At 57.5% G+C, this 135,014-nt stretch overlaps 10 protein-coding genes across 23 annotated transcripts; 5 read left to right on the top strand and 5 right to left on the bottom strand.

The window, feature by feature from the left end:
* The first annotated feature begins 19,861 nt into the window (after positions 1-19,861).
* SULT2B1 (sulfotransferase family 2B member 1) lies at positions 19,862-51,027 on the top strand. Of its 3 annotated transcripts, none has more exons than XM_042969420.1 (7): positions 19,862-20,115; positions 39,317-39,456; positions 43,499-43,707; positions 45,355-45,481; positions 45,983-46,077; positions 48,874-49,054; positions 50,814-51,027. In XM_042969420.1, the coding sequence occupies exons 1-7, from the start codon at positions 20,048-20,050 to the stop codon at positions 50,993-50,995; spliced, it is 1,002 nt and encodes a 333-aa protein (XP_042825354.1). In that variant the 5' UTR covers positions 19,862-20,047; the 3' UTR covers positions 50,996-51,027. The 3 variants fall into 3 exon arrangements, with proteins under 3 accessions (XP_042825354.1, XP_042825356.1, XP_042825355.1); XM_042969422.1 differs by lacking the exon at positions 19,862-20,115 and adding an exon at positions 37,540-37,756; XM_042969421.1 differs by lacking the exon at positions 19,862-20,115 and adding an exon at positions 37,540-37,881.
* Positions 51,028-51,207: 180 nt separating this feature from the next.
* FAM83E (family with sequence similarity 83 member E) lies at positions 51,208-59,024 on the bottom strand. The gene is made up of 5 exons (XM_042969419.1): positions 58,551-59,024; positions 57,201-57,368; positions 56,741-56,865; positions 53,457-53,901; positions 51,208-52,054 (listed from the first exon to the last, which is right to left on the bottom strand). Exons 1-5 carry the CDS (start codon positions 59,022-59,024, stop codon positions 51,779-51,781), a joined length of 1,488 nt encoding a protein of 495 aa, XP_042825353.1. The 3' UTR covers positions 51,208-51,778.
* SPACA4 (sperm acrosome associated 4) lies at positions 54,839-55,615 on the top strand. The gene has a single exon (XM_007074121.3). The coding sequence runs from the start codon at positions 55,128-55,130 to the stop codon at positions 55,506-55,508; it is 381 nt and encodes a 126-aa protein (XP_007074183.1). The 5' UTR covers positions 54,839-55,127; the 3' UTR covers positions 55,509-55,615.
* A 1,837-nt stretch (positions 59,025-60,861) lies between the features above and the next one.
* On the bottom strand, positions 60,862-65,082 carry RPL18 (ribosomal protein L18). The gene is made up of 7 exons (XM_007074122.2): positions 64,989-65,082; positions 63,702-63,788; positions 63,256-63,363; positions 62,698-62,796; positions 61,836-61,959; positions 61,683-61,752; positions 60,862-60,979 (listed from the first exon to the last, which is right to left on the bottom strand). The coding sequence occupies exons 1-7, from the start codon at positions 64,989-64,991 to the stop codon at positions 60,904-60,906; spliced, it is 567 nt and encodes a 188-aa protein (XP_007074184.2). The 5' UTR covers positions 64,992-65,082; the 3' UTR covers positions 60,862-60,903.
* Positions 65,083-65,101: 19 nt separating this feature from the next.
* Positions 65,102-73,817, top strand: SPHK2 (sphingosine kinase 2). 8 transcript variants are annotated; one of them, XM_042968497.1, is made up of 7 exons: positions 65,102-65,403; positions 66,313-66,559; positions 69,686-70,163; positions 71,057-71,206; positions 71,338-71,432; positions 71,518-71,633; positions 72,094-73,817. In XM_042968497.1, exons 2-7 carry the CDS (start codon positions 66,521-66,523, stop codon positions 73,196-73,198), a joined length of 1,983 nt encoding a protein of 660 aa, XP_042824431.1. In that variant the 5' UTR covers positions 65,102-65,403; positions 66,313-66,520; the 3' UTR covers positions 73,199-73,817. The 8 variants fall into 8 exon arrangements, with proteins under 8 accessions (XP_042824431.1, XP_042824432.1, XP_042824430.1 ...); XM_042968498.1 differs by lacking the exon at positions 65,102-65,403 and adding an exon at positions 65,412-65,696; XM_042968496.1 differs by lacking the exon at positions 65,102-65,403 and adding an exon at positions 65,412-65,731.
* Positions 73,818-73,849: 32 nt separating this feature from the next.
* On the bottom strand, positions 73,850-79,957 carry LOC102961718 (D-box binding PAR bZIP transcription factor). Its single transcript, XM_042968504.1, has 4 exons — positions 79,181-79,957; positions 77,841-78,251; positions 76,010-76,221; positions 73,850-74,492 (listed from the first exon to the last, which is right to left on the bottom strand). The coding sequence occupies exons 1-4, from the start codon at positions 79,317-79,319 to the stop codon at positions 74,277-74,279; spliced, it is 978 nt and encodes a 325-aa protein (XP_042824438.1). The 5' UTR covers positions 79,320-79,957; the 3' UTR covers positions 73,850-74,276.
* Positions 79,958-80,338: 381 nt separating this feature from the next.
* Positions 80,339-85,170, bottom strand: CA11 (carbonic anhydrase 11). The gene is made up of 9 exons (XM_042968503.1): positions 85,065-85,170; positions 84,897-84,971; positions 84,026-84,168; positions 82,499-82,684; positions 82,185-82,280; positions 81,968-82,040; positions 81,710-81,864; positions 81,294-81,459; positions 80,339-80,467 (listed from the first exon to the last, which is right to left on the bottom strand). Exons 1-9 carry the CDS (start codon positions 85,129-85,131, stop codon positions 80,442-80,444), a joined length of 987 nt encoding a protein of 328 aa, XP_042824437.1. The 5' UTR covers positions 85,132-85,170; the 3' UTR covers positions 80,339-80,441.
* Positions 85,171-93,614: 8,444 nt separating this feature from the next.
* On the top strand, positions 93,615-107,217 carry LOC102962287 (galactoside alpha-(1,2)-fucosyltransferase 2). 4 transcript variants are annotated; one of them, XM_042969337.1, is made up of 3 exons: positions 93,615-93,750; positions 102,095-102,193; positions 106,182-107,217. In XM_042969337.1, exons 2-3 carry the CDS (start codon positions 102,124-102,126, stop codon positions 107,204-107,206), a joined length of 1,095 nt encoding a protein of 364 aa, XP_042825271.1. In that variant the 5' UTR covers positions 93,615-93,750; positions 102,095-102,123; the 3' UTR covers positions 107,207-107,217. The 4 variants fall into 4 exon arrangements, 3 of the variants coding, with proteins under 3 accessions (XP_042825271.1, XP_042825272.1, XP_042825273.1); XR_006211870.1 differs by lacking the exons at positions 93,615-93,750; positions 106,182-107,217 and adding an exon at positions 102,967-103,265 and having other exon boundaries at positions 102,103-102,193; XM_042969338.1 differs by lacking the exons at positions 93,615-93,750; positions 102,095-102,193 and adding an exon at positions 103,208-103,271.
* On the bottom strand, positions 93,759-101,875 carry NTN5 (netrin 5). The gene is made up of 7 exons (XM_042969336.1): positions 101,843-101,875; positions 99,163-99,813; positions 96,361-96,549; positions 96,069-96,218; positions 95,675-95,728; positions 95,374-95,454; positions 93,759-94,123 (listed from the first exon to the last, which is right to left on the bottom strand). The coding sequence occupies exons 2-7, from the start codon at positions 99,791-99,793 to the stop codon at positions 93,759-93,761; spliced, it is 1,470 nt and encodes a 489-aa protein (XP_042825270.1). The 5' UTR covers positions 99,794-99,813; positions 101,843-101,875.
* Positions 107,218-118,262: 11,045 nt separating the features above from the next.
* FUT2 (fucosyltransferase 2) lies at positions 118,263-127,329 on the top strand. 2 transcript variants are annotated; one of them, XM_042969341.1, is made up of 3 exons: positions 118,263-118,345; positions 118,647-118,713; positions 125,714-127,329. In XM_042969341.1, the coding sequence occupies exon 3, from the start codon at positions 125,716-125,718 to the stop codon at positions 126,739-126,741; it is 1,026 nt and encodes a 341-aa protein (XP_042825275.1). In that variant the 5' UTR covers positions 118,263-118,345; positions 118,647-118,713; positions 125,714-125,715; the 3' UTR covers positions 126,742-127,329. The 2 variants fall into 2 exon arrangements, with proteins under 2 accessions (XP_042825275.1, XP_042825274.1); XM_042969340.1 differs by lacking the exon at positions 118,263-118,345 and having other exon boundaries at positions 118,636-118,713.
* Positions 127,330-135,014: the final 7,685 nt, after the last annotated feature.

The following is a 135,014-nucleotide window of genomic DNA, read 5'->3' as shown; positions in this document are numbered from 1 at the left end:
TTTGATAACCGTCTTATTGGTTGGTTTCTTTTACAATCCTGCGCATTTAGGGGCGCCTGGGTGGCTTAGTCGGTTGACTGTCCGACTTCGGCTCCGGTCACGATCTCCCGGCTTGTGCGCTCGAGCCCCACGTCGGGCTCTGTGCTGACGGCTCAGAGACTAGAGCCTGCTTCTGGGTCTCCCTCTTTCTCTGCTCCTCCCCCACTCTCTCTCTCTCAAAAATAAAAACTAAAATAATAATAATAAATAGTTGAGTGGGGGCTGATGACGCTTAGGTGGGCTTGCTAGTGCCCTAGACCTGACACCCAGTCACTTACTTATCATTGGGGGCGTCCTTGGAGGTTGTCTGTTGCAATCTGGGACTCCTATCACAAGGGTTTCAAATAGCTGAATGTTGGGGCGCCGGAGAGGGGCGGGGGGCTCAGTCGGTCGAGTGTCCGACTTTGGCTCAGGTCATGATCTCGCGGTTCGTGAGTTCGAGCCCCGTGTGGGGCTCTGTGCCGACGGTGCGGGGCCTGCTTGGGATTCTCTCTCTCCCTCCCTCCCTCCCAGCCCCTCCCTGACTTGCGCTTTCTCTCTCTCAAAATAAATAAATCAAACTAAACTAAACTAAAGTAACTAAATGTCAGGGGGCACCTGGCTGGCTCAGCCGGCGATCTTGGGGCCGTGAGTTCAAGCCCCACGCTGAGTGTGGAACCGGCTTGAAAACAATTAAAATGACTGAGTAACTGTTTGTCTGTGACACTCGACCTAGCTTTCAAAGCTGCGGCTGAAATGTTCCCCGCTGGCTGATGGCACATCTCTGACAGCCTCTGGAGGACCACAGTGTTCTGTTCCCGGGGATCTTGGTGCCATTTATACATCCATCCAGGCGTCCCCAGGTCACCTTCTGGCTCTGTGCTCGTGCGTGCGCATCCGCTGAAGACAGAGCCTACAGTCTGAATGCAGGACTCGGAAGGTGAGGGTTTATCGTACATTCAGCATAAAGGAAGAAAGAAGTGTGAGTGTCGATGATGTTTCACTGGTCTGATGAAGCATCTGACTTCGGCTCAGGTCACGATCTCGCGGTCCGTGAGTTCGAGCCCCGCGTTGGGCTCTGTGCTGACAGCTCAGAGCCTGGAGCCTGTTTCAGATTCTGTGTCTCCCTCTCTCTGACTCTCCCCTGCTCATGCTCTGTCTCTCTCTCTCTCTCTCTCAAAAATAAATAAACATTCAAAAAATTTAAAAAAAATTTTTTTTAAATATATGGTTCTGTAGAGTGTTTTCACCTAAGCGTTGCACACGGCGCTGTATGAGTTGTTCCCTAACGTCTCGTCCCATTGTCAGTTTACACGCCTCCAAGGGCTGAGTCTGTCGCTGGAACTGGTTTGCAACTTGAGCCACAGGCAGGGCCCCATTCTTGCAACTTGAGCCCCAGGCAGGGCCCCCATTCGTTCGCAAAGTCCGGGCTCATTTAATTCTTTTCTTCCCGGCGGCCCCGCCCCCAGGTGGTGGCCAATTCCCTTGCCACGATAACAACACGGCGATGGGCGTCCTTGCCCGTCCTGCCTTGGGTTCATGTTCATGGGCTTCTCTAGGGAGATCCGGAGAGGCAGAAATTCCGAAGGAAGAGGGCTGGTGTCCACCTGTCCTCCGTAGACCCCGCCACGTGGGTCCTCCATGAGGAGGGCGCTGTCTTCCTCCTTCGTCACTGACAGGTGTTCCGTTTTGAGCCCGTGTTTTCACGAAAAACGAAAAAATGCAGCTTGTACCCCGTTTTCCGGAAACCCGGTCGAGACACCTCTGGTCCGATGGGGGTAAAAAAAAAATGCCTGTATCCCCCTCTGGTGAGTCCCCAGTGTGTTAAGGGTGACCTGGCCTGGTTGTCCAGATTCTCACCTCCCCCCCCACCCCGGCCCCTGCTCCAGTCTGAGGAAGGGGATACAGGTCACAGATGCCCTGTTCCCCCCATCCTGCCAGTGACTTTACACAGGAAGAGGCTGTGAGCCCCTTGACCCCAGTGCAGATGACAGGGCCCCTGATGCCAGAGGCTGGGAGCATCACAATTAACCTTGCTCTGCCCCATCCCAAACACACTCCCTGGCCGGTTCCCCATTTCTCTTTCAACCCTGAAATAGACCGTGTTAGTTTCCTACAGCTGCTACAGCAAAGCACCACAGACCCCCGTGCCTGAAAACGCACACTTATCCCAGGCACCTGGGTGGCCGAGCATCTGACTCTTGGTTTGGGCTCAGGGCACCATCTCTCAGTCCTTCAGTTCGCGCCCCGAGCGGGGCTCTGCGCTGAAAGCGCGGAGCCCGCCTGGGAATCTCAACCTCGCTCTCGCTCTCGCTCAAAATAAATAACTGAACACGAAACACGCACAAGCGCTGTTTTCTGGAGGCCGGAAGTCAGAAACGAGTGTTACGGGGTTAAATCAAGGCAGGCCGGTTCCTCCTGGAGACCCCAGGGAAGGGTCTACGTCTTTGTCCGTCCACGTCACTCCAGTCTCTGCCTCCCTCTTCACTACGCCACGTCCTCCTCTGTGTGTGTCAGATCGCCCTGTGCCTCCCTCTCACAGGGACCCTTGTGATCGTGTTGGGCCCACCCCTCTGGAGAATCCAGGATAATCGCCCCATCTCAAGATCCTTAATTCAATGACACCCGCGAAGTCCCTTTGGCAACGCGAGCCACCACACGTACAGGCGTATTAATCGTCGAAACGTTTTCCTGCGTCTCGTGACTGGTTGACATTTTGGGGTGCCTTACAGACCAGGGGAGACCGTCCCCCGTCCGAGCTAGCTGATCCTTAAAGACGACAATGTGCCTACTAGCTCGCCTTTGGGATGCGAACCAACCAATCCCGAGCCTGTAGCCCCCCAGATACCCCTATTTATCCACCCCTCATACCGAACCACTGTTGCCCATGCCCCAAATCACCCAGGACCGTACCAGGGGGCTAGAGACCACCCCTGGACCCCAAAGCCCACCAGAGTGATAGGAACCAGCCAATCCTAGACGGGCCTGCCTGCAAAAACCCCCAGTAGAGACTGTGGTTCAGGCTTCCTGCTGCACCTGCTTCCGTCCCTTGACCAAACCTGGTGCCTCTCCACGGGCTTGCCTGGAATCCCCGTCCCTGGGCACTGCCACCTCCCCCCAATTATATGTGTGTATGTGTGTGTGTGTGTGTGTTTGAGAGAAAGAGAGCACAAGCAGGGGAAGGGCAGAGAGAGTCGGGGGGAAGAAGGATCCGAAGCAGCCTCTGTGCTGACAGAGAGCCCGATTCGGGGCTTGAACTCACGAACCACAGGATCGTGACCTGAGCCGAAGCCAGACGCTCAACTGACTGAGCCACCCAGACGCCCCACTCCTTCTAGAACTTTCTATAAATGGAATCACACAGTGTATGCTCTTTGGCACCTGGCTTCTCCCAGTCAACGTGACTTATGAAATCCTGCATTATTGTAGCCTGAGTGCTGAGGTGTCTTAAAGCAAACCCCAGACGATGACGTCTCACCCCCTCAATACTTCCATGTGTGACCCTAAAACACAAAGACAGCCCCACCCCCACCCCCGGGGTACCCACAAAGCAGCATAGTAGTTCCTTAACATTGAGTTCCTGCTTCATATTCAAGTGTCCCAGTGTTTGAACCAGGACCCCAGGGGTGCCTGGCTTTCTTCATTTCGGTATCGTGAGTTCCAGCCCCATGTCGGGAGTAGAGATTTTTTTTTTTAATGCTTACTTATTTATCTTTGGGGAGGGGAAGGGGCAGACAGAGAGAAAGACACAGAATCCAAAGCAGGCTCTGAGCTGTCAGCACAGAGTCCAATGCGGGGTTCAAAGCCACAAAACTGTGATGTCATGTCCTGAGCAGAAATCAAGAGTCAACCCTTAACTGACTGAGCCACCCAGGCGCCTAGAGGTTTCTCTAAAAAAAGAGAGAGAGAGAGAGAGAGAGAGAGAGAGAGGTGCGCCTGGGTGGCTCAGTTGGTTAAGCGTCATACTTTGGCTCAGGTCATGAGTTCACGGTTCATGGGTTCCAGCCCCACGTCGGGTTCTGTGCTGACAGCTCAGAGCCTGGAGCCTGCTTTGGATTCTGTGTCTCCCTCGCTCTCTGTCCCCCACCCCCCCCCCCACCACTTGAGCTCTGTCTGTGTCTTTCTCTCTCAAAAATAAATAAACATTAAAAGGAAGAAAGAAAGAAAGAAAGAGAAGAAAGAGGAAAGAAAATAAATAAATGAACCAGGCGCTTAGCAAAGGTCACGTGTTATGTCTGGTTGCTTGATCTTTTTAGATTCTTCTCCCTTGGGAAGTCCCGCTGTGAGACTGAGCTGTAAGAAATATGTATTTGCTCTTTGGCCCGTTTCCTGACATAAGAGCTTCTAAAGCCCATGGGATTTCCCGAGTGATGGAGGCCAGAGGAGACAACCCTGGGATCAGAAGACTGGAACTTTCAATCTCCGGGAAGACAAACTACCTTAATTACCAGTGGCCAATGCTTTAACCAATCATGCCTCTGTAGCAGAACCTCCACAGAACCCTGAGCGCAGCTGGTGGAGAAGCTTCTGTGTTGATGCATGCATCCACACCCCAGGAGAGCACGGCACATCCCAACCTCACAGCCCAGAAGCTCCCACACTCCGGACCCTCTGGACATTGCCCTGTGTTCCTCTTCGTCTGTATCCTTTATAAAATCCTTTACAATAAACTGATAAACCTAAGAAAAATGTTTCCCTGAGTTCTGCGAGCTGCCATAGCAAATTGCCCAACCTGAGGAGGAGGTCGAGGGAACCCGCTCTTAATTTTTTTTTTTTAACGTTTATTTTTGAGACAGAGAGAGACAGAGCATGAATGGGGGAGGGTCAGAGAGAGGGAGACACAGAATCTGAAACAGGCTCGGGGCTCTGAGCTGTCAGCACAGGGGCCCGATGCGGGGCTCGAACTCACGGACCTCAAGATCGTGACCTGAGCCGAAGTCAGCGCTTAACCGACTGAGCCACCCAGGAGCCCCAAGGGAACCCGCTCTATATACCTGGTGGGGCAGAAGTGCGGGCGACAGCCTGGGACCTGGGACTGGCATCTGAAGTGGGGGCCAGTCTTGTGGGACTGAGCCCTTAACCCGTGGGGTCCGCGGTGACTCTGGGTAGTTAGTGTCAGAATCGAATCGGAGGGTTGGACACCCAGCTGGTGTCCAGAGAGATGGAGAATTGGTTGGTGCAGGGGGTGGGGGAGGGGGGACGCCCAACACCTTTGGTGTCAGAGTGTTATGGGTGGAGAAACAGCTTTCCCTTCCTCCCATTTCTTACATGTTTATTTATATATTTTGAGAGAGAGCACGGGAGAGCACGCCCGAGCGAGTGGGGGAGCGGCAGAGAGAGAGGGAGAGAGAGAATCCCGAGGTGTCAGCGCGGAGCCCGATGTAGGGGTCGATCCCGCAGACCGTGAGATCATGACCTGAGCAGAAATCAAGGGTCGGATATTTTAACCTACTGAGCCAGCCAGGCGTCCTCACCCCCATTTTAATATAAAGTATTTCAAACATGCGGAAAAAATCAAAGGGGTACTCACCCCACACCCCCCCCTTCGATTCAGTATAGAATGTTTCACTCTGTTTGCTTTATGACCTATCTATCCGTCCAGTTTTTAAGCCGAGATGCAATTGACATGTAATTTACATTACATTGTGTAAGTTTAAGGCGGACCCACGTGTTGATTTGCTACATTTTTATGTTGCAACGTGATTTCCACCATTGCGTTAGCTAATAGCTTTATCGCGTCACATTATTATCATTTCTTTTGCGCGCGCGCGCGCGCGCGCGCGTGTGTGTGTGTGTGTGTGTGTGTGTGTGATGGGAACAGTAAAGATCTAGTCTCTTAGCAACTTTGAAGTTGGTAAGACAGTAGAGTCGTCTTTCATCACTGTGCCGGGCGCACTCGATTTCCAGGACTTTTCTGTTGGCTGCAAGTTTGTGTGTTGGTCTTTTTTGTGCAAGTCAGGTTGATTCAGGCACCGGGTACCTACAACCACACAATCCCGGACGATAAAAAAGTACATGGCTCAGCTTCTAAAGTACACAGTTCTAAACCTGTCATTTGAAACAACTCAATGAGTTGGTTTTCATTTATTGATTTACAGCTTTACTGAGGTATAATTAGCGTGCAATAAACTGTGCACACTGGAAAGCGTGCAACTTGGTCAGTTTTTTTTTTTTTTTCTAAAGAGGCAGAGCCTCTTCTTCTTTTTTTTTTAAAATTTTTTTTTTTAACGTTTATTTATTTTTGAGACAGAGAGAGACAGAGCATGAATGCGGGGAGGGGCAGAGAGAGAGGGAGACACAGAATCAGAAGCAGGCTCCAGGCTCTGAGCTGTCAGCACAGAGCCCGACGTGGGGCTCGAACTCACAAACCGCGAGATCATGACCTGAGCCTAAGTCGGTCGCTTAACTAGGCCACCCAGGCGCCCTGACAATCTGTTTTTCGATGTTGCTGGACCACTTGGTACCCCCTCGGGGGTACAAGAGAGCTCTGATCGCCTCAGATCCTTGCCAGCACTTGGTGTTTTAAATTGTAGCTATTCTAGTGGGTATGCGACCTTCTGACACAATTCCAATTTCAATTCGGACACCATCTACCTGGACAGTCAGAACCCGCGGGTTAAGGGCTCAGTCCTGCAAGGCCGACTGCCCCTCCCCCAACTTCAGACACTAACGGTCCAGGTCAATGTCACCTACGTGTCTGACTCGCTGATCGGAGGTTCCAATGACTCCTCCTTGCGCTGGATTATTTTCGTAGGGCAGCTCACGGAACCCAGAGAAGCATTTTACTTACTAGGTCGCCGGTTTTTTATAAAAGGGTATAACTCAGTAACCACAGATGGAAAAGACGCGTAGGGCCGGGCTTGGGGAAAGGGTGCGGGCCTTTCCATGAGGCCAGATTCTCTCCCCAATCTCCATGTGTTCACCAACTTTGGGGGTTTTACGGAGGCTTCATTACGTACGAATGATTGATGAACTCCTTGGTGACCATTGGCCACTGATTCCACCTCCAGCCCCTCTCTCTTCCCCAGAGGTGAGGGGGTGGGACGAAAGTTCCTCCCCTCCATCTCCCCGGCAACCATGCCCCATCCTTAGGCCCTTTCCGGAAGCCACTTCATTAGCATCTGTTCAAGTGTGGTCGAAAGCCGCTTATGATGAGTATTGAAACACCTTCATTTCGGTATTGCTTAGGGAATCCCAAGGCTTTTGGGAGCTGTGCCAGGAACAGGGACCAAATACAAATGCCTTTTTTTTTTTTTAAGTTTTTAATTTTTTTTTTAGGACACCCAACGTGGGGCTCGGACTCACAACTCTGAGATCAAGAGTCGCACGCCCCACCGACTGAGCCAGCGAGGCGCCCCGTGAATATCTCTTATTATAAATCCCACGCTAGAGGATGGCTGGCTCAGTCAGGGGAGCGTGTGACTCTTGATTTCAGTTCAGGTCATGATCCCAGGGTTGTGGGATCGAGCCCCAAGTCAGGGAGCGTGGAGCCTGCTGAAAATTCTCTCTCTCTCTCTCTCTCTCTCTCTCTGTCTGCCCCCCTCCTTAAATGAATGAATCAATAGATCACAATATCACAGCATGCATCTAATCTTTTGATTCATTTAAAAGTGAGTTGCAGGGGCGCCTGGGTGGCTCAGTCGGTTAAGCGGCCGACTTCGGCTCAGGTCACGATCTCGCGGTCCGTGAGTTCGAGCCCTGCATCGGGCTCTGTGCTGACAGCTCAGAGCCTGGAGCCTGTTTCAGATTCTGTGTCTCCCTCTCTCTGACCCTCCCCTGTTCATGCTCTGTCTCTCCCTGTCTCAAAAATAAATAAAACGTTAAAAAATTTTTTTAAAGTGAGTTGCAGAAATCAGTACATTTCACCCCAACCCTTCAACAAGCATAGGCTTCCCTAGAGTTCGGGGTTGGTCCACAGTCGCATCTTTTTTTCAAATGGGGTGAAGTTTACATAGTGTGAAATGCAAAAACCTTAATTTAGAGAGTTTTGTGAAATGCATAAGCTACGTGGCCCTTCTCTTTTGCTGTTCCCCGAGCTGAAGAGCCCGAGAGCCTGGGGTATTGTCCCAAATGGGACGGACCACCTTCTGGATCCATTTCTTTCTTTCTTTCTTTCTTTCTTTTCTAATTTTTTTTTTTATGTTTATCTTTATTTTTGAGAGACAGAGAGAGACAGAGCGTGAGCGGGGGAGAGGCAGAGAGAGAGGGAGACGCAGAATCCGAAGCAGGTTCCAGGCTCGGAGCTGTCGGCACGGAGCCCGACGCGGGGCTCAAACCCACGAACCGGGAGATCATGACCTGAGCGGAAGTCAGATGCTTAACCGACGGAGCCCCCCAAGGCGCCCCCTGGATCCGCCTCCTTCTCTGAAGATTCCCGTAGCTTGAACTACCCTCCCGCCTCCGTGTCTCCCTTAAACTGGAAGGGGTGTCTCTAGTAGGGCTTCTCGCCCGGGCCCTGCCGACACCTGGGATCACACGACGGTCGTGGGGCCATCTTGTGCACTGTGGGACGTTGAGGCACATCTCAACCTCCACCCACTGTTCCCAGTAGCATCTCCCGCAGCTTCTGACCCCCTTGATCTAGGGACTGGATTTTCTTTTTTTTTTTTTTTTTTTTAGGAGAGAGAGAGAGAGAGAGAGAGAGAGAGAGAGAGAGACTCCCAAGCAGGCTCCTTGCTCAACATCGAGCCCAACGCAGGGCTCGATCCCGCAACCCTGGTATCGTGACCTGAGCCAAAATCAAGAGTCGGACGCTCAATTGACCGAGCCACCCAGGTGCCCTGGGACTGGCTTTTAAAAGCCTTCCAGGGGATTCTGATGGGCAGCTGGGGTGACAACTTGTGACCCCAAGGTACTGTTGATTCAGCTCTTATTGTGGGCCAGGAAACGTGCAAAACTTTTTTCCTTGAGGGGCACCTGCCAGCATAGTGGGTAGAGCCCGCAACTCTTGATCTCGGGGTCGTGAGTTCGAGCCCCACACTGGGGACAGAGATTACTTTAAAAAAAAATGGTAATTTTTAAAAAATTAGAAAACAGGGGCACCCGGGTGGCTCAGTCAGTTAAACAGCATCTGACTTCGGCTCAGGTCGTGATCTCAAGGTTCCTGGGTTCGAGCCCCGCGTCGGGCTCTGGGCTGACCGCTCGGAGCCTGGAGCCCGCTTCGGATTCTGTGTCTCCCTCTCTCTCTGCCCCTCCCCCGCTTGCACTCTCTCTCGCTCTCTCTCTCTCTCTCTCAAAAATATAAATAAACATTAAAAAATTTTTAATAAAAAAATAAAATAAGATAAACAAAAATTAAAAAACAACTTTTTTTCCTCAAGCCAAGCTGATGCCAAGTTCAGATCCATGCTGGACAAGCACCATTAGCTCTCTGTGCCCCAGTTGCCTTATCTGTAAAATGGGGATAATGGGAATGCAGGCCTTATAAGGTCATCATGAGGATAGATCTCCCGGCAGCGAACTGGGCATTGAGTAAGGGCCACGTCAGTCTTTGACAAATACAACAAAACTATGAGTGTGTTTCTTGGTATGACTAACAGTGTCCCTGGTTGTGTCTTTGCATTGTGCAAGGCATGTCCCTGAGCCACGAGAGAGCCGGCCACGTCAGGGGAGGCAGCGTGCGGGATCAGTGCCAGGTCACAGAGGAAAGCCGGGATGGCACCCAGCTCCCACCGCCCTGCCATCCTGCCTGTCCACCGGCCTGCTCCTGCCTCTGAGCTTCCGTTCTTGCTGAGCCTTCTGCCTTTCCTTCCTTCAGCCCCTTCAAGGGCTCGTTCAGATGCCACCGCCTAGGTTTAAAATTGCAATTCCAAAAAAAAAAAAAAAAAATTGCAATTCAAGGGGTGCCTGGGTGGCTCTGTCGGTTGAGCGTCCGACCCTTGGTTTCCGCTCGGGTCGTGATCTCCCAGGTTCGTGAGTTCGAGCCCCGCATCAGGCTCTGTGCTGGCAGCCTAGAGCCTGCTTGGGATTCTCTCTCTCTCCCTCTCTCTCTGCCCCTCCCCGACTTGCGCTGTGTCTGTCCCTCTCAAAAGAAATAAACTTGAAAAAAAAAAAAAAGAAGAGGGGTGCCCGAGTGGCTCAGTCGGTTAAGCGTCCGACTTCGGCTCAGGTCATGATCTTGCGGTTCCTGAGTTCCAGTCCCGTGTTTGCAGTTCAACTCAAGGCCCAGTCCCGATCTCCCAGTGCTTCACCCTGCCCGTTTTCCTCCGAGGCACTGTCTTCACATGTTTATCTGGAAAGCTCCCTGCAGGGCAACCACATACCATGATGAAGGCAAGTTGACGATATACACATACTTAAAAAAAATTCATTTGAGAAAGGGGTGTTGTCTTTTTGCAATTGCCAACGAAGGCACAGTGTAGATCACCAGCTCCCTCCCTCAAACCCTCTGCTCCAACCACACTGGCTTCCCCATGTTCCTTCCTCGCCCGCCCCAGGCACGCTCCTACCACAGGGCCTTTGCACTGCCTGTTCTCTCTGCGGTGCTCTCCCTGAGCTATCCACCCAGCTCCCTCCGTCACCTCCTTCAGGCTTCTGCAAAATATCACCTCCTCTGAGAGGCTGGTCCGGACCACCCACCTACAACAGTCCCTAGTTCATGTTCTAGCCTCTTCGCCTGCCTTGTTTTTTTCCTAGTACTTGTCCCTCCTTTCCATTTATGTAAGGTTGAGCTGTTTGCTATCCTCTTTGCCTACTTCTATAGTTTCCTATTTTTAAGGTTTTTTATTTCTTTTTGAGAGAGAGAAAGAGAGAGAGAGCAGGGGAGGGGCAGAGAGAGAGGGGGACACAGAATCTGAAACAGGCTCCAGGCTCTGAGCTGTCGGCACAGAGCCCGACGTGGGGCTTGAACTCACGAACTGTGAGATCATGACCTGAGCCGAAGTCGGACGCTTAACCGACTGAGCCACCCAGGCACCCCTCCCCCTTTCACTTTAAAACACCCAGGATCATCTCCCCATCTCAAGAGCCTTCGCTCGATCGGGTCTGCACAGCCCCTTTGGCCGCGTGAGGTCACACGTCTGTCTGTGCCGGGACCGGGGTGCAGGGTCATTATTGGGCGGGCCCACGGCCGCGGCCTCCCCAGCGCCTGGAACGGCGCTTGGCACTGAACAGGTTCTCCGTAGGAGCTGCCGAAGGAATGAATGGAACACAGGAGCGGGAGGGGCAGGAGAGGTGTTTGGTGGGGCAGGTTTGGGGGGACAGGGCCAAAGAGGAAGTGTCATCCACAGAAGGAAGTGGGGGCGCCTCCCCTTGCCCCAGGCGGGCGGGTGATGGTAGGAAGAACAGGACGAGTCTGGCAGGCTGGATGATGCAGCAGTGGGGGCATCCTGTTCTCCTCCTGGAGCCCTGCCTCCCATCCACCTACTCACTGCCCTCACCCTCGGGCTGGGCTCAGGTCTTCCTGAGCCACTGCAGGGAAAGGAGGGGGGGGGCACAGGGATGCCCGACTGGCACAGCTGGTTTGGCTGGTCCTGGCATCTTGGCAGGGCAGAGCCCTGGGGACAGGTGAGGATGTGGCTGGGAGCACCTGGGAGGACGGGAAGACGCGGGTCCCTGGGGACCCCACACTCCCATATCCACCCAGAAGGCTCGCGGGACCCTGTGTGTCCCAGCCCCAGGGCCCAGGCACCTAACCTCCCCATGCCAACCTCCTCCCAGACCCAGAGGCGGGGGACCTTAGAGCCTCCTCCCTCGGTCCAGGCTCCCAAGCGCCTCCTCCCTCAGACCCAGGAGTCCAGGCCCCAGTCCCCTCCTCCCTCAGACCCAGGAGTCCAGGCTCCCAAGCCGTGATCTGTCACCATTGCCACCACCGGACTTGACCTCTCGGGATCCCTCCTCTCTCTACACCTGTGCCCCTTCCCACCTCCCCCCCCCCACCCCCCTTCTTTTGTGATGGGGCCGCTGGTAAGGACCCAGCTTCTCAGGGCCCCCACGCCCCAGCTCCTGGGTCTCTGGCCCGCTCCAGGACGCCGAGTTAGGGTCCCCAGCCGTGCCCTCCCCCCGGGGGAGATGACGTGTGGCCGCCCCCACCCCGCCCGGCACAGCCCCAGGAGCAGGTGGGCGGGGCGCCCGGGTGGCCGTGCGGGGTGGGGGCGGGGCCTGCAGTATCGGCCCCGGGGCGGGCTCCTCCATGGGGCAATCGGGGTGGGGAGCACCCAGGGAGGTTTCTGCAACGCCGCACACCCCGAGATGGACCCACTGATTAGAGGGGAAAGCTTGGGGGCGGGGCACGGGCTGCCTTGGAGATGTCAGCTGCCCTCCTACCGCACCCCGTGTGATGTCTTGTTTCCTTCCCAAAGGGGCCCTCCGTAGCCTTGGGGACCAGGGCATCCCTCGCCCATGGCCCATCCCTTCCCCAGGTCCAGCTGTCCTAGTTTCCTCTGTCTAGGTCACAGGAGTCCCGGCCGCCCCCCCCCCACCTCCTCCCTCAGTAGGAAGAATCGGGGCCCCCAGCCCCTCATCCCTCAGACCCAAGAGTGTGGGCCCCCAGCCCCTTGCACTGTCCCCCTCCCCACCTCATTCCGATTCTTTATTCGTGACTCCCCAGATTTGGGAGCCCTGCCCCCAGCCTCCACCTTCTCTGGGGAACCCAGCCTCTGAGCAGCCTGGTCTCCAGCTCTCCCAGAATTCCTGGCAATTACTGGCTTTTAATGGAAAGGTCAGGCTCTGGAGGTGACAATGGCCCCGATTCTGTGGCAACCTGACCTCGTGACCCAGTGACCTCCCTTTGCCCAGGTCTGAGCTCCAAGACCAAAATGGCACAGCCTGGGGCTTCCTGGGGCCCTGGTGGGGGCCTGGGGAAGCCCCAAGGAATCGATATGGGGGGCCCAGAACAGGGGGGCACCTTTGAGACCTTCCCTGATGCCTGAAGCTGGAGCCCCCCCCTACCCCCCCCCCCCCCGATGATCAGTGGCACACACAGATGACCTGTTCATCTCCCTGGGGGCTTGTCGGGGCAGAGGGCACGTCCTGACCGACCTGCCTGGCCCACCCTCCCTGCTATCCTTTTTTTTTTTTTTTTAAGTTTATTTTTCTTTATTTTGAGAGAGATAGAGAGCAAGCGGGGGAGGGGCAGAGAGCGAGGGAGAGAGAGAATCCCAATCAGGCTCTGCCCTGTCAGCGCAGATCCCGATCCCCACTGGGGCTCGAACTCCTGAATCCCTGAGATCAGTGACCTGAGCCGAAATCAAGAGTGGGATGCTTAACCGACTGAGCCGCCCAGGCACCCCCTCCCTGCCACCCTTGAGCCCCGGGGACAAGTATCAGCTCCCACTCCAGGGCCCAGACACGCCCCCCTTATCCTCAGATGCTCCCTCTTTGGATGAAGAACATAGTTTCCCCGTTGTCGTCTCTCCAGCATCTAAGCCTTTGCCCCACCAGGCCCTCCACCCGGTAGTTCACGGGGAGCCGCTCCCCTGCAGTGACATTCTCGTCCCTGGGGAGCCATCCCTGACCTCCCAAAGGGGCCCACGTCTGCGAGCAGCATACCCACCAGGCTGAATTTGCCCCAGGCCAGCCGGACTCCGTATGCTAGCCACACCCGTCATTTTAAACCTTCCCGTGGCCACCTTCTTCTAAAAAGTGAAGAGAGGGGCACCTGGTGGCTCTGTCTGTTAAGCAGCCGACTCTTGGACTTCAGCTCCGGTCATGATCTCACCATCGGTGAGTTCGAGCTCTGTGCTGACAGCGCGGAACCTGCTTAGGATTTTCTCTCTCTCTCTCTCTTTCTCTGCCCTTCCCCTGCTCGTTCTCTCTAGCTCTCTCTCCAAATAAATAAAATTTATTTTACAAAAGAACAGAACAATAAAAAGCGAAGAGAAATCAATGAGATTCATTTTAGGGATAAATGTTATTGAATCCAACGTATCTAAAATACCATCACTTCAACGTGTAATCAATATAAAAATTACTTATGAGATCTTTTACATATTTTGTCTCAATTCCGATGCTCCGTGCCCAAGGCTGAAATTGAAATGTCATCTTACTAAAGCATGAATGTTGCATTTAAGAGGAAAGTATTGTACGTTGTTTCTGTTTTTCAGGTTGATTAAAATTAAATACAACTGGAAAGGTTCACTTCCTCAGTCACACAAGCCACTCTTCTAGGGCTCAATAGCCACGTGTGGACGGTGGTTCTCGTGTTGGATGGTGCAGCTCTAAGCCGTGTGTATTTACCTTTCTTGTTTGTGGATGCAAGGCCAAGTCCTGCAGAGGAGGACCCCCCAGATATTAGTTGGAAGGATGGATGGTTGGATGGTTTGGGGATGATAGATGAACGGATGGAGGGATGATGGATGGATGAATGGATGGAGGGATGATGGATGGATGAATGGATGGAGGGATGATGGATGGATGGCTGGGGGGTGGAGAGATGAATGGATGGAGGGATGATGGATAGATGAATGGATGGAGGGATGATGGATGGATGGCTGGGGGGTGGATAGATGAATGGATGGAGGGATGATGGATGAATGGATGGAGGGATGATGGATGGATGGCTGGGGGGTGGATAGATGAATGGATGGAGGGATGATGGATAGATGAATGGACGGAGGGATGATGGATGGATGGCTGGGGGGTGGATAGATGAATGGATGGAGGGATGATGGATAGATGAATGGATGGAGGGATGATGGATGGATGGCTGGGGGGTGGATAGATGAATGGATGGAGGGATGATGGATGGATGAATGGACGGAGGGATGATGGATGGATGGCTGGGGGGTGGATAGATGAATGGATGGAGGGATGATGGATAGATGAATGGACGGAGGGATGATGGATGGATGGCTGGGGGTGGATAGATGAATGGATGGAGGGATGATGGATGGATGAATGGATGGAGGGATGATGGATGGATGGCTGGGGGGTGGATAGATGAATGTATGGAGGGATGATGGATGGATGAATGGATGGAGGGATGATGGATGGATGGCTGGGGGGTGGATAGATGAATGTATGGAGGGATGATGGATAGATGAATGGATGGAGGGATGATGGATGGATGAATGGACGGAGGGATGATGGATAGATGAATGGACGGAGGGATGATGGATGGATGGCTGGGGGTGGATAGATGAATGGATGGAGGGATGATGGATGGATGAATGGATGGAGGGATGATGGATGGATGGCTGGGGGGTGGATAGATGAATGGATGGAGGGATGATGGATGGGTGGCTGGGGGGTGGATAGATGAATGGATGGAGGGATGATGGATGGATGAATGGACAGAGGGATGATGGATGGATGGCTGGGGGGTGGATAGATGAATGTATGGAGGGATGATGGATAGATGAATGGATGGAGGGATGATGGATGGATGAATGGACGGAGGGATGATGGATAGATGAACGGATGGAGGGATGATGGATGGATGAATGGATGGAGGGATGATGGATGGATGGCTGGGGGGTGGATAGATGAACGGATGGAGGGAGATGGATGGATGAACGGATGGAGGGATGATGGATGGATGAATGGATGGAGGGATGATGGATGGATGGAGGGATGATGGATAGATGAATGGATGGAGGGATGATGGATGGATGAATGGATGGAGGGATGATGGATGGATGGTTGGGGGTAGATAGATGAATGGATGGAGGGATGATGGATGGATGAATGGATGGAGGGATGATGGATGGATGAATGGATGGAGGGATGATGGATGGATGGCTGGGGGGTGGATAGATGAATGGATGGAGGGATGATGGATGGATGGCTGGGGGGTGGATAGATGAACGGATGGAGGGATGATGGATAGATGAACAGATGGAGGGATGATGGATGGATGAATGGATGGAGGGATGATGGATGGATGAATGGATGGAGGGATGATGGATGGATGGCTGGGGGGTGGATAGATGAATGGATGGAGGGATGATGGATGGATGAATGGACGGAGGGATGATGGATGGATGGCTGGGGGGTGGATAGATGAATGGATGGAGGGATGATGGATAGATGAATGGACGGAGGGATGATGGATGGATGGATGGGGGGTGGATAGATGAATGGATGGAGGGATGATGGATGGATGAATGGATGGAGGGATGATGGATGGATGGCTGGGGGGTGGATAGATGAATGGATGGAGGGATGATGGATGGATGAATGGATGGAGGGATGATGGATGGATGGCTGGGGGGTGGATAGATGAATGGATGGAGGGATGATGGATGGATGAATGGATGGAGGGATGATGGATGGATGAATGGATGGAGGGATGATGGATGGATGGCTGGGGGGTGGATAGATGAATGGATGGAGGGATGATGGATAGATGAATGGATGGAGGGATGATGGATAGATGAATGGATGGAGGGATGATGGATGGATGGCTGGGGGGTGGATAGATGAATGGATGGAGGGATGATGGATGGATGAATGGATGGAGGGATGATGGATAGATGAATGGATGGAGGGATGATGGATGGATGGATGGGGGGTGGATAGATGAATGGATGGAGGGATGATGGATGGATGGTTGGGGGATGATAGATGAATGGATGGAAGGATGACAGACGGATGGTTGGGGATGGGATAGATGAATGAATCAAAGGATAGACGGATAATCCTTGCTTCTCCTAGGAAGACCAGCTGACACTGGATTTTCCACTTTTTTCTTCGCACCCTGACCTCCAAGACTCTTTCCTGTCGCTCACATCTCTAGGCCCCCAGATCCATGCTGATGGGGTCAGAGATTCCGATTACTGTCCCTCCCCTCCTGTCACTGGGGAAATGTTATTCTGGCTTCTGGTTCCCCTTGCTCCCTCCTCAGGAGTCTGGGCCCCTCGCCCTCTACAACCAGGCCTTGCATTTCCCACCCCCCTGTTCTGAAGAGATTCAGCCAACTTTTCCAGGCACCTCCCCTGGGATACAAGAGGGGACAAACATAGAAACTTCATGGGGTTGACAGTCTGATGAGGAGACAGACAGTAAGACCAAGAAGTAAAACATTTAGACATCAGAAGATTACAAGGACTGTAGGAAAAAGCAACACGGGGGGTGCCTGGGTGGCTCAGTCGGTTAAGCGTCCCACTTCGGCTCAGGTCATGATCTCGTGGTCCATGAGTTCGAGCCCCGGGTCGGGCTCTGTGCTGACTGCTCAGAGCCTGGAGCCTGCTTCCGATTCTGTGTCTCCCTCTCTTTCTGCCCCTCCCCCGTTCATGCTCTGTCTCTCTCTGTCTCAAAAATAAATAAACGTTAAAAAATAATTAAAAAAAAAAAAAAGAAAAAAGCAACACGGGAAAGGGGTGAAGACCTTGGCGGGGAGAGCTCAGGGAGGGGAGGCAGGACCAACTGCGGTGAATGGGGTGGGGGGGGAGCCCAAAGCATCCGGCTGTCTGGGGAAGAGCACACCAGACAGGGGAATGGCGAGTGCAAAGGCCCTGAGGTGCAAGCACTCCTATGTCACAGCGCCATCTTGTTTGGCCGGTCTCTTGCCCACTCAGGCACAGCCTCCAGGCCCACCTTCTCCCTTCAGCATTCTCCTGTAAACTCTCCCCGGGTCTTCCCAGATGTCCTTGTCTCCCAGGGTGCCCCCGCCCCCCCCCCCCCCCCCCCCCGCCAGCTTCCTTCCCAGCCTCCTCAAGGATCTGAGTGTTCCGGTCCTCCTAGACTCTCCCTCTCCTCTTGACCTTGAGGCCGGCCCAGGCGGGCTTCTCCCGTGGTTCTGACTGTGCTGGGGTGGGGCTGGGGGAGGCTCCCCACACCCCAGCACTTTAGCGCTGGGCTTTTGGGCAGATGAACCGAGGGCGCGCAACGCCCCAGGTCCTTTGCCTTCTGCCCACAGTCAGAGCGAGAGCAGGCAATGCTGTGTGGCCACGGGCAGCTCACCCCACCTCTCTGAGCTGCCTTTCTCCATCTGTTTCCTGAGTCTGACCTGCCCCACCCCTCCCACTGTGCAACGTAGAAGACCGTGACTGTGGGGCGCCTGGGGGGCTCAGTCGGTTAGGCGTCTGACTTCGGCTCAGGTCCTGATCTCGCGGTCCATGAGTTCGAGCCCCGGGTCGGGCTCTGTGCCGACAGCTCGGAGCCTGGAGCCTGTTTCGGATTCTGTGTCTCCCTCTCTCTGACCCTCCCCCGTTCATGCTCTGTCTCTCTCTGTCTCAAAAATCAATAAACATTTAAAAAGATATAAAAACAAAAGCAAAAATAAGTCAGCGACAGGACAGTGGGGCTGGACGCTGACACGCTTGCGGGAGGGAACAGCAAAGCCTGGGGTGACCGGGACGCACGTGGATATCCCCCAGATGGAAACCCAGGAGGAGGCATGATTCCGGGGAGCCCCTGAGCCCCCACCCCACGCTGCGGATGGTGTGTGTCTTAGCAGCCCGGGAGGGGCCCAGAGGGGATGGTAGGGGCCCCTGGGAGACACAGCCCTCTGGGCCCAGGGCTTCCAGAAGCTCAGAGAAGAAAGTCCGAGGGGTTAAAGGCACTCACTCGGGCTTACACATGGCTCACGGGCGACGGTTCGTGACCCCCACTTTTCAGACGGGGACCCTGAGGCTCACGAGGGCACGTGACTGGATCAAGGTCACGCACTGAGCGAGGGCTGGCCATCTGCCGGCCCTCTGGCTGTGGGGGAGCACAGAGGAGGGAGGCTCCCAGTTGGAGGGAAGCCTGGGGCTCTCCGGGGGGAGACAGGGCAGAAAGCCAGAGGGCCAGGAGAAAGGGACAGGAGAATGCGCAGCAGAAAATGCCAGGCCTTCCCGGAGCAGGGCGGGGACAGCCCGGAGCACCTCAGCCCCGGAGACACACAGCCCAGAGCCCCTGGGAGCCTTGTCTACATCACACAGCTCTCAGAGTTCAAGTGCTGGGACCCCTGGAGCCCGGGGAAGCTCCTGGCTGAGGGCAGGGAGGGCAGGGGAGGGGAGGGCAGGGGAGGGGCCCAACACTGCAGCCTGGGGTGGCTGGAGGGGCCCAGAAGGCCAGCGGACAGACTCACTCGCCTGGCCCGCCCGCCTGGCCTGCCGGAGAGTAAGATATCAGGGGTTGGAGATCATGTAGGCAGAGCACCTTGTGATCTCGGGCTGGCTGCCTGCCCTCTCTGAGCCTCCACTCGCTCATCTGCAGACGGGCCACGGGCAGGGGCCGCGGGGGTGGGGGGGCGGGTGTCGCCAAGGCTGTGGAGGACGGGAGGAACCGCAGACTCCGGGGGCAGACCGATGGGGTTCGGGTTTGCTTCCGGCCGCCCCATCACGGCCGTGGCACTTTCCCTCTCGGCCTCAGTTTCCCCATCCGGAAAGCGGGTACCGGACGAGTGTCCGACTCACCCCCGGGAACAGAGGAGTCATGCTCCGGAGGTGGGGAGGGCTGTGCCCTGACCTCTGCCTCGAGGGCCGGGCCGAGGAGCCCAGGGCCCATCCTCCCGCCCTCCAAGCTCCCCGCCTGGGGACCCGGGGACCCGGGGACAAGGGCTCTGGCTCTGGGACCCAGCTGCATCCCGGACCCCGCCCACCCCTGCCGTCTCCCATCTCCCCCAAACAGAGCAGGTGGTTCCTCCCGGCGTCCCAGCCCTTAGAACAGCGCCTGCCTTGCCCCCTGGGCGCTCAGTAAAGATTTCTTGAATGAATGCAAGTGTGGATGAATGAATGAACTCTCTGCGATAGGACTGGCCTTTTTGTCACGGTAGCCAACCGAGGCTCCAGAGGGGTATGCCCAGAACCACCAGCCGGGGAGGTTCCCTTGTGGCGCTAGACTTAGGCCTTGGACTCTGCCCCCCCCGCCCCTTCCCCCCCCCCCAGCCCCGCCACGCCACGGTCGACATTCCTCAGATGTGCCCATCACCCTCCTCCCCTCCCCACCCTCGGAGAAGGGCGGCTCTCTCCCAGCCTCTCCCTGCTGTCGGAGGCGTGGGTAGCAGCTTGGAGAACCGGCTGGGTGCTGCCCCTCCCCTTGGGCGCGGAGGTAGGCACCTGGCGGACGCCCCGGGTGGCAGGCGTCACCGCTGCACATACCCGGTCCCCGCGCGCCGCCGGCTCCCTGCGCGTCCTCCCCTCCCCGCCCTCACCCGCCGCCTGCCATGGACGGGCCCGCGGAGCCCCGGATCCCGGCCCTGTGGGACGGCCCTGAGGACATCTCGGACATCAGGTGAGGCCCAGAGCCGGGCGCGAGCCAGGAGATCCCCCCTCCACCCCGCCGCCTGGAGGAGGTGGCCTGGGGGGAGAGCCACAGGTCCGTTTCGCCCCGGTGGCTGCCAGGCTCCTGCTGCCTCCGGCCTGGCCTGGCGGGACCCAGCTGGCCCTTCCACCCTGGGATGCAGGTCCCTCCTGGAAGGGAGTGGGGCACGGGCTGTGCCGAGTTAGCAGCTGGGACCTGTGAGGTGGCCCTGACCGCTGCGGGGCCTCAGTTTGTCTCTCTTTCGAAGGTGTCTTCCTGATGCGGGGCTGGGCGAGGGCAGGGATTTGGCTCAGAGCAAACGGTCAGGACACAGGAGGGTCTGTTGTCGCCTTTTCCTCCCGGACACCCCGAGGGACCCTCAGATGGGGGTGTTGCCCCTCACAGGGGCTCAGGATGTGGTCCCTGCTCTGTTTGGGGGAGGTGGGAGACGGCAGGGGTGGGCGGGGTCCGGGATGCAGCTGGGTCCCAGAGCCAGAACCCTTGTCCCTGGGTCCCGGGTCCCCAGGCGGGGAGCTTGGAGGGCGGGAGGATGGGCCCTGGGCTCCTCGGCCCGGCCCTCGAGGCAGAGGTCAGGGCACAGCCCTCCCCACCTCCGGAGCATGACTCCTCTGTTCCCGGGGGTGAGTCGGACACTCGTCCGGTACCCGCTTTCCGGATGGGGAAACTGAGGCCGAGAGGGAAAGTGCCACGGCCGTGATGGGGCGGCCGGAAGCAAACCCGAACCCCATCGGTCTGCCCCCGGAGTCTGCGGTTCCTCCCGTCCTCCACAGCCTTGGCGACACCCGCCCCCCCACCCCCGCAGCCCCTGCCCGTGGCCCGTCTGCAGATGAGCGAGTGGAGGCTCAGAGAGGGCAGGCAGCTAGCCCGAGATCACAAGGTGCTCTGCCTACATGATCTCCAACCCCTGATATCTTACTCTCCGGCAGGCCAGGCGGGCGGGCCAGGCGAGTGAGTCTGTCCGCTGGCCTTCTGGGCCCCTCCAGCCACCCCAGGCTGCAGTGTTGGGCCCCTCCCCTGCCCTCCCCTCCCCTGCCCTCCCTGCCCTCAGCCAGGAGCTTCCCCGGGCTCCAGGGGTCCCAGCACTTGAACTCTGAGAGCTGTGTGATGTAGACAAGGCTCCCAGGGGCTCTGGGCTGTGTGTCTCCGGGGCTGAGGTGCTCCGGGCTGTCCCCGCCTTGCTCCGGGAAGGCCTGGCATTTTCTGCTCCGCATTCTCCTGTCCCTTTCTCCTGGCCCTCTGGCTTTCTGCCCTGTCTCCCCCCGGAGAGCCCCAGGCTTCCCTCCAACTGGGAGCCTCCCTCCTCTGTGCTCCCCCACAGCCAGAGGGCCGGCAGATGGCCAGCCCTCGCTCAGTGCGTGACCTTGATCCAGTCACGTGCCCTCGTGAGCCTCAGGGTCCCCGTCTGAAAAGTGGGGGTCACGAACCGTCGCCCGTGAGCCATGTGTAGGCCCGAGTGAGTGCCTTTAGCCCCTCGGACTTTCTTCTCTGAGCTTCTAGAAGCCCTGGGCCCAGAGGGCTGTGTCTCCCAGGGGCCCCTACCATCCCCTCTGGGCCCCTCCCGGGCTGCTAAGACACACACCATCCGCAGCGTGGGGCGGGGGCTCAGGGGCTCCCCGGAATCGTGCCTCCTCCTGGGTTTCCATCTGGGGGATATCCACGTGGGTCCCGGTCACCCCAGGCTTTGCTGTTCCCTCCCGCAGGCGTGTCAGCGTCCAGCCCCACCGTCCTGTCGCTGGACCCTCCACCCACACCCTCCTTCTGCCTGTCCCCCCCACGCCTCCTCTCCCACCACCCCCAGCCTCACCCCAGCCTCCCTGTCTCCGGTCCTTCCCAGAGCTGCCCCTCCTCTCCCCCCAGTCCCAAGGTTTTCTGGGCCCTGGTGGTCAGGCCTCCTTCCTGTACCCCAGGACTTCACATTCCCTGGCCACATGCCTCGCCTTCTCTGCCCCAGTGCCTTTGCATGTTCGTTTCCTCTGAGGATTCCCGGAGAAGTCTTTTCTCATCTCCAAATCCACCCGTAGCCATCCCCAGCTCAAGTTCCCTCTGTAGCTCCCTAGCGCCCATCCTGATGGTTTCTAAAACGTTTAAGACACAGATTGCTCTGTCCCAGAGAAATCCTACTCCGGAGCAGAAATACTAGAGATCAAGACGGAGCTGGCTGTAAAATGGGGGAGTAGGGCTGGGGTCTCGCCGCTCGCCCTGCTTCTTCCGTGGGAGCTCCTCTCCGCACAGTCCCCACCTTCCTCAGTGCCTGAGCCCCACCTGGTTGCCACCACACCCGCTCTCGGGGCCTGGACCTCCCACCTTCAGGCCTTTGCATGTATCCAAACATTCCTTTGCCCGGGGACGACCTCTCTCCCGCAAAGTCTTTCTCACCCAATTTCGGATCCTTGGTCCCTGACCACACTTCCAGCTTCAAAGGCATCCCACGCATCAAACCGTGGACAGTTCGCGGGTAGGGACAGAGTTGGGCCACCCCGGGGCCCCAGCAGGTCTCTGAGAAGGATGTCAAGGAATGAATGGAGGAAAGATGAGGCAAGCCCCGAGCAAGGATGAGGCAGGACCAGAAGGCGGGTGAGCAGGGGAGAGGAGGGGCAGACAGCAGGCAAGTCTGGATCACAGGGGAGCAAAGGGCAGTGGGGACATTCCCATGGGGACCCTTGTTACGCAGCCGCCCCATGAGTGGCTCTTCATGTCCAGCGAAAGGAATGAATCACAGGTCGCCAGCTGCAGCGTGATTCCATTTTTTTTACCAACCCCCCCAAGCCCAAAAAGCCGATATCTCGCCGTCGGAGTACAGGCTCTCAGGACAAAAGTCTCTTTAAAAAAGCGAGCCACGGGGGACGGCGGGGGCGGGGCTCAGTCCGTTGAGCAGCCGCATCCGACCTCAGCTCAGGTCATGATCTCGCGGGTTCGTGGGTTCGAGCCCCGCGTTGGGCTCTGGGTTGAGGGTTGGGAGCCTGGCCGGCTTCGGATTCCGTGTCTCTCTCTCTCTCTCTCTCTCTGCGCCCCTCCCCCCACCCCCAAATAAAATAAACATTTAAAAGAACTAAAACCAAAAAACCAAAAGCAATGGACAAGGATTTCATCGGGATAGCGGTTGAGGAGCCCAGAGACACCCGCAAGGCAACGCTGCTCAGAATGTTCTCGTTCACGGGGTTTGTTAGAAATCAAGCCTTATAAATTGTGTGGGCGTCCCGTGTACCAAAAGGGGGTCCCGAGGGCAAAATAAGAATTTGCCAAGGGAAATGTTAAAAGCGGGAGGCAGGCAGGACGCGTGGGCAGTTTATGTTCAGCTTACGGTCCGTGGCGCCCAAGGCGACACAGGCCCAGGGGACGTTCGTCCCTTTTCGCCCTTGCTTATGCGCTCACCGCACCGGGTGCCTGCCACACATTCAGCCGCTTCGCCTTCACAACAAGTGAGATTAACCCGCGCAGATGACTAGCTCTTATCATCCCGTTTATGGTTGAGACACCGGAGGCCCAGAGAGGTTGAGCAAGCTGCCCGAGGTCACACAGCTGTCAGGTAGGGTGTAGCCAGGATTTGAACCGAGCCTGCCCGACTCGCAGGCCCTGGCTGGGATGAGCAAGACGAGGAAGGGGAAGCGGGCCCCAGCCCAGACCGGAGGCTTAGTAGGCCGCCTCCTGTGCTCCGCCACATTTCCGGGCCAGCCCCTCCTGGAGGGAGTCAAGGCCAGGGGAAGCCAAGCAGGCATTTGGACCTGTGGTTACCACCCCTCCCTCCCTCTGATCTTGGAGAGCCTCGTGCAAGGCCCTTTCTGATCTCTGTCTCTTTATGGCTGAGGTCCCCAGGCCAGGTTTTACAATCCCGCCCTCTCCTTCCCTGGGGAGGGCTGAGCCACCCCAAAGCTTTTATGGCTAGAGCCCTGCCGGTCCCCAGAGCTGCTTGGCCCAAGGAGAAGGGGCCCGCTAATAAAAAGGTCCCGAGCAATAAACAATAAGACATTGGGCCTTGTCGCCTGGGTGGAATCTGGGCCTCAGATTTGGGCAGAGAGGGGAGGGGTCTCCGGGCCACCGCGAATAAAGAAGGTGCCTTGGGAGATGCTCACAGCCACCCCCCTCCCCAGACTCCCACGTGCTCTTTAGGGGCCGGAAAATGGGAGCATCCGAGGACCCACTTGGAAAGAACTGAGCAGCCCAGTTTGCGGAAGGTGGGGGGGAGAGCGGTGCCCGGCGGGCCCTTGGTAGCATTGAATGCCGAGGCAAGGAGGGAGATGCTGGTGTTGCCGGTGAGGCCTGAACCAGACGACTTGGCTACAGCGGACAAGGAGGTGCCACATGGCTCGCTGGCTGGGACCCGCGGGGCAGACGGGGGCGCTTGGAGCTGTGCGTCTGCGAAATGGGTGCAGAGGGGGTGATGCCTGGGGACGGGTCAGACCCGGGCGCTCTCTGCTGAGTCAGGGTTTCTGCGGTTTTCTCTCCTCCTTCTCCAAATCCCGTGACCCCTCCTGAGCCAGGAACTCAGGTGCCAGGAAGGGTGGGGTCTGGGTGAAGAACGGTAATAATTACAGCCTTCCAGAGCATTCCCCGTGCGCCAGGCCGGTTGAGGGCTTTGTGTGGGTCACCTCCCTCCAACCTCACAACAGCCCTGTGAGGCGGCCGATGTGAGGATTCCCATTTTACAGGTGGGCAAACTGAGGCCCAGAGAGGACTCGCACATCTGAGCTTTGCTCCCAGGGCCTCCCCTGCAAGCCCCCCAGAGGGGACCTCAGAGGGAAAGAACAGGCTGTCACCCACACGGGACCAATGAGTCTGTGGTCTGTCCACCCTCCAGAACAACGCTGTCCCACAGATGCACAGTGTGAACCCCCAGGCAAACATTTTCTAGTAGCCACGTTAAAAAAAAAAAAAGTGGCAAAAGACACCGGCGAAACTAATTTCAATTTTGTATTTTATTTAGCCCGCTTAATTTCAGTTTTGTATTTTATTTAACCCGCTATATCTGAGATGTTACCATTTCAACATGTAACCGATAGAACAAACTATGGATGAAATATTTTCCATTCTTCTTTTCATACTAAGTCTCTGAGGCTGAGCGGGTTTTTTTCTCCAAGGAGATGCCAAACTCCCATCAGAAAGACTTGATGGGCATGTAGCTCTCGCCCCGTGGGGCCCCCCCGGGTGGCTCAGTCGGTTAAGCTGCCGGACTTCAGCTCAGGTCATGATCTCGCGCTCTGTGAGTTCGAGCCCCGCGTCGGGCTCTGTGCCGACGGCTCAGAGCCTGGAGCCTGCTTCATATTCTGTGTCTCTCTCTCTCTCTGCCCCTCTCTTACTCACGCTCTGCCTCTCTCTGTCTCTCAAAGAAATAAATAAATATTTAAAAAAATTAAATAAACAATTGAATAAAAAATAAACACATTTAATAAACATTAAAAACAAAAATAGACCTCACCCCGTTACAGCTACGAAAAGTCAATTCCCAGGCCCGAGTTGTTCCAAACCTGCCTAAAAAGTTTTCTCACAACCGAGTAAAGTGTCAGGGTTGCGGTTGAAATTAATACTAATTAAATAGAACTAAAAGGGCCCCTGTTATCACGGCCGCATTTCAAGGGCTCAGGAGCCACACGCAGACAAGCGGAGGTCATACTGGCCGGCGCGGAGCGAGCTGTTTCCATCATCACAGAAAGTTCCGTTGGATGCATGTTGCAAGGGAGAGAGACAAAGGAGAGCGAGAGAAGTCAAAAGGAGCCCCTGGCTAAAGGCGCAGCACACACAGACATCCGAGGTGTGCTGGAGCGTAGAGTATATAGGGAACAATCAGAACTCGATGGTGGGTACAGAACAACACCGGTCGTGCTGGTGTGGGGACCTAGGAGAGGTGGGGGCCGGTGGGGGCGCCATGAGTCTGCTGGCCCTTGAGGGACGAAGCCGGGGATACAGTACGAAGAGCTCTGAGAATTTGAAGGGAGTGATTCATTTCTTTAGCTAGATTTTTCTTTACAATTATTATAAAAGTAATATATCAAAGTGATGTATCTCACGTGTTTTTAAAAAACTATTTAAAAGTTGATATAAAAGTTTTTAAGTTTACTTCTTTTGAGAGAGAGAGAAAATACCTGGTTGTTTGCCCCAAGAAATGCGAACGTAGGCAAGGACATTGCAACAGCTTTAGGCAGGACAGCCTGATCTAGAAACAGCCGTGAACAGGGGGATGGATGGATAATCACGCGGTGATTGATTCATGCAGTAGAATTCTACTCAGCTGCAAAAAAGGAAAAAATTCGAATATACACGCAGACACCAGGGAATGTCGAGGACGTTATGCTCAGCAAAGAAGGCAGGTGCCAGAATGCATTCCATAAGATGAATGTTCTAGAACAGCCAAGACCAGACAGCTCAATTTCTGAGGTAAATGCAGGACAGAGGTCACCACTCGGGCAAGGGCGGGGCCAGATTAGGAAGAGACAGGAGGAAACTTTCTGGGGCCGTGGACCCTTGCATATCTTGATGGGAGTTCGGACTGCGTGAGGATGTGCGCTTGTCAAAATTCCCTTAAGATTAAGACATTTCTGGGGTGCCTGGGGGCGGGGCTCAGTCGGTTGAGAGACTTCGGGTCAGGCCATGGTCTCGCAGTTCGCGAGTTCCAGCCCTGCGTCGGGCTCTGTGCTGATGGCTCGGAGCCTGGAGCCTGCTCGGATTGAGTGTCTCCCTCTTCTGCCCCTTCCCCGCTCAGGTTCTGTCTCTCTCTGTCTCTCAAAAATGAATGAACGTTAAAAAAAAAAAAAAAAAAAAAAAAGAGGGGCGCCTGGGTGGCTCCGTCGGTTGAGCATCCGACTTCGGCTCAGGTCACGGTGTCACCGTTCGTGAGTTCGAGCCCCCCGTCGGGCTCTGTGCTGAGGGCTCAGAGCCTGCAGCTATAAACGGAACGACATGGCTGCAGATTAACCTGAAAGAATGATCGAGGTGCAGGGCACCGTGTAAGACAGGAAATCAGTATTTTTTGGAAGGAGAGGAGAGGGGGAGGGGGAGGGGGGAGGAGGAGGGGAAAGAGAAAAGAAATCTGACGAGCTCTGAGCGCTCACCCTGTGCCTATGGTTTGCCTGTGCTTCTAAAAAAAATTTTTTTTTAACGTTTTATTTATTTTTGAGACAGGGAGAGATAGAGCATGAACAGGGGAGGGTCAGAGAGAGGGAGACACAGAATCTGAAACAGGCTCCAGGCTCTGAGCTGTCAGCACAGAGCCTGACGCGGGGCTCGAACACACGAAGCCGTGAGAGAGTGACCTGAGCTGAAACCAAGAGACTGAGCCACCCACGTGGCCCCTCCCCACCTCCTCCACTTAGATTTTCTAAAGAGAAAGACAAATACGCATGTGCCTCATTAAGCAAGTCTGGCGGACTTAAATGCCCCCCCCCCAAGCCCCACCCACGTGAGGTGCTTAACACAGTAGAACTTCAAGGAGGGGTCATCATCCAGCCCCAAGGGCTTCGGGCCATGTGGTCACATGTTTGGGGTCAGGTGCTTCCACCGGTGGTTTCCAAGTCCCCTGAGATGTCTCTGGTCCCACGAGCCAAGGGCAGGGGTGGGGGGGTGGCAAGCACACAGCAGTCACTGCCACTATGATTTAATTCAGAATTCAAGATGTACGGAAGCCAGGACGTGGAAAATTCTAGTCTCACAACTACCCCAGACCCAAACCACTATCCGTCCTTATTTGTGATGCGTTTTGAAGGAAGAGGCACACATGAGAACGTTTCATTGGAACCGGTCCCATATGTGCTTGCAGGATTCTTTTATTTTTTTTTTTTTATTGGGAGGGGGAGGGGCAGAGAAAGAGAGAGAGAATCTTCTCAGCCTAAAGCCCCGTCACAGGGCTGGATCCCATGACCCCAGGGATCCTGACCTGAGCCGAAATCAAGAGTCCCAGATGCTTAACCAGCTGAGCCACCCAGCCGCCCTAATGGGATTTTCTTTTCTTTTTTAACTTTTTTTTTTTTTAATGTTTATGTACTTATTTATTTTAAATCCTTTTTAAAATTTTTTAATGTTCATTTATTTTTTTTTATTTTTATTTTTTTTTAAACGTTTATTTATTTTTGAGACAGAGAGAGACAGAGCATGAATGGGGGAGGGGCAGAGAGAGAGGGAGACACAGAGTCTGAAACAGGCTCCAGGCTCTGAGCCATCAGCCCAGAGCCTGATGCGGGGCTCGAACTCACGGACCGCGAGATCGTGACCTGGCTGAAGTCGGACGCTTAACCGACTGCGCCACCCAGGCGCCCCAATGTTCATTTATTTTTGAGAGAGGAGAGACAGAGCATGAGCGGGGGACGGGTGGAAGGAGGGGGAGACACAGAATCGGAAGCGGGCTCCAGGCTCCGAGCTGTCAGCACAGAGCCCGATGCGGGACCCGAACCCATGTACCTGGAGATCATGACCTGAGTCGAAGTCGGATGTTTAACTGACTGAGCCACCCAGGCGCCCCAATGTTTATTTCTGAGAGACAGAGACAGAGTGCAAGCAGGGGAGGGGCAGGGAGAGGGGGAGACACAGAATCGGAAGCAGGCTCCGGGCTCCGAGCTGTCCGCACAGAGCCAGACAGGGACGCGGCGCTCGAACTCATGAACCACGAGATCATGACCTGAGCCAAAGTCGGACGCTTAACCCACTGAGCCACCCAGGCGCCCCGGTGGGATTTTCTTTTCATACACGATGTTTTACATCACTGATTCTTGGAGGTGGGACACGGGAGAAGGAGAATTTCCGCTCCCTCTTCCTTCCCCTACTAGTGGGGCCTGACTGGTTTTAAGAAGTCCATAGCCAAAGAAATTAGTTACTAAGTATGAAAAGGGCTGTGAAAGAAGCAAACAGCATGCTGAGCCAATAACAATATAACAATGCGCCTGGGGGGGGGGGGGTTGTCTCCTGCTTTAGAGGGGGTGGTCTGCATAATTAAAATGTTGCCAAGTGATCTCCCAAAGAGGTGACTCTATAATCCCCCCCCCCCGCCCCCCAACCCCAAGAGCGGGCAAGTGAAAAGCGCCTCGTTTCTCTCTGGACTGCGGCCAAGGCGTGAGTCATGGCACCGAGAAGGAGGTGCCCAGAGGAGATGGGGAGGCTTGCCCAGATGGGCTCCAAGCTTCTGGAATTTCGGGAGGTGAGGAAAGGCGCTCCCGCCACAGAGAAGGGCCCAGGCCAAGGCATGGGGCTGGGCTGGAGACCGCACGGTGTGCCCTGGGAATGAGGCACGGTGAACCCCAGCTCGGGCTCGGGGAGTCTGGCAGGGCTCCCCCAGAGAAAGGCAGGTTGGTCACAGGCCCCCGCCATGAGTCAGCAGGCTGGCAGGCTGGCTGTTAAAAGCATCCTGCGGCCCGATTGCATTCCTCAAGGGTGGGGCCGCTCGCAGGAAGGGGGCGGTGCCCCTGCAGCCCCCCAAATCCCAGCAGCCCCCTCTCTCTCCTCCGCTTTGCACACACCGTTCCCCGCCCTCCTGCTCCCCCCCCCCCATCCTGCTTCCCAGGCCTCTCAAATAAATACACTTAAAATATATCTATATATAATCGCAGCCTGTCCCGCACACTCCCCAACCCCCCGCCTACCCCACCTGCCCCCATCACCGTCCGATACACCACGTTTAAAACGTTTGGGGTTCATTTTTGTCCACTCAAACACACGCCACAATAGGGCTTTTTGTTTGTTTGTTTGTTTGTTTTGTCCGCCTACTCTGTGCCCCAGCCTCTGGCATACCGTAGGTGCTCAATAAATCCTCGCGGGCTGAATGGAGCAATTTGACCCCGTCTCGGGCAAGAAGGCCTAACGCTTCCGGGGATGTGGAGAGCTGTCTTGAAAAACGTACAGGGGCACCTGGATGACTCAGTCACTGGAGCGTGGGGCTCCTGATCTCGGGGTTGGGAGTTCAAGCCCCACATCCGGCGTAGAGAGCACTAAAAAAAAGAAAAGAGGGGGTGCCTGCGTGGTTCCATCAGTTAAGCCTCCACCTTCGGCTCAGGTCACGATCTCACGGTCCGTGAGTTCGAGCCCCACGTCGGGCTCTGTGCTGATGGCTCAGACCCTGGAGCCTGCTTCGGATTCTGCGTCTCCCTCTCTCTGCCCCTGCTCCTCTCTCGCTCTGTCTCTGTCTCTCTCTCAAAAAATAAGTAAACATTAAGGAAAGAAAAGAAAAGAAGATCATACAGTAAAGTCGATGGGGGGGGGGAGGGGCGTGTTTAGGTTTACGAATTTTAGCGCCTGTATAGATTTGTGTAACCGTCACCAGCCTCAGGGTACAGAACGGGTCCCATCCCCCCTTGGCGGTCGCGCCCTCCGCATCCCTGAATGCCCTCACCGCCCCCCCGCCCCATCCCCACCTCGACTCCTACCCCCTCGCCCACATCTCGTCTCTGTACAGCTTTGCCTTCTGGAAAACGTCCTGTCGGGTTCCCGTTGTTGGTTGCGACGATTAACCACACGCCCCTGTGGCTGCGAGCGGGTCAGAAGCCTGGCTTCGGTGCCACTGCGCGGAGATCCCCGGGTCGGCAGGAGCGCGTCCCTCCTGGAGGCTCTTGGGAGAGAATTCTCCTTCTGTGCCAGCCCTGACAGGCTTCCTGTGGTCTTTGGCTCTGGAGTCCTTTTTCTGCCTCCAAATGCAGCCACTCGCCTCTTGCAAGCTCTCTCCTCGTTCCCTTCGGCTTCCGTGATCCTGGCTTCTCTCTTAGCCCCCCCACTGCCTCCCTTTTAGAAGGACCCTTGTGATCACATTTAGGGTCCCCTCCCCGGCCCCCAATAATCTCCCCATCTCGAAACCCTTCCCGTAACCACAGCTGTAAGATCCCACTTTCCCTGCAAACGTAACACACTCACATAGGCTCTGGGGACTGGGATGCAGACGTCTTCGGGGGCCACGGTCACATAGGTGGAATTCTACCTTCGAGACGCATCCACGGGTGGTCGTTCTCAGTGGCTGCTTCTCGTCTTTGCCAAGTAGTGCCGCGTAGTGTGGACGTCCCCGTTTGCCTGCGCACCTGCTGAAGGACGTCTGGGGTGTTCCCACTTTGGGGCGATTGCGAACAGTGTTGCTATAAACGTGTGAGTGCGGATGTTGGTGTGACCATACGACTTCGTTGCTCTTGGGTGAACACGCAGGAGAGGGAGAGAAGCCGTTTTAAAATGGGGGGGGGTTATTTATTTATTTAAAAAAAATTTTTTTTTTACGTTTATTTATTTTTGAGGCAGAGAGAGAGCATGAACAGGGGAGGGTCAGAGAGAGAGGGAGACACAGAATCCGAAGCAGGCTCCAGGCTCCGAGCTGTCAGCACAGAGCCCGCCGCGGGGCTCGAACTCACAGACCATGAGATCGTGACCAGAGGCGAAGTCAGAAGCTCAACCGACTGAGCCACCCAGGCGCCCCTATTTATTTATTTTTGAGAGAGACAGACAGTGGGAGCAGGGAAGGGCCAGAGACAGAAGGAGAGAGAGAGAGAGAGAGAGAGAGAGAGAGAGAGAATCCCAAGCAGGCTCCACACTGTCAGCACAGAGCCTGAACTGGGGGTCGAACTCGCAAAACCTCAAGCTCATGACCTGAGCTGAAACTTGAGAATCGGACACTTAACCAACAGAGCAACCCCCCACCCCAGGCTCCCCGAGAGAGAATCTGCTTTAAAATCTGCTTACATTGGGGCGCCTGGGTGGCTCAGTCGGTTAAGCGTCCGACTTCGGCTCAGGTCATTATCTCGAGGTTCGTGGGTTCGAGCCCTGTGTCAGGCTCTGTGCAGACAGCAAAGAGCCTGCCTGGGATTCTCTCTCTCTGCCCCTCCCCTGTTCGTGCTTTCTCTCTCTCTCTCAAAATAAATAATTAAACTAAAAAAGATGTATAGTTCAGTGAGATATTTTAACATACAGTATATAATGCAATACAATATGATAATAATATTCCCCAAGGAGTTAAATACTCCCGTGACCAAGGGGAGGCAGGTGAAGACATACTCAGAGAGGTTATGTGAGGTCAAACCCATGTCTCCTTGACCACCCCCCCCCCCATCCCGAACCCCCCACAGCCCCTGCCCAGAAAGAGCACACCTGGAAAGAATCGAATTCGGGGGCTACCTCATGGCCCTTGGTGGTTAGGGGCCACACCCGCTTGGGTACAAATCCTGGCTCTGCCCTCCATAGCTGTGTGACATCAGCCCAGTGACTTTGCCTCTCTGTGCCTCCATTCCACATCTGTAACACGGGGATAGAAATACCACCCACCTCCTAGCTTTGTGAAGGGAATAAATGAATTCAGGCGCATCACGTCGTGGGGATCGCTGTGCCAAGGGGGCGCTCTCAGCATTATTTAAAAAAACATTTTTTTTTAAGGTTTATTCATTTTTCAGAGACAGAGCGTGAGCAGGGGAGGGCTAGAGAGAGAGGGAGACACAGAATCCGAAACAGGCTCCAGGCTCCGAGCTGTCAGCACAGAGCCCGTCGCGGGGCCCGAACTCACGGACTGCGAGATCATGACCCGGGCCGAAGTCCTACGCCCAACCCACTGAGCCTCCCCGGGGCGCCCAGCCTTATGTTTATTTCTTCAACGAATGTTGACTGAAGGGCTTCCCTGGGTATTCGGGTGCTTGGGATACACTGGGAATGGAGACAGGGAAACAAAAGAAAACAAATACCTAAAATCCCTAGTCTCACGGGAGCTTTCTCGCCAGAAGGAAGGCGTAAACCCTCGAGGGAGGGAGGGAGGGAGCCTCTCAAGGGCTCCAGAAAACAACGCAGGGGGAGGCTCAGCTGTAAACAGGGCAGGTGGCCGAGGCCTCAGGGACAAAGTGCAGGGGTGATCTTGGAGCACAGGCAGGAGGTGAGCGTGCGAGTCACGGGAATGGGAGACAGATCAGTCAGTGCAAGGGCTGTGGGGCAGGCCTGGGCCTGAAGGGCTGGGAGGGTTTCTGACAAAGGAGAGCCAACAGCCTAGTTAGTTTCTTTTTTTCTTTTTTTTTATTAAAAAAAAAAATTTTTTTTAACGTTTATTTATTTTTGAGACAGAGAGAGACAGAGCATGAACAGGGGAGGGGCAGAGAGAGAGGGAGACACAGAATCGGAAACAGGCTGCAGGCTCCGAGCTGTCAGCACAGAGCCTGACGTGGGGCTCGAACCCACGGACCGTGAGATCATGACCTGAGCCGAAGTCGGACGCCCAACCGACCGAGCCACCCAGGCGCCCCCAGCCTAGTTAGTTTCTAACCAATTCTGAGAACCGACCACGGTGGGGGTGGGGGGGGCGGGGTGGTGCGCTGGAAGCAGCGAGATCAGCAAGGAGGTGACCCTGGGACCCTGGCTTTTAATCCTTCCTCCTGGTCCAGAAGCCCAGAGAGGTTATTCAAGGTCACAGAGCTAGCTGGTAGCGGAGCCTGAGTTCAAATCCAAGGTTACCCAACCTCAGCCTGTCTGCCTTCCCCACCGTCGCTGCCCCTGGAGATGGTGACGAAGCACCCCGCCCCCCGGGGGATCTGAGCTGGGGACCCCGATGTGCTCATGGCACGGGTGTGCCAGGCACCGGGAATAAAATACTGAATGTGACGGACGCACTGTGGCCTCGTGGCAGAGGGAAGGGGTGAAGGTGCCTTGACAGGTACCTACCGAGACCACCTAGGAAGGTGGCTGTGTGGCCTTAGGGAAACGCGTTAACCTTTCTGGGCCTCCGTTCCTTCTGGCACGAGGTGATGTTCTCAATACCCGCTTCATGGGATTCTAGAAGTCTGATAGTCTGTGTGTCCTCGGCTGAGAGTTTCTTCATGAGAGGGGCCCCCCAGGTGGCTCAGTCGGTTGAGCCTCCGACTTCGGCTCAGGTCAGGATCTCACGGTGTGTGGGTTCGAGCCCCACGTCGGGCTCTGTGCTGACCGCTCGGGAGCCTGGAGCCCGCTTCGGATTCTGTGTCTCCCTCTCTCTCTCTCTGCCCCTCCCCTGCTCACGCTCTGTCTCTCAATAATAAATAAATAAATAAATGTTAAAAAAAATTAAAAAATTAAAGAATTTCTTTATGAATGCCCCCCACCCCCCACCCCCCGCCTCCTCCCCTGCTGGAGGCAGAGGGAAGTCAGAGGTCTGAGGAGGGCAGAGAAATGGGCAGACCCAGGCTATGCAGGGCGTTGAGTTCCGGGCTGAGGGGCTGCGGCCAGGTGCGGGATGGGCAGGCGGGAGGGACTGGAGGCCACGAGACTGAGGAGGCTGGGTTGAGGGCCCGGGGGGCGAGGAGGAGACCAGAGCTGGATGGGGGCAGTGGGGACAGAGAAGGAGGGCCAGCGCCTGGCACACGGTGGGGTAGAAGGCCTCAGGGCTGATGCCTTGGGCCATTAGACTCTCGTGTCTGGGAGTGGGGGGGGGGGGGGTCTCCGGAGCAGGGCAGGACAGGCATCTTCTGGGAGGCTCAGTGGGTCCTTGGCCAGCTGCCCGTCGTGTTGGCCGTGGACCCCACTGTCTGTTTCTCCTGCAGGCCTCTGACCCAGCTCGATAGTTACCCCCATGCCTCTGCTCCCATCGAGCCACTGCTGTGTGCCTGGTGTGGGACACATGGTGTGGGGACACGGCGGGCTCGTCACCCAGCGAGTGGAAAGGTCACACCGGGGCCAGGTTTGATTTACAAGGTTGGGAGAGAAGGCACACGGCACCTGTTCTAGGACACCCAGTGAGGTCCGGCCACGCGGGAATCGGGTGGGGGCTCCGTGGCCTCTGCACTCTAGCGCAGACGAGGACAGGGGACCAAAGTCTTGATTGGAGGACTGGCAGATCCAAAGGACCGGAAGGGGGAATGATGCTCAGCGCGCTGGGGAGATTCGGCTGGAGGGTGGGGTGCGTGGGGAAGGGGGGACTGGAACAGAAAACCGTCTGCAGGGCTGAGGTTCAAATCCCAGCCCTGCCTGGAACTTGCTTTATGGTCTCGGCCAAACCACTTCCCCTTCCTAATCTTCCTTTTCTTATCTGTAGCCGTGGTAACACGGAGGGACATCCCAACCCTACCGCGTTCATGCCTCAGTTATTTATCGGATACCGATTGATTCATTTATTGAGCGGTCGCTTGTTCTGGGCTCAGAGGGCACGGTCGTGAGGTTTGGAAAGAGGCCTGCAAAGAGAGCAGACTTTGGGCATCTCTAAAGGCCCGACAGGGGATTTTTGAAGGGCTGGGTACCGAGAACCACTGAGGCGGGGGGGGGGGGGGGGGGGGGGGGGAAAGGTCATAACAAAAGCTCTTTGACTTGACTTCGTTTTTTTCTAGGGAAATCCCTTCCTTCATTCACATGAATGAAGGAACCCCACATTCATTCAGTTAGTCAAATACTGGCTGAGCACCAACCATGTTCCCCCAGGGCCTCCTGGGGTGGGGCGACGACCCTCGATTTGCAGGTTGTAAACGCTGGGAGAGGGGGGAGGTCTGGGGGAGGGGGACACCCTCATATTTATTCATGTATGCAGTCACAGACTGTTTCAGGGACTTCTGACAGGCACAGGATCCTTTCAGGGACTCCTGACAGGCACAGGATCCGTTTTCCTGTCGCATAAACTGGGGAGGAAATTTCTCCAAGTTGCTGTCAGACCAAAGACTGAAATAGCACTGCCCACTAAAGGGAGCTCGTTTCCGGAGTGGTTATCAGAAGCCAAGCGCTTAACCTAGATTATCCCTTTGAATCCTCAGGTGCGATTAAAACCATGGGGTAGAGATTACCATTATCCTCATTTGACAGATGAGGCCACTGAGGCTCAGAAGGTGAGATCCGCCGCCCAAGGCACGGAGAGAGCCAAGGCCCAGGCACTTGGCCCCCAGTCGGCCTGATGGTAACTGACCACCTCTGAGCGCCCACTCATTGGGCTCATCTGCCTAGCAACCAGTGACATCACCAAGCCCACACCCACACTCAACCTTTGGGGGGGAAATGACGTCATCACTGAGCAGTAAAGTGACTAAAAGGTGCTGAGGGCTTACTGTGTGTCTGGCCACGATAATTGTAGGAGGGCCCGGCTGACTCTGGCTGATGGAGGACTCCGGATCTCAGGGTTGTGAGTTTGAGCCCCGTGTTGGGTGTAGAGATTACTACTTAAAAAATAAAATCTCGGGGCGCCTGGGTGGCTCAGTCAGTTGAGCGTCCGACTTCGGCTCAGGTCACGATCTCGCGGTCCGCGAGTTCGAGCCCCGTGTCGGGCTCTGGGCTGACGGCTCAGAGCCTGGAAGCCTGCTTCGGATTCTGTGCCTCCCTCTCTCTCTGCCCCTCCCCCGTTCACGCTCTGTCTCTCTTTGTCTCAAAAATAAATAAAAAAACGTTAAAAAAATTAATAAAAAAATAAATAAAATCTCTTTTTTAAAATTTTTTAAAAATCTGTATTTATTTTTGAGAGAGAGGGACAGAGCATGAGTGGGGAGGAGCAGAGAGAGAGGGAGACACAGAATCCGAAGCAGGCTCCAGGCTCCGAGCTGTCAGCACAGAGCCCGACGCGGGGCTTGAACCCATGAACTGTGAGATCATGACCTGAGCCGAAGTCGGACGCTCAAGCGACCGAGCCACCCAGGCGCCCCGAAAATCTTAAGAAAGCCCCCAAACAGTAATTCTCGCCCAGATTTATTGCATGCAGGGCTCCATTTTAATTATTTTTGTGTCTATTGACGCATTATATTTTCCCACTGTCCTTATTTTTTAACAAAATTAGCAGGGGTTCTCTCTCTCTCTGACGCTCCCCTGCTTGCTCCCCCCCCCCAGGCAAAATAAACAAACATTTGAAAAGAAACAACCGTGGTTTAAAGGTAAATAGATAAATAAATAGTTACAAAATAAAATTAAAACAGGTGTTTTCATGGGAAGGTTTCCCCCCACCCCCACCCCGTCCCCTTTACTGTTTTGTTTATTCGTTCACTGAATACTTTGTTAAAGTAAAACACCGATCTTTGGTCAACAACTCAAGGAATTTTGCAAGGTAGGCATACCGTCACCAGACCCCCATCTGCCCCCACCCTGTCAGCCCCTCCTCCCAAGGATAACTGCCGCCTGCCTTCTAGCACCTTCTACCTTACTTTCTGTGCTTGAACTTCCCATAATTGAAATCATGGGGTCTGGACGCTCGTGGCTCATCGTTGGCTCAGCCCCTTGTGTTTCCGAGTTTTCATCTGTGTGGACCCCAACCCTCTTTATATAACAAGAGTATCCATAGCAGACAGGGTAACCTACTTACACACGTACTTCCCCCCCGCCCCCCCCCCCCCCCCCGCGCCGTTTCAATGTATTGTCCTCCGTGTACTTTAGCGGGACACCAACGCAAAGTAGCACAGTGTCCTGGCTCAGTGGCTCAGAACTCAGATCGAGTTCTGCAGGGGGCCCGGAAGCTTGCAGGCCCCTCCCCCCCCCCCCCCCCCCCCCCCCCGGAAGCTTACACTGCTCGGAACTCGGAAGGGCGTCCTCCTTAAGGCAGAGGAACCAATGTGTGCGACTCCAAGCCTAGGTGGGGGGGAGGGATGTTGATTTAGGGGGAGGGAGCAAGTGACAGCCACTTGTCTCATTTTGAAAGCGGACAGACCCTCCTAACGTTCCAGAAAAATGACACAGAGTAGCCTCTGGCTTCATCCCCTTTGAACCTGTGTCTCCTCCTCCCGCACATACTTTTACGCCAGATGCCCTAGGACAGGTGAGGCGGCGATGCGACTTCTGGGAATTCTTCTGGGAATTCCTGCAGCCAGCCGGCCTGCACGAATGCGACCACGCTCCCTGACTGCGGACCTCATAAATACCCCCAGGGAAACTCAGTAAAAGGTATCCCCACCTCTGCGTCACCTTGCTGGGTTTTTTTAATGGTTATTGATTTTTGAGAGAGAGAGCCCGTGGGCACCCAAGTGGGGCAGGGGCAGAGTCAGAGGGAGACAGAGGGTCCGAAGTAGGGGAGGGGCAGGGGAGGGGGCGGACAGAGGATCCAAAGCTGGCTCTGTGCCGGGTCCCCCAAATGCCCACCCCCTCTCCCATGCCAGGGGCAGGAGACCCCCCAGGGGAAAGCTCCGGGTGGAAAGACACAGTGGGGTACGTGGATTGCTTTTAAAACAGCTCACCCGGGGGGCGCCTGGGTGGCGCAGTCGGTTAAGCGTCCGACTTCAGCCAGGTCACGATCTCGCGGTCCGTGAGTTCGAGCCCCGCGTCAGGCTCTGGGCTGATGGCTCGGAGCCTGGAGCCTGTTTCCGATTCTGTGTCTCCCTCTCTCTCTGCCCCTCCCCCGTTCATGCTCTGTCTCGCTCTGTCCCAAAAATAAATAAAAAACGTTGAAAAAAAAAATTTTTAAAACAGCTCACCCGGGAAAATGTTACTTCCGGGTATGGCCCTGTGGTCCCTTGGTGGGGCTTTTTCGGGAAAGGCAGGTCAAGCGAGGGGCTGAAGCGTAACACTGTTTCAGTTGCAGGGGTGAGGGGGGGGGGGTGCCTGGGTGGCCCAGGCTGTTCCGCACCGGACTCTTGATTTCGGCTCAGGTGGCGATGTCCCGTTTCATGAGTTCAAGCTGCGCGTTGAGCTCTGGGCTGGCAGTGGGGATCCTGCTTGGGACTCTCTCTCTCTCTCTCTCTCTCTCTCTCTCTCTCTCTGTCCCTCCCCCACTTGGCCCGCTCTTTCTCTCTCTCAAAATGAGTAAATAAACCTAAAAAAAATGAAAAGGGCATCTCAGCCTCATGGTGACCCCTGGATGGGGTTTCATAAGTGGGCTTTGCCAGCCCTGTGGCCTTGCACAAAAGAGTGGGCACAACACATAATTTCTGTGGCTTCGATTTCCTCGTTGGTAACATGGCGGGGGGGGGGGGGGGTGACTTCGCCTCTCCCTCGAGGGTTGGGCCAAAGAATCGATATAAGGAAAGCACTTAACCCCACTTTGCAGATGTGGAGTGTTCCATGTTCGACCGGCTGTGTGGCTTTGGGAAAGTCACCCAACCTCTCTGTGCCTCGCTCTCTTCATTCCTAAAAGGGGGATGCTCATCACTGTCACCGCACAGGATTGTTGTGGGGTTCTGGTAAACCATTCCCAGCTGGCAGATGAAGAAATGAGGTTCAGGGAAAGTTTGTCGCCAGGGTTCTCTAGCTAGCGGGGTACCCCTCCCCGGTCTCCCTGCTCACCATCCCTCCTGCCCTGAGATTTCTCTGCCGCGCCTCCGGGGGTGACCTCAGTCCTCGTCTCCTCCCCGGTCCTCACGGTGTCTCCCCCATATTCCTGCAGCCAGAAGTTGTCAGGCGAATACTTCAGGTACAAGGGGATCCCCTTCCCCGTGGGCATCTACTCCCCCGAGAGCATCCGCATGGTCGAGAACGCTGATGTGCAGGACGACGACATCTTCATCATCACCTACCCCAAGTCAGGTACCTGCTGGGAGGGGTTGCTGGGGGTGGGGTGGGGAGGAGGTGGCCACAGAGGCGGAGACGGGTGCACCCAGGGGAAGGAGGCAGAGGAAACAGTGGGGGGCAGGCCTGAATCTGCTCAGAACCTGGAGCTTGGGCGTTTGCACTGGCGGACCCCTCCGCTAGGTGTCGCTCTTGCGCCCCCACAACCAAGTGGGCTCCTCGTCCTCGGGGAAGCCTTCCCGGGGCCTCCTGGGCTGCAGCACCTGTCCCCACCCTGTCGCGCTCTATCCCCTTGAACTCGCCTCTACTCTTCTTCTCAGCCCTTGTCTCCACCGGCCACTTGGCTGTGTTTTTGGTTGTTGATTTAGCCTCCGGTCTCCCCCCCCCCACCCCCTCCCCCACTAGAACATGAGCTCTTGGAGGACAGACAGCTTAGTGTGCCTGGATCGCGGCTGTATTCTCGGAGCCTAAGTCGGTGCCTGCCACCCATTCAGTAAATATTTGCGGAAGGAAGTGGGGGCGGAGGGAGGGACGATCTTCATTTTCTCCCTCCCTCCCCGAAACGCTGCTTATTCTCTGCCATGGGTGCAGACGCGACTGTGACCTGGGGAGACATTTGTCAGTTTCTCGGGCGAGACAGGCTTTATGTAAACCCGCGCTCACTCCTTTGACTACATAATTAGGGTTGGGGGGGGGGGTTGGCAACCTCGAGGAAAGGTGCAGAGAGCGTTGAATGTAGGTAACAAGAGAACGTCTGGGGGATGAGCGCAGGCTTTGAGGGGGAAAAGATGTTCGTGCGGAGATCTGGAAGCCGCAGAGGCGTTTGAGTGGGAAAGGGTGTCCTAGACGAGGGAGGAATGGCACACGCCAAGGCCCGGGGGTCGGGGGAGGCTTGAGGGAATCCAAGGAACAAGAGGAGATCAATGAGGCTGTGGAAGAGGCTGGGAATGGGGGGGTGGGGGTGGGGTGGCGCACGGCGGATGAAACATCCCTTTGGAGCCAAGGCAAGGCTCCGTGGTGACTTTCCTCAATGTCCCCCCCCCCCCCCGGGGCAGCTTTTAGGGAGAGCAGGGACAGACTTCGGCTTTCCCTTCTCTAGCATGACTACTTCATGTCTTTGTCAAAATATATTTGAAAATTTTCAAAATATGGCTCTCCGATAGAGTTCTGTGAGGGGTCCTTTTTGAGATGTTCACATACCATGCGGTTTATCCATTTTAAAGTGTACGGTTCAGGGCACGTCGTGGGTGACTCAGTCAGTTAAGCGTCTGATTTCGGCTCAGGTTATGATCTCACGGGTCACGAGTTCGAGCCCCGCGCCGGGCTCTCTGCTGTCAGCCCAGAGCCCGCTTCAGATCCTCTCCCCTCTCCTTCTTCCCCTCCCCACTTGTGTCCCCTCTCTCTCTCTCTCAAATAAATAAACATTAGGGGGCACCTGGGTGGCTCAGTCGGTTAAGCGGCCGACTTCGACTCAGGTCATGATCTCTCGGTCCGTGAGTTCGCGCCCCGCATCGGGCTCTGTGCTGACGGCTCAGAGCCTGGAGCCTGTTTCAGAGTCTGTGTCTCCCTCTCTCTGACCCTCCCCTGTTCATGCTCTGTCTCTCCCCGTCTCAAAAAGAAATAAAACTTAAAAAAATTAAAAAAATTTTTATTAATAAAATAAACAGATAAAGTAAACATTAAAAAATCTTTACAAAATAAAGTGTACAATTCTATGGCAGTAATGTATTCACGGATTTGTGCAACACGTCACCACGATCCATTTTAGAACGTTTAGAACAAGATACCCATCAGCCATCACTCCCCAAACCCCACCTCCCCGGCCCCAAACCTTAGGCAACCATTAACCTGCTCTCTGCTCTCTGGGCCTACCGCTTTTTTGTGTATTCATTGGTCAGTTGATCAACACTTGGGTTGTCTGCGCTCTTTGACGGTCAGGAGTAATGCTTCTAGGAACATGGCCATTCCTTTCCATTTCCCTCAGAGGTCTGAGTTTTGAGAGACACATACGGTCATACAACCCCCATCGCAGCCAAGATACAGAACAGCTCCCTCACCCCCCAAATCCCTTCACACCCGTTCGTGGTCTGCTCCTCCCTCACCGCCAGCCCCCGGCAACCATGGCGGCTTACCCCCCCCCCCCGCCCCCCAGAGTTTTGCCTTTTCCAGAGTGTCACACAGATGGGCTCACAGTGTGTGCATCTTTGGAGACCGATTTCTTTCACTCAGCATATTCTACTTTCGATTCATCCAAACTCTTGGATTTTTTTTTCTTTTTTTTTTTACTGCCGAGAAGTATTCCATCCTATGGATGGACTGTGGTATATCCATTCATCTCTTGAAGGGCATTGGGGTTGTTCCCAGATTGGGGTGGGTAGGAATGAATACACCTGCTATGAAGCTTTGTGTGCAATTCCACGCATGCAGATGTGTTTTCATTTATGTCGGGTAAATCCTTAGAAATGAGATTGTTGAGGGGCACCTGGGTGGCTCAGTTCGTTAAGTGACCGACTGCACTCAGGTCACCATCTCTTGGTTCAGGAGTGAGCCCCGCGTGGGGCTCTGGGCTGACCGCTCGGAGCCTGGAGCCCGCTTCGGATTCTGTGTCTCCCTCTCTCTCTCTCTGACCCTCCCCCGTTCATGCTCTGTCTGTCTCTGTCTCAAAAACAAATAAACATTAAAAAAAATTTTTTTTTTTAAACAAGTGAGGGAGGATTAAACTACCAAGAGGTGAAGAGAGCCCCAGTGGACACAGGAAGAGGCCATACAGGGATCAGCCAGTCCCCTTGGGCTGAAGCAGAAACCCTAAGGAAATCTGCCGGGGGTGGGGGCGGGGGGCGGTGGCGGAGGGAGAAAGGGTCACTGAGGGTCCGCTGTCCGGTCACGAGAGCAGCAGGGAAGGGCCCGGGAGAGCCTGGCAGGAAACCCCGGCCTCCTGCGGGGTTCCTCCAGCGCCCTCTACTGGCCGCCGCCGGAGAACCGTTCACAGGGTCCGGCCCCAATATCCCCAAACAGGGCGACCAAGAATGAATCTGGAGGCGAGAGGCAACCCATTAAGAACCCCGGGCGGGGTTATTGTTAGAATCCAGGGAACTAGAGGGGCGCCTGGCTGGCTCAGTCGGCGGAGCGTGTGATTCTTTGACCTGGGGTTCGTGGGTTCGAGCCCCACGTTGGTCACGGAGATTACTTAAAAAAAAAAAAAAAAAAAAACCCACAGAGAATCCAGGGCAATATGATACTAATGACAGGTGATTGTCAATATTATTATTTTTTTTTTCTATTTCTCATCTGACTTGCCTATATCCTCGTGGAATCCGGACGTGTGAACTGGGTCATTTGATGAGATCCCTTCCTGCTATGTGACACACGGGTGTCCCCACAGAGATCAAGGGGCTCCTCCCAAGAAGGGGCAGTGAAGAGAGCTGAGATTTTAAGTCCAGATGCCTGGATTTAATTCCAGCTCCCTCTGTGTTTGAACACGATGCTTCTGCCCTCATCCACGAGCCGCGGAATCTCAGACACCAAGGCCTGCTAGAAGCTTCTGTGTCATTTCCTCAAACTCCAGTTGGTGGAGGGATGGAGGGAAGTTGGGGGAAATCCAGGCTGCCCCAGGCATTCTGGCTCCTTCCATCTCATGGCTTGCCATCCCCGGGAGCCCCAGTTTCCACTGGGTCCCCGCATCCAGCCAGCAGAGAGGGAAGAAGAGAGAGTGGCGGGGGGAGGGTGGGGGGACACGTAGGAGGTGTTTATGGGCCAGCCCTGGAAATGGCTGCCACCTGCACTTCCTTGGCCAGAACTCGGTCACACGGCCCCACATGTAGCTGCCGGAGAGGCTGGAGAAGTGGGGTCCCCTCATCTCCCTGGTGGGGAAAGGAAATGGGGTTGGGTGGACAGCCAGCCAGTCTCTGTCACTTCCTCGCCTCGCCGCCAGCTCTGAGGCTCTGGGCCATCATCCTCCGCAGCGCATCGCGCTGTAAAGCCCAACCCGACTCTGTTTCTCGCTCCTCTCCCCTGCACCTGTCCCCGCCCTTTGATTGACTGGCCCAATTTCTCCTGACAGGGACCAACTGGATGATTGAGATCCTCAGCTTAATCCTAAAGGACGGGGACCCATCCTGGATCCGCTCGGTGCCCATCTGGAAGCGGGCGCCCTGGTGTGAGGCCATCCTGGGTGCCTTCAGCCTCTCGGACCCACCCAGACCCCGCCTCATGAGTTCTCACCTCCCCATCCAGCTCTTTGCCAAAGCCTTCTTCACCTCCAAGGCCAAGGTGCAGGAGGAGGGAGGCGTGTGGGGGCGGGGGAGCGCATAACCAAGGGATGAATTCGGCACGGTATTTACGGAGCACCTACTATGTGCCTGATCTAGAACGGCAGTAAATAAACGCGCAGCAATGCCTGCCTCGCAAGCCCACGTTCTAAAGGGTGACAGGCCGAGAGACTAGAGAAGAAAAATCTCTTCGTGGGCAAAGGTGATGACTTCACGAACAGCCCGCAGGGGTGGGCGAGGAGGGCAGAGCGCGCCGGCGGGAGGCAACGGTGGACCCCACGGAGGCTGGGTGGGGGGGTGGATGGCCCGCGCGGAGGTGAAGAGAAGAGGCTGAGCTGGGGTTGTATGTTGAAGGTGGAACCAGCAGTGGGATTTGCTGGCAGATGGGGCGTGGGTGTGAACCAGATGAGTCAAGGGTGACTCCAGGGCGTTTGGTTTAAGCAATTGGGAAGATGATGCTGATGTCAACTGACTTGGGGAGACCGGGAGAGAGGCTCGGGGGAAGGCGGGAGCTCTGTTGGGGCCCGTGGACGTCCAGGTGGAGGGTTGCCAGTGGGCAGCGAGGCAACCGAATCAGGATTCGATAGGACACGCATCTCTGGAATTGGCTGGTCGACACAGAGGTGGACGGGGCCATTAAAGGCAGGAGACTGGTCGCATCACCAAGGAAGCGAGTGTAGACAGAGGAGGCCCCCCGGGACCCCCCCCCCCGCCCGGTCAGGCTCACGGCTTTGCTGCGAGGAGGCCCAGATCTCGGCCAAGCTGCTGCACCCACGGCCGCAGAGAATCCCAGCAAAAGGACCGAGGCTAAAGTCAGTGGCGGAAGGAGGCGTGTGGGTCAGCGTCCAGGTGTCTGTCCCAGAGCAGAGCTGCCTGACCCTCCCGGCAGCGACATGGGATGACACGCGAGCCTTGGCATCCGGGGTGTTTGTCGGGGCGGACCGCCCGGGTGGCTGACCGTGGTCGTGGGGAAGGAGACGGTGGCCAGGAAAGGAGCCATCTGGTGGGGCTGACGCGGGCTTGGTTGTGGAGTACGAAGCTGGTAATCAGCTAGGAGCCAGGGAGTCGGAGCCTTGAACACCAGGCCCAGAGGCGAAGAGGGTCAGTCAGTGCCTCTCACCTTGATCAACCCCATCCTGAGCCCCCCATGCCTTCCTCCTCCTGTTTTATGTATTTAGAGAGGGGTAGGGAGGGGCAGAAAGAGAGGGACAGAGAGAGTCCCAAGCAGGCTCCATGCTGAGACCACAGAGACCAATGTGGGGTTCCATCTTGCCAACCGTGAGATCATGACCTGAGCCGCCGAAATCAAGAGCCGGACGCCCAACCGACTGAGCCACCTGGCCCCTCCCCCCCCCCCGCGCCCCGTCCTCCGGTCTTAATTCCCTTGAAGCCAACCTGTCAACCCGCCTGGTCCGGGAACAGTCCCCGTGTCCTGCTGGAATGTGGCTGCAGGGAGGTCTCCCCATCCTCTGGGATGAGATGAACTTGATCTAAGCCACTGTTGGCGGGAAAGTCCCCTGAGAAGTCTACCCTGAGGCCTTCCTGCTGCAGGCCCAGAAACAGAGAAGGCTTGGGGGCATGCAGTCTTTGGGGTGGGGTCCTGCCTGTGTGCGACACCTTCTCCCCTCTCCCCAACACCCATACGCAGGCGATCTACATGGGCCGGAACCCCCGGGACGTGGTGGTCTCGCTGTATCATTACTCCAAGATCGCCAGGCAGTTGAAGGACCCCGGCACACCTGACCAGTTCCTGCAGAACTTTCTCAAAGGCGAAGGTGAGGACTGGGGCAGAGTGGGGGTCCGGAAGGGGTGCCCCTCTTGGGCCCAGACAGGAAGGGGGCAGGGGAGGGGGTAAGAAGGAGAGAGAGAGGCAGCGATACAGGGCGTGATTAACAGTGAAGGCGACAGGTGTGTAAGAGACCGAGCGACGATGACAGACACAGCAATGGGAAGAAGCAGAGAGAGACTGAGAGACACAGAGTAAGCAGGAGACAGAAGGAAACGGAGACAGACGGACAGACACACAGATACAGAGAAGGGAAGAAACAAACAGAGACAGAAATGCAGAAAAGGGGCAGAAACAGAGAGAGATGGGGAGACAAAGGTTCTCTCTCCGGGGGCCAGATGTGGGGGGGGGGGAGCTTGGGGGAGGCATCCAGCCCTGAGTCACCACGCCCGGGGCCACTTTGGGGGCTAGTCAGGCCCCCCTGGTCCCCCAGCGGGGGCGGCCCAGCTGCCCGGCCCTCATCCGCCTGCCCCTCCGCCCCGCCCCGCAGTGCAGTTTGGCTCCTGGTTCGACCACATTAAGGGCTGGATTCGGATGAAGGGCAAAGAGAACTTCCTGTTCATCACCTACGAGGAACTGCAGCAGGTGATCCCGCGCCCCCACCCCCACCCGGCGCCTCCCTCCCCCTCCCCTCCTCCTCACGCCCCCTTCCCCTCCCCCCAACACACCAGGTACTGGGGGCACCGCGGTGAACAGAGCAGAGTCCTGAGCCGGGGAGCAGGAGAGGGGCCATGGGCAAACAAAGAAAACAGATGGCAGCTAGAGAGCAGAGAGAAAAGGCAAGGCGGAAAGGAAGATAAGGAATGTGTGGGGGCACGATTTTAAATAGGGTGGTTGGGGAGGCCTCCGGGAGAAGATAACACTTAAGCAAAGATCTGAAGGTCAAGGACGACCCAGGGGGATAGCTGGTTGGGGGGGGGGGGAGGTCTCAGGCAGAGGGAACCCGCCAGTGCAAAGGCCCTGAGGTGACAGCACACGCTTGATGTGTTTCCAAGGGGAGCAAAGAAGGATGTGGCCAGAGCCGCCTGAGTGGGGGTAGGGGTGGGGGTGGGAGACACAGCAAGGACCTTGGCTTTTCTCTGAGGAGGTGGGAGCCAGGGGTGGGCCGTGAGCAGGCGAGGCGGTAGGAAAAGCACGGAACCATGGCGCGTGGGGAGTGAGCTCCATTTCCTTCTTGTATGTACACATCATGGATTTTATTTTATTTGGCGGGGGGTGGGTGGAGAGAGGGGGAGACGCAGAATGGGAAGCAGGCTCCAGGCTCCGAGCTGTCAACACAGAGCCCGATGCGGGGCTCGAACTCCCGAACCGTCAGACGGGAGTCGGACGCTTAACCGACTGAGCCACCCAGGCGCTCCTCATGTATTTTTTTTGGGGGGGGGGTGCTTTCTGTCGGTACTTTTTGGAGGGGGAAGCACCTGAGTGTTTGTGTCCGACAAAGCAGATAACGTCCCCCCAAATCTCTCAGAGCCTCAGACGTCCCATCCTTAAAATGGGTGGGAAAATGCCAGCTCGTGAGGTTGCGTGAGCCGCCGTAGGGAGCCCCCGGCATAGCACGACCATCCGACAAGGTACACCAAAGTGTTAATATAGTGCGCAAAGTAAAAGCGACTAGGTCCCGAGGCAGGACCCGTGGGATCGGCAAGAACGAGAATACCACGCACCAAACACCTCAATCCTCAGCGTGTGGACAGGCGAGTCACAGATTAGCTGGAACCACCTACAGCTGCCCATATCGGACCCGTTTGGATCTGCGAAAAATATAATTGTGTAGGGTGCACCCCGATATTGTTAGTACCCCCGTTTTATGGAGGAGGAAGCTGGGGGACACTTGACAACCTGCCTGAGTCTTTTGCCCACCCCGGTAAACGTCTTTTGGTGGAAAGGTCCAGACAAGATGTCCGGCGTTAACCGCCACACCCCATCCCCTCCCCCACCCCCCACCCCCGCTTTGTTTTGTTTTGTTTTGTTTCATCGAGCGTTTTCCTCCAAAGCCAAAAACTGGGCCATGCAGCCTGGCAGAGCTTCTGGGCTGCCCCTGGCGTGTTAGAATTTCTGGGACACGCCGGTGGTTCAAGAAGATAAAGGGATGTAGGGTTGCGAAACCAGGAATGGCCTGGAAAACCGGAGCCGTGGGGCTGGCGGCGCTGACGAGAAGGCTAACTGTCCTGGGCACTAAGTATCAGGGAAGGCGGCGAGACAGAGGAGGGAAGCGTGGGCTTCGGGCACGGAAATCTGAGTTCCTCCCTAGCTGTGTGACCCTGGACGAGTGTCTTCCCCTCTCTGGGCCTCCATTTACTGACCGGGGTAATGACACCTGTCTGCAAGGCTATTGGCGGGCTTGGCACAGATATACGAGAGAGAGAGAGAGAGAGAGAGAGGGTGAGGGGCAGAGAGAGAGAGAGGGAGACAGAAGTTGCAAACTGCGCTCTGTGCTGACAGCACAGATGTGGGGCTCAAACCCGTGGACGGTGAGATCGTGACCTGAGCCGAAGTCGGACGCTCAACGGACTGAGCCCCCCAGGCGCCCCTCAATCCACGTGGCCTGAACGATCGATTGTTGCCAGGAGGAGGGTGATGTTTGAGCTGTATCTGGGTGGGGAAGTTTGCCTGGTGGAGGAGGGTGCCAGGGGGCATTCTCGGCCACCCCCCCGCCAAGGCTGCAGGGAGGAAAATGCAGGGAATGGTTAAGTTCTGGAATTAGAGGCCAGGCCAGGCCAGGCCAGACCACTTCTGTCCTTGAAAGCCAGGCCTGGGGGCCGGGACTCCTGTCCCAGGGCACTGGGGAGCCACAGGGGGGCCGGGAGCAGCTTTGGGTGTGGGCGCCTGGAGGCAGGGAGGCCAGGGAGGAGGCCGAGTCACGAGTCCATGGGGAGAGGACAAGGCAGGCCCAGTGCAAGGGCGCCGAGAACAGAGGAGGGGATGAGCAGAGGGAGACTGACAGGGGTGTGGGGGGAGGGGGAGTAAGAGAGGGGAGGCCGGGCTGGGAATCTGGTCCTGTGACCCAGTGAGTGAGGCTGCTCTTCCTGGATGGGCACCCGGGGGGAGGTGCAGATCTGGGGCACAGACAGGCTGACCCCCACTTCTAGCCTGAGTGAGGGGTGATTGTGCACCAGCTGCCCAACTGACCTCTGCCCCGGCTCTGCCCCTTCCCTCCCACCCACGGAACCCTCCGAAACCCCCAGCCTGCGAAAACTCTCGGAAGCCATCGCCCCATCCCTCGGCTTGGTGGTGGGGAAACTGAGGCAAAGCAGCAGAGCCACCCAGACGGCTCTGGGTCGGGGACTCAGACATCCAGATTCTGGGTCTGGTGCTCCTTCCTTGCCTGGGGTCCCCTCCCTCCGCCCGGCCTCCCTGACCCCCCCTCCCCGGCCCCCGCAGGACCTCCGCAGCTCCCTGCAGGACATATGCCAGTTTTTGGGCCGGCCGCTGGGCAAGGAGGCGCTGGACTCCGTCGTGGCACACTCGGCTTTCGGCGCCATGAAGGCCAACGCCATGTCCAACTTCACTCTGCTGCCCCCCAGCCTGCTGGACCAACGCCACGGCGCCTTCCTCCGGAAAGGTGCGGGGGGCTCTGGGGTTCCAAGGCTCACCCAGCCACCGCCTGGCTGTGCACCTTGGGGCGGTCAGGTCACCTCTCTGGGCCTCGGTTTTCCGAGCTGAAACGTGGGGTCACTCTGAGCAGCACCGCCTTCACAAGGTCACGAGGGACCCCCCCCGCCCCCCCCAGGGCTTAGCACAGGGCCCGGCATCCAGAGAGCTCCAAACGGTGACAAAACGGCCCTGTCCAAGGCCACAGCCGGGACTGAACCGTCCTGAGGCTATATAGAGTCTTAGCGAATCGAATTGTTCTTAGTGTTAAGGTTCAGCCCAGAAACCTTCAAGCGCTCGGATTACGGGAAGGGGGGGAGGGAGTGTCCTCGTTCCTATTCCTGCTACAAGACCACAAACTTAGCGGCTTAACACAACCCACGTTTATGGGGTTGGGTCAGAAGTCCCAAGTCAGTGTCCCTGGGTTAAAATCAAAAGCGTCAGAGGGACGGGTCCTTCTGGAGGCTCCAGGGGGGAGAATCTGTTCCCTGCCTTTTCCGTTTCCAGCCCCACACGGACTGCTGGGCTCCTCGCCCCTCACCGGTCTTCCGATCAGAAGGGTGGCGGTCTTCCGATCCCAGACTCTAAGCCTCCCGCCTCTTTTTCTTTTGCTTTTTCTCCCTATGTTTGTTTGTTTTGAGAGAGACCAAGAGGGAGCAAGCGGGGGAGGGGCAGAGAGAGACCGAGAGAGAGAGAGAGAGAGAGAGAGAGAGAGAGAGAGAGAGAGAATCCGAAGCAGGCTCCGCGCCGTCCATGGCGCGGGGGGGGGGGGGGGGGGGGGGCTCGAAGGCTCGAACTCACAAACCATGAGATCGTGTCCTGAGCCCAGATCAAGAGTCTGGACACTCAACCTGCCGGAGCCACCCTCCCCCTCCCCCCGGGGGCCCCTCCCCCTCTTCTTATAGGGACCCTTGTGGGTCTGCCTGGATAAACCTCCATCCTTAACCAACGACGCTTGCAAAGTCCCTCTTGTAAGGTCACATATTCATAGGTTCCAAAGACCAGGACGTGGACATCTTGGGGGGGGGGGGTGATTACTCAGCCTATCACAGGGAGCCCCACCCCTACCCTTCACTAGGGGGCGTCATGTAATTCAAAATACTGCCATCCAAATGACATTGGCCCCAGGTGAGAAGCTCGAGGCCGCCCCCGGGGGGGGGGGGGGCCTGCGCCCGCCTGGGCCCCTGGAAGGGGCAGAGGTCACGCCCCTCGCCTGCTGGGTCGCCACGAGGGTTAAGGAGGGAAACCGAGGAAGCCAGGGCCACCCTTCCGCGCGTTCCCTGGCACGGGCTTGTGGGTACATTCCCAATGGCAGAGCCATCACGGAGGTAGCCTGGGTGTTGCAGGAGCCCCGGAGTGAGGATGCCCTTTTCCAGCCAGGGAGGTTAGGGACAGGGAGCCAGGAATGCTGGAGCGGGAGGGGGAGGTTCTGGGCAGAGCGATTTAAGGGGTCAGGGGGTAAAGCTGGAGGAGGAAGGCGACAGGTCTACTGAAAGGAGAGGCAGGGTAGGGGGGGAGCCAGGGGGAAGGAGGGGGCAAAACGGGCGCCCAGGGGTCTGGCCAGGTGACTGGAGGCCAGCGTGCGAGGCAGCCATCAGTAGGAGGTGAAAGGGCAAGAGCGGGGAGGTGCTCCTGGCCAAGGCCCGGAGGTGGGCAAGAGGGTGCTGGGATGTGGGGCGCGGGGGATGTCCCCGCCGGGCCTCACCTCGCCGCCCCTCCCTCCCCTCCAGGGGTGTGCGGCGACTGGAAGAACCACTTCACGGTGGCACAGAGCGAAGCCTTCGACCGCGTCTACCGGGAGCAGATGCGGGGGCTGCCCACCTTCCCCTGGGACGACCCCGAGGACGCCAGCCCGGATCCCGATCCCAGCCCCACCCCAGCCCAGGCCTCCGAGCACCCCCCGGACCTGTGACCTTGAGAATAAACGCATCGCTCCTGCCCCGACTCTCGATGCGCTCCGGAGGCGGCGCGCCGGGGGACGGCCGGCAGGGGGCGCGCGAGGGGAGGAGGCCGCCGCGGTGGGGGGACCCCCACGCTGGGCGCCTGGCTCCCCCAGGGAGTCTGAGGGAGGAGGGGCCCAGGACTGGACTCCTGGGTCTGCGGCTAGGCTGTGAAAATGCAGGATTCTGGCATAAAGCAGCTTTATTTTGAGCAGAGGTAAAGGGAGCCCCAACAACTCGCCCCTTGGCACCCAGAAAACAGTCCCAGGGCCCTGACCGGTCCCCCAGCAGGGGTCCCCACCAATTTCCTGTCCCTCATTATTAAGCCCCACTCCCTGGACTGGATTCTCTCCTCTCCTCCTCTAAGCTCAGTTTACCCACAGCTCCGGAGCCTGATAGATCCAGGAGGCTCCCCACCCTGTCCCAGGGACGCCCCACCTTCGCCCCCACGCGATGCCGGCTCGGGGGCCACTCGGCCAGGCCCGTCCTCAGACGAGTTCCTGCCTGGCCTCAATTGGATATGCCCTGTCCCGGGATGCCAGCGGGTCGAGACTTTCTGCCCATTTTCTGAACTGCGACACTGGCATCTAGACTGGGCACTGGGCTTGCCCGAGTTCTAGAACAAAGGGGGAAACATCCCTGCCGCTTCCCGGACACCGAGGCCAGAAGCCTTGTCCAAGGCACAACACGGACGGGGGCCGGGGGGGCTGGGAGGTGACCGTCGACAGGCCCGTCCAGGGTGGCTTTGGCTCCCGTCAGGGTCGCCCCCCGAGTCCCGCCTGGGCAGCCCAGTCTGGCTGCTGGGTGCCTCGGGGCTCCCGCGGCTTGGAGGTTGCATCCTCAGCAAACCTCCTTCTGGTCGGGGACAGATGGCGGAGGCGGCGGGCAGGGAGGACGGGGAGGGGGCCGCCTGGGGGCTGGGACCGGCCCGGAGGACGGGGTTCTGTCTCACCCCAGGGGGCCCCTCCCATGCCCCGCTGCCTCATCAGGGCCTTCGCGGGGGTGTCCTTGGAACCCCAGGATTTCTTGAGCTGTGGAGGGAAAGACAGGGAGGTGAGAGAAGGTGCTGGGGGCCGAGTCCAGGCAAGGGGAGGCGTGTGTGTGCAGGGAGGCCTCGGGGTGGGGGGCCCCCCCGGGAGCCGTGATCCCCCCCTGCAAGTCTGCACTTGAGGAGAATCAGGAAGCTGCCAGCAGCTGCCTGGGGGGAGTAAATATTTGCCGAGGGAGGTGATGCTGGGTGAGGGTGGCTCAGGACCGGGTGGAGGCGAGGACCTTGCCCCTGCTGTGCCCATCCCCACCTCTCCCCTGGACCGGAAACGGGGGAGGGAGGGGATTCCTGGGACATTTCTCCCTCCCCCTCCGAAAAGGTCCCCACTAGCTCCCACTTGGCGGATGGGAAAACTGAGCCTGACGGGGGCGCACAGCTCGCGGAGAAACTGCGCCCCAGTTCTGCCTGTTTGTCCCCCCCTCCCCATCCCGGCTCCGCTCTTACCCTCTCGACAGCCCACTTTACAGCTGGGGGCACTGAGGCTCCCCACCCAGGATCCCAGAGAGTTAGTGTAGGCTGTGTTGGGACCCCGGTGTCTAAGCAGCTGGGGGGGGGGGCGCCAAGACCCCCTCAGAGCTCCCCAAATCCCCTCCCCAGCACCCCCACGACACTCGAATCTGGGAAGCCAGGGGCAGAGCATTTAAAAGCTTCACCCGGGAGGCAACCAGGGCCGAGTTCCAATCTCTCCCTGGTGCCTCGGTTTCCTCATCTGCGAAATGGGCGGGTGCAGAGTTGTAATAACATTCCCCCCTCCCCCCGTCAGAGGGTTGTGGCAAAGGACCCATCTAGCCACCCCTGGGAAAGCGCCCGGCGTGTGGCAAGGTGCCCCCAAAAGATGGTTGCTTGGAACTCTGGGCAAGTTACTTGACCTCTCTGGGCCTCAGCTTACCCCTCTGTAACAATGAACGTGAGAAGACTAGTAGCTCACTGACCTGGGGTGAGGTGAGGCCACGAACTCAATAAAAATAAATTCCACTTCGCGGATTTACCGGAATGATGATTGTTCTAGTTCATCCGCCCCTCACTGACTCCCTCCCGCCGAACTGAGCGTGGGGACCACTGCTGGGCCCATTTGCTAGACGAGAACATGGAGGTTCAGGCAAATTTCTGCCTCCGCCCCCGGCTCTCACAATTGGCATGTCGTGCCCGGATTTGCACCCAGGGTGGCTCCCGGAATCTCTGCCCCAGGCCGCCCAGTGCTCACCCCTGCCTGGCACGCAGTAGGTCCACACCCCTCTGAGGTGGGTGTTACTACAGCTCTGGACCCACCCATTTCACAGATGAGGGAAACTGAGGCACCAGGGAGAGTTTGGAACTCGGCCCTGGTTGCCTCCATCCTTTTCCAGCTATTCCTGTTCTCTCTCAGGCCACCCGCCAGGTCTCACCTCGTTGTCACCGTCGCTGGAGCCGGACAGCTGCGACAGGCGGCTCAGGTCCCACAGGGAGTGGCTGGGCCGGGCCGGGGGGCCGCTGGGGGTCCGGGCGCGCCGGACGCTCCTCAGGATGTCGCTCAGCGCCGGCCCTGGGGCGGCCGGGGTCTCCTGCCTGTCCCCGTCAAAGACTCGGCAGGCGGCCAAGCGTTGGGCCAGCGGGCCATCTGGTGGTGGCGGTGACACGGGGGCCACAGAGCGGCGGCGGGCCACACGGTGGGGGTTGTGGGCCAGCTGCAGCCCCCCCACAATGCTGACGAAGGGGCCCGAGGTGGGCGCGGACGGGAGTGGCCAGGAGGCCGCATACAGTGTCCGGAACTCTCGGCTGAAGGCGGCAGCAATCTCGCCGGTCAACAGGGTCACCAGGCCTCGGTGCAGGCGGGAGTCGCTCCACGTGAAGCTGGGGGGCATGCAGGGAGGGGTCAGGCTCTCCGTGCAGCCCCACGGGCCCCGCCCGGACTCCATTACCAGCCCCCACCTGGTCCCAGGGCAGGCTGTGTGACCTCAAGCAAATCCTGCAACCTCTCTGGCCCCGACATCCCCCTCCGTAGAATGGGAACGACTCACGTACCTACCCAGAGGGTTGACGTGACCGCTACGTGAGTTAAGACACTTAAATTATCTTAAGGGACTCTGCCCCCTCCCCAACCAAGGCTGCATCAGTGCCTCGGTTTCCCCATCCGGAAAGAGATGGGATGTGTTTTCGGACTCCACAAGTCCTGTTGTCGGGCTCGGCTGCTTCCCATATAACGACCGCCATTTGTCAAGCACTTGCTGTGTGGCTGCTCCGTGCCCGTCTGCTCGTCTGTCATACGGAGCTCGAATGTAGGGAGACTGGAACGAGGGAACAGGGGGTTGAGCCCCGGGCACGGTGGCCAGCACTAAAAGCCTGCTGGCTGTGGTCAGCGGTGTCCCCATCGCCCCTGTTGTCACGATGGTGGCGTTCAAAGCATCTGGCTCAGGCCTTGGCGCATAGCAGGTGCTCAGTAAATGCCCTCTTTGGAATCACACGAACCTAGGCTGCAATCCTGGCCCAGGGGACCTTGGACACGTCGCTTTCCCTTCCTGAGCCTTGGTTTGCCCATCTGGAAAATGGGCTCACTGGGGGCTGTGTCTCGTGCGCCTCAGCGGGCACAGCACCCAGCGCCCAGAGAGCGACGACTCAGCCCCCAGGATGGCGAGCGTGGGTCCGATCGTCCTTACCTTGGCAGGGTGGCAGTGTCCTCCCTCGCTCCCTGGCAGGTCAGGGGGCCGTCCTGCCCTCAGATTGTGACACCCCTCCCCCCATCTGTGACCTCACCCCTGGAGCGGCCAGTGGGAACCCTGAGGGGTCTGTGAGGTCACCCCATTCCGCTGCACAGAGACGCCCGTCGGATCGCGCCCGCTGGCTTGTCTCCGTCCCGGGGATCTTCTGAGACCCAAGCGCTCGAGAGCCGCGGTCACGACGGAGCTCCTGAGACTGACACGGAGCGTTGGGAACCGAGGACACTCCAAGTGCTGACCCCGGGAGGCCAGCCCAGGGGCGAAAGTCGCGGGTGGGGGGACTCGGGATCCTCATTCAGCGCTTCCGGGAGGCCCAGGAAGCCCACGGCCTGGCTTGGGCACCGTCACCGCCGCCAGGCCACCATGGTCCCCGGCTGGCTGCTGCTTCTGGCGATGGCTCTGCCCCCGGGTGCCACGGGCGCCAAGGACTGTGTGTTCTGTGAGCTGACCGACTCCACGCAGTGCCCCGGGACCCACATGCGCTGTGGCGAAGACGAGGACTGTTTCACGGGCCATGGGGTGGCCCCGGGGCTCGGCCTCATCATCAACAAAGGCTGCGTGCAGTCCACTTCCTGCGGCCACGAGGAGCCCGTCACCTACATGGGCGTCACCTACACCCTCACCACCACCTGCTGCTCCGGCCACATGTGTAACAGGGCCCCCGGTCCCGAAAGCGGCCAGCTGGAAGGGGTCACCGCCGCCGGCCTGGCCCTGGGCCTGCTGCTGTTCCCACATTTGCTGTGACCGACCTGAAGGGCAGGGCCTGGGACTGGTCTCCCGGCCTCGCTGCTCCCCGAGCCTCCTGCCTCCACCCCTCCCCCTCATTAAATGGCCAGAGGCCCTGGACAACCTCTCGTGGCCCTGGCCTCATCCGTTCTAGGGCCGTCCACCCGGACCCGGGGGCTCGGCGAAGCGTCCTCAGACCTGATTTGGTGGCGGGGAGCCACGCTCGGTGGGTTTGACTGTCCCCCTACTGCATTTCATTGGTTCTAAGACGCATCTCTTTTCGCGTTTTGATCAGGATGCTGCTTTTCATCGGTGGCACCTTAGAGTCGATGAAATAGGGTTCAAAACAAAACAAAACGAAACCAAAAAACCCCGAATAATGACAATAATAAATGACAGCTGATGTTTACGGAAGGCGGCTGATGTGACGTGCCAAGGCACTGTGATCTCGTTGAATCCCCCCAGGCCAAGCCGGGAAGGTGGATTCTTTCCGAAAGGTCCCAGTCTCCACAGTGGCGGGTCCCAGAATGGGTTCCTCGGACGGGCAGCATGGGTAATCAGCGGGAGGAGCTTGCCAGGAATGCTGCTTCTCAGGTCCCATCCCAGGCCGGCTGAATGGGGGCGGGGCCCCGAGATCCGCGTTTTGATTCCGACGCAGGCAGATTATTGTGTGCTGTGATTATTCACACCTTCCCGATGGGGAAACTGAGGTTCAGAGCAGGGGAGGCACAGAGCTCAGTGTCACCGAGCTAAGAGGTCGAGGAGCCAGGATCCAGGGTCGGGTCAGATCCCAAAGACAGGAGAGAGGAGGGTCACGGACCAGCCCGAGGGCCAGGCCCTTTGCACACCGGCTGTTTTCTTTTCTTTTTTTTTTTTTTTTAAATAGATGCTTAGAGGGGCGGAGTCAACTCACTCAGGGCGGAGCTAGGACCCCAAGCCAGGTCCTCCTGGTTTGGAAACCCACACACAAACTGCCAGGCCCCGCTTTCCAGATGAGGAGACCCAGGATTAAAGAGAGGACCCTCCCCCACTAAGCCGGCCCCCTGGGCAGGCCTGGCTCCACCCCCAGCTGGTTGTACCCCCCCCCACCCCCCCCCCCCGCCGTACCTCCTCTACCAGCAAGGGTGTTTCGACCCATTTCACAGACCAGGAAAGCGAGGCTAGGCTGGTCAAAGGGACGCCAGCTGCTCTCTGAGCACACTGGGAGATGGGGACAGGACACCGAGTGGCATCACGAGGGGCAGCCGTACCTGTAGGATCCGGAGATGACCCTCTCGCCGTCCAGCAGCACAAATTTCTCACGCACGTTGCCACTCACCTGCCGTCGCCAGCGGCTCTGGAAACTGCAGCCTCGCACGACCCGGATATCCAGGTTCTGGGACGGAGGGGGCACGCCCCTGCTCAGGCCCACCTCGCACGCCTCTGCTCACCGCGCAGGGCCTGGGAGTCCCCTGCTTAGGACTCTGTCCCAGCTTCCCCAGAGTTACCAATATCCGGCCTTGGGGGGGTCTCTTGGAGGTACCCCTAACTCAGGGGGACCGTGTGGGAAAGCCCGCCCCTGATTCCCCCAATGCCTCGGGCATCAGGTCTCAGCAGACCCTCTCAGCTGGCATCTGCCTCGATGAGCTAGGACCCTGTGGAAGGATCTGCCCCCGCTGCCTCTGCGCCAGGAGGATGGCGACTTGGTCCCCCCCCCCGCCGGGCTCCTACCTCAGTGGCCCAGGGGTTCACCCCCAGCTGCTGGGCCAGCGTCAGGAAGGCAGGCAGCTGCTGGCGGTCCAGGAGGAGGTAGACAGGCACCCAGCGGCGTGTGGCGGCGTCTAACAGGTCCGAGAGCAGGTCTGGGTCGGTGAAGATGTCCATGACCACGGCCACTAGCTGGGGGGAGGGGTGGGGAAAAGGGCTGTGGATGGAGCCTGGAGCTCCGGGGACATTTGGGAGTGGGGGGCGGGGCCCTGGGGCGTGAGGTGCTCTGGGGGTGGGAGTTGAAGGGCCTGGCTTCCGCGGGATGTTCAGGGGACTGCGGGAGAGACCACCCCCTCCCCCCAGACCCACACTCCTGCTCATACAGCGCCTACACGTGGATGAGGAAAAGCCTGGCTTCCCTGGAGGCCGAGTGGAAATGACTGGAAAACTGTCATCCTAATCACAGCTGCAGTGGTGAATGATGTCCCCTGAGCTGTGACACACTGCATGGTGCCTCCCCCCCCCACTCCAGGGCTCAGTGGGCTGGATGCCCGGGCAGGGCACCTGTGGCCGACTGCACAGCTGGGTCCTTGGGGGTGCCCTGGATACCCAGAGATCCCCTGGGGACTGGGGTGCTGAGCACCTGGAAATACGTAGCAGTGATGACTCCTGATCACTGGCCAGGACTCCTTGGTTCAAATCCCCGCTCGGCCACTTACCGGTGAAGACACTTAACCTCCCGTGCCTCAGTTTCCCCATCTCCTCACTTGGTTAAAATGCGTCCCAACCTCACAGGACCCTCCTGAGGGTCATTAAATGTTAACCCGTGCAAAGCACTTAAATGTGGGAGCCGGCAGGCACAAAGACCAGGCTAGGGGCGCCTGGGTGGTTGAGCCTGTGACTTGGGCTCAGGTCATGACGTCACGGCTCGTGAGTTCGGGCCCCGAATCGGGCTCACTGCTGTCTGCACAGAGCCTGCTTTGGGTCCTCTGTCTCTCTCTCTTTCTCTCTCTCTGCCCCTCCCCTGCTCACTCTCTCTCTTAAAAATAAAATATATATTAAAAAAAAAGAGTAGGCTACCTAGGGGGGGCTGCAGGGGGGAATCTGGGGTGGAGTAGGTGACTGAGCCAGGGGGTTATAGTTAAGTCCCAAGGATCGTGGATGCCTAGGGGTACCCAGGAGAGAGGGTGAGGAGGAGGTCTGAGGGATACGGACACCTGAGTCATCGGGGCGGAGCCATGTGGACCCACAAGTCCCAGGAGGGCATGGCCAAGATGCCATGGGCCCTAGGGGACGTGCACTCCCAGGAGCGGGAGCTGGCGTGTGAGGACGCGCGGGTCTGGGGAGTGGACACCGGGCCCCCCGAGCCCCCACCTTGCGGGCGGCCTGGATTTCCTGGCGCACCAGCTCCTTGAGGGGCGGGTGGCCCTCGTCGGGTGGCTGGGTGAACAGCTGCACCCGGGTGATTCCCTTCCAGGCCGGGTCCTCCGGCCAGCCCAGCCGCAGCGTGGGCACCAGCTCCTCCGACCGTCCAGGCCAGTAGGTCAGGCTGCCCGAGTCCCCATCGGTGGCGGTGGCTCCCTCTGCCGCCCTGTCGGGCCGCTGCTTGGACGCTGTCCAGTCTTCGGCCGCCGCCGCCAGACTCCGCAGCTCTTCTCCGCTCAGGAAGGGCCGCAGCCCCTCTCGCTGCACGCAGGCCTCGAACGCCGCCGCGCCCTTGCTTAGCAGGGCCTCGAGCGCCAGCCGCTGGCCCTCGGAATACAGGAAGCCGGGGCTGGCCTCGGTCAAGGGCAACCCCTCGGCCTCCGACTCCGCTCCTTCCAGCGCTGCCAGCTGGGAGGCTGACATGGGGCTGCTGGGGCGGGATGGCCTTGAGGCTGGGCGGCAGAGGGTTTGGCCGTCTCTGGGGCACTGACCATCTGGGGGTCTCCTGCCAGGCAGATTCTACGCGGCCACGGGACCCCTCAACTCCTCCTCTATGCTCGGCCCCGCAACAACTTCCGGCCTGCTGGCCACGCGATGCCCCAAATGACCGGTCTGCTGGCTCAGTCTTGGTCAAGCTGATGGCCCACCTGTCCTGGCCAGAGAGCCGGCCGACTGCCCCACCATCTCCAGGCGACAGGCCGCCTGCCTGTCTCCTACCACCCAAATGTCCCCAACTAAAGGCAGAGCGGGCTGCCTATGTGCCCCTGACCAATAGCGCGTCTAACTGACGCTCTCCCTTGGATTATCTGGCAGGCATCGATTGCTTCCAACAATGTCCGTATCTGACCACCTGGCCGCGTCCCGCAGAATCTGTTTTTCCTGACAACTCGCGGCTGGCTCAGCGGCTCTCACGGCTGGATCATTCCACGCACCTCCCCTTTGGACCTGCTCGCTCAGCTTGGGAAGAATGGGCTCCAGCCTCAAGTCTGGGCATCCCCCTTACCCAGCCAGGGAACGAGACCGGTCTCCTTGGACTGGGGACCCTGCTCCTGGGGTTTCACACCCACTCGGGCTGCCCCAGCGGAGGATCCGCTCACCAGGAGGTTTCATCACCATGGAACCGGCCCATCTGGATGGAGGGCCTGACCAACCACCGTTCCTTGGATTGGCTGCCCCTGCCGGCCTGTCTCCCAGCCAGAGTGCTCTCGGGCTGCCCTCTGATCTCTGCTGATCCCTGGCCGAGCTGCCCTGCCGGGGTTTCTACCCGAATCCTGCTATCTCCTGCTAGCTAACCACTTATTCCTGGCCAAGGACCACTCTGTCTCCTGTCCTGTCTCCCTCTCATGCTGTTCCTTTGAGGCTCCTGACCCAACGTTTGGGCTGTGGACCCCTGATCCCTGCAAACCAGCGGCCCCTCCTTCCAATCACGGCACCCAGGCGGCTTCCCTCCTCCAGACCACAGCGACCAGGCCTACAAAGATAAAGAGGAATAAAACCAGGACTCCCTCTCGCCCATCCAGAGCTCCCCCCATGTGTCCGGACCCCCATCCCCTTTCCCTCCTTGCCTTGCCTTTTCGGAGGTCAGAACAGGGGTCTGGAGACCTCCTGCCTCTATTTCTGCCGTCCTTCCGGCTGTCTCGCCTCATTCATCAGGTTTTAGCCTGGGATCCGGGGAACCCAGCCCCTTGTGTAAACACAGAGGAGGGCCCGATGCAGGTCCCCGCGGAAGGCCGAGCGCGGGTACGGGAAGGCCCCAGCCCAGGGAACACACTCACCAGGTCACTGGCGCAGGGCCCAGGGGCCCGCCAGACCCCAGCTGACTCAAGCTTCGGTTAAAGGGGAGCAACTCACCTGTTCCCACGTACCCCTCCCCCACCGCGATCCCGCCCCCTCAGCATTTCCGGGTCCACACCCTGCCCACCAGGCCGAGCCCGGGAGGAGCTCAGGTTTAGAGGGGCGGGTGCGGTTAATCCGGGGGAGGGAACAGGTGCGGAAACACCTGTCACCCGGCTCACTGAGGGGGCGGGACTTTGGCCGTGGGGGGCCCTCAAGGGTCCAACGGTGCAAGATCCAGACAAGCAAGCACCCAAAGCCTCCAGAGGGCGCCTGCGGGTAGAGCCAGACTCCGCCCCCGAGGGAAGGGCTCCTCCGCCACTGGTGTCCACGGAGATGGGCGCGCATCCCACTCCCAGACTCCAATCTGATCCCTCCCGTGTCCCGCCCCCTGTCCCTCATCCCCGGAATAACACACAAGAGGACGTCAACAGTCCAAATCTTTTTAATAACAAGGCAGGGTCTGGGGTTAGTTTTTGTAGCCTCGGCTGGCCCTGCGGCCTCTGGCGCGCTCGAACTTCCGGCCCTTGGATCGCACGTAGGGTCTGCGGGAGGGAGAAGAGGGTGAGACCGTGCCCACACAGGAGTGGCCAGCCCCAATGGGCCAGGGACAGCTACAGAGCAGCACCGGACACGGGATGGGGGGGGGGGGTGAGGGGGAAGGACCGGGGAAGGCCGGGAGTGCAGTCAGCATCAGGCACTCAGGAAGGATCCATTTGAGCTGCCCCAAGGGCAGGGTAAGAGGCAGGTTCCGTGAGGGAGGTGCAGACTCAGGCCCTACATTTATATGCTGGCTCTTCAGGGCCTCAACAGGAGCAGCTTTTTTTTTTTTTTTTTTAATTTTTTTTCCCCCAACGTTTTAAATTTATTTTTGGGACAGAGAGAGACAGAGCATGAACGGGGGAGGGGCAGAGAGAGAGGGAGACACAGAATCGGAAACAGGCTCCAGGCTCCGAGCCATCAGCCCAGAGCCCGACGCGGGGCTCGAACTCACGGACTGCGAGATCGTGACCTGGCTGAAGTCGGACGCTTAACCGACTGCGCCACCCAGGCGCCCCAAGCAGCTTTAAGCCAAGTCTTGAGGAAGAACCAGTAAGACCAGGTTGGGGTGGGGGGGATTCTACGGAGGCCTGACGCTGGGTTGGTGTGAGACACAGAAGGGGCTGGAAGCGGGGCAAGGCCCCCAGACCCACCGGGAGGGGTCCAGGGAAAAAGTCAGGGACGGATGGCAAGGCTGGGTATACTCACTTGGTGTGGCTGTGTGGGGTCCCTGGGGCCTTGCCGAAATGCCTGTACACCTCTCGGCCCTTGCGCGGACCTGGGGAAGGGGAAGGGAAGGACCAGATCAGGCAGGGACCCGGCTCCCAGAAGTAGCCATGGGAGCCACTAAACCCCACTCACCAGAGAGCAAGACGGTGCCACAGCCCTTGGGGGAGTCCAGGGCCAGCTGGTCGAAGGTGAGGATCTTGCCTCCGGCTTTGAGGATGCGGCTCCGGGCACGGCTGCTCACACGCAGCGCGCACACCTGGGGGACACGCAGGACAGGAGTGGTCAGACCCCTGGCACGGCCACCCACGGCTGCTGGGACTTCCTCTCCACGGCCCTGGCCCGGCAGTCACCCCACTGCTTGTGGCGCCTGCTAATACCATTAGAGCGAGCTTCCTGAGTTGACAACTATTCTTACCGTTTTAAAAAAAGTTTACTTATATTGAGAGATAATGTTCACGTGCAGGGGAGGAGCAGAGAGAGAGAGAGAGAGAGAGAGAGAGAATCCCAGGCAGGCTCCACCCTGCCAGCACACAGCTCAATGAGGAGCTTGATCCCATAAACCGTTAGATCACGACGTGAGCCGAAATCAAGACTTGGGACACTTGACCTACTCAGCCACCCAGGCGCCTCTGAGGCCAATTTGTTTCTAAAATTGCCTTTAACACTGCAACACCCTCAAGTTACTACGGATGAGGAAACGGGGGTAAAAAAGACCCCAGACGCTGTCCACAGGCCACAAACTGCCAGAGAAATCTAGATCGGAAGCCAGGCTACATGACTTGAGAACCAGCACTGCCAACAGGGACCCAGAAGGGACGTGCCCAGGGACACCCACCATCGAGAACGCCAAGATCATCCCCCTTCAATCCTAAAAGCTGCTAAACGGGTAGGTGTGACGCCTGCCTCACACAGAGCAGACCTGAGACAGGTCGTCCAGGCCCCGGAGTCTGCTCTCGCCCCCCTCACCATGCCCCGGAGCGCCCTCCTCACCCACCTTCAGTTTGGGCACCTCCTGGACCCGCACGTCATCGGTTATCGTCCCGACAACCACGGCGGTTTTGTTTTCCCGGCCAGGCAGCTTCATCTTCCGGATCTTTGGAGGAGGAGAAATGCACGTTAAGCAAGTTCCTTCTGGTGTCTAAACCCCATCCCACTGCTCCAGGCGCCCCCAAGGGCACAAGAGACACGTGTGCCCTGACGGGGCTAAACCCACCTGCGCCCCACCTCCCAACTAGCTCCCCGCTGGTCTAGCCTGGGAAAAGCACCAGACGCGACCCGCAAGCAGACTATTCAACAGATCGCTCCTGACACTTAAGGACTGCGTCATGGGACCGGAAACCACACGAACCCACCATAACTGCCCCCACTTTACGAGGAAACAAGGCCGAACCCCTCAAGTACCCACCGCTGTTCAAGCCTCAAGGGTCAGAGCTCTGTGCCCACCGCTGGGTGAAGTAGACCAGCCGATGGCCAGGCTCCAGGGCTGCCCACCCCCCCACCCAGAGCCCAGCTCTAAGACAGGATCCAGTCGCTCCTCGAGTCAGCCGCTCACCATCCGGGAAAGGGACAGAGGTGGCCGGTTGGTGCGACTCATGAACAACCTCTTCAACACAACTTGGTTAAAGGTAGAGTTGGTCCGTCTGGCCAGAAACCGGTACAGCTGGAGGAAAGAGAAAAGGAAGGATGAGAACCGAGGGCAGCCCCCCCCCGCCCAACCTTCCAACAAATGGCAAAAGAAATGATGGTTTGAGCTAGCAAGGTTTTTATGGCTTTTCCCTATCCCACTGGGCCCCAAGGAGACCCCCCAAGCCCCCTCCCCAATCCCCAGATGTAGACAGCCCAGACGCTGAGAACACTGAACCTTCAGGAACCCCGGGCAAAACCAGTTACGAGCTTGCCACGCAGACCCCTGGAGGAGCCTGGGGACCAATACTAGAATCTTCTAGAAGTCACAATTCTGGGGTGGTGCTGCCTAAGGGTCTCAGGCCTCAAGCTCACCTTGACCAACAGTCTCAGGTAGATGTCCTGGCTCTTGGGTTCCTTGCGCCGAACCTTTCGGTCCTTGTTGTGGCGGATGTCGACTCCCTGCAGAGTTAATGAAGCAGAGATTACGGACCCAACTCTGATCTGGCAGATTATTCGCCCGCAAAAATGAGCTGATTACTCATCTCCGAGGAAGAGCGAGGACCCCAGTCTCTGAAGACACAACAAATCCCCGGTCCACCCCTAGGTGACATGCAGAGAGTCACTTACAATCTTCTGGGCCTCAAATGACCCCTATGAAAAGCTTTAACACAGCAGTCACACCAACTCAAAAAAAGATTTTTTCTTTTTTTTTTTAATTCTTTAAAATCTATTTTTCGACGACAGAAGCCAAGGGCAGACTCTACCTAACAACGTAGCGGAGAATCTTTATTTGGAACTCACTCAACGCACAACCAATACGAGAACCTTTCCCGCAGTTACCTCCCCGAACCCCACAACCTTAGGAGGGAGTTTCCCACTTTTACGGAGAAAACCGAAGAAGCCACCGTTTCCACTACACCGTACCCCAACTTCTGCCCCGAGATTTTTTTTTTTTTAATAGACCAAGTTAGGAATTGCAAAGAACTACTTGGTTATCCGTAGCTCCCTTTTCTCCAACATTTAAGGTACGCAATCATCCTAGGACGCGTTCTTCGGACAAACTCTTCCAAACTCACATCGGTCACACAGAATTACTGTGTCCCCAACAAACAGACCGACAAATGGGGGTACGGGCAGGGAAGGCAAGACCACGGGGCGGACAAGGAGCTGAGACTTCAGCGGCTTGCCTGGCCACGAAACCCAGGCATTGGACGGTCAGAGACCCCCCCCCCCACCCCACCCCCCCAAACCTCCCGCCCCAGAACCCAACGTGCCAGGCCAGGAGGGATGACAGGTCCAGGTAGAGGCAGCACAGACAAGAGATTAAGAACGGACGTGGGACCAGCGCCTGGGTCGGAACCCTGGCTCTGCCACTTCCTGGCAGGGTGATCCCGGTCACGTCACTTAACCTCCTTGTGTTTCAATACGGTCATCTACTTAATTGTACGTATAATCACAAAAGGGCAAGGGAGGGGGCCGGAGGCTGAGATGACCGACCTATCCCTGGTCTTCGAGCCTCCCCAGGAGTTCCCCCACCGCGGCGGTCGCCCCCTCCGAGCCCCCCTGGCCTCCCTGCTCCCCTCCGGCATTCCCCCAGCCCCAGTCCGAGACGGATGGCGGCGGATAGTCGGGGCCCCCAGCTCTTCAAAGCACGCTCACCATGATGGCGCCTCCCGCTCAGCCAGGTCCGGAAAGAGAGAACAGCGCCGGGGTGGGCGGGGAAAGCCTTCAGCGAGCGGCGCCTACGTGACGTCACACGGGCACGACGCGGCGCGGCCCTCGGGCCGAGCCCCTTCACGGCGAATCGCCTCAGCGGCCGTAGGGGCGATTCCGGAATAAGCGGACGAACCACCAACGGGGAACGAGCGCTACGTCGAGGAGGAGGGGCCAAGCCCGGCGGGGGCCTCTCTGGCCCCACCAGTCCCTGTTCTCGATAGTTTTCCGGAAGAAAGGGATCTGGGAGCGAGAGAGATGTGGCGCAGAGCTAGGAGAACGCGCCGCGCGGTGACGCTCTGGCCCGACGCCGACGGCCTCTCTGTGGCTCCGGGAGGACCCGGCGGGCCGAGTACTGGAGGTGAGGAGGCGGAGCTGGCGGGGCTTGTCGGAACCTCGGGAAACTTCTGACCCCACGCTTCAGGCATTTCCTTATCTGGCTCACCTCTCTTATCTCGTGCCGCGCTTGTTTGGCGCGGCCTTAGCTCGGGAAGTCCTACCTGAGATCTAACCCGAGATCCGCTTGCTGCAGCCCAGTCTAGAGCATCCCGCATTTCCCATTTTTAGATGCCGTTTCTCCCCCTCCTCTTTCTCTGACCCCCTCCTCAGCCTCTGCCATCTGGGGGGCTGCTTTTCCCAGCCGGAGAGATTCAGGTGACCCAGCGGGATCAGTGCGAGGGCTTTGCACGGTACCGGAATGCGGAGGGGGCGCACAGAAGCCCCGGGCCTGGGGGGGGTGGGGTGGGGTGGAGAGGGAATCGCTGAAAGGCTCCAGAAAGAGAGGGGGAGGAGAGACTTTGAAGGAGAGGAAAAGACTCCGAGGGGAGGAGGATTGGAGACCCAGAGGGGGAGTGGACAGAGACCGAGGGTGAGGGAAATGGAGACCTAGAAAGAGACGGGAGATGGAGATTGAGGGAGAAGCAGAGACACAGAAAAGAAGGTGAGATGGGGTCGTGTCAGCTGTAGCCAAATTCAAATCCCGGCTCGGCGAATTACTAACAGTGTGACCTTGGGCAAGTCACTTAACCTCTCTGCGCCTTACTTTGCTTGTCTACAAAAAAGGGATAATAGGCTTGGCACATATTTTCCAGAATTACATAAGTTAGTAAAAAAAAAAAAAAAAACCAAAACGCTTAGTACCATGCTTTACACATGAGCACTCAATACAAATTAGCCTCCTTTCCTATTATCAGCCCTTATTGTGTAAGACCGGACAGACTGGCTGGGGCAGTGACAAAGCTGACCTGTCCCCTCTTTTCTCCCTCCTCAGGGAAGCCCTGCCTGCTGGGCCTCCAGCACATCCAGCCTGGCCTCCGGCCGGCCTGCCCTTGATCCTCCTACGTATCCACCTGTCCTCCACGGAGCCAGAGGCCAGGCCCGCACTGTCAGGCTTGACTCCTTGCCCATACCACCCTCCCATGGCCTCCTGCCCAGGACCAGGGCCTTGCTGATGTGGTAACAAAGCAGAGGGCCAGCAGATGAATGGACACCTCGAAACAGAGGAGCAGGGGGATCAGGTAAGGAAGGGTCCACGTGAACGTGAAGATCACCATACCATGGGACACAGTTTTCTTCGTGTCGCTGTGTCCTTGCGTTTGTGACTTGGTGTCTGTCGTTGAGTCCCAGCCTCTTTGTCTGGTGTGCCTGCCTTTCTCCCCGACTAAGATGTGTGTTTCCCTGTCTCTCCATCTTTCTGTCCCCTGTCGCTCTCTGGATCATTCTTTGGCGTATATTATCTGGTGCCGTTGCTACTCTGGGTTTAAACACAAGGAACATTGTTTGACAGTAAATGAACTTCCTCCATTCATCACTTTTAGCAAGTTCTGTCCCTGTCTCCTTCTGCATGTGTCTTTCTGTGATTCTGTTTTTTTGGTCTCCTGATACTATTCTTGTCTTTCTCTCCATTGCACATTTTCTTTGCTTCTCTATGTCTCTGTCAACATTTTTGCTTTTTTTTTTTAATTTATATTTATGTTTTATTTTATATTTGAGAGAGACAGAGACAGCGAGCAGGGGAGATGCACAGAGATAGAAGCAGGCTCCAGGCTCTGAGCTGTCAGCACAGAGCCCCACGCGGGGCTCGAACTCATGAGCAGTGAGATCATGACCTGAGCTGAAGCCAGATGCTTAACCCACTGAGCCACCCAGGCGCCCCAGCATTTTTGCTCTCTGACTTGTGGATTTCGGTTCCTCTGGGCCTCTGGTCCTCCAACATCGTCTTCCTCCCTCATCCCTGACCTAGAGGTCTCTCTCAGATACTGGTTCTCCCCATCTGTCTCTCTTTGTTTCTTTGTCTTGCCATGTTACTGGGTCATTCAGTGGGCAGATGTCCATGTCAGGCTGCCTCCATCCTGGTTTGGATCCAAGGTAAATAGATGAATTAATGAGCCTCTTCTCCCTGGCTTTCATTCCAGAACTATCTGTCTCCATCTCTGTATCCATCATTTTCTGGGTCTTCTTGTGGCCTTAGCCTTGCATGTTCTCAATTCTATTGTCTTTGTCTCTTTGTATATATCTCTGTTTTTCTTAGCGCTTGTCTGTCTTTCTGTAACTATCTGAAAAACAGAGGGCACTCTAAGTCTCTTACTGCCTCTGACTCTGCTTTTCTGGGTCTCTTTTACTAACTTCCGCTGCATATCTCTGGGTCTTTGTTACCTGTGTTAGGGTCAGTCTCTAATCTGCAGGCGGAGATCTTCCTCACGTCCCTTTTCTTTTATAAACTCAATGGACAGGACAGGCCTACCACTTGCCCTCCACAAAGATGGCGTCAGCGGCGCTGTCAATGGAGTCGTGACGCCCCCTCTGCTGCGCGTGTGCCCTCACCTACCATGGCAGCTGATCTCGCGGAGCGCGATGCCCCGCCCAGTTCTCGAGCTGTCCCTCGGCTAGTCCCTGCGCCAAGCTCGCGAGCCGGCTGGCCCCGCCTCCCGCACGCTTTCACTGGTGCGGCTCAGGCCGGCCGCGCGGCCATTGGCTGAGACGATGCACACCCTCCCCCCACCCCTGGGTCTGATGGGGGCGGTTGGTGCTGACTTGAGGGGCCGCCCGGAGGAGGACTCGGCGTGTGAGGAGGGTGCGGGGGTAGGATCAGGGACCCGAGTCTGGGGGACCGCGGGACCAAGAGGAACGGAGACGCAGGCCGGGACTGGGATACCAGGGGTGTGGGATGGAGACGCAGGACCAGAACCGGGATTGAGGGATCCAGGAATGGAAACCCAGGTCTGGGACTGGGTTCTGGAAATGGGGTGGGAATACAGGACCTGGACCGGAGGAACCGGAGACAGGAACTCAGGCTTATGGATTGGGGGGGAACTTATGGATGGAGACCCATGCCCAGGTCTGGGGGACCAGGAGGCAGGGGCTGGAGAGAATGGAGACCGGCCCGAGACTTGAGGACCTGGGGACAGAGGCTCAGGCCCAGGACTGGGGGAGATCTAGGACTCTCTACTTAAGCCTGATTTGAGCTAACGGATAGGGGAGGGATCAGTTCAAGTTAGGGGTGGAGCCTGAGGGAGCTGCCCAGGACAGGGGGCAGAGGTGACCCCTGAGGGTGAGTCCATAGATGGGGGTGCATCTGGGGCAGCTCTGGGCCCAGGAAGGAGAGGGCAGGACCGGCAGGTGGCTGGGTGGGCGGGGCGGTGGGGGACAAAGGTGAGCTGGAAGGAGGCAGAAGCTGGGCAGAGGGCAGGGGGAAGGTCTCCGGGGAGGGGACCTCAGGCCCGGCTCCTACCCCCTCCCTGGAGAGCAGGCGGCCAGACGCCCAGGTCAGTGCTCGGGGTCCAGCTCTTGGCCCCTGCCCCTTGCAGGTGCCTGCATGTGGCTTCTCTAACTTTCTGACTCCTTAGCTCCTCCGTGTCACACCCCTTTCTTGATCTCCAGCTGTCTACATCCCCCCGCCCCCCCCCATCTGCCCTGTCCTTTGTCTTTCTGATCCTCAGAGGACCTCCTGGAGCCCCTAAACTCTGACTCTCCTAAGTATCTTTCATCATCTGAGCTGTCTGCTCCTTGAAGCTGGTGGTCCCCTTCTCTCAGAGTTTGTCTGGCTCCTAGAACTTCTCCCTCTCTTTGGGTCCCAGTGTCTCTCCCTTGTTACTTTCTCCATCTAGAGATGACCGTGTGAGTGTGTGCGTGTGTGTGCGTGGTGTTCTCCGTCTTTGCATGTCTGTTTCTTTATATCTCCACCATCATGATCTCTCTCCTCTGCCTTATTTTTGTCCAAAGCCCTTGTTAATCCAACATACTATATATTTTACCTCTTCGTCTTGTTATTTCTGTCTTCTGATAAGACTGTAAACTCCACAAAGGCAGGGATTTTTGTCTGTTCTGTTCCCTGCTGTGTTCGCTGGGCCTGGCACTGTGACTAGAACATAGAGGGCACTGAATAATTATTTGGGGGATAAGTGAATGAGTGTTTGCATGCCTGGCTGTCCACCCTCCAGGATGCTAGCCTTCCTATACAACTGACTTCTGTCCTGTGTCCTCAAGGTCTCCCCCCACCCTTGTCTGAGCCTGTCTGTTTCTGATGCTCCCATCTCGTCTGTCACCGCCCCCCTTGTCTCCTTGTCCACAGGCCCCGCCCCTGCTTTTCTCTATCAGCCATAGGGGTCTTGGACTCTGACTCCTGCCCTCCTCCCTCCCCACAGAGGCCAGACCAGGAGCTGACCTGGAGCTGGGGCCACAGGCCTAGAAGCGCCCTGGACGGGGCCAAGGCCATGGCCCCCCCACCGCCGCCACCATTGGCCGCCAGCACCCCGCTCCTGCATGGCGAGTTTGGCTCCTTCCCGGCCCGCAGCTCCCGCTTCGCCCTCACTCTCACACCACAGGCCCTACACATACAGCGGCTGCGCCCAAAGCCTGAAGCCCGGCCCCGGGGCGGCCTGGTCCCGCTGGCTGAGGTGTCCGGCTGCTGCACCCTGCGGAGCCGCAGCCCCTCGGACGCAGCAGCGGCCTACTTCTGCATCTACACCTATCCGCAGGGCCGGCGCGGGGGCCGGCGCAGAGCCGCCCGCACCTTTCGGGTCGACGGGGCGGCCACCTACGAGGAGAACCGCGCTGAGGCCCAGCGCTGGGCCACTGCCCTCATGTGTCTGCTCCGTGGACTGCCGCTGCCTGGGGACGGGGGTGAGGCACTACACAGCCACTCTGTCCCTAGGGCCACCTTGGTGTCTCTGTGGGTCTCCCTCTGTGGGCATCTCTGTCTCTACTGTGTGTCTGTCTGTGCTGTGTCTCTCTCGGTCTGTATCAAAAGAGTGATAGACAGGGACAGGCCACAGAAGGAAGAAAACCACAGGCAGAGAAAACATGATTGGTGTCTGCTGCTCCCGTAGGTGGTTGTCTGTGTCCCCTCCTCCCTTCCATGGGCCCTGACCACAGATGAGTCAGAGGTTCCCAGGCTGGCGCAAGCAGCAGACCGAGACATGATTAGTCACCACCCAGGGACAGGCACTCACAGAGGTCCCCTAGGGCAGCCCAGGAGCCCAGAGGTGGCATCTAATCCAGCCTTTGGGGGTGGGGGGTGGCCAGAGACTTTTGGGCAGAGCGCCCCACTCCCCCCAGGCTTCTCAGTTGGCACAGGAAGGTAGAAGTTCAAGGGTCCCCAAGTGGTGAGTCTGCCTTGGTCTTCCAGGATCCTGCTGGCTGGCTGGGGGCCCTGGAGGATGGGAACGGGGAGGGGGCCTTGCACAGTGGAATAACCTGATCCTGGATTCCAGGTGTTTGAGGAAGAGGAAAGTGAAAACCACAGCTCTCCTTCCTCCTCCCACACATGGGTCCAAAGGGCATTGGGATTAGACACCCAAGTCCTGCCTTTGGGGGACGGGGGGTGCGGAGGGTGCACACCTGAGCCTCAGCAGCCGAAGCCCCGGAGGAAAAAAAAAAAAACCCACCTTTGACTTCCCAGCAGGCTCCTGTGCCAGCCCTCCACCAGTTCCCCTGGGGCTGTTTGCAGTTTACTGCTTCTGCGGTGAGGGGCCTGGGTCCGGGGCCCATGTAGACGCCTTCCCCTCTCTTTGCAGAAATAACCCCCGAGCTTCTGCCAAAGCCACCCCGATTGCTCCTATTGGTCAATCCCCTTGGGGGGCGGGGCCTGGCCTGGCAGTGGTGTAAGACCCACGTGCTGCCCATGATCTCCGAAGCTGGGCTGTCCTTCAACCTCATCCAGACAGGTAAGGGCTGTGTCAGGATGGAGGTAGGGGCTGGGGTGGGGGGAGGCTAGGACTCCTGAGCCTTGAGGCCTAGGGCGTGGTGGGGGGACGGAGCCGAACAGCCTGGCTCACCTCCGACTTCCCCACGCTAGAACGACAGAACCATGCCCGGGAGCTGGTTCAGGGGCTGAGGCTGAGTGAGTGGGACGGCATTGTCACGGTCTCCGGAGACGGGCTGCTGTTTGAGGTAGGGCGGGGGCATCCTGCTTGAGCCCTGGGACGCCGGGTTGGCCTGGCCCCGGGACGCAGGTGTCTGGTCTCCCGCCCTCCAGGTGCTGAACGGATTCCTGGACCGCCCTGACTGGGAAGAGGCTGTGAAGACGCCCGTGGGCATCCTCCCCTGTGGCTCAGGCAATGCCTTGGCCGGAGCTGTGAACCAGCATGGGGGGTAGGTGGGGTCCTGCGTCGTAGGTGAGCCGGATACCGTGAGGGGAGGGATGAGTCCTCCTGCGGCCTGGCACTTAATGTCCCCAAGTCCCCTTTGCCCGCCAGCCCACTGCCAATCAGTCTGACTGGGGTGCTCCCCATACACCCCCCACCCCCCCGACATTTTTGCCTGGTTGTTCCCAGCTGTGTCCCTAGTGCCCAGAAGTGTACTTGGCACACAGATGGCACTCGGGGAACGCTCATGGAATGAACTGACAGGGAGCCTGGCTCAGTGAGAAGAGTCCATCCCGAGGGGGCCCAATTGCTGCAGGCGGGCCAGGCCACCACCGGCCTGCCTGGTCCTGCCCCTCCCCCCGCTTCCCACCCCTTCTGTGTCTTTCTCCTGCTATCCTGTGCTCTGTGCCTCTCACCCAAGCCCGTCTACTCTTTCCCACTGTGTCCACTCGTCTCTGGCTGTGAAGGTTTGAACCTGCCCTGGGTGTGGACCTGCTGCTCAATTGCTCGCTGCTACTCTGCCGGGGCGGCAGCCGCCCGCTGGACCTGATGTCTGTGACGCTGGCCTCCGGCTCCCGCTGCTTGTCCTTCCTGTCTGTGGCCTGGGGCTTCGTGTCAGACGTGGATATCCAGAGCGAGCGCTTCAGGGCCCTGGGCAGTGCCCGCTTCACACTGGGCACAGTGCTGGGCCTCGCCACACTGCACACCTACCGAGGACGCCTCTCCTACCTCCCTGCCACCGTGGAGCCCACCTCACCCACCCCTGCCCGTGGCCTGCCCCGTGCCAAGTCAGAGCTGACCCTGGCCCCGGCCCCGGCCCCGGCCCCACCTGTGGCACACTCACCCCTGCATCGTTCAGTGTCTGACCTGCCCCTGCCCCTGCCCCTGCCCCAGCCCGCCCTGACCTCCCCTGGCTCGCCTGAACCCCTGCCCATCCTGTCCCTCAATGGCGGAGGCCCAGAGTTGGCCGGGGACTGGGGTGGGGCTGGGGATGCCCCCCTGTCCCCAGACCCACCACTGCCCTCACCGCCTAGTTCCCCTAAGGCAGCTTTACTGTCACCCATCACCGAGGGGGTCCCAGAAACGTTAGCATCCTCTGGGCTTCCCCCTCCCACCCCCGGCTCTCCGGGAGCCGTCTCTACCAGGGGCCCACATGACCACCTGCTCCCTCCTCTGGGCACCCCACTCCCCCCAGGCTGGGTGACGCTGGAGGGGGACTTTGTGCTCATGCTGGCCATCTCACCTAGCCACCTGGGGGCAGACCTGGTGGCAGCTCCCCACGCGCGCTTTGACGACGGCCTGGTGCACCTGTGCTGGGTGCGTGGTGGCATCTCCCGGGCTGCGCTGCTACGCCTCTTTCTGGCCATGGAGCGAGGTAGCCACTTCAGCCTGGGCTGTCCGCAGCTGGGCTACGCCGCGGCCCGTGCCTTCCGCCTCGAGCCTCTCACGCCTCGGGGCGTGCTCACTGTGGACGGAGAGCAGGTGGAGTACGGGCCACTGCAGGCGCAGATGCACCCGGGCCTCGGCACGCTGCTCACTGGGCCTCCCGGCTGCCCGCGTCGGGAGCCTTGAACCCAACGAAGCTTGCGGCCCGCCGGGGGCGGGGCCGACATTCCAAGGAGGCGGAGCCTGACCTAAGGGCGTGGCCTAGCTGCTAGAGTTAGGGCGAGGGTCCCACACGCAGGGGCCCAGCCCCGTCTCAGGATTGCGCCCGCCCCCAGGGGACCAGAGGTAAAGTTGGAGTGTGGCCCGAATTCCGGAGGCTCATGATGGTCACAAACGGGTTGGCCCCGAGGGTAGTGCCTGACCGATGAGGGCGGGGCTCAGCCCAAACCCTCGCTTCCGGCTCGTAGGACGCCGGGTCGACTGAGGGCGGGGACTGTCTTACGTCTTGTCCAATGACGGGACCTGGCATGTGCGGGCTGGGGAAGGCCTTACTTCATTAGCCAGTCAGGGCCCGGGTCTCGCCCCATCCATTCCGGTGCCTCCACTTAACTGGCCAATCAGCCCACGAGGGGCAGGTTCCCCGGGGCCGACGCTCGGATTTGCACTAATGTTCCTCCTCACCCCCTTGCCGGTGGGGGGCGGGGAAACGACCGTCTCCTGTCTTCTGTCTCCTGTGCGTCCCGACCCCAATCTTCAGAGCAATTGAAAAGGTCTATGCAATAAAGGCAGTCGTTGATTCCTCTCAGACCGTCGTCCCTGCTGCACCACGCAACCCGTGGGAGGGATCCAACCCTAGGTGCTTCCGGTAGCCGCTGCCTTTTGTGGCTCCAAGCCCAGACCTGCCCACGTACCGCGGCCAGCGTGACCCGATGGCCTTGAACTGGGGCCAGGGAGCTGCCTCCTCCCCCCACAACAGCTGGCTCTGGGGTTCTCAAGATTTATTCAGGGTGTGTTAACGGAGGCGGTGGGAAGATGGGGTCCCCGAAGTGGCAGGGGCAACACAGAGGACCCTCCCCGCCCCCGCGAGGGAGGGGGGAGGCTCGCTTTTTCTTAAAAATATAAATGTATTTATCTGCATCATCACGTCCCTGGGGCACCCAGCTGGCCGGCCTGTGGGCCACAGGGCGGGGAGGGAAAAGGGCGTCGGGGCGCAAGTCTGACCGAGGCGGGGAAGAGCTCCGCCAGGCAAGGGTAGGGGACGGCCTCACAGGGCTCCGTGCTGGGCCTGGTAGCGCGACAGCACGGCGCGGTAGTGGGACAGCTCCTGGCGCACAGCCACCACTTCCTGCCGCAGCAGGGCGTTCTCCTTCTCCAGGAAGGCCGCCCGGACCGATATCTGGTTCTCCTTGAGCCGCCGGGCATCTCGGGACCGCTTGGCTGCCTCGTTATTCTTGTACCGCCGGCTCCAATACTTCTCGTCCTGGGGGTGGGGTTTGAGAAGGCACTGAGGGCCAGGGGTAGCAGCTTTCCTTGTGCCTTCAAGGACAGAGGGCATCTAAGAGACCCTCTGGGGGGTTTCTTGCCCGGCAGTGGGGCTTAAAGGTTACCAGGTCTCTCCTAGGATGGGTACCCAGGGATCTGGTTGCTAAGGAGAGCAAGCCCCTAGCAACAGCTAAGGTGTGAGATCGTTCCACCCACACTCAAAGCAATTTGGTTTCATGTTTCCACTGTGCAGAGCAGACCCCACTGCTCCTCACCCAACAAAGGGCCTCCAGTTAGCCCCTGGTTGCTAAGGATGCTCATTCCCTAGCAACGGGATGGGACCTTCAGGGTCGGAGGGCTTCTCTCCATAAAAAACACTGCTTTATGCATCACCTGCCCAGATCCTGGTTGCTAAGGAAAGCCTAGGCTCCCTAGTGATGGGGTTCTGTGTCCCATAAATCTTTCCAGAGCTGGGGGCCTTTGGACCTGGTTGTCAAGGCAACCTCCTTGTTGTTTCCCCAGCAAACAAAGGTAATGTCTAGGTGGTCCCAATGACTGTAGCCAGTCTCTGACCTACTGGCCTTGAACAGAGGCCAGAGAGCTGCCTTCTTCCCAACGGGTCCTGGTTGCCAGAAGGGCTGTACTTTAGCAAAAGGGCCTATCCTGAGGCCTCCCCACACCATTACACTTAGGGTTCTCCGGTCCTAGAATTTGGTTGAGGAGGACCACTCCTTAGTAACAAGGGCCACCCAGAGCTCCAAAAGATGACCTCACATCCCCGTTTCATTAAAGCCTCGTCCCTGCTCACTAGGATAAATCTGGTCCAGGCCCCATGACAAGAGAAACCGCCGGTCTAGGCTGGGTTTACAGGCCAATCCTCAGTGCTTCGAGCAGTCGCGTCTTACACAAGGGTGAGGTGAAGTCTGGTGAGCAGCCAGGACACCTCTTAACTAGGGGAGGCTCCAGAATTGGCCAAAGGGAGAAGACTGGAAAGAAGCGGTCGCTGCCCCAAATCAGAAGGCAGTTCTGGCTGCTGATGGGAACTTGAGGTCTCTCACCAGGGAGCAGTCCAGGCCCAGAAAACAAGGCCCAGAGGGGCTGTCAAAGTCTGCATCCTAGGCGGACGCAAGCACCCTGAACGATGCCCCAAATCAGAGACCAGAGGACCAGCCCCAGCAGGGCTAGCGGCTCAGAAGAAACAGACTGATACCCTGCTGCTAAGGAATGCTGTCCTTAGTAACTGGGCCCGGTCCAAGCCCCAAGCCTGTACAACTGGGCCCAGCAAGGCTGATTGAGACTGCATCCCATAATACCATCTTCGTAAATCTCAAGCCCAAACCTCAGCTGCGTCGCACCCCACGGCTTCGCACGACTGACTGATCCTTGGCTGTAGGTTAAGGGAACCTTGAGAGCTAACCCCAATGAGAAGCCCAGGCCTGACTGGGAGGAAAGGGCCATCCCTGGCCGTAGGGCCTGTAAAAGCCATGCCTACATCCTACATCTCGCAGTGCTCACCTTCTGCTCCTCTGGCACCTGGATCTTCCGAGCCTTCTTCATGATGGGCTGGGGCTTAAGTTCCTCCTCTGAGAAGCGATGTCTCCGAGGGTCAAAGGTCTCGTGGCCAGGAATGCTCGACAGGGCTAAATCTGCTGGGTCGGGTTCAAATGTCATCAGCACCTCCACGGTGTCTGGGTCCACAGGGCTGGGTGTGTCCCGAGAGGTCAGGCCTTGGGGAAACAGAATGTGCCACCTGAGTGTGTATATATTTGGTACCCGCAGAGGCTACCCCCTGCTCAGGTATCTTTTCCACCCCGAGGAAGGCCCTTATGAGGCCTACCGTAAAGCCTGCCTGAGATCAACCTCTCTAATATAAACTACGAAGGGTCCCCAAGCTACCTTGTAGCTTAGAAATCATGGAACCGACTCCACTTTCACAAACACAGAAATGAGCCCAATTATAACTGACTTACCCTAAATAACACGAGTCTGGTCTATTGCTTCTAACACCTCTGGCCCTCGGATTGGCAGCGTCAGCTTCCTTCCCATAGTCTAGCCCGAATCCTGCTTACTGAATCCCTGACCAAAGCCTAGCGCCCCCCCCCCCCCCGGGGGGCTGCTCAAGAAAAACAAATCCAATGCACTGAAAAGGCTTCAGGTAAGCTTCTTAAGAGCTGCTGGCTTCGAAGGGTTAGGGATGAAAAGCGGAAATGACAGGTTTTTGGAGGTCGGTTCAAGAGAGGGGACAGGGGCGGCCTGTGCCTTTAAGAGCGACCAAGCCGGGGCCAGCTGAGGACACAGGTTCAGGGCCAGTCACGTGCGGGCGCCTGCTTTCCCGCCCCGCCCCCCCTGCAGCCGCGGGCGCCCTCTAGTTCCCCAGGCCCCGCCCCCTCCGCGTGACCGCGCGTGCGCGAAGTCAAGACTATGGAGGAGAGAGGAGAGGACTCACGTGGCGCGGGAATGTGCGGCTGGGAAGGGGAGGGCCCTGGTTCCGCCCGGAGGTCCGGCCAGGGGCAGGTGTGTCCGGGAATCCCCAACCTGCAGACCGCCCCTGGACCCCCCAGTGCCCGAGAGAGCACACTTTTCCTTTGGCTCTTTGGGGTTTCTTAGCTCGAACCTCTCAACCTCCAAAGATCCAGGCATTCCTGCACTCTGGGGAACACACTGAGAAACGGCCCCCCCGACCTCCTTCTCCCTCGCCACTGGGATACACACTAGGATTCTGGGATCCTCGGCCCCTCCTCTCCCTGGACATAGGAGGCTCGGTCCTCGCCTCAGTGGAAGATCTAGAATGAAGATCCCCGACCTTCTCCCCTCTAGAGGATCCGGGGTGCTAGCCCTTCTCCACTGGTGGACTCAGGAACCAGGGCAGACAGTCCCTTACATCATGGTGAAACAGAAGTCTGTGCCCAGACCTTGCTTTCTCCCTTGTAGAGGACCTACGAGTTATGGTCCTTCCACACTCCACCGATTCTGGGCCCGGATTCTGGAGTGCAGTTCACTCCCCAGTAAATAATTCCGGTGTTCTGGGATCCCAGTCCCGGCTCCTCGAGTATCCGGACCCTCGGTCCCCCCGTCCCAGCGAAAAATCCACACTACCTCCCTACTGGACATACTTCCTGGAATTTGGGGTCCCAAGTCCCTTATCTCCAATGGATCCAGGAGACCCAGTACCCTGATGCATTAAGGGACACAGAATCCGGACTTCTCTCCAAACATCTCTCGCCTAGAAGGACCCAGAATTTGGGCGCACAACCCCAGCCCCACCGTCGCGTCCCCGGGTCGCAGCCCCGCCCCCGAAGTCCAAGCCCCGCCCAGCCGGGGCCCTGTCCCGCCCCCGCCGTCGCACCTGCGCGGTGGCCGCCCGCGGCCCCGAGGGCAGCCCGGGTGGGGGCGTGCCCCGGCGAGGAACGAGGGGAAGCTGAGCCGCAGGAGCCGGGCCCCGGGGAGGGTGCGGGCGTGCGCACGGGCGAGGGCGCCGGTGATGGGCCGCCGGGGGGCGGCGGACTGGGCGGGAGCCCGTGCTCCAGCAAAAAGGCGTCCAGGTCCACGTACTCCACGTCGCCGAACGGCAGCGTCCGCTCCCACAGCAGCGGCGCCAACAGACCCGGGCCAGGCGCGGCCCCCGGGCGCCCCCGCGGGGATCCGCCGCCCACCACCGCCCCAGCTGGGGCATCCGCCGGGCCCGCCGTCTCCAGGCCCGGCCCGGGGACCGTGGATGCCGGCGGAGCCGCCTTGCGCTCCTTTTCCTTCAGGAGACCTGCGGGCGGGGAAAAAGACCGGGTGGGGTGGGAAGGAAGAGACGGAGGAGAGACCCCGACACAGAAAGACAGGAAGAATGGGGGGGATTGAGACCCACACGGCGGAGATCCAGAGAAAGAGGAGGGAGACGGGGGAGAGGGAGAGATCAGAGAGGGAAGGCAAGGACCCAGAAAGAAAGCAACAGAGACTCAAGAGAGCGAAAGAGACCCAGAGAGAGAAGGCACAGACGGGGGCGGCAGAGACAGAGAGGGAGGCAGAGACCGAGAGAGGGAGAGAGACTCAGAAAGGGGGGGGAGGATAGAGACCCAGAGAGGGGTAAGATAGAGACCAGGGAAGGTACAGAGCCACGGAAGGAGGACCGAAGTTCAAAAAGAGGCAGGTGGAGGGGTGGGCAGGTGAGAGAAAAAAAAAAAATGACGGCTCTGTAATTTCTCTGTAACCTACCCCCCTGCTCACTGTAGCCGCTTCTCCCCACCCCCACACTCTGTAAGGGGCAGGAAGGGGCTCTATTCCTGGGGCACATTCCTCATCCCCAGACTCCATGTGACCCCAGGAGGCCCCGCCCAAGCCCGTGTCAATACCGTGTGAGCATCCGACACACCCCCTCCCTCTTTCCTGGACCCCAGGGGTCCGGACTCTCATAACCCAGAGGAAGCGGGGGGCTGGGGCCTAGACTCTTGGGTCCTCCGGGAAGAGGACACGGGGACTCCTGGGTCCTCCTGGTGGATGGGCTTTAAGCAGGTACTTTTGGATCCTAGGTGCCGAGGGATCTAGGGTCCTAAACACCCTAGTAACTGTGTAGATGAAGGTTGAGAATGGACTCTCGGCACGACAGGAGGTAGTCCTCCCCCCCCACCCCCCGCCCAGCATTTGAATCCCTAAGGGAGTTGGGTGTCCGAGTTGGGATAGGCGGGGGCTAGAACTCACAGCTGGATGGCTCTTTGGGCTTGCTGGTCCCCTGCAGAAGGCTCCGCAGCCCAAGCAGCGCTCCCCCGCCAGGGGGGGCCCCGGCTGGGCCGCCCAGCAGCAGTGGGGCCGGGGTCCTGTCGCTCACGGGCCGCGCCATCACCGGGCACCTGCCCGTAAGCTCACGGGCTCATGGAGAGGCGAAGAGCTGGCCTGCCAGTCAGCGGCACACTCCTGTGGTTCGGGCGAGTGCCTGCCCAGGAGCGGGCGAGCGTAGCCTGCAAGCCTCCAGTATCCAGAACACTGCAAATCCTAGGAGTGACGGGGATTCGCAGTCCTCAGTGCAGAAACGTGCAACTCAAGAGGGTCCCAGGAGACCATGCAGTCCGGGTGAGGGGGTGGTCAAATCAGGCAACCGGCTCTTTGCAACCCGGAGTTCAGGGGGACACAAGGCGCTCCAGCAAGGTGGGCGAGCTAGGCTCTTGCAAAATCTGCAGCTCTCTCAGCGGAAGGCGCTTTGCAATCTGCACCAAGAGGTGTGCGCGGAGGGGCGGGGGAGGGGGCAAGAGGAGGCGGCCGCCTTGAGGCGTGGCCAACGCAAACTTCTTTCGCGGAAAAAAAAAAAAAAAAAAAAAAAAAGCCAAACCAAAACACCCGACGCCACAGCGCACACCCCTCCCCTCGGCCCCCGCCTGCCTCCGGGCCAAGCACCCCAGCCGCGTGCCTCCCTCCGGCTGAACGCACGGGCCAATCGCGTCTTGACCCCTCGAGACGCGCGGCCAATGGGACCCCAGCATCCGCCAAGGCCCGGGAGGGCGCGTGAGGGGCTAAGTGCGTGAAGTTGCTGTGCCTTTAGGTGGGAGGCGGGACCCTGACCTACATTTGCCCAATGGGAGACGGCACTGGGGGCGGGACCGTGACCCAGTTCGGGCCAATGAGGCAGGCGGGAGGGGGAAGCACATGGCTCTGCGCGTGCTGCCCGACGGGGAGGGTGAGTTGGGGGGAATGAAAGAGGCGCCACTTAAAGGAGCCGCTAATCTAAATGACGGTTTGGGGAAACAGGAAGCCAAAAAACCGAGTGGTGCGGTTTAGGAAGAGGGAGATTGGTTTCTAGAAGAAGGCTGCTGTTCTCCAATACCCAAATGTTTCCCCGCCGCGCCTAGAATCAGACCACTAAGAAACAGGAAGTATTCTGTCCCTTTAATAGCTTTGTTTTGGGGGTGACTTCCCTCCCCGAGTGGGGAGACTTGGAAAGGACAGGCGCAGTCCTCGATGGGGAGTCTCAGCGACCATGGGGGGCACCATCCACTGTAAGACAGACGACACCGGTGGGGGAGAGTTAGTTTAGGGCACCACAGGCTGGACCCTGCAGAGGGGCGGGGGCTGGGCCACGTAGGGCTCTAACCACAGGGAGGCTGCGAAGGGGGAACCCGGAATGCACCAGGTCGACAAGCTGGGGAAAACGGGCAGATTCTGGACCGGCACTGGGTTGAACCAGCAGGAGGCAGCAGGAGGGTGGAACAGGGATGTCCAGTTTCAACATCAGACTCAACTATGTGAAGGTATTCATGGGCGGGGGTGGGGGGGGGGTGAGTCTGGGCCAAACCATGTGGAGAAGCCGGAGAGGTGGCCTTTAGATCGCAGGGCTGAGCCACAGGGAGGCAGCAGAAAGGGAAGGGGAGTGTACCATGTTGATTTCCAGGAAGGGGGTGTGTGTCAGATTATGGAACACGATGCGATTGTACCACATGGAAACAGGGAAGGGATCCGGGCTGTACCATTGTGGAAAGCCATAGCAATAGGAACCACGGCCCAGTAGTTAATCGTACCACAGGGAAGCCAGGTGGCTCGGGTTCGGGTTATATACAAGTTGCAGGTTGCAACCGGTGAAGAGGAAAAGACAAATCACGGACCAGCAACGGTCTGTGGCGTGGAGGTGGATTGTACCATGTTGACACACACGTAGAAGGGAGAAAGCGAGCGCGAGCTCAGGAGGCTGGACCAAATAGAAACGGCAGAGGGGTGGGTAGGACTGTATCACTTTGGGAAAACAAGGCGGGGGGTGGGGGGTGGGAAACACATAGGCGGGTTAGACCAAGACGTGCGGGGGAGGGGGGTGCAGACTGGACCATACCATGCAGGCGGTAGTTGGGGCCTCGGCAGCGCCTCTCGGGGTGCCGGGGGTCCCTGTTGCCCCTCAAGGCCCTGTGGGCCAAGGGCTGCAGGGGCCGGCCGTTACCGCTGAGGCTCTGGAAGATCTGGGACGGAGGATTCTGGCTCAGGAGTCTCAGGGAGTGCATCTGCCGTGGGAGGGGGTGGGAAACTGAGAGTGAATAAGGAACGGTCCGGGTGAATGGTCTCAGGGGAAGCTCCGCCCCTCGGGCGGGTGGGCGGGGCTTTGCTCAGCCCCAGCCCACCCCCAAAGGTTGTCTGACCCTCCCAACAGTCGGACAAGGAAGAAGGGAGGAGAGTAGGTGAGGCCAAGGAAGGATGCCCAGGCCAGGGAATGGGTTAGCCAGGCCAAAGGGGCTGCAGGGCACACTGGGTCACCTGGAGGGAGGTAATATTGAGGGCCCGGTCGATGAGGATCCAGGTGACAGTCTCTGAGCAGGGCGGGGTGCTGAGAGAGCCCTGATAGGTGATGAAGCCAAAGGATTCGGGGAACAGGAGCTCCAGGCTCAGGTCTTGAAGAAAGTAGGCATCATCTGCGGGAATACCGGGCGAGAGTGAAGAGGAGTGCCCTTCTTGAGCTCCCGTCCTGTGCACACACTGCTCCCCCAGTCCCCCACCAACGCACCAGGGACTTACTCTTGTAGGAGATGCGGGTGATGGTGTCACGGTTAAGGAGGCGGCTGAGGAAGGGGTTTGAGCTGCCGGCCACCTGTGTGGGGGTACGAGGTGAGGAGGTAGGAATCCAGAAGCCCGAGCCCCCAATCCCTTCCTTCCCCAGGACGCGGGAGCCTGGGCCTCCCAGCCTCCTTCTGGCTCAGACCCCACCTTCCCTCAGACTCTTGCCTGGGCTCACATTGACAAAGAGGCTGAGAATGGCCAGGCCATTGGGGCCCCGGGAGGCGGCGCTCAGGTTCCCATAGAGTTCTTGGTTGAAGTGGATGAGCTGCACCTGGGAGGGAAGCACAGAGTGGGGGTCCCCCAGCAGAAGGGGAGGAGAGAACGGGTACAGCTCTGGGCCCTTGGGGTCTCAAGTCAGGTTAAAGCTTAGTGCTCGGGGGGCTGTTCTATGAAAGAGGATGGGGTGAGGCCTCAAAAGAAAGGTAAGGTGGGGGAGCAATTGGGTCAACTTGGGGCGAAGGTCAAGGGTCAGAGGTCAGTGGCCACCACCTCCGCAGAGAACCCCTGGTGGTTGATCTGGTGTTCGGAGCCGGCTCCATCCCGCGCTCCAAACAGCAATCGCAGTTCACTGAGTCGGTGGCTATAGAGGAGGGGCCCCCCAGACACGTTGACCACGGGCCGGGGTGCAGGCAGGAAGGAGACATGGCGGCCGGTGTTGTAGAGGGTTCCCCGGAGCTGCGGGAGAGGTGGAATGAGGTGGAAGCCGTCACAGGGACGAAGAGAGATCTTTTCGCTCCCGCATTCCACTCCTACATTTCCTGCTTCCGACAGTCATTTAATCATTCAGCATAGTTTCAACACCAGTGACTTTGCCAGGCTCTGTTCTGGGCCGTGGCAGGTGCTCACGATCGCTGGATTTATTTCACTAACAAATATTTATTGAGCTGCTACTATGTGCCATGGATGCCAGGAGGAGAGCAAAACAAGTAGACAAAAACCCTGGGCCTCATGGAACTTGCATGCTAAGGGAGCAGACACAATAAATAAGGAATCACATAAGTAAATGCTTAATGAATTACATCTTATGCTCATGCAGTAAAGAACTGAAAGCTCTCAGAAGGTGTAATGGGAAACCCAGCCTAGATTGGGGGTGGGGTAGGGTGGGATGAGGAAAGGCCATCACAAGAAAGTGACATTTGAGTGGAGACCTAAAAGATAAGTAGGAATCAGTTGCAAAGAGCAGAGCGAAGGGCATTCCAGGAAGAGGAAACAGCAAGTGCAAAGGCCCAAAGGTAGCCTGTTTCCATGACAGCAAGGAGGCCAGTGGGACCAGAGCTTGGTGAGCAAAGGAGAGGAGATAGGAGCCAGATGGTGCAGGACCTTGTGGACAATGAGGGATGTTTTGTATTTTTATTTAAATAATAGAAAACACACACACACACACACACACACACACACACACACACACAGAGCTAGGCTCAGGTCATGATCTTTGGTTTGTGGGTTCAAGCCCCACGTTGGAGCCTGCTGCAGGTTTTCTGTCTTTCTCTCTCTCTCTGCCTCTCCCTCGCTCATGCTCGCTTGCTCTCCCTCAAAAGTGAATAAACATTTAAAAAAAAAAAAGAAAAGAAATGGCACTGCAAAGTGGGCAAGAACGTGGAGGCTAGGACCACACCGCCTGGGTTTGGATCCCAGGGATGGCACTCTAGCTGTGTGACCTCAGACAAGTAACCCAATCTCTCTGTGCCTCAGTGTCTGCATCCATAAAATAGGGACAATGATAGCACCTGTTTCATGGTGTGGTTTCTGAGGATTAGAAGACTTATTATCAAGCTTTTAAAACGGGGCCTAGCACCGAGAGCGGTTTGTTTTACAATTGCTTTTACAGATGTGGAAAAACTAGCAAGCCATGTTTGGGGAGGGGGGAACAGGTGATCCACTTTCGAGCGGAAGGAGCCTCCTTTCCACCCAGTGTGTGCCCCTCCTTACCCCAGGCTAGATTTCCACCTCAGAGACGCACCCCCACTCGTGCCCACCCCCAGGGGATCGGGTAACCCCTCCCACCAGGCCCCTTACCTTCTCTCCCCCAGTGCTGAGTCTCAGTGGAGGCAGAAAGGGGTCATAAAGGACCCTCTTCAGCTCCACGTCCACGGGGCTTTGCCGCTTCCCCACAGCACACAGACTCCAGGCGGCATTCACCAGGCCCCAGAAGGGAGGCCCTGGAAGCAGGGATGGGGCAGGGAGGGAAAGGAGTCAGAAATAGGGACTGGATCCCAATGCTGGGATCTGCCCACAAGGCTGTGGTCTGGACTCCCGGATCCCAGGAGAGGAAGGGCAGGAGACGGCGACTCCTGGGTCTGAGGGAGGAGGGGGCTGGGATCCAGAATCCTGGGTCCCAGAAGAATCTTGGAGGAGTTTCCTAAGACCATCTAGCACCCTCCTGGATGAAACCGATCTGAAGTCATGAAGCCATTGGGGGAAGGAACTACAACTCCCAGCAGGCCTGAGGGCAGCCAGCCTGCCCATCCACTGCCGGCCCGCCCAGGCGCCCATGGGAGTCGTAGTTCTTTCAGTCTCCCGTGTCCCGCAGCTGGATAATGAATGTATCGGGGAGAGGAGTTGCAAGACAGGGCTGGCCAAGGCAGGGGAACCGGCCGGCGCCCCACTGGTTCCCAGGAACAGCCGGGACCTACCTGCCTCTTTCCTGGCAAAGGGACACGCGCTGTTTTCCACCCCCACACTCCTTCCTTCCACTCACTCCCACTCACTACTTGAAATGCACATATATAATGTCCCATGGTGAGCTCCCGGGTTCAGAGGCTGGGCCCAACTCCTGAGGGAGGGAGGGAGGGGCTGGGACTCCCGGGTCCCGTGAGGAGAGGGCTCCTGGGTCCGAGGGAGGAGGCACCCGGCAGCCCGGACTCCCGGGTCCCCGCCCTGGCTGCACCTGGCACGAAGTTTCCCTGGAGATTATCCTTGTAGCTCCACCAGTCTTCCGGATCCGGTGCAGGTCCGATGTGAGCTGCGGAGAGAGCAGCCTGAGCCCCTCTCCTGGGCACCCCACCCCACCCCCGCTCAGGGGCTCCTGCCCCAACCCCCCCTCCCTGGGCCTTACCTGCTGCCCCCAGTGCGGCCCAGAGTACCAGCGCTCGAGGGGCGCTCAGTCGAGCTGCAAGCCCCATCCCCGGGAGGCCTCTGAACGACCCCTTCCCAATGTCCCGGCCCCCTCTCTCAGCTCCTCTGGCCCCTCTTTGTGGGACCCAGTCCCTCCAGGACTGCCAGCCTGCCTCTCCTCCCCACAGGGAGACCGGTTCCCCAAACACCGAGGCGGTGGTGGGGAGGACCGAGACCCCCCAAATCCCCTCCCGCCTCCTCTCCCTGCTCTCCCTTCCTCTCCTCCTTCTCTCTCTTTTCCCCAACCCTCCAGCCTCCCTCTACCTCCTGATCTTCCTATTCCTCTCTCTGCCTCCTGCTTCTCCCCGGGGTTACCTCCTGGTTTCTAATCCACACCCCCCCCCCTTCGCTCTGTCTTCTTCCAGCTCCCCCCCCCTCCCCCCAGCCACCTAACCCCATATCTCCATCCTGCTTCTCTTTCCTCCTCCCGGTCTCTCTCTGTCTCCAGCTTCTCTCTCTCCCTGCCTCCCCACCTCCTCCTCTCCTGCCTCTCCTGTTTCTTCTCCGTCTCTCTCTTCCCTCGTCCCCGCTCCCTCCTCCCCCTCCCTCTCTTCTCTCTCTGGGTGTTATTTAATTTTTTTGTCGTTGTTGCTGGGGGGGCGGGTGATCTCACAGCAGCGAACGCTCCTCGGCCTGGTGTAGGGGGGATGCCCAAGGGGCAGGATGGAGGGATCGCTGGGGGCCGATCCCCAGCTTCCAACTGTGCCGGGGCCATGGGGGCGGGGCGGGGGGGGGGGTTGGCCAGGACACCTAGGGCCCGGAGCTGGCAGTTCCCATCCTCCGCAGAAGGGGGAAGGGGGGGGAGCTTAAGGTGGCGCTGACAGTCCTCCGAAGTCTCGGTGCTATGGTCCCCCTGGCGCCGGAGGATCCGAGGTCCCCCGGCTCGCGGGGACCCGGGTTGGAGCCCGCACCGGCGCCTGCAGCCCCCGCCCCCCGCCCCGCTCGGCCTCGGCCGGGGGCTGCCTTAACCGGGCTGAGGGATCCCCTGGGAGATCGGGGTGCGGTGCGGGCGGCTGACCAGGAGGGGGAGGCAGAGACCTGGAGAGGGACCGAGAGCCGGGAGGAGGAGCCGGGGAAGCGGAGGCGAGAGAGCCGGAGGTGAGGTCGGGGAACTGCCGAGGCTTGGGAAGGGAAAGGAAGCCCGAGATGGACTCGGGGCGCCGGGGCCGGGGGAGACCGCCGGCTGGAGATGGGGAGGCCAGGAGGGAGGGCGAGAGAGACAGAGACACACGCTGAGAGAGAGATCCAGGTAGAAAGACGCGGAAAGGGATACAGAGAGAGAGAGAGAGAGAGAGATACTGATGGAGACAGAGCAAGAAACACGCATACACACTTAGCTATAGCAACAGAGAGCCCCATCCACCCAGCAGGTCGGAGATGCCAGATGGAGTCGCCAGGCAAGGCCAGAGGGGGGGAGACAGAAATAGAAAAGAGATCCAGAGTGACACAGCCAACACTAAAGAGAGAGACAGAGAAACACAGAGAAAGAGGCAGACACACACACAGGCACCTGAGTAGAAACACTGCAGGGAAAGAGAGAGAGCCAGAAAGGACCAGATGGCAGAGACCCAGGGGCCCAAACGGAGGGAGAGAGACCCAGAAACAGACCAACGGGGACGTCAAGGGAGAGAGTCGAGGCAGAAAGACAGACATTCAGATAGAGAATTGGGAACGGACATTCCAAGGACCTAGAGATGGAGGGGACAGGGACGCCCAAAGAGAGTCAGAAACGAAGAGAAAACGCGAGAAAGAAAGGCATGTATGACTTATCCATTGCCACAATGGATATGGGGGGAACAAATCTCCCCCAAACTCAGTGGCTTAAAGCAGCAAACATCTGTTGTCTCACCGTTTCTGAGGGGTTAGGGTTTGGGAGTGGCTTAGCTGGGTGGTTCGGCTCAGGGCCTCTCATGAGGCTCCAGTTAGGCTATGGGCCAGGGTGCCATCATCTGAAGGGTCGACTGGGGCTGGAGAATCACTTCCAAGCTCTCCTACACGGCGGTTGCCGGGAGGGCCTGGGCTCCTCACCAGTGGGCCTCACAACGTGACTTCTGGCTTCCCCAGAGTGAGTGATTGTGTGTGTGTGTGTGTGTGTGTGTGTGTGTGTGTGTGTCTGTGAGAGAGAGAGAGAGAGAGAGAGAGAGAGAGAGGGGTCTTCTATGACCTAATCTCCAAAACCACACACCATCACTTCTGTTTTCTTCTGTCCCTCAGAAGTGAGTCGCTAAGTCTCACTAAGCCTAAGAGATTAGGCCCCTCCTCTCGAAGCATCAGAGAATCCACAAGAGAGAAGAGGGAGAAGAAGAGGGAGACAGAACAACGGGGAGAGATGGACCCTGAAAGCCCCGTGAGGCTTTGAGGTCAAGGAGACACATATTCAGAAACTCAGTGACACGTGGAGAGAGATGCTTGAGGGAACTATGGAGACAGGGAAAGAGGCAAGACAAAGGAAACAATGGCGATAACACGGTAACAACAACAACAATAATAATAAGTTACAGTAATAACAGCCACCACATAAAGCAGCTACGACATGCCAGGCAGAGTTCTGAGACTTCCTGTGAACTCACTCATGTAATCCCCAGCCGCCCAATGGGGTAGAGGCTGTGGTCCCATTCTACAGATGAGGAAACCAAGGGTCAGAAGCCATCAGTGACTTGCCCAGAGTTCTCCACTTAGGAAGTGGATGAGCAGAGGAGGAAAACAAAGACGAGAGGGGGGGAGGGGCGCCTGGGTGGCTCAGTCGGTTAAACATCCGACTCTGGATTTCAGCTCAGGTCACGATCTTGCGGTTGGTGGGTTCGAGCCCCGCGTCGGGCTCTGCACTGTCAGTGCGGAGCCCGCTTGGGATTCTCTTTCTCTCCACTCTCTGCCCTCCCCCCTCTCAAAATGAATAAATAAACTTAAAAAGAAAAAAGAGGAATGGAGGAAACACAATGGAGGCATAGATGCAGAAAAGTGGGGAAAGCGTCAGGAAGAGTGGAAGAGGGACCCCAATCTGATGGAGAAAAGCCGCCCTGACTGGAGTTTTCTAGACACCAGGCCATGCCATGCACCCTGTAGGCTTTATTTCAAGCCTCAAAGCTGCCCCATGAGGTGGGGTTAAAATTAGCCCCATTATAGAGCTCTTCCTGCCCTTGGGTCCTGTCCCCATGCTTTAATAATAATATAAAAAAATTAGCCCCATTATTCAGATAGAAACACTGAGGCTGGTGAGAGAGAGAAGCGGCTCATCCAAGATATAGTAGGTTGGATGGTTGGATGGTGCCCCCACACACACGAAAGAAAGAAAGAAAGAAAGAAAGAAAGAAAGAAAGAAAGGAAGAAAGAAAGGAAGGTGCCTCAAACCTGTGAATGGGACCTAATTTGGCCAAAAGGTTTTTGCAGCTGTGACTAAGTTAATGACCTTGAGATCCTCCTGCATTATCTGCCTGGACCCTAAATCCAATGACAAGTGTCCTTATGAGAGAAAGGCAGAGGGAGATCCAGATTGGAGTGATGTGGCCACAAGCCAAGAAATGCCAGGAGCCACCAGAAGCTGGGAGATGCGAGGAAGGATCCTCTCCTGGAGCCTTCAGAGGGACCATGGCCCTGTCGACACCTTGATTTGGGCCTCCGGGCCTCCGGAGCTGTGAGAGAATAAATTTCTGTTGTTTTCAGTCACACGGTTTGTGGTCATTGGTTATGGCAGCCGACCTCACGGGTGGGGAGAAATACTGAGAAAGTCTTGGAACTTTTCGGAGACAGGCAATGACGGAGCCAGAGATACGTGGAGGGAGAGACAGACAAGACACTTCACTTCCTGACACGTCAGGAAGAGTAGGCTCTACCGAAGAGTTGGCTCTCCTCCTCCGGGAAGCCCTCCCTGATGCCCCAGGCTGGGTCAGTGCCTACTGAGCACATCCCTAATGCCCTGTGCTTCCTCCGTTAGAGCACAGATCCCATTAGAGGAGGGACTGTCTCCTGTGTGTCCTCTCTCAAGGGCCCAGGCCTGACCCATCTCTGGGTCCCCAGCATTGCCCCACACAGGGCACATGGGGCTGTTCCTCAGGAGAGAAATCGAACATGATTGAATGAGACCATACTTCCCATGTCTCTCCCCTTGAGACTCTGGCTCCCTCCTATCTGCTTGGGAGACACTTGGGTTTCCTGCAAGGTCCAGCAAGGGCCTCACCTCCTCCAGGAAGCCTTCTCTGATCTAACAGGGGAAGCCCCAAGCTGTCTCCATTATCACACATCACACCGATGTGACTGTATGTAGGTCTCTCCCCTACGACACCCTCCCCCTGCAGGGCAAGTCCTGGGTCTGACTCAGGTCTCCATCCCAGTATTTCCCAGGGAGACCTCAGGAGAGTATGTTGAATGAAGGAATAAATGAAGAAATAGAGTCAAAATAGAGACAGTGGCAGTGAGAAATGGTGGAGAAAACATTTTTGTGTAGGGGAGGGGGGACTAAAAGGAAGGCTTCCGCGGGCGCCTGGGTGACTCAGTCTATTGAGCACCCGACTTCGGCTCAGGTCATGATCTCGCGGTTCATGGGTTCGAGCCCGGCATCGGGCTCTGGGCTGACAGCTCGGAGCCTGGAGCCTGCTTCGGATTCTGTGTTTCCCTCTTGCCCTCTGTCCCTCCCCCACTCGAGCTCTATCTCTCTCTGTCTCTCAAAAATAAATAAATTTAAGAAAAAGAGAGAGAGGAAGGCTTACAGGGCCTCCTGGCTTCTTGATTTCGGCTCAGGTCATGGTCTCACGGTTCCTGAGTTTGAGCCCCACATCGGGCTCCATGCTGACAGTGCAGAGCCACCTTGAGATTCTCTCTCTCTCTCTCTCTCTCTCTCTGTCCCTCCTGCTCTCTTTCTCTCTCTTTCAAAATAAATACATAAACTTTAAAAAAAGAGAGCGAGAGGAAGTCTTCCAGGTTTAGGTGACATTTTCCCCTTTGTCTGTCCCCATAATTGAGGCCCAGGTCCAAACTCCTCCTCTCCCTGCTGGCCTCCCTCTCTTGGCTCTCCCTCTGCCTCCGGCCTACCCTTTACGGATCCCAGACCTCACCCTGCCTCTGCCCTAGTCACAGAGGTCCCACTGATGCCCAGCACCCCTGGACAGAGTGTCCGACCCTCAGCCTTTCTTGTTGTGACCAAATCCTTCATCTGTCCTTCAAGGCCTATCTCAAATATCACTTTCTCTAAGACACGTTTCCTGATCTCCGGGCTAGGTTCACAGCCCTCTCTGGGCTCTCCCAGTGAACTGAACACCTCAGTGATTAGAGGACTGGCTCTCCCCTTTCTTTAGCTCATAGACCTCCCAGGGCTCCCCAGGGCCCCACGGAAAAAAACACACAGGCCCTCAGCCTGGCCTTAGAGGCCTCATATGCCTTCACTACCGCCAATCCCCAGCCTAATCTCTCCGGTCTAACCACACCAGGCCCTCTGGCTTCGAGAACTTTGCACCAACTCTTGCCTCTAACTGGGGTTCTCTTTTCCCCTTCTCTGCTGAGCAAATTTTTACTCGGTCTCTTAGATACTGCAGGAGTCTACTCTTCTAGGAAGCCATCAGCAATGGTGAGGTGGGCAGGAGGCTCCTTTGAGTTCTGGAAGCCACCTGTGTGGCCTCCACGATAGCACACAGACAGACTGGGCTCGCTGCCCGGAGGCGGAGGGAATGGCCAGGCCGGAGGTGGGTCCCAGATGTGGATTTCACGCCTATTTGTCTCGGTCGCTGGGAACAAAGTTTGGGTCATAGGGAACATATGGGGCTCACCTCGGTCCTCAGTTTCATCTCCTGCCTCCCTGACCCCTGGGTGGGAGGCAACAGGGCCAGGACTCTCCAGGCCTGGATGGTTCCCACAGCCTCTCTTCAACTCCTCGCCTTGAGAGCAGGGAGAGAGAGCTGTTCGCAGCTTCCGCTCTCTTGGGGGAGCCCAGCAAATTCTTGCAGATCTGTGTTCTCTCTGTCTTTTGGGCTCTCCTTTCCTGAGGGAGCTGTGGCCACCAGGCATTTATTTATTTATTTATTTATTTATTTATTTTTTAAATGTTTATTTATTTTTGAGACAGAGAGAGACAGAGCATGAATGGGGGAGGGTGAGAGAGAGAGGGAGACACAGAATCCGAAGCAGACTCCAGGCTCTGAGCTGTCAGCGCAGAGCCCGACGCGGGGCTCGAACTCACGGACCCACGGACCGCGAGATCATGACCTGAGCCGAAGTCGGATGCTCAACTGACTGAGCCACCCAGGTGCCCCGGCCACCAGGCATTTAAATACACACACACACACACACACACACACACACACACACACACATATTAAAGTTTAGGGGCTGCGGTTACAACATGGAACAAAACAGACACAAATCCAAGGTCAGGACGGCAGGAGGTGGAATGCAATGCCATGACCAGACTCCTTTGAATCTCAGCTTCTCTTTTCCTGGAATTGCCAAAAGGCTGCTCTGCCTAAAAAAAAAAAAAAAAAAAAAAAAAAAAGGCTGTTCTGCCTAGCACTTCATGATGTCATAGCATACTCTGGGTTCTGGGTTCTGATTGGCTAAGGGTCTGGCCTAAAGTCAGGTTGGCCGATTGTCCGAAACATTCTTTCTTTTTCTCTTTCTTTGATAGTAAAACACCCTATTTAGCTGGCTCCAAGACAGCACAGCATTAAAAGTTGTTTTTCCACCTTCTCTTGCAGCTAGGTGTCGTCATATCACCAGATTCTGGCCAATGAGATAAGAACAGAGGGATTGTATAGCAGTTTTTGGAAAATAACCCTTATAAGTCAGCTGTGTGGGACTTTTGGCCTTTTCTCTTTACCTTCTTCCATCCTGATGCACTCTATGGATGATGGAGAGGAAAGCCAGGAGGTTCCAGGTGGCTTGACTACATCCAGATTTTTCTTGTTTGTTTGTTTTTTGTAATTGGCTTCACGCCCCTCGTAGAGCCCGTCGTGGGGCTTGCACTCACGACCCTGACATCAAGACCTGTGCTGTCAACGCAGAGCCCAACGTGAGGCTCCATCTCGATCAAGAGTCGGACGCTCAACCGACTGAGCCACCGGGGTGCCGCTGACTTGGGTTTTAAAGCCACCATCCTGGTTCTGTCTGAAGAAAACTCTAAGTAGGGGGGGGAGAGGGGAGACCAGTATGGACACTACCGTAATAACCCAGGAGAACAATGGTGGGGGCTCGGACCACGTGGTGGCAGTGGACATGGTAAAAATGGTTGAATTATGAACGTATGTAGCGGATGGAGGGTACAGGATTTGCAGATGGACAGGACATGCGGGTGGAGTGGGCCATTTCCTTCCTTTTTGTTGGCCGGAGGGCCCCTTCTCTCTTCCTAGCACCCAATGACATCATGGCCCATCCTGACTCTCCATTGGCTGAGAGGCCTTCTTTCTTCTCAGGGAAGGAACAGGGTTGCTCTCCAGGCCCCAGTGGACAGTAAGTCACATCCCTTCCTCTGAGACTCCCTCAGAGCATTCCCTCGGTGACTCTCCTGCAAGGATCACCCAAATTTGAAATTGTTGTTGACTGTGGCTGCAGGGGGCAGAGGTGAGGTGGCGAGGAAAGTTCTAGGCTATGACAACCTTCCATTCCATGGTACTTACTGCTTCTTGCTTTTTTTAGCTCCACCCCTGTGGCCCGTAGGGACCCAACTGTTGAGTGGGAATAGAATTCTGCTTAACAGCGGGGCGCCTGGGTGGCTCAGTGGGTTAAGCGTCTGACTTCGGCTCAGGTCATGATCTCATGGTTTATGAATTTGAGCCCCACGTCAGGCTCTATGCTGTCAGCTCAGAGCCTGGAACCTGCTTCGGATTCTGTGTCTCCTTCTCTCTCTGCCCCTCCCCAACTTGTGCTCTGTAACTCTATGTCTCTCAAAAAATAAATAAATGTAAAAAAATTTTAAAAAAATCCTGCTTAGCACCAAGTGAGGCCCATACCACTCTGTGGCTCCCAACTGGCTATTCTCTCCAGAAAGGGTTTAGGCTGGACTTCAAGACCAGATGAACCTCAGTCAGAACCCTCTTCGGATATTCACTCCAAGTCCCTTTGTTCCTTTCTCAGAGACTATCCTAGGGGCCATCAGGAACACAATGTTCCTAAAGGTGGAACTTTCTGGAAACCCGGCACTGCTGTCCTTTTCCTCTGGCGCATCTCCCGCCATTTCCATCCACCCTCCCTCCCACTGGCTTCTGGCCAATCGTCAAGCAACACAAATCTGACCAGCACATAGTGATGTCCTTCCAGCCCTTTCGCTGGGTTTGGCATTTTGTCGGGGGGCACTGCCATACTTCAGCTCCGCACGTTTTCCTCATTTTGCCCCTCCCAGGCCCTCCCAGCACATATCAGGTGTCTGTGGCCAAAATTCCCCAAGCGTTGAGACTTTATTTAGGGGACTGGCTGCCCAGATCACAGGCCAAATGTCCTCGCAAGAGGCCAAAAGCCGGGCTCCCGGCCTGCCGCCTTCGCTGAAGGGTCCCTCCAGCCTGGCGCATGCCAGTGACGTCAGCGGCTCCACGGCTCCTGATTGGCTCGCTGAGGGACGCGCCGTGGAAGTAGAAGGTTCAGCTCGCGGTCGCTCCCAAGTTCCGTCGTCGTCGTCGTCGTCGTCGTCGTCGTCTGCGGAGGCCGAGCAGGTGGGGCTCTAGGGCTCGGGCCCCGGGCTCGGGGTGGGGGGTCGCAGGCCGCGGCAGCCCCCGGCGCGCTCCTGCAGCTGCAGCCGCCGCAGAGGCCGGGCCCAGCGTGGCCTCCAGGGCAGCGCGACGCCGTGGCGGTCGAGGACCAGGCGCGCGGGGTCGGGGCCGCCGGCCGCGCTGCCCAGCAGCAGGTAGTGGGTGTCGGGCCGCAGGCGCAAGCAGCCGCAGGCCAGGTCGGCGCGGGGGACCCAGGCGTCCTGGCCACCGCGACGCACGGGCCGCGCCCGCTGCTTGTACACGGCCAGCACGCGCACGGCCAGCCGCTGCCACGCCGGGCCCGCCGCCTCTGACGCCAGGACCTGGGCGCGGAGAACTGCGGGGAGGGCTGCCGTCAGGCCCGGGCTGGGTGTGGGGGGCGCCCCTGGGGTGGCGTGGGGTCGGTCTTGGTGGGGAGGGAGGCAGGATCCCCGGGAGGGCTCCCAGAATACCATTAGGAAGGAGAGAGACCTTGAACGTTTGAGGGTGGGCTGTCTGGAGGTCTGGCCTGGCGTGGGGGAGACGACGGTGGGGCTTATGGAGTGCCAGGTGGGGTTCGAGGATTGTAACTATGGAGGCCAGACTGAGAGAGGAACCCAGGAGCATGGGACATGCCAGGTGGGGCCCTTTGGGGTTCATACTGGGAGTAGCAGATGCCCGAATTGGGCGTAGGAGAGGACTAAGGGGACCCTACAGTGGGTGTGGCCAGGAGCAAGGCAGAAGAGGCAGGTCCAGGGTCTCTAATGTGGCAGCGTGAAAGATGTCAGAAGCAGAGCCCTTGGGAAAGGGTATTGCTGGGAGGGGGGGGGGGGCCTCTGGGACGAATTTGGGGGCCAGAAGGAGGTCAGAACCTAGAACCTGAGGTCCTACTGGTGGTGATTCAGAAACATGTAATCGCTGAAGGGCCGAGGCGAGACATGTCAGGGGAAGGACTCTGGCTGGCAAGCTAAGTCTGTAAGGCAGAAGATCTCTGTGGGAGGTGGGACGAGAAGTTTCCACCTTCCAAGTCCTAGGACACTAGTGGCTAGGACCAGAGGATGATGATCCTCAGGGAGGAGAGGCCTGGGGGGTCTTATACCATCGAGGAAAGTCATGGGCTGGGCTGAACTCCTGAGTATCTAAGAGATCTCTGAGGTCACGGGGCTGGTGTGGACTGATGGATTATGGCACTTTGGGGTGCGTCTCTGCGAGAGTGGGGCTAGGGCGCAGAATCTAGGACCCCGATGGGAGGCGGAAAGCGTCTAAGATAGGCAAGACCATCCATTCAACCAGTTCCCCTTTCTCCTTCCATCCCCAAGAGGCCAGCTGTCTCCCTCAAAGATGTCCAGCTGAAGGAGATAGCGAAAGTCTGAAGGCCGAGAAGGTGGGGGAAGAGGAGACAGAGGAAGATAGGGAACGCCCCCCACTCCACTGCCCCTGCCCCCCATTTATCTTCTGTCCCGTTAGGTCCTAGATCAGGAAGGGTCCTTTAAGAAGAGCCCCCCCCCCTTCCCACTTTAGATGAGAACTGGGAAGCCCAGAGAAAGAGGTGGGCATCAGAACACCTGGCCAGCCCCCAGCCTTGTTTTTTTCCTCCCCAGCACTCACCGTAGTCCTGCTGGCAATACCTCCAAAGGCTCATGTATACCCTGGTGTCCGAGACATTGCAGTAGTTTTGACACTGAGGGTCTGGGGAGGGTCAGGCCATCTGCAGTGGGCTCCCGAAGCCTGGACCACAGCATTCTACCCCCTGCCCAGCCCCGCGTGCCATCTTGACGGACACCGGAGGGGGGCGTGCCCCAACCCTGGGGACTGGGCTCGGTGGGCCACCCCTGGATCCCCCACCTGGGGGCCCAAGCAGCCCGTCCCCGATCCTGCTTGCTGCCAGGGTTCTCCACACCAGCCTTACCGGAGCTGTAAGCGCCAGGGGTAGTAGCAAGGGGGGTCGTCGCCTCTGGAATTCCTGTGAGAGAGGAGAAATTTAACCTTAGGGGTCCCCCCCCAACAGGAATCCAGACCCCCCCGTGTCTATTCTCTTAAGCACCCTTCGCCCTCCTCCTCCAGGACCTGGAGTTGGTCCCTAGTCCCTTCCTCCTTCGGATCCGGGAATCTAGACTCCCAGCCCCCTCCTCCCTGGGACACAAGAGTCCGGGCTCCCGGCTTCCTCCCTCCCAAGACTGAGGGGCCTGGAGTTGGAGGCCCCACCTCCCCCCAGGGACCCAGCGTCTGTTGCCCCGCTGGAGATGTGAGAGGTCCGCTTCCCGTCCCACTTAGGACACGCGGCCCTGCCCCTCATGACTCACGCTGGCAGGGCATCCTGGGAGAGCGGCTCTGCTGGTAGCCAGGACCACAGCGGTTGCACGTCAGGCCGGTGACCCCTAACTTGCAGGAGCACTGCCCGCTGGTCTGGTTGCAGATGCCACCCGTCGCCCCAATAGGGTGACACTGGCAGGCTGCGTGAGGAGAGGGGCAGGGGATCTGGAGTGTCTGGGCCCGGGGTGCTCCTTCCCAATCGCCCAGCCGCCTCCTCCCTCAGACCCAGGAGTCAGGTCCCGCCCGCCTCTCCTCCTAGGCCCCGCTCCAGGCTACACTCACCCCTGCAGGCCTTGCGGCTGGTGATAGGCTGGCCGGGGTCCCTCCAGAACCCTGGGCGGCAGTAGTGACAGTGGCGCCCAGCCGTGTGGTGGCGGCACCGCTCACAGACGCCCCCGCTCCGGCCGCCAGACAGCCTGAACAGCTCCGAGTTGAACCTGCAGCGTCGGGCGTGCTGGTTGCAGGAACAGGCTAGAAAGAGGACGGAGCAGGCGCGCGTCAGGCCCGGCCTTGCTGCTCTGGGCCCCGGGCTCGCTCCCCACTGCCCGCAGGAGAAGAAGTAAAGCGCGAGAACGGGTACAAAGAAGAGATGGCCGGGGGTCCCGGGGTAAGCCTGGCTCCCCGAACCTCCTCGTTCTCATCTTGGGGTGCACTGGACTGAAGTGGGTAACCCCGAGGGGCCCGATGGACCGCCCGAATGTCCCTGAGACGCTGGGGTTCAGCACGGAGCGCTGCGGGCACGGGCTGTGGAGTCAGACCCCGCACGTCCGCTCCCCACTGTGTTCCTCGAGTAAGTGACTTTTCTGCAGCTCAGCCTCCTTTGCCGTAAGATGACAGTTCCGATGTCTACTACTTCCGGAGGCTTAAAGGAAACCAAAAGGATGTGAAGTTCTTGACCCCGGGCCTGACCCAGAGCCTGCCCTTGCCTGTGGGGAGTTTCTGCGCGCCTGGTGCTGCACATTTCGTTCTCGGAACGGCTCTGTGAGGTTCACGGCTTCCAAAGTAATACAGCTGAGGGGTGGCAGGGGCAGGGTCGGCACCCAGGCCTCCTGGCTCGAGTCTGTGCACCGCGCAAGCACGGTCCAGTGTGGCCCGTGCCCCGCGCGAGGATTCTGTGCGGTGTGTGTCTTCCTGGGGGGCTCTGGTCAGAGAGGCAGTGGGCGTCGAACCTTACTGCTTCTCACAGTTACCAGGAAACAGCTTCTCGGGGCGCACCCCCAGGGATCTGTGGTTCTGGCCAGCGAGATGCTGACTCAGGGGTTCGCGGGCCGTTCTTTGGAGAGATTTAAGGAGGGGCCTAGGCTGGCAAGGCCCGAGAACGCGGAGAAGCGGTAGGAAGGTCAGGAAACTGAGGCAGCCATGCGTTCTTGGGAAAATGAGTCCCCTCTCTAAACCGTGGCTTCCTCCCATCCAGTGGGGACCTCAGTCCTTCTCCCCCAGGGTTTCCATGGGCCTGGAGGCGGCTGGTGCTCTTTAGATTATCAGTGGGAAGAATCTGGCTTTGGATTCCTTCTGACCTGAGGGTGATCACTTCACATCACTTGCGCCCGGAAAACTCTGGTGGCGGGAAAGGGTTCAGATCACCCCCGTCGGTCAAACCCACGGCTCTGCCACAGGACTTAGTCCCACCCTGTGCGCCCAGACCCTGCTTCCTCACGACACCGTCGGCTTCTTGCCCAGATTCGGAGTGCCGGCGCCATGCTCGGCCTGGGGCCGTGTGGTGACCCTCAGACAGAAGGCCTCCCCCGCTCCCAGGCCCTGTCTGGGCCCAGGACGACCCCCGGCCCGCCCCCAGACGTGAGTCTCCCCTCAGGGATCAGATCTGGCTGGTAGAGCGGAGTGGAGCTACCTCCCGGGGCCCGGTGCGGGGCCTGGTAACAAACGCACACCATCAGCCAGGGCGGCAGAGGCCGGAGGCAGAAGACAGGGGGCTGTCTCTGAGGAGGGGCAGCTGGCACATGGGCAGGGCAGGGCCCAGACCCTGGAATCTCCCGCCTGGAAAAACCCGAGGGAGGGTGGAGGCAGGGAAGGTGTGGAGCAGGCCTGGAGCTTGCCGGGCTAGCCGGATGGCCCGGTGGATCGCCCGTTATCTAGGAAGGTCTGTCTTCCCGAGTCCAGTCCCAGCACCGCCGCTTGCTAGCATCGAGACTTAAAAGCAAGTGGGGCGGCCCCTCGGGCCCCCACCCTCTTCATCCGGGGAGTGTTAACATTGGCGATTCCGCAGCGAGGTCTTCCTTGGGGCCAGGTACCATATGCTAAGCTTTATTGTAAGGACTCTATGCATATCAACTCATTGGGTTTTCACCACGGCCTGTAGAAGTGCTGTTACCAGCCCCGCTTGACACGCGGAGGAACTGGAGGCACAGAGAGGTCAGGTCACTTGCCTGTGGTCACACAGCCACGGAGCAGAGGAGCTGGGATTTGAGCCCAGGCCGGCCGGCCCACCGCTGAGCCCGAGTGCCCATCTGCCACCCTGGGGCACCGAGCGTGACGGCACCTGACGGGAGCCAAGACCCCAGAGCGGGACTTCCCGAGCTCAGATTCTTGACCCTGCCGCTCCCTAGCTGTGTGTGCTTGGGCAGGGGCCTTCTTCCCCTCCGGCCTCAGCCTCCTCATCCGTGCAAGGCACCCGATGACAAGCCTGCCTGGTACCCAGCAGGCGATGGGTACATATGTGTTCATGAATAAATACTTCCCCCATGTGGTTGGTTTGGTGACTCGGGAAAAGTCCCGCTGCCCTGTTCCTCACAACCGTTGGGTAAATATCACCGGAGCACCTGCAGCAGCGGCATCATAATGGTGTGTGGGGCAGAGGCTGGAGAGACTGGAGCCCCCAGTGGGCGGCAGAGAGTGGCAGGCGGGTGGAGCCTGCGGGGGGGGGGGGGGCGGGCGGGGGGAGGCTGTGGGGGAGGCGAACGGGGGATCCGCTCAGGAGCAGTGGGGGTGAAGCAAGGAGCAAGCCCGGCTCGGGCTCGCAAGGGAGCGAGCACACTGCCCGCAGGGACCAGGGACCGGCTGCTACTGCCAGAGCCTCGGGGGCCGAGTGGTGGGTGGGGGCAGGAAGAGGGGGGGCCCAGGACTCACGCAGGCAGGGGTGGGGGTGCTGGGGCGTGGCGGGCCGCCAGGGCCAGTCTCGATGGGACGGGCGGCAGCTCTCGCAGCCTGGGCCGGTGGTGTGGTGGCGGCAGCGGCAGCGGGGCGGCCGGGCGCGGGCAGCGCAGCGGGCAGCGTGGCCGTGGCACTGGCAGCGGCCTCGAACGCCACCTGCCGCCAGCCCCGCCCGGCCCCCGAACTCCACGCGGAGGTGGCTGACCACCACGCCGGACTTAGGGCCCGGCGGGGCTCGGAAGGTCACCTTCTCGGGCCCCCCCAAGGCCCCAGGCCAGGCGGGTCTGCGCCACAGTGATCTCCAGGGGCCTCCGGTGGCCCAGGCAGCAGACAGGACCAGGGCCGGGGATCCTGGCGTGCAGAAGCGCAGGCTGACGGACGTCAGGAGGAAGGGGCCACCCAGGGCCAGGGTTAGACTCCCGTTGCAGGTGGCCCGGGGGCTGAGGCCTGCCCCCAGGGAGAGGGCACAGGCCTGGGGACAGGAGGCCGCCAGGCCGGCCAGCTGGGTCACCGGTGGGAGGCAGAAGCGGGGGCGGCCACCTGGATGGTAACACGGGTCTGCGGTGGCCTGGCTCACGAGGAGCAAGAGGGCAAAGGTCACGGGCATGGTCCTAGCAGAGCAAGTACCTGGAGAGGAGGAGAGGAGAGGAGTGACCAGGCCGAGGGTCGTGGGTCACCCTCCACCCCCGCTCCCCGCAGGCTCTCTGAGGATCCCTAGCATTCCACCCCTGGCCCTGCCCAAGCCCCCCTGCCCGGCTGCTTCTAAGCGAGGAAAATAGTTCCATCTGGGGAGAATTACTGTTTACATAACCCAAAGGGAAAAGAACGCAAGCAAAATTGAGAATTTTGCCTGAACTAATCCGTAGCTTAACACCCCAGAGCTATCGTCAGTGTCGAGGGGCAGGGGGCCCTGGGGAGAGGGCAGGGGTGGGGACAGGGGGAATCCTAGAGAGGGCACCAGGGGGAGGGGCATTGAGAGACAGATGAAACTCAGAGACAAAGGGACAGAGGCACAGACGGCCGAAGACAGACAGGAGGGGACACAAGTGTAAGGGAAGGGCCAGGTGCAGAGAAGGAGCCATGAGGAGAGAGGACCGGACACAAGGGGAGGCCAGAAGGCCCAGATGGAGAGCGGCTGGGCACCCAGATCCACAGGGAATGGAGGGGATAGAGTGCCCGGGAGCCTGGGGCCCGGGCAGACAGGCAGACAGACAGGCAGACCTTGAGGCTCGGAGAGACCCAGGGAGCAGGAGGAGAGCAGAGAGCAGACAGCCTGGCTTGCCTGGCCCGTGGGGAGGGGGGGGAGAGAAGAGGGGAGGGGACGGGGCTGGGGGAGGGGCTCGGCAGGGGATCAGAAGCGGGAGGCCAGGCCCCCAGCCCACGAGGATCAGAGCAGAGGCCCTTTCCCACGTGGGGCCCTAACCTTGTTCTCCACACCCAGGGCACGGAGGGGGATTATCGCCAAACAACCCAGCGGCCTCCACTGCCACCCACCCCCAGCCTCCACCCTGCCTTAACCCTTTCCCACCCAGGTGCCAAGCCCAGAGAAGTATGCTGAGGAACCGGAGGGGGACACCCGGGAACTAGAAGCCTAGGTCACCCTGGAGCTGAAAAGCGGGGTTAAGAAAGCTGGTGCACGAGTCCCCCTTAGAATTCACGGTGGGAGAACGCTGTACTTGGATTTCTGAGGACTTTCTTATAATCTCAGCCCTCCCCACTCCCGCCTGCCATCCTAGGCCTCAGGGTCTGGAGAGCAGAGCCCCCACATTGTCCGCCCCCCCTAAGGTCCCCAGATTAGAAAGGGGAACGGATGTGGGGGGGTAGCAGGTGCTGAGGAAGCGGGCAGAGAGAGGGGCAGGACAGGGCAGGGCCAGATGCCCAGGCGTCCAAGGGGGCCCGAAGTCCAGACCCTGGGATGGCAAGAGCTGGGAAGGACTCGGGTGCTGAAATGCCCCCCTGGTTTCCCGCTCCAGGGCTGGCAGCCCCTAGTGAGGAACTTCCTCAGGTTTGGGGGGTCTTAGAGCCTTCCTGGGCCCCACTGTCCACGCCCCTAGCTTGCTCCCGGCCTGGGAGTCTGTGAGGCGTCTGGGGGTGCAGGTGGGGTCCCATCCTCCCCCAGCCTGCTTTCACAGCCCCGGGTGTCCCCACTGCAGTTGCCATGTGCAGAGACCACGTCCCCCTGCCCCAGATGACTGGCATCACCCTCCGCCCTTCCCGAGGGGCCTGGCGCCATTTTGCTCACTGGCGGCAGCGGCATTTGCCCCGTCCGTTACCGCCAGCCTTGTTAAGGGCCTGGCCCCCACCTCCTACCTCTCCTTTCTGACCTGGGTGGCTCATGGGGTACCACTTTCTGGCCCCTAGCACCTTGGACGACCAGGCCGTGAGTCCCCCGGTGTTCCTGAGGAGTCCAGAAGCCAGCCCCTGGCCATCTGGGAACCCAGATGTCCAGCCTCCTGTCCCTACCAGTCTGGGAACTAGAACATACCTCCCGCGCCCCCCCCCTCCCCCCGCCATAAGGAGAAAAGCCTAGCTGTGTTCCACCGGACCCACAGTAGGCCCCCCGGGCTGGGCAGTGTGGGGTCCGCCTGGAACCCAGGCTACTTTTCCCTGGCTTTTTTGCACACACCCTGCCCTTTGCCCCTGATGTTGGCCAAACCTGCACCCAAGAAGAGTGTCCTCTGCGGTGCGTTCCTCCCGTGCTCTCCCGTCCCGCGGGAGCTCGGCGGCGGCGTGGGCTCTCAGGAGTGAGTGCAGAGTGGCTGTCGCCAGGCCCCAGGCTAGTGGGGGTTCTGGGCGGGAGCTCAGAGCAGAGCCCGCAGAATCCAACACCACCACCGCTCCCCCCAACCTCCCCCCCCCACCCCCGCCCCAATCCCCTTCGCCAACCGCAGCCACGCTCTCCCCACAGGGACCCCAGCCAGCCCGCCACCCAGGACTATGTGGAGCGCCAAGGACATCGCCCGAGGGGGGCAGCCCCGAGCAGGCTGGCCCAGGAGGCTCAAGGCAGGTAGGATGGGACAGCCGGCCAGGTGGGCCTTCCCGGGTCTCGGGTCCCCACCGCACTCACACTTAGACCCCTGCCCCAGGACTCCCAAGGGCAGGCAGTCCGCTGGGCTGAGCCCACCACGTGGTGGTGCAATCGATGGGGAAGGGAAGGGGCTGACCGGCCAGGCGGCTTCAGGGCGGCCCCTGGCCCACACTGAAGGGGGACCCCCAGCCAGAGTCTCCTCCCCTCTGGAAACTTCTGTCAGCTGTGGGTGAACTGAGGATGAAGGTCAGTCACTTTCAAACCTCAAAAATCGGTGCTTTGGGGGGGATCTGGACAGCCACCGGGAAACCCAAAGAATTGGGCCGCTTTCTGAGATGGTGGGTGGGGAAGGAGGAGAGGGGATAAGAGTCCCTCGACCTAGGACCTGGCGACCTGGCGTTGGAGGGAGGAAGCAGGGACCCCAGCTCAAAGCCGGAAAGGCCTTTCCTGCGAGGCCTCAACACTTCACTCACCGAAATTGTCATGCTGATGTGACTGCCAACCCGATGGGTTTTGACTAGAAAAATAAGGGTCTCCTTCACTTCCCGCTGAGAAAAGCTGGGGCGGGGGAGTCTCGAGAGGATAGGGCACAGATATTTGCTGCCGCGCCCTTGAGTGCCTTCTTTTCGGCGCCGCGTGGACCCGACCCTGACAGGGATTTGGGGGTCCGCTGGCAGGACCCTGTCCTGGGGTCGGGAGAGCACAGCCAAGGGGGTGTGTGATTCTCGTTCCGGGTGGCCCTCACCCGCCAGCACGAGCCGGGAGCCAGGAGAAGGACATCGGATTTGAAATTAAGCCGGGAGGAGCAGTTAACCGCGAGAGAAGGAGATTGGGGGCAGAGACCCCCCCTAGATCACAGGGCGCATACCGGTTCTGGGACGGCGGTGTGAGCGACAGGGTAACATCACTGCACGAATCCATCCCGAAAGTGCGCCCCAGAGCCCCTCCTGTGTGCAGACACCCCGCTGAAGCTACCACCGAGAACTCCTACAAACCTCCCCGCCCTTGTCAGTCAGGCTTACAGTCCAGAGAGAAGAGCGATCGCTGCGGACAAGTAGTAAGTAATTCTGCTCCAGAGGATGGCGGAAGGTGGCGAGGAAGGTGGCGAGCGCTGCGGAACAAAAGCGAGCAGGGAGGTGGGGGTGGGGGGGTGGGGGTCCGGAGGGGACATCCGGGCTGAGACCCGAAAGCGGTGGGGACACACCGCAAGCCACCCGAGCATCAGAGCATCATCGTGGGGGCCGGAGCGACGCGGGCAGAGGGCAAGGCCAGTGCAAAAGGCTAGTTTGGCTGCCAGAGAAAATTCCAGGAAGTTTAGGTTGCGTTTTACTTTCCTCCCCATCCGGGGACAAGAAGTTTCTTAAAGTAATGTGACCTGGAGGGAGGCTTTCTTCCTCGCTTTTGGTTTTCATAGTACTTACTTACTTACTTATTTACCTATTTATTTATTTATTTATTTATTTAGGAGAAGGGGTTCCTCAAGTATTGGGCACTTTCATCCCCAGAGAGGAGGAAGCAGAACCTACCCCCCCCCCCCCCACCCCAGGGCACAGCTCAGCCCAGCAGTGTGGGACCCACAGCTCTGGGCTTGCGGAGATCTTTTGCCCCTACCTGGGCGGCCCAGACACGGCAGAGGCCCCACAAGGCAAGGCAGGTCACATTCCATGTCTGGCTGGACTGAGAGTGTGCGGCTGAGGGCTCTCCCTGAGGAATTCTCGAAAAATCCAGGACAGTGACTGACAGCACAGATTCCTGAGCCACACGGCCTGGGTTCAAATTCACGCTCTGCCTCTCTCCTAGCTGCATGACCTAAAGCAGGTTTCTTTTTCTTTTCTTTTTTTTTTTTTTTAAATATTTATTTATTTATTTATTTATTTATTTATTTATTTAGAGAGTGAGTGAGTGTGTGTTTGGCGGGGGAGGGACAGAGAGAGAGAGAGACAGAGAATCCCGTGCAGGCTCCCCACTGCCAGCGCGGAACCCGATGCGGGGCTCAAACCCACGAACCGTGAGATCCCGACCTGAGCCGAAACCAAGAGTCCGAGCCGCCCAGGCGCCCCTAAAGCAGGTTTCTCAACCTCCCTGTGCCCGGGTGCCGTCATCTGTTAAATGAGCATAACAGTGTGCCTTCCTCGAAGGAGATCAAGAGGATTAAATGAGTGAAGACAGGCTTTCGGTTTCCTCTCTGAAGCTCTGAAACTCTTTAGACCAGACACGTTTCAGAACCTGTGTGTTGGCACCATAATGGGGTCCCTAGACTGTATGTTAGGTAGCTCCCCTGCGGGATCTGGGCAGCACCCCATAATCCAACTCTTTCTTTCTTTCTTTCTTTCTTTCTTTCTTTTCTTTCTTTCTTTCTTTCTTTCTTTCTTTCAATGTGTATTGATTTTTGAGACAGACGGAGACAGTGAAAGCAGAGGAGGGGAAGAGAGAGGGAGACACAGAATCTGAAGCAGGCTTCGGGCCCTGAGCTGTCAGCGCAGAGCCCGACGCGGGACTCAAACTCACAAACCTGGAGATCGTGACCTGAGCCGAGGTCAGACGCTTAACCGACTGAGCCAACCAGCCACTCCTAACGTTACTGTTTCTGTAGCAAAGCGCACGGACATCACACTGAGCAAAGTCTACAAATAGCCGCGGGTCAGTTCAGGCCATGTTTTGTCCCCGGATGAGTTCAATTCGGGTGGGGGGTTGGCCACCCAACTGTAGGAAAGTGGCCAACAAGGAATTGCGGACTGAGATGGTAAGTCTCAGGGGCCAGTGCCTGGTGTGTGGCAGGAACCACAGAAGCAGCAGCCTTAATTCGCTGTTTTTCTGTGGCTTTCTAGTTGTTCAGGCTGAGAGAAAGCCAGGAGAGGGAGCTCTTGAGATTCCTGGAAGCGGGTGGCTGCAGGGCCGGCTGCCTGGTGTGCAGAGCCCAGTGGAACAGGGAAACAGGGGGGCCTTGTTCACATTTATTGATAATTTGTAGCTGGTGAGACCAGAGCACTAAACCAAGTGCAGCACCCCCCACCCCGGTTTGTTTTTTTTAAAACAAGTAAACTCCGCACCCAACACGGGGCTCACACTCACAACCCTGCGATCAAGAGTTGCACGCTGTACCGACTGAGCCAGCCAGGTGAAGCGAGGGGTCCTTTTGAGTGCAGGCCGTGGGCCGCTGCACGGGTCACACGCCTGGGTGGTGGGTACCTTTGTCCCGAGCGGCTCCCTCTTCCCCGGTAGCCCAGGCTCTAGTCCCGGCTCCGCTCACCCCCTCTGTCTTTGGGACCTGGCCAGCCCCACAAGCTGGCTAGAGCCTGAGACCTGAGTCCTCCATGTAGGACCCCCCAGGCAGGCCCCGAGCTGGCAGCTGGTGTGATAAGGATTGGGACAGAGTTGTCAGGAGGCACGTGAGCAGAAGGGCTCCGCCTTTGGAAACCAGAGCAGTGGGCAGGGCACTTCTCGTACACCCCGGTGGAATGTGAGGTCACACCTAGCCTTGCTGTGGAAGAGCCAGCTGACCTTGCTGGGGACCCACGCTGAACAAGCGATGTTTGAAGAGGGCCCAGGAGTGCTCAGATTTCCCACAGGGGTCAGATTAATAAAGTGAGGAGCCCCGGAATATGGGAGGAGGAGGAGAGCTGAGGCAAGGCCCACGGCACCCTGACGTTTGAGGGGAGCTGGCAGGGGGAGAGATGGGATGCCTGGAGCTGGGGAGGACAAAAGCCAGATGATGAAGAGTGGGGGGCCCCCCTCCCGCAATCCAGGGCTTCCTCCCACACGGGCCCATGAGACTCCTGAGCTGTGGCCGCTGGAATGGCCACAGGGAAACCGCAGATACAGAAGAGAACAGAAAGCGGGTCAGGACGCGCCGGACGCCGCTAGACAGGCTGGGATCAGTTGTGTGAGGAATGAAGGATTCGAGGGTGAGTGAGACCCACGTGCGCCTGCCCGCCCGTCCTGACCGGGTCCTCCCTCCTCCCCGCAGCCATCGCGAGATCCTGGGCCACTTGCCCTTCCTTCTCCACCGTCTACTTCCTCTTCATCATCTTCGTGGCGTCTACTGTCTTCCACTGCCACTGGCGCCTGGCTGTGGTGCCCGGTCCCTGGGCCTACTCGGGCCGCGTCGTCCTGCTCCCCAGATCTCTGCCCCGGGGCGGCATGTTCACCATCAACGCCCAAGGGCGCCTGGGGAACCAGATGGGGGAGTACGCCACCCTGTACGCCCTGGCCAAGATGAACGGGCGGCCCGCCTTCATCCCGGCCGAGATGCACAGCACGCTGGCGCCCATCTTCCGGATCAGCCTCCCCGTCCTGCACCACGCGGCGGCCGGCAGGATCCCCTGGCGGAACTACCCCCTGAACGACTGGATGGAGGACCGCCACCGCCACATCCCGGGGGAGTACGTGCGCCTCACCGGCTACCCCTGCTCCTGGACCTTCTACCACCACGTGCGCGACGAGATCCGGCGCGAGTTCACCCTGCACGACCACGTGCGGGAGGAGGCCCAGGCGTTTCTGCGGCGGCTGCGGGTGGGCGGGCGGCGGCCGGGCACCTTCGTGGGCGTCCACGTGCGCCGCGGCGACTACGTGCACGTCATGCCCCGCGTGTGGAAGGGCGTGGTCGCCGACCGGGGGTATCTGGAGCGGGCCCTGGGCTGGTTCCGGGCCCGCCACCGCGCCCCGGTCTTCGTGGTCACCAGCAACGGCATGGCCTGGTGCCGCGAGAACATCGACGCCTCCCGCGGCGACGTCGTGTTCGCCGGCAATGGCCTTCAGGGCTCGCCGGCCAAGGATTTTGCGTTGCTCACGCAGTGCAACCACAGCGTCATCACCGTGGGCACGTTCGGGATCTGGGCCGCCTACCTGGCGGGCGGGGACACCATCTACCTGGCCAATTTCACCCTCCCGCACTCCCCCTTCCGTTGGATCTTTAAGCCCCAAGCCGCCTTCCTGCCGGAGTGGATGGGCATCGCTGCTGACCTTGGCCAGGCCAGAGAGAACAGCCCCTAGCCCCGCACGCGCTTCCCTGGCCCTCGGGTCAGGAGGCGGGCCCAGAATCCGGCACCCACAGCCTGCCTCCCGACAGCTCTGCTGCTGAGCTGGGCGGCCTCGAACAAGTGACTTAACCTCTCTGTGCCTTTGCGGGCCACGTGCAGAACATAATACAGGACTTCCCTCAGCGGCTCCTCGCAAGAACCCAGCAAGTCCATTCGGTGCCTTGAAAACTCGCAGTGAGTATTGGCCGCTAACGGGCGTGTGCGTGGCGTCCCCTGAACCGTTGTGCTGCTTTAAGACAGAAACATTTTGAGCATAAGCCCAGACTATTTTGCCCCTGCCTCCTGAGAGGGTTTGGTTTGGTGAAGCCATTCCTGCTCTCAAGTCAAAGGCAGCTAAGAATTCAGGCTTTGGGTTTCCTGAGGCCTTATCGTGTAAGGATGTGAGGGAAGCCAGGATCTGAGAGGGTAAATCTCAGGGAGATGCCCTCGGAGGAGCAGAGAAGTCCCTGGAAATGGGGGTGGGCATGGGGTGGGGGCCTCACAACACTGCCAGGACTCAAAGCCGCTCTGAGAAACCCCTGTGTGGACAGAAGTTGGATGAAATGATCGTAATACGGGTTTTCTGGTATTCAGCATGTTTAGAAGTATGGAGATCCCAGTATCTTTTACCGGTGTATCACTCCTTTCTGGATAGTAAAAAAATAATAATAATTAATTTAAAAAAATCTTTTTTTTTCAAAGTTTATTGATTTTTTAAAACAAAAATTTTTAATGCTTATTTATTTTTGAAAGAGAGAGGGAGATGGGGCACGAGCAGGGGAGGGGCAGAGAGAGAGGGAGACACGGAATCCGAAGCAGGCTGCAGGCTCCGAGCTGCCAGCACAGAGCCCGACGCGGGGCTCGAACCCACAAACCGTGAGACCATGACCTGAGCCAAAGTCGGACGCCCAACTGACAGGGCCACCCAGGCGCCCCTGAATCCCCATTTCTTGGCACGCTTCTGAGGTTGAACAAATTTGTTTTCACATATTAATCACATTGTATCTCCCCAGAGCCATTTTGACCCCAATTTATTTCCTTCAGTCCAGATGGAGGCATCATGGTCTGGGGCTCAGGGTCGGGGATACTAAAGAAAAGCCGAAGAAGGTTCCAGAGGAAGGGGAGGGGAGCCGGGAGGGAGGTTCTATGTGAGCCGTCTACTGCTGCTTAGCAAATTTACTCCAAAACATAGTGGCTTAAAATAACTACAGTAATTTATCACCTCGTACAGTGTGTGTGGGTCAGGAATTCTGGAGCCGTGTAGCTGGATGGTTCTGCCTGCCAGGTGTCGGCAAAGTCCAGTCATCTGAAGGTCCTCCTGGGGCCGGGGGGATCGGCTTCCACGGCTAGAAGTTTCCTGGGCTCTTGGCTCTCGGTCATATCCTCGAGATGTGGGCCTCTGTGGGGCTGCGTGAGCCTCAAGGCCTCTGGATTCCTCCCTAGAGAGAAACCAAGAGACCAAGGTGGAAACTGCCATGCCTTCATGGCCCAGCCCGCCCGAGCCACACACGGCCACTTCTGCCGTATTCCATTGATCACACAGCGCAGCCCTGGTGCACTGTGGGAGGGGACCGCAGCAGGTTAAGATCCCCCAGAGCAGGGGGATCACTGCAGGCAGCCAGTGCGGGGGGGGGTGGGGTGGGGGGGTGGGGGTGGTGGTGACACTACTTTGCTAGAGTCGTCATAACAAAGTACCACAAACGTCGTGGCTTAAACCACAGACACGGATTGTCCGATGGCTCTGGAGGCTGGAAGTCCGATCCACAAGGTCAGCTGGTTGGTTCCTTTTCTTTCTTTCTTTTTTTTTTTTAAATGTTTATTTATTATTGAGAGACAGAGACAGACTGTGAGGAGGGGAGGGGCAGAGAGAGAGGGAGACACAGAATCCGAAGCAAGCTCCGGGCTCTGAGCTGTCAGGGACCCCGAGATCATGACCTGAGTCGAAGTCGGACACTCAACCCACTGAGCCCCGCCGGCCACCCCCTGGTTGGTTCCTTCTAAGGCCGTGAGGGAGGATGTGTTCCTGACTTGTACATGACCGTCTTCTCCCTGCCTTTTTGTCTCCCCTCTGTACAAGTCTGTGTCCAAATTTCCTCCTCTTCGTTAGGACGCCAGTCATAAGGGATGATGCCCTCATTTTTGTAAATGTTTTTATTTACTTATTTATTTTTTGAGAGAGGGAGCGGGGGGAGGGGCAGAGAGAGGGGGACAGTGGATCCAAAGTGAGTTCCTCTGAGCCGACAGCAGCGAGCCCAATGTGGGGTTCGAACTCACAAACAGATCGAGACCTGAGCCAAAGCCAGACACTTAGGCCACGGAGCCATCCAGGCACCTCCCATGTCGTGTGTTTCTTCGGTTCTCTCAAGGCCAGTCCCTCCTCCTCAGGATCATTTGCCGGAGTCTGGATCTTTTCCCAAATTGTCCCCTTTGGAGAGACTCAAGCCAGAAGGGTAGAGGCATCTCAGCCGTGACCTGTGGCCCGCTACCAACTGCGACAATTGCAAAGTACAGAAGTGAACGGAGGCCGTGTGTCCCCCTTCACTAGAATACGGCTGTGCCGGGGTCCTTCCTACCGCTCCTCCAAATCTCCTCTCCAACCTCCTCCGCCCTGCTGGCATCTGCTGAGGACGGAATGTTTGGGTCCCTCCCCAGTTCCTGTGTTGAAGCCCTAACCCCCTACCGTGCTCGTGTCAGGAGGCGGGGCCTCGGGGGGTGGGGGGGGGCTGGCGGGGGGGACAATTCGTTCTTAAGCGAGGAGCCCTGGTGTAAGAGGATGGATGCCCCTGTTGTTGTTGTTTTAACGTTTATTTACTTTTGAGAGAGAGCAAGCGGGGGACGGGGCGGAGAGAGGGAGAGAGGGAGACCGCAGACTTGAAGCTGGCTCTGCCCTGAGAGAGCCCCATGCGGGGCTGGAACTCATGACCTGAGCTGAAGTCGGACGCCTAACCGACCGAACCCCCCGGGCGCGCCCCGGGATCGGTGCCCTGGTAAGAAAGAGATGCGAGAAAGATGATCTTGCTCGGCTCTCGGACTGCAAATCGGGAAGTGCGCTCTCACCAGGCACGGGCACGGGGGCGGGGGCGGCAGGCGCCCTGACCTTCAGCCTTCAGGCGGCTTGCGTTGTTTCAGCCCCCAGTCCGGGGTTCTTTGCTGCCGCGGTCCCCACTGACTAATAAAGACCGTTTCCAGGGGCTCCCTCGCCCTGTGGCTCCGGTTGGCTTAGGCCAGTGGGATCACAGTCCAGAAATCAGGGGAGGAAGGAGAGCGAAGCCGGGGTATTTATTCTCCAGGCCCGTCCCTGCTGACCTGGGGTGGTAACTGCGCCCCATGTCCATGCCCCCGCCCCGGGAGCTGTAACATCTCTTTGTCGGTTTCCCTACATCCTCCCCTTGTAAACCGTCCTTGGAAACCCCTCTCCCGTTGCCCCCATGACTGTTCCCTCTGCGTTGGGACCCTGCGCGATGCCTCCAGAATTTTGCTAGCGCACAAAAGCACTCCCCACACCCACGCGGCTCTGACACCGAAGTCACTCAGCTTAGTGGCACGATGACCTGTCCTCAGTCAGAATCAAGTTGGTTCTGAAGAAAATAATGAAAACGATGACGAGAAAACAATGAAGTGATATTTCCCGCCGGCTTCACTTCGGGGACCCAGAGGAAAGCCACAGGCGGCCGGGCGCCCGCTTCCCACCTATCTCTTCTCTCGAACACCCTGGGGACGATGTTGGCACTGGGGGCAGATTCGGAGGATCCATCCTCCCAGCCACCCTCCCGCATTATCTCCCGGGTCGGGTCGTCTCTGCTGGGAAGGAGCCCTGCTGGGAGGCAGAACAGACGCTGCTAGCTTCCGGGGAGCTGGGTGGAGTGGCACAGCAAGACTCCAAGTTGCATCTGTTTCACCTAAATGCTAAGGGGACCCAGCTCTGTTCCCTGGTTTGGAAAAGGAAATAAATGACTTTTAGTTCGTAAGGGCCAAAGCAGAAACTGGCGAGCTGTCAACCACAAGTGGCAGAAATTCAATCGACAAATATTTGCTGAGCTCCGCCCTGAGCTCAAAGACCTCCCACCTTGTCCCCCCCACAGGGGATGGGGGGAAGCCCAGGGCAGGAACCAGCAAGCCCAGTACCCCAAACAGCACGAAGCACGCAGTATGTGTTTGTTACGGGTCGAACTGTGTCCCCCAAAAGGGTGGGCGGAAAGCCTTCCTCCCAGGATCTCCGAATGTGCCCTTATTTGGACATTAGGATCTTTGCAGATAAATTAGTTAAGATGAGGTCACGCTGGGGTAGGGTGGGGGCCCTGCCTCCGACGTGGCAGGTGACACCGACACAGGAGGGGACAGCGCCATGTGATGACGGAGGCAGAGATCAGCTTCTAGCCCCTGACTGGGAGGGAACGATTTTCCATTGTTGAAAGGCACACAGTGTGCGGTCAACAGCACCCTTGGGAAACGGATACGGTGCTTCCGGTTTATTTATTGAATGGCTTGGACAAGCACGAGCCGGTGCCAGGCCCCTCACTGCGTGCACCAGCAGATTAGAGACACAGGCTGCCGTGGCCCAGGACCCGTGTTCTGGGTCAGATCACGGAACCCAGTGGCCATAAGGGGAGAGCACTGGGGGGTGAGTCAAGCAGGGTGTGACCTGGTTGAATGCGGGAAGCGGTAGAGGCTATACAGGCACACCACAGGGGGCGACCTAGCACCAACATCCCTGCTTGTCGTCTACCGTCCCCGAAACCCTCAGAGCCCAGAAAGCTGTCTTTCCAGAAGGAACTCAGGCTTATCAACCAGACGCCTATACCTGAGTTGAGCCAACCCAGCTGCGGGTCTGGGCGCCTTGGGTCACACGGCCAGGGGTTGAGCCCGACCAGAAATGGACTCCCGGGTGTCACCTTCCCCTCTGGCAGCCTGGGACTCAAATGCAAGGAGCCGGGGTGGGGGTGGGGGGTTGCAGACTAAGGTTCACTTCACAGCTCAGCTAATGCCCCTGAGATTCCCAGCCTTATGGCCCACAGGCTGGAGATCAGACCACTTTCTCATCGCCATCGAAAATAAAGCCTCTGTTCCCAACTTGGAACGTGTTACACGTAGTGACTCAGAGGGGACGCATAGCGCAGTGGTTAAGTGCACACGCTCTCGCTCTGGCCGCAGGCTGAGGAGGTCAGGCTCCCACACCCGCTGGCTGTGTGACCCTTGGCAAAGGACTTCACCTCTCTGAGGATTGAAACAGTCCCTGGCCGGAGCACGGGTGGGGATGGGGGTGGGGGTGCCTGGAAGGCTCAGTCAGTTAAGTGTCTGACTCTTGATTTCGGCTCAGGTCATGATCTCCTAGTTCGTGGGTTCGAACCCCGCATCGGGCTCTGTGCTGACAGCATAGAGCCTGTTTGGGATTCTCTCTCCTCCCCCATGCTCCTCTCTCCCTGCCTCCACCTCTCACAATACATAAATAAACTTGAAATATATATATTTATATATACTATATGTATATTTATAAAAAATATATATGATATGTATTATACGTATATTACATTTTATAAAATATCAAATAAATCAATAAAACCGTAGCGGGCCAATCAACCACATACTGTATGAAATGTCCAGAAAAGGCAACTCCACAGAGACAGAAAGCAGACTGGCCGTTGTCTGGGGCTGGGGGTTGAGAGGCAATGGCTAGTGAGCGCTAATGGGTGCAGGCTTCCTTTTGGGGGTGATGAATACGTTCTAGAATGATAGTGGGGACGTGTGCACGACTCTACAGCCACTCTGGTTTACAAGCCACTGATCCGTAAGGCCACCGAATACAAGCCACCGAAGTGCATACGTCAAGTGATTTGTCTGCTTTACGTCTTATAGTTTGAGAATTAGAGCTCAACCAAACTGTGATTAAAAAATCAACCACGCCCGGCCCAGCGACATGCACAGTGTCTGTTAGTTGTTACCACACGCAGGGGAAAGGGTGCCATCCCGGGGCGGGGGGGGGGGGGGGCTCCAGAGCAGGGACCCATGGATTTCCACTTTTGCACGAGGGTGTGTTTGTGGTGGTTAAAAGGAAGAGGAAGAAAGGGGTGCCTGGGTGGCTTAGGGGGTTAAGCGTCTGACATCCGCTCAGCTCATGATCTCACAGATCATGAGTTCGAGCCCCACGTCGGGCTCTGTGCTGACAGCTCGGAGCCTGGAGCCTGTTTCAGATTCTGCGTCTCCCTCTCTCTCTGCCCCTCCCCTGCTCGTGCTCTTTCTCTCTCTCTCTCTCTCTCTCTCAAGAGTAAGTAAACATTAATCCAGGTGCCCCCTCCAATAAAAAAAAAAAGAATAAAACATTAAAAAAATAAAAAATAAAATAAAAGGAGGAAGAGGAGGAAGAAGAAGAAGAGGAGGAAAGAAAAAAGACAGCTTTGAGACCATCAGGGAAATTATAATTTGGATATTATGATATTCAGAAATGACTTCATTGTAGGGCTGGTAACAGCATGGTGTTTGTTCTACACTTAAATTTTTATTTAATTAATTTAAAAAATGTTTTAATGTTTATTTTTGAGAGAGAGAGACAGAGCGTGAGTGGGTTAGGGGCAGAGAGAGAGGGAGACACAGAATCGGAAGCAGGCTCCAGGCTCTGGGCCGTTAGCACAGAGCCCGAGGCGGGGCTCGAACTCAAGAACCGCGAGATCAAGACCTGAGCCGAAGTCGGATGCTGAACCGACAGAGCCACCCAGGCGCCCCTCATTTTGAAGTATTCTTACCAGTCAGAGGAACACCCTGAAATGTTCAGGGATGGAATGAGAAGGCCCAGTTGAGCTACAGACCAAGGGAGGCTGGCAACACAAGTTGAAAACTGACTGCTGGGTGCTTGGGGCTTTGTTGTACTGGTCCGTCTGCTTTTGTGCATGTTGTTGAATTTCAATTCCATAACACATTTTGAAGAAATTCAACCAACGCCCCCTTTTATTTATTTTTTTAAGTAGGCTCCCCACCGACGCAGGGCTTGAACTCACGACCCTGAGATCAGAGTCGGACGCTTAATGACTAAGCCACCCAGGTACCCCTACCAACACCTCTTTCTGTGCCCCGGGGAAAAGCTTAGGGGTGGCCTGGCCCTGGTTTCCACCCCACAGGGCTCCCAGTCTGATGGCAGAGGCCACAGGTAACCTTAATGGTGGGAGCCGCTCAGAGCCCTCCCGGGGAGGCTGCAAGAAGGTTTGAAATCACCCTTTAGCTTACACTGAGTGTCTCCTGACTGATGCAGAGCCCATGGATGGCGGGAGGTGGGGGGAGCTCCAGCGTTTCACCCTCCCCTCTGCAATCCCCATGCCCCTTTGTGTGTGGTCACCACAAGCGCCCCGTCCACAAATCCCACATGCAGCCCGGGGCCCCTCTAACCCCGCGGTTAATAACCGCAACACATCCCGGACTCAGATACTCATCAGCAAGCTGTTTACCTACATAGAGGTCTGGCACAATGTTCCAAAGTCACGGGGGTGCGGGAAAATTCTTGGCCAGGTAACGAAGATTCCTTCTCATTCTGGCATCCCCGGCCCTGGTCATGGAATGAGGTAGACGTACCCCCACCAACACTTTATCATATGCATAGAGGCTGGTGGGCAGTCGTCAGCTGCACCTACGTCTCATGGACATCATCCCAGGAGATGGAGGTCTGAAAACCCCTTCCTCCCTCCCTCCCTCCCTTCCTCCCTTCCTTCCTTCCTTCCTTCCTTCCTTCCTTCCTTCCTTCCACAAATATGTATAGACACCTACTATCTTCCAGGAGACATTCTAGACAGTGGGGACCCACGAGGGAGCAAAACGGACATGGTTCCTGCTCTCAGGGAACTGTCACCTTAACGGGAGGTGTTTCAGTCAGCTAATGCTGCATAACAAGCCGTCCCCCAAATGTAATGACGTTAAGTGCCGAATTTATTATTTGTCACGATTGCGTGGATCGACTGGGTGTTTCGCCGCTCCGTGTGACGTCTGAGGTCTCTCATACGGCTGCGCTCAGCAGGGAACTTGGTTGGGACTGTCGGCCATCCTCTGTGTGGCCTGTCTCCCGCAGGACAGGCTGGACTTCCTCAGGGCATGTTGGCTGGATGCCAAGGGGACGTGTATCAGTGTTTATGGAAATGTGGCAGGTGTTTGTGCAGGGTCTTGTCTACAGTTGGTACCCACGACAGAGAGGGTTAGAGTCACTGTCACTGGTCATTGCCTGCCTGCCAAAACAAACAGACAAAAAGGCTTCGGGTTCAGGATTTAAATCCCAGTTCCGCCACTTACAGGCCGGGTGGCTTTGGGCAAGTGACTGCACCTCTCTGGGCCTCAGCTGCTAGGGACCACCTCACACAGTTGGAAGGACTAAGTCGGTTATGGTTGTAGAGCAATAATGAACGTCGATAGAGTTCCTGCCCTTAGGGGACCTACAGCCATTACAGATATTTTTAGTCTCATTACTATTCAAGGTGCAAAATGAACATAAAAGTATGTCCTGGGGAGGGACCAGGAACAGAGGATTATGGGGGTTCCTGGTGGCTCAGGAAGTGTCGGCCTGAACTTGGCCCCCAGCTGGCAAAGGAGTTGGCCGGGGAAGGGTGCCCCAGGGGTTTGGGAGCCAGTGACTTGATTACAAACTGTGTCTGTATCATCTTCTGTGTGTGACCTTGGGTTTTTCTCTTTGGCTTTCTTTATTATTATTATTTATTATGATTATTATTACTACTACTATTTTAATGTGTATTTATTCTTGAGAGAGAGGGAGAGGCAGAGCATGAGCGGGGGTGGGGGGGTGTGGGTAGGGGTAGAGAGAGAGGGAGACACAGAATCGGAAGCAGGCTCCAGGCTCCAAGCTGTCAGCACAGAGTCCGACGCGGGGCTCGAACCCACAAACCGTGAGATCATGACCTGAGCCGACGTCGGACGCTCAACCGACTGAGCCACCCGGGCGCCCCTCTCTTTGGCTTTCTGAGCCTTGGGGTCTGAAGTCACAGCAAGACACAGGATGCTGGGACCTGGGCCTAGGGGCAGTGTGGGAGGAACATAGACGGAGGCTCCTGGGACAGGCCAGGCTCAGGCATATGTGAGAGGCAGACCATCCCATCACAGAACATTTCCACTCCCTCGGAAAGAGGCCGGTACCCGTCAGGAATCACTATTTCCCCCTCCCCAACCCCCCGGCAACGGATCTGCTTGTGGATTTGCCTACTCTGGAAATTTTGTAGAACTAATCACACAAGCGGCCCCGGGTGCCTCAGGGTTCGAGGCTCGTGGGCTCGAGCCCCGCATCGGGCTCTGTGCCGACAGTGTGGAGCCTGCTTGGGATCCTCACCTGCCCTGCTCACTCGCTCTCTCTCTCTCTCAAAAGAAACATTAAAAAAAAGTGTTCTCTCTCTAAAAACAAACAAAAAAAATAGACTAAAATAGAGTGTACACATAACTTTTTTAAAAAAATTTGTTTTTAATGTTTATTTATGTTAGAGAGAGAGAGAGAGAGAGAGAGCAAGTGGGGGAGAGGCGGGGGGAAGCAGAGGAGAGGATCCGAAGCAGGCTCTTCCCTGACAGCTCAGAGCCTGGAGCCTGCTTCGGATTCTCTGTCTCCCTCTCTCTCCGCCCCTCCCCTGCTCACGCTCTCTCTCTCCTTCAAGATAAATAAACATCCCCCCCCCCCAAATTTTTGTTTTAAGTTTGAATTTTGTTGGTTAAGTTCAAAACAAAACAAATACACTTTTGAGCATGTATCACAATCGAATACATTTTGTCAAACCAAAGCTCGAAATTCCTCCTGCCCGGATTATTTTCGTAGGTTTTCCTATCATCTGTCTCTTGGGGTTATTTACATGTATTGTGTCTGTACGCGGGGTATCAGAGAACAATGTTCTCTGCAAGTCTGTGTTCTAAGATGCGATGTTGGTTGCTTGACATTGGCCATGGGGTGGGGGAGGGGTGGTATTTATACCATCGAAATTTTTACCATTTCTACCACATGCTACCAACCAGGGATTATTTTTGCCCCAGGGAGCCGGCTGTTAAGCATTTCCCAGCCCGCCCCTGGTCCTGAAACAGGAGACCTGAGGGGTAGAACAGCCGTCCTCAATTTGCGAGTATTGTCCGGGGGGGGGGGGGGGACATTCTGGGCATCCGTGGGGCAGGTTTAGTTGTCACAAGGGTTGTCCGATGTGGCCACGGCATTTAGTGACTAAGGATAAATGCTGATAAATGTGACATAGAGATGTGTCCCACATCCCCGTTGACTTTTAAACATCCTGTCGGAGATCCACATAGGTGAAAAATCTGTTTCTGTGTTTCGGAGCCCAGAATCTGCATATCTTACAAGCCTCCTCTTTGCTTGTTCCTTTTCTTCCAGTGTTGGGGAAGCCGGGTCATATGTCCTGTGGACCGTCCCACCTTCTGGACTTGGCTCAATGCACCCTCGTGGTGTCCATTCACTGGCGACTTTATCCCCCTGTTTTTCTGAAAACCGGTGATCACACCGAGAGGCTTGATCCGATTCAGATTTTTTTAAAGGTTTGTTTTATTTATTTTGAGAGAGAGAAAGCATGAAGCAGGGAGGGGCAGAGAGGTGGGGGGGGGGAGGGGAGAGGGAGAGAATCCCAAGCAGGCTCCCCCCTGTCAGCGACGAACCTGGCTCGAACGTGCAAACCTCGAGATCAGGAGCTGAAGTCCAAGTTGGTCGCTCAACCGACTGAGCCACCCAGGCGCCCCCAGATGGTTTTCGTTTTTTGCAGGGAAGGAGCGGAGGGTGAGATCCATGGATGGTGGGGGCTCCCGTCCACTCACTCAGGAGCCCGGAGGAGCTGTTGCCTTTCATTGTTAGGACTGTTGGGGGCTCCTCCCTCCCCTGGGAAATTCCTCCTGGCCCTGTGATGCACGGTTAGGGGATTTTCGTTTCCTAAGAGAATCTTTTTTTGAAAGCAGGGAGAGTGAGAAGAGTCGGTGCTCGCCAGGGTGTGTCCGAGATTCTGGCCAGCCCGGTTTCGAAACCTAGCTCCTCTCACTTCCTAGCTGTGTGACCTTGAGCGAGTTACTTCACATCTCGGGGCCTTGGAATCTCCGCCTGCACCACAGGGCCGCTGAGCGCACGGAACTCACCCGGTGGCGAAGACGGAAGGAGGTTAGCAGACCACGTAAATGCTGCGGTTGGGGCCCAAATAAAGAAACCCAGGACCCTGGCAGGGCTGAGTCCGGACGAGCCTGGCCGGGCTGGACTCAGCCGGCCTCCTCCCGAGGGGCCTCCCGGGCCAGCGTCCCAGCAGTCACGTGGGGTGGGAGGTGGGGCGCCGGGCACACCTGGCTCCCTAAACCCCGCCACCCCCCCTACGGCTCGGGGAGGCCAGGTAGAGCCTGGGCGGGGTTTTCCGGACCCGGGTGCTGGGAGGTTCAGATTTCTGAGTGAAGGGTCGATCTCCGACGAGGGAGCACCCCGATCTGCTCGCCGAGCAGCCCCGTCGTCGGCCCCCGGATTCCTGCGGCCGGAACCAGGTGAGAGATGGCGAGGTGGGGCGGGGGTGTAGGGGGAGAGGCTCTCCCCGACCCGCTGCGCGCTGGCGAGAGCGCGCGCACGAGGGCCGAGTGCTGGGACGCACTTGAACTCAGGGATCCCCTCTGGGATGCCCCGCCCCCGCCCCGGGGTCTCCGCCGGCAGAGGGTCCACCCCTCGCCGCCCAGGAGCCCACCTCCTCTGCACCCAGCACCCCAGTCGTCTCATCTCCCCGTGAGCCCCAGCCGCCGCCCCGCTCCGCTCCCCTCCCCTTCCTTCCCTGCCGATCGACCACCTGAGCCCGCACCTCCCTCATCACCTCCACTCTCCCCTCCCCAGCCCCAGGCCACCAGCTCCCTCCCTCCCGTCACCAGTTTCCTGGAGCTTACCTGAGAATCTCCGTGCAGGGCAGGGCCTGCTGTGCGAGAGTTTCCTGTTCGCCTCTCCCCGCCACCCCCCACCTCCACCTCCTGCGACCTCGGGGTCGCAGGACCCACCCACAGGACCCAGGGGTCCTCAGGGTCCCCAAGGCTGCTGCCGCCCGCACCTCCAGGCCCACCGTGGCCCCGGGGATCCCTGGCTCCCGAGCCACCCCCCCCCCCCCCCCGCCCCCTTCCATTCCAGTCCTGGGAATCAGGTCGAGGACTTCCAGGTGGTGGCCTCACATTTGTGCCCCAAGCTCTTCCCCAAAGGTGTGCTTACAGTGCGAATTTCGGGGGTGGGGTGGGGTGGGGGGAGACGGGGTTATTTCTTGGTGGCGAAGCCTGGCTGGGTGGAGGTGGAAAGCCCCGGGAGGGCGGTGAGCTGGGGAGGCGCAAGGCCAGCTCCGGGTGTGGGGACAGATGGGGGGAGGCTTGGCACCAGGGGCCAGGCTCCAGAGGGGAGAGGACGCAGTGGGCCAGGCTTAGCCTGGGGTGAGAGAGCCAGAGAGAGCACTTAAAAGGCCGTCTGGACAGATAGCAGTGGCCCCATTTTCCCGAAGGACCCGCAGGCTGGGCTCCTCCTTCGAAGTTGGGGCTCCTTCTGTTCTCCAATCCTCCTGCCTCCAAACGGATGAAGGAAGGACTCTTGACCTTTCCTCTTGCCCCTCCCTCCTTGGATGATGGCCTGAAGGGCCCGATGCCGGATCAGGGACTGAGGACAGACACAGGGACTGAGGACAGACCCAGAGACGGACTTTCCGATCCCCCTGGGACCCCACTTTCCAGAAGCTGGCTGCTGGCATTCCCCAAGCTCTCCCCACAGATGTCAGGGGGGCCAGCTGCTCTCCCCGTCTCCCTGTGCCCAGCTCCCCGCCCCAGCCCTGGCCCGGGCTTGCCCCCCAGGCCCTTCTCTGGCTAGTCTCTGAGCCTCTTTTTTTTTTTTTTTTTTTTTTTTTTTTGAGAGAGAGCCAGAGTGGCAGAGAGGGGCAGAGGGAGGGAGAGAGAACCTTAAGCAGGCTCCAGCACGGAGCGGGAGGTGGGGCTCGATCTCCCGTCCCGAGTGAGGAAGGAAGGAACCACCAAGGAAGCTGAGAGACGGCAGCCACCGTTCTAGAACATTCTGCCTTCCTTTTCACCCAAACAAAGCTGGCCTTATTGTCTTTCTGTCTGAGGGAAACAAATTTCGAGGGCACATTCAGGGCCAGCCCAGAGACGAACAGGTGTGATCATGACAGTCATTCTCCCAGTATCCTTGACAGGTGGAGGCCCACGTTCCTTCTACACACATTTCCCGAGCACCTACTGTGTGTCCAGCCCTGTTTCCGAGGGCTGCGGGGGACAGAGAGGGAACCAGAGCAACCCCGTCCCTTCCTTCCTTCATGGAGCTGTGTCTGAGACCGAGAGACCGGGTCTGAATGATCCCGAGAGCGACTCGCTTGGAGGCACAGAATTGGGACAGAGGTCAGAGCTGGACTGAGTGCGGCATCTCCACTTCTGCCTGCCCTTTTCTCTCTCTCCTGTCTCTCCCTCTCTCCGTCGCTCCTGTGGTTTTCTATTCCTGTCTGTCTCTTTCTCCCTGCCTCCGCCTTTCTCTCTGTGTCTCCGTGTCTCCTTGTCTGTCTGTCCTCCTGCTCTCTCTGGCTCTGTCCCTGTATTTCTCTCCAGTTCTTTCTGTCCCTTTTTCTTTTCCAGTCGCTTTCTACACCTGTCTCTTCCCTCCTCCCTTCCTTCCTTCCCTCCTTCTTTCCTTCTCTCTTCCCTCCCTCCCTCCATCCTGCCTCCCCACAAGCATTTCCCTGGGCCCGCGTTTTTCCCATGTCCTGTGCTTGGCAAATTCGCAACCAGACAGAGGAGCTCTTCAAAGGCTCACAAGCTACTTGGAGAAAGGAAGAGAGAAGCACCCAGAAGAAGTGGGAAGAAGGCACGAGGCCACTCTCCCTCCTCCTACCTTGGGTGTCCCCTCTGTCCCCAGCTTCCTCCTGCTTCCCAGTCCCCAGAGAGTTCCTTCTACACCAGAGTCAGGGCCAGGTCTCGAGGAATCTGGTTGGGATCTGGACAGGAATGTCAGGGCCAGTGGCCTTGACGAAACAGGAGCCAGGGAGCCATCAGGGGGGCACAGTGACGCTTTCCATCTCTCCCTCAACCTTTTTCATCTCAGGGTCCAGTTCACTGTGCTCATGGGTTTCTCTGGTCCCTCTTGGATATGGGTCAACATGGCTGCACGCGGGCTCTCACGGGCCCTTCAGCTGTGGGGCCCACAACCAACCAGCCACCCTCCCTGTGTTTCTAACTTCAAATCCCCAAGGGAGAGACTCTGCTGGATACAGACGCGTCTCTTGAGCCTGCACCCATGCCCACACAAGGGCCGCCTTGGACCAAAGTCAGATGATGCCCTACTGGCTGCGTTTTGCTTTTTTTTTTTTTTTTTTTTTTAATAAAGACATCATTGCTATTGGATTACGGCCCACCTTAGGATGACCTCATTGTAACTCGGTCACTTCTGTAAAGACCCTGTGTCCACATAAGGTCCATATTCTGCAGTATCAGGAGTTAGGATTCCAATACGCCTTTTGGAGACAGACACAACCCAACGCATGGCACACAAGGTCTATGGGTTGAGTGGGCAAAAATGTACTACCTCCATACGGTCTACCCCTTGACTGCCATCACACGTATGCTTCATCTCATACCTTCAACTCCATTAAAAAAAAAAAATCAGGGGTGCCTGGATGGCTCAACTGACTAAGCGTGGGACTCTTGATTTCGGCTCAGGTCATGATCTCACGGGTTTGAGCACCCTGTCAGGTGCTGCCCTCACAGCGTGGAGCCTGCTTGGGATTCTCTCTCACCCTCTCTCTCTGCCCCTCTCCTGCTCACTCTCACTCTCTCTCTGTCTCTTAAAATAAATAAACACTAAAAAAAAAAAAAAAAAAAACCCAGAAATGGGGGCGCCTGGGTGGCTCAGTTGGTTGAGCATCCGACTTCGGCTCAGGTCATGATCTCACAGTCCGCAAGTTTGAGCCCTGCGTCGGGCTCTGTGCTGACGGCTCAGAGCCTGGAGCCTGTTTCAGATTCTGTGTCTCCCTCTCTCTCTGCCCCTCCCCTGCTCATGCTCTGTCTCTCTCTGTCTCAAAAACAAATAAACATTAAAAAAATTTTTTTTTCACCCAGAAATAAAAAAAAATCAAACATTAACCAGGGCAAGTAGAATCACACACACTCACCCACTCCTCAGAGGGACAGCCCCCACGGTCAGCTCAAGCCACCGTATCTACATCTGATGGTATGAGGTCACCCTAGCTCGTCCCAGAATTCACAACCTCTGGACGAAATTCATTCCTCTTGTAGGTCTGTTCCCATCTCAGCCGCACAGAGCAGGGCTCTTTGCTTTGAATGTGATCATCTTTCAAAAACTGTTTAAATCAGTTTATGTATTTATTTTGAGAGAGATGGAAACAGCACGAGCAGGGGGGGAGGGGCAGAGAGAGAATCCCAAGCAGCCTCTGCACCGTCCGCACAGAGCCCGACGTGGGGCTCGAACTCCCGAAAACCGTGAGATGGTGACCTGAGCTGAAATTAAGAGTTGGATGCTTAACCGACTGAGCCACCCAGGCGCCCCCTGTATGTGATAAGATCAAAAGGTACTGCTTTAATGGTCAGAAAGGTGAAGTTGCTTCCCAGAGTCACACAGCTAATGAGCGTGGGAGCCTGCCGTCAACAGCCTGTGATCAGAGTGTGTCCACTGAGTCATGCGTCCTCTCTGTCACTGTGTGAAGCCTAGTCCGTGTTGGGCTTAGGGAACAGAGGCTTTATTTACACTCGGTGGCGATGAGGAAGGGGCCTGATCCAGAACTTTTGAGCAGTAAGACTGAGCATCTGCGGAGCTGTGCAATGAACCTTAGTCAGTAAACCCAGCCTCCCTGGCTCCTTGCCTTTCAAGTCAAAGGGGGCCAGAGGAGATTGTATCATCCAGGAGTCCATTTCTGGCTAGGCTCAACATCCGGTGACCCAAGGGGCCCAGACAGACCCCCACCTGAGTTGGTTCAACCCAAATCCAGGCATCTAGTTGGCAAGCCTGACTTTCTTCTAGAAAGATAATGCGTATGGGGTGCCTGGGTGGCTCAGTCGGTTAAGCGTCCGACTTCAGCAAAGGTCATGATCTCACAGTCCGTGAGTTCGAGCTCCGCGTCGGGCTCCGTGCCGACAGCTCAGAGCCTGGAGCCTGCTTCGGATTCTGTGTCTCCCCTTCTCTCTGCCCCTCCCCTGCTCATGCTCTGTCTTGCTCTGTCTCAAAAATAAATAAAAACATTAAAAAAGAGAGAAAGATAATGCATATCATCTTCATGGGCTATGAGGGTAGCAGCGATTAAGAAGCAGGGATGTTGCTACATTAGGTCCAGTGCCAACTTTTATCAGCTATATATAATTAACCATAAAGGACCATATCTACATAGCTTCTGGCACCTTCCCAGTTTCAACCACGTCACACCCTGCTTGATTTCCCCCCAGTGTTCTCTTCTTAGTGGCCACTTGCTTCAGTACTTTGACCAAGGAACACAAACCGTGGACCCAATCAACCAGAAACCTTTCGTATCTAATCTACCTTTGTGCAGAGTCTCCAGGATATGCTCTGATGAAAGCCTGCTCATGAGGAAGAGTTTTAAAAAGAGTGGGTGGGAACCTCATATTCACAGGGGAGGGAGAGGGAAGTCTCTGGGAGAGCTGGGGGACCAGAAGGCACTTCATTCCTTTGACTCCGCCCATATATCCCCATTCCCGTGATTCCAAGCCCGAAGTTGATCAGTGAGCAAACCTGGACTTCCACTGTGGCAACAGGCTGCAGGTGTGGTGCCAGCTGGACTGCAGAATGGCAAAGCCCATCGATCGCTTCTAGAGGCAATCTTCAGCGACAATAAAGCGTTAACCGTGATAATCCGGAGCAAAGCTTGTTCTGCTCTTCCTTCCTGGCTTCCAGTCATAATGGGGAGTCAGAACCAGTTCACTCCCTGCTTTCCTTTCCTTTCAGCTGTTTTGCTTACGCTCCATAACCATATCTCCAAGCCCCTGTCCCGTCTGGGCCTTATTTTAGCTCTAGGGGGTCCCAGGCCAAGAGCCTGATTAACCGCTTCCCTCTTCGAACCACGGCATGCCTCCATAACGAAACTTCCATAAAACCCCTAACCAATGGGTTTCGGAGAGGCTCTGAGTTTGGCAGGCCCACCCAAGAGCCAGGAAGGCGGCCCACCTCACCTGCATGGGGACGGCAGAAGGCCCTTCCGGATCTTACCTTATGTACTTCTTCTCCGGTTATGCGTTCGTGTCCTTTATAATCAGATGAGTTCTGAGTTCTGTGAGCCATTTTGGCACATTATCAAACCTGAGGAGGGAGTCGTGGGCACCCCCAGTTCAAAAGTGATCAGTCAGAGATACGAACGGCTCAGGACTTGGCGTCAGTATATGAAATGAGACGGAACTCTTAAACCCATTGGATCGGATCCCAAGTCCAGGAAGGCAACGTCAAAATGGAACTGAATTGTTGAACACCCAGTCGGTGTGAGGGGAGAAAAAACAAACACTCACCTGCCAACTGCCTTCTGACCGTCAGGTAAAAATATTCAAGAGAGAGAATTGGCCAACTTATCTTTTTATTTATTTATTTATTTATTTATTTATTTATTTTGGGGGGGGGAGAGTTTATGAGCAGGGGAGGGGCAGAGAAAAAATCCCAAGTAGGCTCCACACCGTCAGCCCAGAGCCCGATGAGGGGGCTCGAACTCACGAACCGTGACATCGTGACCTGAGCTGGGATCAAGAGTCAGACGCTTAACCCACTGAGGCACCCAGGGGCCCCTGGCCAACGTATCTTTCAGAGCCAGCCTTACGAGTTGCAATTTTGCCAACAGATGGCAAAGCCACCGTGGAACCAGGCGTTTATCTTCCGCTCAGTTGGCGGTGGCGACGAGGGCAGGCAGGTCAGGTGGTGGAGTTTGTGATGGGTCGGGCGATCTCCTTTCAAAGGGACTTTGGATAGGCAGGGCATGCAAGAATGGACACCTCTAGAAACCGGATCCCCGGTCGGTAGTAGGTCTATACACTTGTCCTGCCCGTATATACACACCCATGTAAGTATATTCAGTCTATAAAGACGTTGAAACATACAACGTGTATTTACATTATGTGTGTGTGTGTGTGTGTATGCTCACTGTATACATAGTACACACCCTATATGTACACAGCATATACACACACAACACAACGCACACCTGTCCCTTGTATGCACACAAATTCACACACACCCGTATGTGTGCACAATGTATAGATACCCGTATGCATACTCGGGTGAATCCACACGGCGTACTCCTTTCGACCCGGATGAGCAGGAACGAATGAACCCGATGGAAACACACTCCCGAGACCTGCCCCCATACACGTAACTGAGCATTCACGCTCATCTACACACAGGGTGAACCCCCCCCTGCACGCACCCCCACCCCCACCCCCACCCCCCGCGTGTCTGCGCGCACCCCTCCGGGGCCGCCACCCCCTGGCCTAACATCCCCGGCTCTCCCTTCCCCGACAGCCATGTTCAGCGTCCACGCGCCTTTCTTCTTCTCCATGGGCCATATCCTCCTCTTCGTCTTCACGGCCTCTACCATATTTCACCTTCAGCAGCGGCTCGCGAAGATTCGCCCCAGCTGGCAGCTCGAGACGCTGGTGTGGGCGCCCGAGGAAAACTCGACGACGCCCCGGCCCCGGGGCGGCATGTTCACCATCAACGCCCAAGGGCGCCTGGGGAACCAGATGGGGGAGTACGCCACCCTGTACGCCCTGGCCAAGATGAACGGGCGGCCCGCCTTCATCCCGGCCGAGATGCACAGCACGCTGGCGCCCATCTTCCGGATCAGCCTCCCCGTCCTGCACCACGCGGCGGCCGGCAGGATCCCCTGGCGGAACTACCCCCTGAACGACTGGATGGAGGACCGCCACCGCCACATCCCGGGGGAGTACGTGCGCCTCACCGGCTACCCCTGCTCCTGGACCTTCTACCACCACGTGCGCGACGAGATCCGGCGCGAGTTCACCCTGCACGACCACGTGCGGGAGGAGGCCCAGGCGTTTCTGCGGCGGCTGCGGGTGGGCGGGCGGCGGCCGGGCACCTTCGTGGGCGTCCACGTGCGCCGCGGCGACTACGTGCACGTCATGCCCCGCGTGTGGAAGGGCGTGGTCGCCGACCGGGGGTACCTGGAGCGGGCCCTGGGCTGGTTCCGGGCCCGCCACCGCGCCCCGGTCTTCGTGGTCACCAGCAACGGCATGGCCTGGTGCCGCGAGAACATCGACGCCTCCCGCGGCGACGTCGTGTTCGCCGGCGACGGCGTGGAGACCTCGCCGGCCAAGGACTTCGCGCTGCTCACGCAGTGCAACCACACGGTCATGACCATCGGCACGTTCGGGATCTGGGCCGCCTACCTGGCGGGCGGGGACACCATCTACCTGGCCAATTACACCCTCCCGGACTCCCCCTTCCTCAAACTCTTTAAGCCCGAGGCGGCCTTCCTGCCCGAGTGGATTGGGATCTCGGCAGACCTGTCCCCGCTGCTCCACCACTGATGGCGGCCGGCCTTCGGCGCCCCCCTCCTTCGCTGGCTCCCCCAGGACCAGCTGCCCGGGCCCCAGGGGCGTCTTGTTCCGTGTGCCAGGACGCTCGAGAGGCCGCAAGAAACCCAAGTCGCCACCGACTTGAAATAGCACGTTTCCGTGTCCCACGCAACAAGAGCGGTGGCGGCACATCTCTGGGGTTCGTCGAGGCAGCGGCTCGGCGATGTCACCGGGAACCCCAGTTCCGTCCGTCTTGTTCAACTGCCGTCAACTCCTCTCAGACCGCTCCCCACCCCCACCCCCCACCCCCATGGTCCCAAAACGGCTGCCACATAACCGGCTGTCACATGCGGGCAACCTCTTCACGAGGCAGCCAAAAAGAGGTCCGTTCTCCGGTCCCTTTTGAAGAGTGAGGGACGCATTCCAAAGCCCTCCTGCAACTGCCCCCCCCCCTTCCCCCCATAGCTCACTGGCCGGAAGTGTATCACATGCCCGCCTGACCCAACACAAGGCCAGGCGAATAAGACCCTGGGATTGGCTTAGCTGCAAATCAATAAATCTTTGCCCCCTTCAGCCGGGGTGTCGATCAGCCTCCTCTGAAGGATGTGGCGGCGGACAGGAGGAAAAGCGGGGCGCTCTTACCGAGGAGGAAGGAAGCAATGTACGTACCGAAAACAGGGAAGCCTTGAACTCGGTTGTCTGCTCGCTCCCCAAAGCCGCCTGGCCAAGGAGGCAAGCGCGGCTCAAATAGAGCAGACGACCACCTCTCCAAGCCCTGTGGCCTTGGCCTGGCTCATTTTTTTCTAGTTTGCCCGGAACGGGGTGGGGGTGGGGGTGGGGGGGACCTTTCCCCCGGTTTCCGAAAGAGCGCCGCCCTGTTGGCCAGTCGCCGGCGTGCGTCCCAACACCCCCGGGGCCCCACTTCTGCAACCCTGGCTTGCCAGGGCCTGGGATGATGACTGTTGAGAACTCCGAGCGCAGCATGGCTCAGTGGACTCGAAGCGGGTCCATCCGTTCCCTCCGTAAACACTCGTGGCGGTGGAACCTCGCTCGGATCCCCGCTAGCGAAGGCGGGGTTGGCAGAACCTCGCGGCCGACGCCCGGATCGCCTGCGTGTGTGGCCGGTCCCCCAGGACGGCTTGGACTTCCGCCTGGAACATTCCCTCATCCGGCCGCCATCGAGGTGTCGGAAGCCACCATGCTGTGAGGGGGCCCGGGCTCGCTCCGAGGCCACGCGTAGGTGCTGACAATGAGCGGTCTTAGCTGAGGTCAACTTCAAGTCCTTCGGCGTAGGCATCCCCCAGGATTCCCCCAAAGAGGTAATGGGGGAAGTAGAGGGGTCTATACTCCAAGGGCTCAACAGAGGCTCCTCGGGCCTGGAGTTCACAGGTTCACAGCCCCGGAAAGAGACAATCCGATGCCTCAATCAGAGTGATGTTTGAGCCCAGCACTCACCGCGGGCCAGTTGCAGAGAGGTCACACAATACAGACAAGGCCACCGTATTTGTAAGGGAGTCGGTCTGAAAAGGAAGTGATATAGGAATGTAAGGACTGGGAGGCACCTGGGTGGCTCAGTCAGTTGAGCATCTGACTCTTGATTTTGGCTCAGGTCATGATCCCAGGGTCGTGGGATGGAGCCCCACGTTGGGCTCCGCCCTAAGCATGGAACCTGCTTGGGATTCTCTCTCTCTCTCCCTCTCTCTCCCCCTCTGCCCCTCCCCTGCTTGTGCATCACTCTCTCTCTCTCTCTCTCTCTCTCTCTCTCTCTCTCTCTCTCTCTGAAAAAAAGAAAAGAATATATATATAGAGAGAGGAAGATGCTCCAAAAATCAGTCCATAGGGAAAAAACGTTTACCACTCCTATTTCAGTGGCTGAAGCCAGTCAAGTGGCCACACCCAATTTCAAGAACAATCCATCCACGTACCCCAGAATATTTGTGCTCTAATAGCTACCTCACATCCTGCAGGCCTTCAAGGTCTCTCTAGGGGGTTCTCTTGGAACCCTTTTCTTTTGACTTGGGACTCATGCGATGGGGTGACACGATACTTAGTATGCTCATAGCTCTCTGCCTCAATAACTCTATGAACTCATTCAAATTCCCAGTCTGATTTTTAAATTTTTATTTGTTTTTTGGTAGTTTATTTTATTTTACTTTATTTTTATTTATTTTAAAGTAGGCTCGGGGCGCCTGGGTGGCTCAGTCGGTTAAGCGTCCGACTTCGGCTCAGGTCACGATCTCGCGGTTCGTGAGTTCGAGCCCCGCGTGGGGCTCTGTGCTGACAGCTCGGAGCCTGGAGCCTGCTTCGGGTTCTGTGTCTCCCTCTCTCTCTCTGCCCCTCCCCCGCTCACGCACACACACTCTCTCTCTCAAAAGTGAGCATTAAAAAATCCAAATAAAAAATAAAAAAATAAATACAAAGTAGGCGCCACACCCAGCATGGGGCTCGAACTCATGACCCCCGAGAGCAAGAGTTGAATGCTCTACCAAATGAGCCAGCCAGACCCCCCACCCCCCACCCCGGTCTGATTTTACACAGCTTGAATGGGTGATGGTTTTTGGATTGGGTTTCGGTCTTTATTTTTTATTTTTTATAATATGAAAAAAAAATTTAATGTTCATTTATTTTTGAGAGCGAGACAGAGAGAGACAGAGTGCATGTGGAGGGGCAGAGAGAGAGGGAGACACAGAGTCTGAAGCAGGCTCCAGGTGGCTCTGTTGCTTAGGCATCCAACTGTTGATCTCAGCTCAGGCCATGATCTCATGGTTCGTGGGATCGAGACTCGCATCAGGCTCTACACTGATAGTGTGGAGCCTGCTTGGGATTCTCTCTCTCTCTCTCTCTCTCTCTCTCTCTCTCTCCTTTTCTCTGCCCCTCGCTCACTCGCGCACGCTCTCGCTCTCTCAAAATAAATAAGCAAACTTAAAACAACCCTAAATGAATTTGTTTATAAATTTGGCATTCTCCCTTTTAATGTACATTTTAAATGCACGGGGGTGGCACGTGTTTCACATGCTGCTAAATTAAAACAACATCATGGTTAGGTGTCATTTCCAACGGTGGCCATGAGGACATCTCCCCTCCATTTTCAACCACCCAAACCTTCCCCGGCCCATCCCTGATCTCAGTAAATGGCACTGTCCATTTACTTGAACCCAAACTTAACTTCTTCTTGATTCCTCCTTTCACACCCCATCCACCTGCAAGTTCTGTCAGCTTTACCTTCAAAATATACCCCGAATCTGACCTTCTGTCCCTCCTCCACCGTCGCTACTCTGTCCAGGTCACCATCACCTCTGCCTGGACATCTGCAAAAGTCTCTTAAAAAACAAACTACGGGTGCCTGGGGGGGGCTCAGGTTATACTCTCACGGTGCCTGGGATTAAGCCCCTCATAGAGCTCTGTGCTGATTATGGAGACTGCTTAACCGTCTTCCTCTCTCGGGGCTCCTGTGTGGTTCGGTCGGTTAAGCGCCGACTGAGGTTGTGATCTCGCGGCTCATGGGTTCGAGCCCCGCGTCGGGCTCTGTGCTGACAGCTCGGAGCCTAGAGCCTGCTTCGGACTCTGTGTCTCCCTCCCTCTCTCTCTCTCTCTCTCTGCCCCTCCCCATTCATGCTCTGTCTCTCGAAAAGAAACATTAAAAATAATAATAATAAATCTTAAAAAAAAAAAATCTCTCTCTCTCTCCCTCTGCCCCTCTCCTGCTCTCTTGCTCTCAAAAATAAATGAATTAATTAAAAAAAAAAAAAAAAACTAAACAGGGGCGCCTGGTTGGTTCAGTCGGGAGAGCAGAGGACTCTTGCTCTCAGCATTGTGAGTTCAAGCCCCACGCTGGGCATAGAGCCTACTTGAAAAAAAAAAAAAAAGCGTAGGTGTGTAATTCTATACCACAGCCATAAGAAAGGTACGCTATAAAACGTCTATTAAAAATATGCCTTGATCAGAGCCTGGAGCCTGCTTCCGATTCTGTGTCTCCCTCTCTCTCTACCCCTCCCCCATTCAGGCTGTGTCTCTCTCTGTCTCAAAAATAAATAAATGTTAAAAAAATTTTTTTTAATATGCCTTGAAGAATGAATTTGACAGTGGACCAGTGAAGTGATGGCAGAAGTGAGGCAAAGAGACCAGTGAGATTACCAGATTTCAAGATTTACCATAAAGCTAAAGTTACCATGACAAACTTGTGCTGGCGTAAAAGCCAGACAAATGGGAGCCAACAAAAAGCCCAGAAATAGACCACATATATACAGTCACTTCATCGATTGATTCTTTTTTTTTTTTTTTTTTTTTACGGTCACTTGATTTGTGACGAAGACGTCAACACAGTTCAGTGGGAAGATAGAAGAGCTTTTCAGGGCGCCTCGGTGGCTCAGTCAGTTGAGCATCTGACTCTTGATTTTGGCTCAGGTCGTGATCCCAGGGTCCTGGGCTCTAGCCCCGCATCAGGCTCTGCACGGAACGGGGAGCCTGCCTCAGATTCTCTCTTCCTCCCTCCCTCTCTCTCTCGCCTCCTCTGCCCCCTCCCCTTCTCCCACATTTGAGCATGCACTCTGTCTCTAAAAAGAGAGGTTTTCAAGAAATGGAGGCAATCCAGTATCCGTATGGAAAAAGTGAACCTTGATCCCTTCCTCACACCATTCACAAACATTAGCTCAAGATAGATCACAAAATGTGAAAGCTAACAGCACAAAGCTTCTAGAATAAATGACCTTGAGGTGGGCAAAAGTTTCTTTTTATTATTATTTTTTAAAATTTAATGTTTATTTGTTGGTGAGAGAAAGAGAGACAGAGCACGAGCGGGGAAGGGGCCAAGAGAGAGGGAGAGACAGAATCCGAAGCAGGCTCCAGGCTCCGAGCTGTCAGCTCGAACTCACCAACTGTGGGATCATGACCTGAGCCGAAGTCAGACGCTTAACCGACTGAGCCGCCCAGGCGCCCCTTATGTTACTTTTCTAAAATTAATCTCTACACCCAATATGGGACCCAAACTCACAACCCCCTAGACCAAGAGTCACATGCTCTACCAGCTGAACCAGCCAGGCGCCCTGGTTTCTTAATTAATACACACACACGCACAAAACCCCAGTAAACTGATAAACTGGGCAAACTAATAAACAGAAAAACTAATAACCTGTACATCTTCCTAGAGAGCCCACACTGATTCCCAGTTCTTAACTGCAGTAGGCTCATAACATACCTGATGGATAGTCTAGTATAGAATTTGGGGGGGGGGGTTGTTGAGCACACACATCGGCCTCAGTTGTCTCCTATTCTGTATCTTGCACCATCGATGACGATGATTGCACCATCGATGATTTTTTTTTTTTTATGTGAAATCACAGAGGTGCCTGGGTAGCTCAGTCGTTTAAGTGACCGACTCTGGATTTCAGCGCAGGTCACGATCTCACCGTTCATGGGTTCGAGCCCCCAGTCGGGCTCTCTGCTGTCATCGCAGAGCCCGTGTCTGATCCCCTGCCTCCCTTTCTTTGCCCCTTCCTCCTCCGCTCATGTGCACTCTCTCTCTCTTTCTCTCTCTCTCTCAAAAATAAACAAACAAACATTTTTAAGATAAATTGATAATTTTGGCAATCTGTTGACTATATCCTTGGTCTTTCTCCTGTGCCTACTGAGATGGCATAGGACAATAACGTGGTTCAGGGGCTCCCCTGGGGCAGCTCAGGCTCCCCACCTTCCCGTGCCCCGCTTTGGTCCAGCCCTCTCTCGCTGGGGGCAGGAGAGAGCAACAGAATTGTCTGGAGAAAGGCTGAGTGACGGGTGGTGGGGAGCGTGGGGCCCAAGCCTCTCTCTCTGGCTCTGGGGTAAACATGCACACTCTACCCAAGCCTGTGCCTGTCTTTCAAATATCCACCGATCAGAGAATTCCTTAGCCTCGCCTAGCTGACCCCCTCTGCAGCTGCCCTCCTCTGGACCCAGGAGAGGCAGGCACAGAGTGTCACAGACACACAGAGCGTCAGGCTCAGAGTCAGGCAGACATGGAGACAGACTGTAGATGGGTTGATAAGGACATACACGTGTCGAAGGGAAATGGAGACAGACGGGAGAAGCCCCGCCGCACCCCTTCTAGATCTTTCCAGGACTGAAGGCACCCCTTTCCCACCAGTGTTCGGCCTGACACAAAGGCTCCTGCAGCCCCCAGCTGCCACCCACCTTTTGTGCCAGAAGCCCTGACCTCACAAGGTTCCCCCCACCCCCACCGCCCCGTGGCCACGCCGTTCACACCTTCTCGGCAAGGACCACAGTCCTCCACACCGGTCCTCTGGCCACCCTACCCATTCCCCTCGGCTCCTGGTACTTTCTAGGAGTCACGGCCCCTCTGCCATGAAAATACCCATCACCCTGCACTGAAACTCTCTCTTGGCAAATGTCTGAACCTCCCCAGAGCAGACAGCGAGGCTCTTTTTTTGTTTCAACTCAGGCACAGGCTGTGGACTCATGAATCCGATTTAGAGCCCCTCTCTGACACCTCCCGTCTGTGTGACACGGCGGGCCGCACACCCCTCCTCTGGTCTTCCGCGATCTCATCTGCAAAGTGAGGATGACAGATCCTCCCGGGTTGCTCGGAAGACACCAGAGATCGCCTTCCCTTCCCCTCGCCTGTCCTGTCGTGACTCTTGAACGCCCAGCAGGGTTTCCAACACTGGCGAACTAGGATTGTTGATCAGCAGCTAATAACGGTGGGGGACACTTATCAGCGTGGCTCCCACGCCACGTCCAGCTCGCGGGAACTCTCGGCGCACCTCTCATCCGCACTGGGCTGGAGTGCCACGGGAGCAAACTGACAGCAAGGCAAGGGGAAGTCGCCGGCTCCGGGTCCCGTCTCACGGTCCTTTTCCACCTGCAGTGGACACAGCTGGTGGCAGCCCAGGCGCCCTCAGACAGATCCCTCTTCCCGGTCCTGGGCACCCAGCCCCCAGCTGCTGCGTGCTTTCTGCATCCATGCTGCCTTTTTATTTCCTGTTTTTCTGGTGCTCTGGCCTCTGCGGCTTTGTGGACAGTGCAGGGGGGACTGCCCTTCCCAGGGCCAGCCAAAGACTGACCCAGGAGTGTGCTTTTCATATGCAAACTAACCAACCCGGAGCCCAGACTCACAACCGCTTCCTTTGTGAGCGCCTGTACTCCAGGCCACTATTCCCCAGCCTAAACACCCCAGGATCAGGTTCCAGACAACCAGGGAAGGGGGTGGGGGGGCCACACCCCGGAGCCAGCTGAAATTTATCCAAACTAGACAACCCTGAGGCTGCTTACCCTGCCTCTCCGGTTCCTTCCCTGGGAAACCACAGTAAAGACTCTTGCCCAGGGTTTCCCTCCCCCTCCCCCTCTCGGCCTCCGGACTGACCCTGGCCCTTGCCCACGTGGCCTGGTGTGGCTTGGCACGCCCCCTTCTCTTGGGATCCGTGAGAAAAACACACAATCTTTTCAAGGAGGATAACAAAGGATCAGATCGTCCTGATCTGCCCGGCTCCGCCACACCTGAATAATACGAAAACCTACGCTTGAAAAGACGTTGCTTGAAGACAACCATTAGAAAAGAGAAATGTAAGGGGCGCCTGGGTGGCTCAGCCGGTTGGGCCTCCGATTTCGGCTCAGGTCATGATCTCATGGTTTGTGGGTTTTCTGTGCGGACAGCTCGGAGCCTGGAGCCTGCTTTGAGTTCTGTGTCGCCCTCTCCCTCTGCTCCTCCCCTGCTCCCACTCTGTCTCTCTTTCTCTCTCAAAAATAAATTAAAAAACATTTTTTTTTTAATTAAAAATAAATAGGGGCGCCTGGGTGGCTCCGTCGGTTGAGCTTCTGACTTCGGCTCGGGTCATGATCTCAGGGTTCATGAGTTCAAGGCCCCATCGGGCTCTCTGCTGTCCGTGCAGAGAGACCACTTCGGATCCTCTGTCCCCCTCTCTCTCTGCCCCTCCCTGACTCGCACATGCATTCTCTCTCTCTCTCTCTCTCTCAAAAATAAATAAACGTTAAAAAAAATTCTCTCTCTCTCCTCCTCTGCCATTCTCCCCCGCTCCCACTCTCTCTTAAAAAAAAAAAAAAATGACTGCAACCCCAAAGAATTGCCTTGCTGAGCCACTCAGTGGAATTGTGAGTGATCATAGTTATTATTTTGAGACTCTAACTTTGGGGATGGCTTGTTATTCAGCAATAAAAAAAAGGGGGGGGGGACAGATCTCCCTCAGCTTCAAAAGCCTAACTCCCTTGGCCTCAGGGTAGGACAGACTGCAGCTTAATTTATCCTCCAGAGCTCCCCACGGGGCCCAGTTGAGGTT

Source organism: Panthera tigris, chromosome E2, assembly GCF_018350195.1.
Source record: "Panthera tigris isolate Pti1 chromosome E2, P.tigris_Pti1_mat1.1, whole genome shotgun sequence".
NCBI lineage: Eukaryota > Metazoa > Chordata > Mammalia > Carnivora > Felidae > Panthera > Panthera tigris.
Note: the sequence above shows the minus strand (reverse complement) of the source record. Positions and strands in the feature narration are given on the sequence as shown.

Excerpts from the sequence above, each read along its gene's own strand:
- SPACA4 (XM_007074121.3), top strand. The coding sequence starts at position 55,128 with ATGGTCCCCGGCTGGCTGCTGCTTCTGGCGATGGCTCTGCCCCCGGGT.
- FUT2 (XM_042969341.1), top strand. The coding sequence starts at position 125,716 with ATGTTCAGCGTCCACGCGCCTTTCTTCTTCTCCATGGGCCATATCCTC.
- NTN5 (XM_042969336.1), bottom strand. The coding sequence starts at position 99,793 with ATGCCCGTGACCTTTGCCCTCTTGCTCCTCGTGAGCCAGGCCACCGCA. Across the intron at positions 95,729-96,068 it reads TCCCAGGATGCCCTGCCAGC|GAATTCCAGAGGCGACGACC; the intron begins GTGAGTCATGAG and ends CCTCTCTCACAG. Across the intron at positions 95,455-95,674 it reads CCCTGGCGCTTACAGCTCCG|ACCCTCAGTGTCAAAACTAC; the intron begins GTAAGGCTGGTG and ends GACCCTCCCCAG.
- LOC102961718 (XM_042968504.1), bottom strand. The coding sequence starts at position 79,319 with ATGGCGCGGCCCGTGAGCGACAGGACCCCGGCCCCACTGCTGCTGGGC. Across the intron at positions 76,222-77,840 it reads CGCGGGCGGCCACCGCGCAG|GCCTGACCTCTCGGGACACA; the intron begins GTGCGACGGCGG and ends TGTTTCCCCAAG. Across the intron at positions 74,493-76,009 it reads AGGTGCCAGAGGAGCAGAAG|GACGAGAAGTATTGGAGCCG; the intron begins GTGAGCACTGCG and ends CCCCACCCCCAG.
- SPHK2 (XM_042968495.1), top strand. The coding sequence starts at position 68,025 with ATGCACACCCTCCCCCCACCCCTGGGTCTGATGGGGGCGGTTGGTGCT. Across the intron at positions 71,433-71,517 it reads GAGACGGGCTGCTGTTTGAG|GTGCTGAACGGATTCCTGGA; the intron begins GTAGGGCGGGGG and ends CCCGCCCTCCAG. Across the intron at positions 71,634-72,093 it reads GCTGTGAACCAGCATGGGGG|GTTTGAACCTGCCCTGGGTG; the intron begins GTAGGTGGGGTC and ends CTGGCTGTGAAG.
- RPL18 (XM_007074122.2), bottom strand. Across the intron at positions 63,364-63,701 it reads ACCTGAGACTGTTGGTCAAG|CTGTACCGGTTTCTGGCCAG; the intron begins GTGAGCTTGAGG and ends TCTTTCCTCCAG. Across the intron at positions 62,797-63,255 it reads CTCTGTCCCTTTCCCGGATG|ATCCGGAAGATGAAGCTGCC; the intron begins GTGAGCGGCTGA and ends CCTCCTCCAAAG.
- LOC102962287 (XM_042969337.1), top strand. The coding sequence starts at position 102,124 with ATGTGGAGCGCCAAGGACATCGCCCGAGGGGGGCAGCCCCGAGCAGGC. Across the intron at positions 102,194-106,181 it reads GCCCAGGAGGCTCAAGGCAG|CCATCGCGAGATCCTGGGCC; the intron begins GTAGGATGGGAC and ends TCCTCCCCGCAG.
- SULT2B1 (XM_042969420.1), top strand. The coding sequence starts at position 20,048 with ATGGACGGGCCCGCGGAGCCCCGGATCCCGGCCCTGTGGGACGGCCCT. Across the intron at positions 20,116-39,316 it reads GAGGACATCTCGGACATCAG|CCAGAAGTTGTCAGGCGAAT; the intron begins GTGAGGCCCAGA and ends ATATTCCTGCAG. Across the intron at positions 46,078-48,873 it reads CCTACGAGGAACTGCAGCAG|GACCTCCGCAGCTCCCTGCA; the intron begins GTGATCCCGCGC and ends CGGCCCCCGCAG.
- FAM83E (XM_042969419.1), bottom strand. The coding sequence starts at position 59,024 with ATGTCAGCCTCCCAGCTGGCAGCGCTGGAAGGAGCGGAGTCGGAGGCC. Across the intron at positions 57,369-58,550 it reads AAATCCAGGCCGCCCGCAAG|CTAGTGGCCGTGGTCATGGA; the intron begins GTGGGGGCTCGG and ends CCCTCCCCCCAG. Across the intron at positions 52,055-53,456 it reads CCAGCGACGGTGACAACGAG|CTCAAGAAATCCTGGGGTTC; the intron begins GTGAGACCTGGC and ends TTCCCTCCACAG.
- CA11 (XM_042968503.1), bottom strand. The coding sequence starts at position 85,131 with ATGGGGCTTGCAGCTCGACTGAGCGCCCCTCGAGCGCTGGTACTCTGG. Across the intron at positions 81,865-81,967 it reads CACCCGCATCTCCTACAAGA|ATGATGCCTACTTTCTTCAA; the intron begins GTAAGTCCCTGG and ends GTATTCCCGCAG. Across the intron at positions 80,468-81,293 it reads CCCCAACTACCGCCTGCATG|TGGATGGTGCCCCCCATGGT; the intron begins GTATGGTCCAGT and ends TCTGTCTTACAG.